The following is a 142,792-nucleotide window of genomic DNA, read 5'->3' on the forward strand; positions in this document are numbered from 1 at the left end:
GTGTGTGTGTGTGTTTCACACACACAGAAAGAGAGAGAATGGCGTAAAACACCTATATCGAGCCTACTGCGGAATATTGACTTGTCTCCTCTAGTCAATATTCTATGCATCTGCCCGTGCAATTGAACAGTATGTTTCAAATCGATGCTAAATGCCACAGGATCTCTCTGCTATAGGGAATGGCTGTTCTACGTGTGCGTTGAATCCGGATAAAATAGATTTGTTAGCTGAGTGGGTGGGTGGTGGAAATAAAGAAAGAAAGAAGATATGGGTGGATGGATAGATAGAATATTGATAGGACAGAGGGGGGGGTGAACGACGGCTGAAAAGAGGGGAGGGAGAGATGGAGGGAAGGAAATAAGGAATTTAAATAATCTAAATAAATCAAATAATCCCTGGATCAAACCACTATTTCCAGAGGGGGAGGGGGCTTCGAATCCACGGAACACGAAGAAGGAAAGGAACCAACGAACGCAAGAGGTGACCGAATCTGCTTTTGCCTGGTGCTAAGCTACTAGCCAGCCTGGCCAGGCAGTCATTCCTGCCCCATTTCTGTCCAGCAATTTCCTTCCAAACCCCCATCATCATTCAGCAGGTAGGCTAGCTCTGGCCAGGCCCGGGATAGTCTTTCCAGCAGCCTTAGGCCTAACGTGCTGTGCTGTCTCGCGTTACGGATCATCCGAGAGGCTTTTGGAAACTGGGAGCACGCCAGCCTTCCCCGCAACCCCAGTGAGAGGTCTGCTCCCTCGGGTCTCCGGATGGGAAAATGCGGTTGGGTACTAATTCTGCCGCGGAACACAATTCCCTACTTCTCCACCGGCTGCCCAAGAATGGAGCGTTTCTTAAATCCGAGGGCGAAGGCACTGGCCAAGGTGCTGGAAGCTAGCTTCCCTTAAGGTGCCTCCGTTGCCGGGACATACTTGCATCATCTGTTCATCATCTCTCACCCACTCGCCTCTTGCAAAATAAAATAAAAATCTCTTTAATGCCCCCTCCGCTCCCTCCTTTCTAATACAATGGGAAATTTTCTGGTAAAGGACAGTAAACAAATAGCAAAAATCGTGCATCAGGTTACATAAGAAATTTCTTTTAAAAAGAAATACTAATCTAGGTATAATCCGCCTCTGGCTAGAGCTATTTGTAACGGATGCATGATGGAAAATGAACAGTCCCCTATTAAATAAATATTTTTCCCCCTCCTCGGAAATTATAAAAGATGAAGAAAACTTCCAGAGGGGTGTCAACCCTCTTAGTCTGTTGTTGCAGAGGGTCTGGTGCCATCTTAAAGACTAAAACTGCACCCCTAAACCCACTTATTTGGGAGTAAGCCCCACTGAACTTGGGGGGGGTGTACTTCTGATTAGAAATGTATAGGATTCCACTCTAACAAATCGATTCAAACTCGTTCACTCTTCCACCAGATCATCAAAGCTAGATGCAATTCGACTCTAATTGAAATAACAAGTCACAGTTATTGGTTGTTTTATAAGGATTGCATTTAAGGTGGTTGCCAACCTTCCCGAAGAGGGCTGCAGACTTTCTTTCTTTTCCCTGGCCTCTAAGACTTTGGTAGACTGCAGGGTGTCAATCTAACAAGGCCCAACTCGGATCCATCAAGCCTCAGTAGGAAGACAGACTGTCCTGGCTGCAGCCACGTCACCGCCATCCCCTACCTAGGGGTAGTAGGTGGGAGAAGATTAGCGCGCCACTAAATCCAAAAAGGTATCTTTCAAAATCCCTCCTACACCTCAGGCGCGGAGCTGAGCCCGATTCTGGGGGGTGAAGAATGTCTCTTCACCCAGCCCAAGAGGAGAGCAATGAGTGGAAGGCGGAGAGAAGATACAGGGATGAAAACGAGGGCGAAGAGAAGGGGAGAGAGGAAAGAATCTACAACCCCACTTTCTGGGAATGTGCCCCACCGCAGCCAATGTGGCTGCTCTGAAGTGAACGGGTCCGTGTTGGAAGACTGGACGGGTCAGATCTTTCCAATACTGGGAGAAAAGTTCCCCATCCCTATAGCTGTGAAATGGGCCTAAGGGGCAAAAGCTTTCGCTCCCTTCTAACAGCAGACGCTGCGGCTTGGGCTTTGTGCTCCTGCAAAGGAATGCTTTAAATGTGGGGATTTAAGGGTGGCGTGGAGGAGGAGGCGTGGGGGGGGAGGGAAATCGCGTGGAAGTCCCAACAGGGAGCCATGTAACACGGCTGTCTGTCTGTCTGTGCGCTGGTGCAGAAACAGCAAGCCGAGCTCGCAGTCGCCGGGGCCGCAGGCTCGGCAGCTACCACGCTCACATGGCGGCGGCCAGATTTCCCCAGTGATATTTCTCCATTCCATCTCTCTCTCTCTTCCTCCCTCCCTCCAGCATGGTTATACAATCCCCCTAGGCTGACTGTGTTCCACACCGTGTCGTTATTTCAACGCCAAAAAGCACAACACAGAGAGACGCACACCAGAGTAGGGTTTTTGTTTTTAGCGTTGCAAAATCATAACACACACAGAGAGAAATCATGCTTGGTTTTACTGAAATGAGGATTTAAAAAAAGGCTCCCAACCAGCCAGCTAGAAAGAATCGTACCCCCAACCTCACTGTACTCGCTTTCCAAGACATTCAAAATTAAATAAGCTCTCCTGCTTCTTTAATTCGCTCTCCCTTTCTCCAAGAAAGAAAGAAAGAAAGAAAGAAAGAAAGAAAGAAAGAAAGAAAGAAAGAAAGAAAGAAAGAAAGAAAGAAAGAAAGAAAGAAAGAAAGAAAGAAAGAAGAAAACTACACACATCATCTCTCGAGGCCTTCCCCCCTTTTTTTACGCCTGAGCATGCCTGACGTCAGGTCGTCTTTAATTAGGGGAAAGTTATTTTTAGCCAACCTCGAATAACCACACACACGCTTCTTTGCTCGGTGGACTCAGTCAGGTGAATCTCCTGGTTTGTGCTGGGTCGTCTCACCTCTCTCTTTGCCAGCTTCGCACCGCAGATCCCGAAGGGTTCGGGGGTGTATTATTGGAGAAAGAAGAAGCGGGCTGGTTGGGGAAAGTAAGGGCGGTGAACTGGGGAGCCTCGCTTTGCTGAGTAATTAAAAGTCCGATCATGATCAGTGTAAAAGCGGCCGCTCCAGAAACGGAGTAGAAAGCTGAGGGAGAGAGGAGAGCCAGGGTGTGTTTGTTTTTCTCTTTATACTGCCTTCCAAACAAGCGTCGGAGGTGAGGGGACCGTGATCTAGACAGGAATGCATGTCCTTTGAACGTCTGGCCTGTTTTGAGGGACGACGCAACTTAAAATATCATACGCTATATCCCCAGGCACACGCTCAAGGCTGAGGCCTAATCGGTGGAAATTGTTCTAATTCACTATTATTATTTTACTTGACTCTTAAAAATCAGAGGAAGAAAAGGAAAGTAAGGAAGGAGAAATGACACCTGATAAAATGAAAGTTAAGCAAAGGCAATAAATCCAGACGCACTTGCATTCGCTGCTACCTAGATATCAATGCAGCGGCTGTAACTTGCGATAGAAAATATATCCAAGTCCCCCCCACACACACACACACACGTTAGTTAGGGTTTCTGCCTCCAATAACAGAAAATTAAAGGATTCATTCTTAGTGGCTGTCCTCATTTCGGTAATGTATGGTAAGCAATGCTTCTAAATGGGATGCTCTCTTAACTCTATGTTTTCAAGGCCAGACATCATGTAAAAAGTGTAATTGTTGTTGTGGTTATCATTATCATTCTCTCAAAAATATCCACTGTAAGCCTCGGGTATTTCACACGTGTCTTGAAATCAGTTACTCTCTCTCTCTCTCTCTCTGTGTGTGTGTGTGTGTGTGTGTGTGTGTGTGTGTATCACCATGCGCATCGAAACACTACAGAACCCATTTTGTTAAGAGAATTTGCAATATTAACCATCCCATGCAAATCGCACACGCTCACTTCAAACCCACGGGCCCTTCGAAAAGAACAAAGCCTTTTGAAATAACTGGTGGATGAAGAATCTTTCTAATGCCCTCCGCGTAAATAATAGTCTCAGAAGTGGCTTTTACAATAGCGAGCATTTGGGAGAAGTGGATCGATATATTTCTAATGTTTGGCAAGGACCAGCTCAGAACACCTCAGTAAATATGTGAATGTCCAAGAAACCAACAACTCATCCCCTCCTTTCTACAGCGCATCTTGGAAACAAATCCATAAACGTGGAATATAAGCCTGAAACTTAAGGCCGTCCCCAACAGCTGGCTGACTGAGGCAGCTGCCTCCAATAACAGGGTGGTGGATTCGGGACAAAAGACACCAAAAATGATGCATCATTAATATATTACTTAATAATTATTTAATATAATTATTATTTACCAGCACCATCATCGCTAGTGTTAGTGCAGTTATTACTTTCTGCTGTTAGTGTTGTTATTAAATGCTGGCGATGAACTTCAAGGCCTCCTCGCAACACTCTTCCAACAGCCCAAGAACCGAAGACGCACAGTAGACTCTCGGAATGCCTTGACTTGACAAAGGGTGGTAGCTAGCTTAGCTTTACTCAGAGTAGATCCATTGAAAGCAATGGACCTCAGTTAGTTCATCCTCACTCACTTTAATGGCTCTGCACACCCAGCAGGGCTAGCATTGGCTACAACCCATATGCTATCAGGGGATACCTTTAATCTGGGACGGCGAGAAGACGCCACCGCCACCACGCTCCTCAATGGCAGCATAACGCAGCTACCCGATCCATCCGCGTGCAAGTACAATCCAAGCAAGCTTTACTCGGGAGCCAATAATCACGCACGGCGCGCAGCGTGTAAGGGGATCGCAGCCTCGAACAATTCCACCCACCCCTGGTTCCTTTGGCTCCCCTCGCCTTCAGGTGCGCAACATCCCAAGAGCCCAGCTACTTTCCAAAGCCATGGAAAGCTTTTCCAGCGGGTGGGAGCAAACACACACTCGCACGCAGACCCTGCTTTGTCAAGATCCAAAGCGGCAACCAAGGAAGGCCTTGGAGGAGGGGAGAACTTCTCCAGACACCCTCTTCCTTCTTCCCGAGCGCCGCCTTCTCTCTTCCCCCCGTTCCCACGCTCTTACTTCCCTTCCCCGAACATGCCATTCACACGTGCTCGTCTTCCTTTGCTTCTTTGCCTCGTTTGCTTATTCAAAGAAGCAAAGGAAGATCAACTTTCTCTTACAGAAGGGGAGGGGAGATATATTTCTGTCCTCCCCCGGCACCCTCGACCGTTCCCAAATCCCCGCTTCTGCCCCCACCTCCTCAAAACGCCAGCACCTCCCTGAACGCCCCCCCCCCACGCCAGACGCTGTTTCAAAGGCGAGCAGCGCCATCACACCATAGCAGTCTCCACCGCCTCTAACCCAACCAAATACCCATCTCTCTTTCCTACGATGGTGGGCCCAAAAAACCCACAGCCTTCCTCTCTTCCCTTTAACGCCTCCAACCCCCCCCCCCCGTGGTAGTGGGGGAGGGAGAAAAGAAAGCCAGGCTGGCAGGCTTCTCGGCGAAGAGCAAGCAAGATCAGCACTTACACGCGGCAGCTCCAAGCACGGGTGATGGAGAAGGCAGGCAGGCAGACAAGGCGGAAGAAATCCGTGGCCAAGAAAATAACAATAATCATAATACTAAAAAAAAAGAAGAAGGGGCGAGAGGCGATTGGAGCTGCTGCGTAGCTTATTTCCCAGCCGCGGATGATCCACTGCTTCAGTCTCGCTGTGTGGGCCTCCTTGGCCGACCCCCCTTTCCCCCTTCTGGCTCTGGGGGAGCGGAGAGAGAGGCGGGGAGGGGGGATTTAAGAGAAGGAGGATGCCTCTAGCTGGGCTTCCTTCCGCGCGCCCAGCCAGCTCCTCTTAGCTCCAAAAGCTCTGGTCGTTTTCCAAGAAAGCCTGGTATGCTGGCAGGCTGGCTGACGTCAGAGCAGCAGCGTCTTACTCGAGCCAATCAGGGGCGGCTGGAGGAGGAGGAGGAAGAGGAGGGGGAGAGGCGAGGGGGGAGGGGAGGGGAGGGGGCGCTTGGCCAGGCTTCTCCACCGAGCAGAAATCGCAGCCCGCCCGCCCTTCCTCAGCCTGTAATTAAGACTCCGGTGGAGCTCCAATTAAAAAGGGAAAGTGGCTTGTGGCGGGGAGGGGAGGGGGAGAGGGAGTCCATTCTGATAGGCTTGCATAAGGACGGCCTTTTGAAAACAGCTCAGGCAGGCTTAGAAGAAGAACACCAACACTATACCCGCCCACCAGCCCCCTATCAGTCCTCAAACCCTCCTGGATGAACAGGGAGGGGAATGACCAACGGGGTGGAATTCTGGGCAGGTAAAAGAGGCGTTGGGGGGGTTGGTTTTGCCGCATTCTTTGAAGGGCGTTGAGAGGAGGTATTGTGGGACGGGGAGTAAAGGTTTGCTGAGCAGACCCCCAAGTCTTTCGGCATCTTGGGGTGGGGGATTGAGTAGAAGAAAAAGTATTGGAGCGGGAAGGATATTGATCATAGTGGAGGGGAGCCTTTTTGACATAACTGATATTTTTGTGACAGTGGTTAGCTGACCCTCTCTCCCTTCCCCTCCTTTTTGCCTTTATAGCCACCCATACACACTGTCTGTCTGTCTGTCTGTCTGTCTGTCTGTCTGTCTATTCTCCTGATGATAGATGGGGTGAGCGGCATAGGACGGTAAACAGATGGGTAGAAATAGCAAGCCAGAGGAACAGCTCGCGGGCACGTTGGATTTGCACCTGGATTCTAGGAAAAACTCTTTCCCCACTCCACCCCACATTTTCAAACCCAGAGATGCCCCCTCCCCAACTTCACCCCCACGGTGGGATCTGAAGGCCAGGGAGGAAGGGGGTCGCCCTAGTAGTGATCCTCTTCTCTACTGGCCCTCCGCTTTCTAAGCTTGCCTCTCTCTCCATGCCACCTCTTAGCCCACCGTGTTTACCTTGCCTCGGGCGCTGTCCAAATGCTGAAACCCAGCCCCGCTTTCTCCCAGCCTGCCTTCTCCTTCCATCGCGTGGATCCACCTCCCCCCCCCCACCCGTCTCTCCATCCCATTCCAAGCGAATTAGGGGCCTTGAAGAGGCCAGGGAAAGAGCAACTCTCTCTCCGAGATCGGGCAACTTCGCCCTCCTCTGCAGCGAGGTAGAAGGGTGGGAGGCTGCGGTAGTAAAGCGAGGGGGAGTAACGGGGAGGTGAAGTCTCCCCCTCCCCTGCCCTCCCTCGTCCCCCTCCCCTTCCCCCGCCCTCTCCCTCTGTCGTCTGCTTCCCAGGACCGCCGAAGCAGCGGGGGAGGTCTTGCCGCCTGAACTTGCCAGCGGGGTCTACCCCATCCATCAAAATCCAGACAGACAGACAGGCCAAGTTCATGAGCAATCAGTTTAACCCCTTGCAGGCCATTCCAGTGTTTCGCTGGAACAGACGACACCCCACCCCCAATAAAACCGGCGGTGCGAGGCGATGCTGTGTTTAGGTGAATATGGGCGTGTGGACATCTGAATTGGAATTTGAGCATTTGGAGCCTTAAATCAGTTCCTTCCCGTTTTGTTTCTCTTCTCCCTCGTCTTGATTCCACGTCTCCCCCCGCCCCGCCCCGTACTTTTATTAGCCTTGAGCAACTCTACTCGCTGTCTTATTTATTTATGTATTTTGATCCCCTCCCTTTTTATAGTAATTGCAGCTGCACTCCTATAGCCACTTATCTGGTCATAAGGCCCACTTCATAGGACTTACTTCTGAGTAGACCTGTCTAAACTAGCACTGTACACCTATTATTATTATTATTATTATTATATCTCCAAACGTATTGTTTCTCTTTCCTGCTCAGCCTTCTGTTATGTAATGAATTTATTTTCCATATGCACACAAAAAATAATCTGCATTTTTCAGTCTGCTCCGCTTAAAAAATTATTATTATTTAACCAATCGTTACTTCTGCAACTCTTTTCTCCGGGCCATTATTGTTTCCCAACTTGGACTGTAGACTCAATCTGTGTGTGTATATGTGTGTGTGTGTGTGTGTGTGTGTGTGTGTGTGTGTGTGTGTGTATATATATATACATATACATTCATACATATAGATATAGATAGATATATAGATATAGATATATAAATATACGATCACACAACCCGGGATAATAAAGAAGCGCTATGGTATAAAACGTTGAAACCACAAGAACAGGTATTCAAACCTTCACTAGCAGTAACCAAACTTCGGAAGAGGCAGCTATACAATAGATGGGATAGCTACAAAAATCTTGCTGATCGCTTCGGATTTCTGAACAGGAAAATACAAATTCCCATTTAGAAGACGCTCCGAGTATGACTGCGCTCTCTTATAAAACACCAGGCCCTGCCACGATTTCTGTCTCATTTTGCTTTATGACAAAGGGTCGCATTTTATTTTATTTTTTAAAAAAATAAAAATAAAAGCAACAACAGCAAATAACCTCCTTCCTTTTCCCCGGAAGTATCTGAGATAGCGTTGTTCGGGTTAGATTTAAACTCTCTCGCTGCGAAAGGACAAGCACTGAACAAATATCATTGCGTAACTGCGGAGGCAACGTCAGCAAGCAGTTAAGAGAAAATAATAGTAATAATCCGCTTCCCGACCTACTGCCGTTTCTCCGTAGCTGAGTTTATTTGCCCTAACAATTAATTCGCCAGAGACGAACTTTTTACGTTAACAGCCCTTCTTTATTTGGAAACCTTCGCGTTTCCTATTGAATTAGCTGTGCTCCGTTGGCGCTGAAATGAAGACGCCGAACCAACTTTTTGCCCGGAGTATTTTCTCACCAGCGCAAAGAAAAGTCCCTCTCTAGCTTCCCCCTCCCTCCCCCCCCGTACATTTCTTTTCTTTCATTTTTCTTTCTCTCTCTCCCTCTCTCTCATTCATTATTTCTTTTTCTTCTCCTTCTCCTTCTCCTTTTTTAATTCAAGCACCCGGGGGGGGGGGGTTTGGACGTGCCTGGCAGTTCAACTACTTCCAACCCCTTTTGTCCCGCCCGCCCCGGGGGCTCCATTGTCGCCCTATTGAGTGAAGTTTCTGCCAAGGCAACTTTCCAATGCTGACCATGGTGCGGCGGGTGTGTGCTGTGTGTCTGGGTGTGTTTAAAGGCACACACCACCGGGGATCTCGAGCCCGAGGAGTCGGCGTGTGTATGTGTCTGTGTGGGTCGATCTTTGCTTGTAAAATTGCTCTGTGCTTTCCGAGAGGGAAAAGTTGAGCGTTACAGTAAACAATTCGCTCTGGGATATTGTGTGTGTGTGTGTGTGTGTGTGTGTGTGCGTGCGCGCGCGCGCGTGTGTGTAATCTATTTAGATGTTGATATAGACACACAAGCACACATAACAGATAAGAAAATCATAAAGTCAGGGCTGGGTGTGTTCTCGTCCTATTTTTTACTGCAAGGGGTGTACTCTGCTAAACTCACAAACGTGAGTAAGGAAGGATAATATCAAACTAATATATCCTAGTTTCTATACACATCTATACAGGGTCCAGGACAGAGCTGGTCCAGCCCACTACCTAATCTAGTGCGCCAGAAATCTACTACCACCAGACTAATATCTCCGAGGAGGAGGGTGGGAAGAAAATTCACAAGTTATCTGCTTCTCACGATCAACCAAACCCTCTCAGTTCTCAATCTCTTTCCCTAGCCCCCATACGAGTGAATGAACGTTTTCTCCATGTCCTCCCTTGTGTGAAAAGGAGAATATCGGACTGCGATCCGGATTAGCGGTGTGCAAATATCACTCCCAGTCTTAAAAAAAACAAATAACCAACGAATTGTTGTCCCTCGCCTTTCCCCTTCTTCTATGCGGCGCACGGAAAGTTCATATGGAGCTGAGGAAAAGGGCTCCCACCTTACATCCCGATTTTAAATGCGGGTCTATACATTTTTTTTCCAATCAATCAATCAATCAAAATCCTAAAGAAGGAAATTACTATATTGCCCCTTCTCCTTCCTGCATATAAGGTGCTGTAAAGTCTCTCCGCACCCCCAAACACACAAATAATAAGTTTTTGCCTAAGAGATCTTCAGCTGGCCTTAATCTATGGAGAGTGAGAGACGGAGAGCGGCATCACCCCCCCTTCCTAAAAAAACAACAACCTAGAAGTGGCCGACAAAAATGTGCCAATGAGTTGCCCAGAGCCAGGATCCAGAAGGATGTTTAGCGAGCTAAGTCTTCTTGACAATCCAGACAATCCGCTTGTGTTTCACACTCACACACACCCGCGCATGCACAAACACACAAGCGTGTGTGTGTGTGTGTGTGTGTGTGTGTGTGTGGGAGGGGTATTCCACACCCCCTCCTCTAAATCCTAAGACTCCAAGGAAGGAAGACACGTATCCGTGGCCACTGCGGCAGCCCAAGTCAATTTCAGACAGTGAAAGGTCAGAAATTCCACTGCAGGACTTGTGATTTGTTGTGGTGGGGAAAGTCCCACAAGCCCGCCATCATCATTTATATTCCAGGTTGAAAATTTAGCCTTCTTCTCTACCTCGCCAAACACCCCCAGATATACCAGACCCCCCATCTCCGCAGCTCCTTAGCCAAGAGAATCCTTCTAAAAGAAAGAAATGAAGAGTCATTTTCTCTCCTCTCTACTGTGTCTTAAGCAAACGCCACGCAATAGGAACCACGATGACCTTACCTTGCCGGAGAGGACTTGGCGACCCCGTCCGCTTTGCTGGGTCTCAGCTCTCGATCTCTCTTCCTTGGGGGGGGGGGTCCCTGAGCGTTCCCCCTCCCACAGATGGAGGGTCCTTTTTAGAGCTCCCTCCCTGCACTCCTCTGTCTCTGTGTCTCTCTGTGCAACTGAAGCTCCGTCGCTCGTCTCCCGAGCAGAACAACGAAGGCTGACCCCCCACACACACCGCCCCTTTTCCCTCCTCACCTCAGAGGGAGGCGGGAGGACGAGGAGGGCTGCGGGGAGATGTCATTTTAGGATGTGGGAAGCCTGTAAGCAGGGGCCATGTGGGGCCAGAGCACCCCACGTAGGTCTATACGTCACCTATAAAAAGCCCCCAGCGCCTCCTTTCCTCCGAGGCTCCTGGCTGTTGATGCTCGCCTAATAAATGTATGAATATCTATCATAACCAGCCTCGTCGCTCTTTTTCCTTTTATTATAAAAATAAATGGGGGAGAGAAATAACTTACAGTCTTGTGCTGAGGAAGGAAGAGAGGCAGAGGTTGGGTGAGTGTTGGGGAACATCGCTGAAATATTTGGGGTGGGCGGAGAGGGGCAAGAGTTGGCATCCAAGGATGGAGGGTCCGCAGACTTGGGGGAAAGTTTGGAAGGAGAAAAGGGAGAGGAATCCCAAGTCCTCGAAAAGGCAGGAAGAAGGGGCGGCGTGGGTCCCAAAAGGCGAGGGGAACTACGGTAGGTGGGGAAAACTCTCAAGGTTGGAGATTTCTCTCTTTGCCCCACCTCGAGAGAAAGAGAGAAGAGAGAGGCGGGGGTCTCCGTCCATCGAGGGGTTTATTCCAGCCCTCCTAGACCTAGTAGCCTAGACTGAAGAACCACCGCGAGAAAGCTGCCCCGTTCTCATTCCAGCCCTGCCAACCTAGTTTTGGCAAAGCGAGCGTAGCGGCGTCCACACGCTCCGCTGGATTTTATTGCGGAGCAAGATGCGGAGAGAGGCTTCTTCTGTGGCCGCCGCCACCTTCCGGAGCTCGCAGTCGCCTGTCCCAGTTGGGGCGCTGCTAACGCGAAGAAATCCACAGCCCCCTGCCTGCCCCCTAACCTCCGCTCCCCCTTTCCAGTAGTCCAGAGTTTCCGCACGGGTTCAGGCTCCCTCCGTACTGCGCGCTATCTGGGCATTTCTGCCTACGGGCAGAGCACACTATCTATCCTCACGACTGGGATGACGGAACCGGGGGGGGGGAGAGGGATGCGTGCACACCATAAACGGATGGGGCGCCCAGTTCGGAGGAAGGGAGAGTTTTCTGATCTGGGCAGTTTTCTGATCTGAGGTCTGCGTCCTCACTCAGCACCGTTTCTCTTACCCACCCAGTTCCATTATTCGCTCTCGCGTGTGTTTGTGTGAAAACAGTGTACATAAAGAACGGCAGATGAGCTGGAGAAAAAGACCGGTCGGTCTAAGTTACACACACACACACAACCTGCCTTATAAACACGCCAATAGTTTGGATGGAAGGGGGCACACCTATTGGTGTGTATGTATTTCAGGGACTGTCGATTTACATTCGTATAATTGTTTACATTTTTTAAAAAACACGCCTCTCTCTCTCTCTCTCTGTGTGTGTGTGTGTGTGCATCTATCTATCTATCTGTTGGCGTGTACGTGTGACTAAGTGACTGACAGTGACGACACATCATTGGTTTTATTTTTCTCACGCCTGTGTAAATGTGTGCGAGAAAGCACGTGCTGTGTATAGCAACAGTCGCCGCATTTTGGACAGTGACTATCACACACACACGTGCGGGTGTAAGAGGTCAATTTATAATATCCCGTTGCTGTTGCAATCAAAATACTTCAATTTCTACACTGGAACAACTTTTCAACACGTAGCTGTCAAATTCCAGCCTTTCGCCTCTGCCACTTCCCCACCTAACACCCCCACCCCCCGCCGCAAACCAGGGAAAGTTGTCTAATAGAGATTTCCAGTACTTGACGAAGCAATGTTCACGTGAACTCCCTGAGACGCGAATGTAGCCGAACGTAGTCTCCGCGTTTGGAATGGACAAAATTGCAATACGCATGCACACGTAATATAGCAACTGAATATCCACATTGTGGATGTGTGATAGCTTTTCTTATCGCTTTTCTTAATAGAACCCCTCCCCCTAAAAAAAAACCCCTTCTCCCGTTCTGTTTTGCAAGTAGCATGCTATCTGTTTTGCTATATATATAAACACCAGAACAACACCGTTTGAAATTTTGGGTTGTGTTTTGGGTGTTCTCAAATAGCTTGGCTTTATGTACTATACTCTCAAGAAGCAGCAGAACAGAACCAAAACATTGGGGCTCGATCCAACCCAAAGTTCAAAACTGTCGCTGGTGCTAGTGATCGTCGAAACGGATTTCTCCCCCTCTCTCTCAATCTCTCTGAAATCAATGAGACTTCATAGCCCTCAATTTTGCCCGCAATGATCTCGCCCATTGTTTAGCTTTTCCATCGCGCCCTGCCCTGGCCCATTTCTTCATCTTGCTTTATTCTAGAAACCTTTCCTGCCCGGCTTCTCCTGCCAAAGGAGAAGAGTTTGGTGGGATGGACATGGGCTGCAACCGGGAGAATTAAAGCAAGCTTGGAGCTATGAAATCAAGAGCTCGAGAAATTGGGTGCCAACAAATATAATATACCACTAGCAACATTCTAGCATGGTCTGGGAGGTTTTTTGCCTCCCTCCCCCGACCTAGAAAGGTAAGATTCGGTTTCCCTCCCCTGACAGATCGGATCCTTTGGCTTATCCAGATCCACATCTCCTGTAATGGAATGTCTAGGGACACTTCTGGGTCATCAAGCGACCTTCCTCAACCCCCCTTTTTTGATGATCCCCTGAGTGAAAAAGGGCAGGGAAATAAAAGCAACGAGAATGGGCGAAGCTCTTGACCCCTGACCTCCGGATTCTGTTCTTTTCCCACTGAAGCCGCCCGTGAACAAAAAGGGACCGGTTTGTTTCAATGAGAAAGGGCAGGAGAGGTTAAACAAATTCCCCTTTCTGTCAATTGTCTGGCCTGTTTATTGCAATCACGTTAAGGTAATATGCTTGTTTACTTCTCTCCAGGGTTGGGTGTCGCCGTCGTCCCCCGTCCCCCGTCCCCCGTCCCCCGACCAATGCCCGCGTTGTTTGTTCGGGGGGGGGGGGAGAAAGAAAGAAAGAAAGAAATCTCCCTTTTCCTGGAAGATTATTTTCCTAGTGGTGACTACTTCGGGGTTAAATGCTCGACCTCGATTAATATTTCCCTCTTAATTAATTAATTAATTACTTCTAATAGCATTTCACTTAAGAAATGGATTTCTGGAAATGAAATTTATAGGAGATAGAAACCTAATTTGTTTTTCTTACACGCACGCACACATCCCTAGATGGTCATTTCTAAGTTCTAACCCGAACAGTCTGGCTTGTGTGTGGGTTTTTTTTGGGGGGGGAGGGATTTTGTGTTTTGTTTTTGTTTTTAAAAAAAGGCAAAATATTGAGGAGCGGGGACGAGAGAAACTGCACAATCACACCCCCGCAGATTTGTAACATTGTCAGTATCTAAACGGTTTTCCGCAAGAAATGGAAATTCCATTGTGATGCCGGAAGATTTTCAGTTTTTAAAAGCGCACTTTTCTTTCTTTAATACATTATTTCGAGGCAAAAGGATGCTGGGGGAAAAGTAACCGGGGGTGGCATGAGAATCCGGTTGCTTCGCTCCAGGCACCACCGATTTTGCAAGCAAAAAATAATTTAAACAGAATAAATTCATGAATTTGTGATTTTTGTTGTTGTTGTTGTTTTAAAAAAGACAACATTTACTCTCCCTGCCTCTACAATTTTCTGGAACATTCATCCACTAAGACGAAATTGAAAACCCAGGGAAGAGATGTGCCTTCCCGTGTATTTTAACCGAAGCAAAATTCTGCTTGTAGATTGTATGAAAAGATGAGTGTTCAATAAATGCATATTTTGTTTGTCTGTATGTTTACTCTTTGGCTTCAAATGCTCTTCCTCCTATATTTTAGAGAGTATATCAGTTTGCAATATCGTGGGACGAGGTGCCTACGCAATAAACAGGGCAGCACGACTCTTCCTTCTCTAAGCCAAGTTCTCCTCTGTCGTTTATTATATATCATACGCCAATAAATGCACCCACAGTGAAACACTCAGACACGTGAAAACAGAAACCCACGGCATATTCACAGAGTTCGCCTATTTAATTAAAACTATGCATTTATATTTATATCCCCTAAAATATTATTCCATCGAGAATCTGATGGGAGTAGGACAAAACCTGCTAAATATATACGGAGGCTGGCAATGCATAAATGTGTGACATTTTATTTTAGGACCCTTTCTGCCAACATCGGTTTTAAAAGGTGAATGACGATTTTTGTTTTAGGAGTGTTATATATTTCGAAGTATCCGAAGCTGTCTTGATTGGCAGCTGCTCTGCCAGGTCTGCGGTGAGCAAGGGCGGCCCCTAGCGGCCCTTTTGAGAATTGCACGGCTTTGTGTTGCCCAACTTTGTAGATGTTACTCCAAAAAAAAAAATGTATTCTATCTTTTGCTCCTAATTCTCCCCGCCACTCTGTCCCCAAACACCCACCATATTTTAAAGTTGAATCTTTTGCATTTCAATGCCATCCTAATAAAACGTGGGTTTGCCTTCCCCACCTCCCGACGACCAGGCTAAGAGGTTTGTTTTTTTAAAAAATACTTGTTGGCTCGCTTAAGAAAATCTGGAAACGGCCATTTCCCCACGAATTTCTTATTTGCTACTCATCGTCACTGAAGGCTCCAACGGGTTCCACACACACTTCCCTGAAAAAACCACACTAGATTACAGTGTTTCCCGTGCAATGCTTCCCCATATATATTTTTCATTTTCCTTAAAGCATAATGCTTTTGAACTGCGAGAATTTGATGCCAAAGGATTCACTCCCCCCCCCACAAAACTATCCATAATCACACACACTAAAAGGGCATACCGATGCTCATTTGGATTATCTTCGTTTCCCTTTACCTCTTCAAGAAAAGAGGATTCTTCTAGGAGGGGGCACCGAAGAGAACAAATGAAAATAAAATAAAAAAATCGACAGAATCGCTTCCATTCTGTTTTCGTGACAATCTTTTCATGTTACCTTTTGGATATCTTTTCTCCCACCCCACCCACCCCCTCCCAAAAAAGGGAAGCGTTTCAGAAGGAATGGAACTTCTCGAAATCCCTTTATATAGCGGCAGAGGCACTGACGGAGGCGTCAAAGCTGGAGTTTGGACTTCAAGGCACACTAACCTACCCCGGGTTCAAACTGCACGCCAAATAATCCCATTTACACGTGAGAAGCGAAGGATCCCTTTTGTTCCGCGGAAGGCGGGACTGCTTGTTTGAAAATCCTGGTTCACAAAAAAAACCACAACGCCCCCCCACCCCACCTCCCACCCCAGCACTATTTTCCTACAGCTGTATATGTGCCCTTCAGCCAGCCCGATATTGGAGGCTACTGGGAGACATCATAGCCATGCTGCTTCCTGTTTGCAAAGAAATAACCCCGTCTCCACGCGCGCTGCAAAGTGCAGGGGACCGCAGTCGTTTCCCCCCAGGATTCGGAAATACTAAACGTTATAAGAGAACATCATCGTCTCCCACCCGTCTCCACCTCGTCATTATGAATATGCTTTTGCAAACAAACCTGGTACTTCATTGTATTTTTTTTTAACTGGCAAAGGCCGTAGCTGAGTGGCGGAGAGAAGGCTTTGTTTCAGAAGGTCCCAGGACCCACGTTCAATCCCCGATGCCTGAAACCTTGGAGAGCCGCTGCCAGACAGTGTGGACAACACTGAACCAGATGGCAGCTTCTTGGAGTTCTCTGCGTCTTATCTGAACAGAGAAAGCTGTTTTCCACCCGCGATTGTTCAGGATTTTTTGCCTGCCTGGTGTGCCAATAATATTTGGGATTTCTGGCGAGGGTTGGTTGAACAGAATTCATTATTCACTAAATATATACACAGCTAAGCCCCCTCTTCCTAAGACAGGGTTGGGCAGAAGGTCGACCTGCTGCATCTCCTGGTAGATCTCTGAGTGGTTCGCAGTAGATCGGCAAGGATTTCTGACTCCCAATGACTTAACAAGGGCAGCAACAAAACGACCCTACTACCCGCTAAATAACGCTGCTGCGATACTTGGGGTAACCAAGAGGGAGTTTTGGTGTGGCGAGTTCAGTTCAGTTCTGGTCTTCAGGGCAAATTCCTGGTCTTTTGCACCAGGCGCCAATTGGCTCATCAAAGGGTTTCAGTTTGTGTTTCAAAGTAGATCCCACAAGCCTGAAATCTGCCTTCCTTCGTAAGGAAGCTGAGCTCTTTCTCGCTGGGGGGAAAGCATTCTGAGTCTGCTTTTTTCCTTGTCCCTTGCTTCAGAGCAAACCCCTTCGGAAATGCCCATGTGTCATGACTCTAGAAAGGAGTCATTCGAAGGTATTGTTATCATTCACTTACAAAAACGCCTAGAAGAAGCCCAGATCCTTGCCAAAAGGGGTCTTTTCAGAAATCATGCCAGCTTCCTTTCCTTGCACGACCTCTGCTTGTTTCCTACACAAGGGAGCATTTTTGCATGAGAGAGAGCATGGAAGAATCCTAATTTAACAAACTGATCTGTTAAGGAAATCCTACAACCCAAGGGAAGGAAGGAAGGAAGGAAGGAAGGAAGGAAGGAAGGAAGGAAGGAAGGAAGGAAGGAAGGAAGGAAGGAAGGAAGGAAGGAAGGAAGGAAGGAAATGAGTTCATATGGGAACAATTGTGATCAATAAAGCTATAGAGCCAGTGGGATAAGAGTAGAAATCCAAGGTTGGGAGGAAAATGAAGTGATTTCATCTCTCATTGAATTAGAAGTGTCTATAGCACACACAAAAAACATATGTATATATTATTATTTCTCTCTCTAAAGAAAAGAGTTTTAAATAAAGATATAGCGCCAATGTGTATTTGGAGAGCAATAACGTCCTGGCACACATTTTCAGCTGGCCTCATGTGGTTGCAATGCCAAGTATCTTTTGTTCTTAGCAGAGGATATAATTCAGCCAAAGTTAAGCATATTTAAGTCTCAGTGGAAGTAGCTGATTGGTGTCTTGTCACTGAAATCAAAGCATTTTTTTCAAAAAAAATGTTTTAACTATGGCTGGATTGCATCCAAGTAGTTTGAGTGTGTGTGTGTGTGTGTGTGTGTGTGTGTGTGTGTGTGTGTGTTCTTTCTTTAATGCACTAGACTAGAGTGTGAGATTAGTGATGGCCATTTGAGCAGGGTATGAAAGCTTCCTGTAATTATTCCCTTTTAATTTTAGGGCTAGCACAATTTTTTCCTCTCCTGCTCTGTGTGGACCTGGTGAAGGGCAGATAATAAATCTAACACCAAGAACATTTTCAAGACACAACTGAAGACTGCAAAACAAGATGCAATTATGAGTCTATATGTATATATTTCTTGACTGGCTCACTTGCATGAAGTTAACAAGATCTTGAAGCACTACAAGTTCCTGCAAAGTGCCAAAAAACAGGGGTGCCAACTTGAACAAAATATTGAGGGGGGCAGGTAAGCCCTGCCCTGCACAACTGATCACATGATGCACACCATTTCAATGGCAATGCCCATCAACACTATCATGAGTCCCTCTAACTACTACACCAAACTGTTGCTTCAGATTTATTCTTGTCTTTTTTTCAACTTGACCTTCCCTGATCCGTAAGATTGGCTTCTTGTTATTTATGAACTCCTATGATTTATCCACTTTTGTTTCTATAATGCTGTTTTTAACTATGCCATTTTATTGGTTTTTTGTTGTTTTTGCAAACCGCTTGGAGATTTGTTGTTGTTGTTGTTTTAAAAAAGTGGAATAGAAAGACTTTAAAAACAGAAAACAAATATGTGCTGGTCTGGCTACAAGTTATTTGTTGTTGTTTGGTCATTTAGTTGTGTCCGACTCTTCGTGACCCCATGGACCATAGCACGCCAGGCACTCCTGTCTTCCACTGCCTCCCGCAGTTTGGTCAAACTCATGTTCGTAGCCTCGAGAACACTGTCCAACCATCTCGTCCTCTGTCGTCCCCTTCTCCTAGTGCCCTCAATCTTTCCCAACATCAGGGTCTTTTCCAAGGATTCTTCTCTTCTCATGAGGTGGCCAAAGTACTGGAGCCTCAGCTTCAGGATCTGTCCTTCCAGTGAGCAAGTTATTTGTTACCTGTTTTTTTTTTAAACCCTGCTTTTCAGACAATTATTTTCCCCCAAGATGGCTCACATAGGGGGGGGGGTGCCCATGCCATTCTGTTGCCTGAGCCAAAACGAGAAGGCGCCACCATGCAAATGCGCTACCCGCTACTCACCACCCATTGCCACCCCCACCGAAGCCTCACTTACCTGGGTTGTGCAGCTCGGCTTCTGAGTGCTAGCAATATCTTGAAAGACCTGCTTTAGGCCTGGGCGATGTAGCAATACATTGTCCAGGACTGGTTTGAGAGCCAGAGGATGATGGCGTTTAGACCCAGCGGTATATCACAGGTGGGGCTTGCCTACTGGCCGGCGCCTTAACTTCCTTCTCTGACCGTAGTAGCAGGTGGGCTACTTCCTTCACCCCTGTGCCAGGCACTGGTGGCGGCAGGAGTGACCGCAGCTTCATTCCAGAGCCTCACAGGGCTAGGGCCAATGCTCCTTCCTTTCCAACATCATGATGTATCACTACGTCGTGATGTTTCGCTGGCGATACATCACAGTGTTGAAAACCTGATTATCGCCCAGCCCTAATCTGCTCCTCCTCGCTTCACTCTGGCAGCAAGGGGCGTGCTTGCGGAGGTGCCCCTCGGATTCCGCTGCCTGAGGCAGCTGCCTCAGTCTGCTTCACAGAGGGACCGGCCCTCATTTCCATAAAATAATGAAGGGCAGGGGCGCTGCTACAAGGCTTACAAAGGTGAAATGTACAAGGATAGGGGACTGGTAAAACATGGCAGAAGGGAGGTCCCAGTTCAAGGCCAGAACACACTGGAGAAGTATACAGAGGCATTTATATCCAGCTCAGAAACACCAGTTCATTTGAAGCCATCTTATACCGCTTAAACAGCCATTGCTTCCCCTCCACATGCAAAGAATTCTGGGAACTGTAGTTTGTTAAGGGTGTGGAGAGCTGTTAGAATGCTGCAATTCCCAGTTATACGAAATAAGGCAGGCAAATGGGCTTGGAGGAATCAAGACTAAGGTTGGCATAACAGTGCTCTATTTCCCTTGACGGACCAGCCACCAGTGCCCTTCTGTTCTCCTACCATAGGGCAGCTCCTGCCCCAGAGCAAAGCACTCAGGAGATTTGACCCATGTCTTGTTCAGGAACTGTACACTTCCTTTCCCCTTCTCAGCAAGGCGCACCCTGTTAGCCACATAGGGTGGCATTCCAATATGTGACAAGTCCCTGGTGTGTGTGTGTGTGTGTGTGTGTGTCCCCTCTGTTTCATTTCAGCTGCTAAGATTTAAAACAAATTCCTGGTGGGCTTCTCGAACTGCCCCAGACCCTACAATCGTCATCTGAGCATCCCCTCTGTGTGCCCCCTTCCTGGGAGGTCTGGAGGGTGGCAACATGAGAACAAACCTTTACGGTGGTGGCTCCCCACTTGTGAAATGCTCCCCCTTTGTTAACCATATTCCAGACTGGCATCTTTGGGGGGGGGGTTAGGTCAACTATAATTGTTCTCGTTCTTTCTTTGCCCTGACCTGCCCCTACAAAAGGAGGCTGAGATCACAAAACATCATGGAATCTTTTTAGATTCACGAGCACCCAGAAGCGGGGGAAATGACAAGTTTTACCAAACTGTGCTGCTGAGATTTATGGTTGTGGGTCTCCACAACAGCACTGAAGAATTGAGAAGCAGGCCCGTCCTTCCTGCAGCTCCCAATATCTAGGAATTGTTATTTAAACCATTTTAAAAGCCAGGATAGGCACCCAGCCCAGCTGTTTACTGGAAGCTTGCCATCTCATTATCAGGAGTGTCTATTTGAAGGCATTGCTCCAAGAACAAGCCTAAGGCATTAACTTCACAACCATTACGGGTGGTTATTGGAACATACGTTGGATCGTAACATCGTTATAAGCCAATAATGGCTCATAATAATATCTCACTTTTAACCCCACTTGTCACAGTCAGAGGCTAAAGCCTCGCTTCCAGCTTCTTTCTTGAACAGCCTGGTTAATCTAAACAGGGTTCTCCCCCAAAATCAGTTGGGGGAGGGCAGGAGGGCTTGTCCTGACCCTGAAGCTGAAAGTTGTTGTTGTTGTTTTACAAATTTAGCTAGGTGTTAAGTTTTTATGCGCATTGGGTCAAAACGTGACACAGTCTTGAAGCAGTGTATACATGGCATTAGCCACAATTCACCCGTAGCCCGTAGTTTCTTGAGAAATACTCCTCTTGGATATGTTTTCCCTCAAATCAGCTTCCAACCAATTAGAAAATGGAAGCCTCAGGTAAGCTGAGGTGTGTACATTGGAAAGAGTCGTTGCACACATGCAGACGACAGCTTCAGTGAACTGGCATTTGGATTGGGGAAGCCAATGAGGTGATGTGCCTCGGCCGAAGACATTTTTGACCCATCTCCAGTGTGTACAGCAATGTGTCAGGAGTATGGGCAGGAGTCAGGCTCTGGGGCCTGTAGTGCTTTGCAGGTCTGGGGCCTGCCTCAGCTTGTGCTGGGGAAGCAAGGCGTGGCCACACAGGTGAAGACATCAGCTTGTGCTGGAGAGGCAAGGAGTAGTCACCCAGGTGAGGCCACTTGAGATCTCACTGCACCTGGTGGCAGGAGCTGGGAGGGATAAAAGCCCAGCATTTCCCTTCAGCTCTTGGCCACAGCAACGCTATCCTTGCCTGATTGCATCTGGCCTCCTGCTCCTTGGACCCTTGCCTTGTCGACGCCTTGCTCCTCGACCCTTGGACCTTCACCTTGCTTCTTGTTCCTTGGACCCTCGCCTTGTCGACGCCTTGCTCCTCGACCCTTGGACCTTCGTCTTGCTTCTTGTTCCTTGGACCTTCGTCTTGCTTCTTGTTCCTTGATCCTTCGCCTTGCTCCTTGCTCCTGGGACCCTTGCTTTACCTTCGCCTTGCTCCTCGACCCTTGGACCTTTGCCTTGCTTCTTGTTCCTTGGACCTTCGCCTTGCTTCTTGTTCCTTGGACCTTCGCCTTGCTTCTTGCCCCGTGGACCTTCGTCTCTGCCTTGCTCCTTGACCCTGCAACTGCCTGCTGCTGGACCCTCAGCCCTGCACCTGTTCCTGCTTCTTCACCACCATCTTGCCTCTGGTCCTGATGCCCGCCGACCGGACCGTGTGTCAGGAGTATGGGCAGAAGTCAGGCCTGTAGTGCTTTAAAGGACTGGGGCATGCCTCAACTTGTGCTGGGGAGGCGGGGCCGCGCGGGTGGGGTCCTCGGCTTGTGCTGGAGAGGCGAGGAGTGTTCACCCGGGTGAGGCCAATTGAGATCTCGCTGCACCTGGTGGCAGGAGCTGGGAGGGATAAAAGCCCAGCATTTCCCTTCAGCTCTTTGCCACAGCAACGCTATCCCTGCCTGGTTGCATCTGGCCTCCTGTTCCTTGGACCCTTGCTTTGTTGCTGCCGTGCTTCTTGGACCCCTGCCTCGCCTTCGCCTTGCTCCTGCCCTGTGGACCTTCGCCTTGCTTCTTGTTCCTGGATCCTTCGCCTTGCTCCTTGCTCCTTGGACCTTTGCTTCGCCTTCGCCTTGCTCTTGCCCCGTGGACCTTCGCCTTGCTTCTTGTTCCTGGACCCTCGCTTTGCCTTCGCCTTGCTTCGTGCCCCGTGGACCTTCGCCTCTGCCTTCGACCCTGCTTCTACCCCACCATCTTGCCTCTGGTCCTGACGCCCGCCGACCGGACCGTGACAGTGTGACACAATGTAAGAAAGTGGCTTGACAGGGGGAAATGACCTCACTGCATTTCAAGCCGCTAATGCTTACATGGCCTCAGTTTAAGCAAATAAGAGATGTGACTTGGTAAAAGGCAACCGATTTAAATTTTGTCATATTAGAGAGTTCAGAATGCTCATAAATATTAATAAATATGTATCAGATCTGATGGCACAAGATTAGACTGTGATGAACATGTTCCCATCAGATCAGAGGATTGTAGAAACCACTCAATCTTTTTTTGGTGCCCTATTTTGTGCCATCCCCCCAATGAAAACTAGGGGTTCTCAAAAGTTGGGCCTCTATGGAGAAGGCCTGCTCTTCAGTGGTGGCTGCTGTCCATTGCAAGGGACAAATAAGACAAAGACGCCCTTAGCACTGAAAAGATTATGGTGCCCCCCCATATGTTATTCAAACAAACAAACAAACATCTTACACAATATACACTATTTTTATGTTTGTGTGAGTGTTTGCGCATGTGTATGAATGAATCAAATACATATAACACAGAAGAATATATCAATAATAAAAACCGAAGATTTACTGCAACACATGACAAGACTGGATTTATTAGCATTACAGTGGTACCTCAGTTTAAGAACAGTCCTGTTTAAGAACGATTCGATTTACAAACTCAGCAGAACCGGAAATAGTGTCCCGGTTTGCGAACTTTACCTCAGTCAAAGAACGGAATCCGAACAGTGGAAGGGCACCGGCGCTGGGAGGCCTCATTAGGGAAAGCGCGCCTCAGTTTAAGAACAGTTTCAGTTTAAGAATGGACTTCCGGAACGGATTAAGTTCGTAAACTGAGGTACCACTGTACTTCAGTCTATGTTAGTGGGGCACCCCCTGGTTTAGCTGGGGATCGACAGCACTATATATTCCAGAAAGCAGTTTATCTGCCTGTCCATTTGCTTGTTCTCTACGTGTTCAGACACCTCTTGAGATCTCATCACCAAGCTCAGCATGATGCTTTCTGAGGTGGCAGTCTCCCTCAATGTTTAGGTGCCAGGTGCAATTTTGAATCAAGATGGTAGACTGAAATGAAACTTTGACTTGTCTTTGCCCATTTTTTGGCATACCATAGGTTCGGCCATCCCTTGATATATCATTACCACCAAACTTTGCACAAAGGTTCCTGAGATGGGGGCAGAAATTTTCATTGGCGCTTGGATCCCACACACCATTTTGAATCAAGAAGGCAGACCAAAACACGACTTTGGGTTTACTCCACCCAGTTTTTGGCATGATGGGTCCAAATGTACAAACTGCACTATTTATTTAAAATAAATTTAAAAATTGCAACATTATTTGGTTTCTAAAAATACCTGGGCAGCACATGGCACTCCTCACTACTAAGTAATAAAAACAGAACAGAAAAATAGAGGAAGAGTGTGTAGTAAGTTCTGATTTTCCCTATGATGACTATTTCCATGCTTAAAAGCACAGAAAAAGCACCTATTTAGCCTGCCTAAATTTAGCCTATTTAGCACAGATCAGTAGGGCAAAGGTAGAGCCAGAGCCAATGGGAGGCAAGCCAATGGATTATATTTTTGTCCCCGTCACCTACCCGGTACTGAGTTCTAATCCTAAACACACTTTCTAGGAAGTAAGCCTTGTTTCAGGTGATGAGGATAAGCTGGAAGTGCAACAGCTGGGATCATTCCATTTGTAATTGGAGGGTTAATTAACCAAGCAGGGTGGTGATGGAGGTGGCATTTGGAGCTGCTTGGAGGAAGCTTGAAGGGCTCTCCAATAAGCAGGAGGGAACTGAGGAAACCATCAGGGTCATCCGTATGCCTTATTGGCAGAAGGAGCAAACACACACACACTAGGAAGAGAACACAGATAGACATAGAGAACTTCATGAAACCTCTACCAACTTCTCAGCTTAGATGAGAACATGCATGGGCAGAAGCTTCCAAACTTTCAGCTTTTGGGGGAATGCTTTTCACATCAGCTTTGCAAAGGGTTCTGGGGCTCATTGTCTGCAGGGAGCATTGGGCAGGCCAGTAGGGCAATGTTGCTGCCCTCTTTGGAGAGCCAACCTTATAACAGACCCATCATTACAAACAGCAAATGCTTTCTTATAGAATGATTCCTCAGGTTTCTGTAGCTTGAAAGTTAGCAAAGAGTGTTAAATACCAACTTATGTATTTTTATTATTAAGAAGCGGACAACACTGCCACCTGGTGTACAATAGGGAAAATACTTCCTGGTGGAACAATTTAAGGGCCCCTTAATTTCAGACTAAGTGCAATTCAGACGACTAAGCTTCCTGATTTGCTTGCACAAAGCTTAGGCAGAGGTTATCAGGCATCCCCAAACTGTGGCCCTCCAGAATTTTTGGCCTACAACTCCCATGATCCCTAGCTAACAGGACCAGTGGTCAGGGATGATGGGAGTTGTAGTCCAAAACATCTGAGGGGCCGAAGTTTGGGGATGACTGGGTTAGGTGATATCCAGTCTTCATTGAGCATTTTTTCCTGATTTGTTTGCAAGGAAGGTCTGTTTGCAAGGAAGGTCAGTGGACACTGAGCATTCATCCTGATTTGCTTGCAGGCTGTTTACACGCCTTCCCACACTTCCGACAGTAACATGCAGAGGCGTAAGCTGTTACGGAGTTGCGAGCCCTGTTGAGCGCACGAAGACTTCCAGCGCAAGTGTCTACTCAGAAGTAAGCTCGACTGAGTCCAACGGCTCTTATTGGGGCGACAGCGAAAATGCAAAGGTACTAAATGTTAGCGGAGGAGAACAAGGCGATTGCTTAATTACGGAAGCCAGTGATTCTTGCCAAGATGGTAAATATACAGTACATAGAAATCGCGACTGCATAAAAGCAGCAAAAATGCAACTTTGCCACTAAGTCCCCTGACACTCAGTGGCGAGCCCTCTCGACCGCGGCAGGACTCGAACCTGCAATCTTCTGATCCGAAGTCAGACGCCTTATCCATTAGGCCACGCGGCCGCGCTGGTTGTAGGGTCTCCGCTAGACCTATAGGAACTTGAGAAGCCGGGAGCTGGTTCTGAACCATCCCGGGAGATACCATTTCCTAGCGAGTGGCAAGGGGGAGAGGGAGGGGGAAAGTGGGGGTAGGTGGGAAACAAAACCAGCACAGCCTCTCTGTCTGAGGCAAACTCATCGCTTTCTCTTTCTTTCTTTCTTCTGCCTGTCCTCTCAATATTTGGGCTGTGTTTAAGACGCGAGAGGATACTTTGGTAGGTTCCATGTAATAATTCTCCCCCCGCATCGGGCGAGCTCACTCCAGTCGCGCGCCGGCGGAAGGCTCGCCTCGTGAGTTCTGGGGCGGGGCGGAGCTTGGGGTCGTGGGCAAAAAACACCTCATGGTGTTTTGGGTGCTTCGTGCACCCACGAAAGGGGGCGGGCGGTGGGTGCTCCTGCTGCTCCTGCTGTATAGCTTCTTCCCCCTGCCACCACCCCATTTTTTGTGAGGAGGGGCAGCCTTGGGAGGGGGGTAGAATAGCTCAGTTTGGGGAAAGGGATAGTTTGTGGGCGCCCCTATTGGGTTGGGGTGCTGGTGAGGAGAATAAATATTAGCTCCTTTGGGTGGCATGGAAAGGAAAAGAAGCTAAACTGAGGGGGGGGGTAGGTAAATTTTGAGATAATCTGTAGATATATCTATTTTATTTTATTTTTTGGAAGGGGGGAATTTGGGAATAGAAATATTTTCTTATGCCCTCTGGACGTTTGGTGTACAAAGTGGTGTTATTGGTGTTTTTATTGTGTTTTTAATTTTCTGTCTGGAGTCGACCAGAGGGGCTGGGGCAACCCAGTTAGATGGGCAGCATATAAATACTAAAGTTATTATTACAGTCATACCACATGTTACATTTGCTTCAGGTTACGTGTTTTCGGGTTGCGGACCATGGGAAACCGGAAGTACATACTGGAACAGGTTACTTCTGGGTTTCGCTTCTCACGCATGCACAGAAGCATTAAACAGATGTGCAGAAGTGCCAAATCGTGCAGGCGCGGCACTTCAGCTTGTGAACACTGCAGGTTGTGGGTGTGCCTCCGTCACGGGTTACGTCCACAACCCGAGGTTCCACTGTACAGTGGTACCTCCGGTTCCGAACGGTATCCGTTCCGGAGCTCTGGACAGATCCCGAGGTTTCCGCAACCAGAGGGACTGCTTCTGCGCATGCGTGCAGCGCAGTAGAGCGCTTCTGCGCATGCGGCGAAACCTGGAAAAATACTTCCAGGTTTGCCGCATTCGCATCCTGAAGGATACGCAATAGGTACCACTATTGTTATTGTTATTATCATCATCATTTGGAGCAACCAGAGGGGCTGGGGCAACCCAGTTAGATGGGTGGCATATAAATACTAAAATTATTAGTGTTGTTATCATCATCTCAAAAAGACAAGTATAATCATCAATGTTTTCATAGAATTGTAGAGTTGGAAGGGGCTACTCTTAACAGTCGCAGAAATTGCTTTTCAATTTCATCCTCCGGAGAGCCCGGGACACCTGTATTTATTTACGTGGCACATAGTTAAAACTAGGGAGCTCTCTCCCACAGAAGGTAGTGATGGCTTCCAACTTGGTTGGCTTTACAACAGGATGAGACAAATTCATGGAGGCTCTCCATGGCTAGTGGCCATGATGGCTATGCTCTGCCTCCACAGCTGGAGATAGCAATGCTTCTGAACACCAGTCACTAGAAATCAGGGGAGAGGAAAGTGCTCTTGTGCTTGGGTCCAGCTTGTAGCTTTTCCAGAGACATCTGGCTGGCCACTGTGAGTACAGGATTCTGGGCTAGATTGGCAGTTGGCCTGATCCAGCAGGCTCGTCTTCCATTCCTATACGTATCCTCATTTACCCTCACAACAACCTTGGGAAGTCAGCCTGACTGAAAGACAGTGATATGACCAAAGTCATTTTGCAAGCTTTGTGGATGAGTGAGGTTTTGAATCCTTTGTCTGAATCTGGAACACTTGTCTAGGCACTTCATAACTTAAACACTATGTGCCCAGGATCTTGGGCAGGAAGATGAAAAAAAATCCCACACTAAACCTCAATTCTGTTAATACTTTTTGTCTCCTGATAGATCTTCTGTATCCTCCATGCTGCTCCTTTCTAGTGAAGATGAAGCGTTTGGTGTGGAATACAGGTCCATTCGGATTACGGGGAATGCAGAGATGGTCCTCGGGTTCTTCTGCCAGCCGCCTGGTTCAGGAGGAGATGGCACAAGATACTGGTTCTGTCCCCAAACAGCAACGCATCAATCCACTTGGCATCCAGATGCTTTCTAAGCATCTTCACGAGCAGATTTTCCGGGGTGCCCAGGTTGAATATTCAGAGGAAGACATCCAGAAGAGTGTGGCACACTTGCAGAAGCATGACTTGTGGGGCAAAGAGACAACTATTCTTCCTGATGTGGAATTGCAGCTGCCCCAGTTGTATGGGGCCAACATCGATGAGCACTTCCGTATCTTGGCACAGAAGCAGAGCCTCCCATATCTGGAGGCTGCTAAGGGACTTCTCCAGTTTGGGATCCCACCAGTGCCCCTAGAGTGGGCTTGGAAATCTGGGTGGACACGATATGGACCCAATGGGGAGAGGACAGCTGTTGATTTCCCTGATGAGCGGGCCTTGGTGTTTGATGTGGAAGTGTGCATGAATGCAGGCCAGTGCCCTACGCTTGCAGTAGCTGTTTCCTCAAATGCCTGGTAAGATGCCGACAGCTCTGGTAGAAGGGTGAAAGTTTTTGTTCCTACAAACTTTGTGTAAAAATAGAACCTATTGGGCAACAACATGACTTAGCCAGTCTCCCACTACTTCTGTTCCCTGTGTTCCAAAATACTTTTTTCATTGTTCATTGGTTTATTCCTATATACCACTTTTTGGCCAAAGGCCCCTGATCAATCAGCACCCCACATCTTTCTAACAGACCACTTCTCCTTCCTGTTCTTATTCACTTCCAGGTCTCATACCATAGGGCAAGGCTCAGTTCCATGCAGCCCTTCTAGGTCTCTTTCTGGCCCTTAAAGGCTACACCGCTCATTGGCCCTGTTTCATACCCCCCCCCTTTTTTTGAATGATTGAAATGTGTCCTTGCACTTTGATAATGTTTCTTGCTTGCCTGTAATTAGCTTATGGTACATAAGTACAATTTGTATTTGTTGCTCTGCCAATGTTTGCCTTTGGTCCCATCCATCACTGGCATGTGGCCCTCAGAGGTTTGTCCAGAGAGAAATGTGGCCCTTGGGCTGAAAAAACCCCTCTCGCTTATACATCATGCTGCTTTCCTTTCTTCTGGGGTTCTGTTGTGGAAGAGTGCCAGAATGAGAATAAATGTCTCCACCTAGGAGTTTCCTGGGCTTTTGTAAAAGAGCAAAAACAAGAAACTCTGCTTCCAAAGAGACAATTAATGTTGTATGGGACGGGGGGTGGGGGTTGTGTGATCTTCCTTTATATATTTGGAGGGAGCCCTCTTTGTTGACTCACAATTTCTAACCAGATGTGTGGGTTGTGCACAGATGCTGTGGGACGGTCAGAGATGTGTTAAATTAGAACACTGGAACTCTCACCTCCTAAACCTGTTCAAAGCAAAGTGAGAGTTGAAAAAGGGGTGAGCCCCTGTGTTTTCCTGAACTTCTAAATAACTTAATCTTATGAACCCTAGTTTAGCTATCCCTGCAGTACACGTATACAATATGTAAAAGGTAAAGGGACCCCTGACAGTTAGGTCCAGTCGCGGACGACTCTGGGGTTGTGGTGCTCATCTCATTTTATTGGTCAAGGGAGCCGGCGTACAACCTCTGGGTCATGTGGCCAGCATGACTAAGCCGCTTCTGGCAAACCAGAGCAGCACACAGAAACGACGTTTATCTTCCCGCCGGAGCGGTACGTATTTATCTACTTGCACTTTGACGTGCTTTCGAACTGCTAGGTGGGCAGGAGCTGGGACAGAGCAATGGGAGCTCACCCCATCACAGGGATTTGAACCGCCGACTTTCTGATCGGCAAGCCCTAGGCCCATGTTAAATTAAAATTTTAAAACAAAATAAATAAATAAATGCTGGTGGTGATGATTCAAAGTGTTTTTACCCTGCTCTTCAGTTGGAAAACCCCACAAAGCAACTTAAAAAATTAAATAACACATTATTTGCCCTCATGCTTACAAAGCTATGGAATGAAAGCAAAAAGGGGTTTGGGAGGGAAGAGCCAAACAAGAGGCACCAAATTCTTGATGTTGGTTCTTATAATGTTCTTTCTGAAATTACTAAATTTCAGATCTAGAAAGAAAGGAAGGTGGGTTCAGGTGTTCTATTATGCCCTGTAAAGAGCGCTTTAGTTCACACAGCTGGGTGTGTTTGGTCCCCAGGTACTCATGGTGTAGCAAGCGACTGTTAGAGGAACGGTACACCTGGTCCAGCCAGTTGACTCTGTCAGATCTCATCCCTCTGGAAACAGGCAGCAGCCTTGCCAAGCAGGATTGGCAAGAGAGGCTGGTGGTGGGTCACAATGTCTCTTTTGACCGTGCGCACATCAAAGAACAGTATCTGATTCAGGTAAGTCATCTTTGTCTTCCAATCTGTTCTGCTTACTTTGTATGCAAGCTGTTATTGGTGGCTGAAGGCTAGATGTTTGTGGCAACGTGTATCAATTCAGTTATTATAGCCATGAGCCATAGCTGTTAGGAAATTGCACAACAAACAAGATACAAATAAATACTTGTCGAAATGAAGCTTAGCAGGTCAAATATTAGATTTGTATTGGTGCAAAAATTTCCCTGCAGCAGTTAGCTAGTTTTTTTTATTACAAAGTCCCTGTGAATCTTTGATGCTACAGCTGCAAACAAAGCAGCTGTCCTTGTTTGTTTGTCCAATGATAGAGCTATGTGTTCTGCTGTTGTCTTGTATCTTTAAAACCCAGCCATTGCTTCTCTGCAAACTGCTGTCAGGAGGGTACTATTTGTAAGAGGAAAGCCATAAATGAGAAGGAGGGGTGATTAATGCTTCATTCGCTTGCCACTTTTCTCTCCAGCAAGGTTTCAGGCTCCTCTTTGGATCAGATGTATGAGTCTGGAATCCTAGCTGGAGAAAAAGTGGTTGTGGGAAGGAGCTGCTGGTAGAAAGAGGCAGAAGAGGGAAGGGTTAAGCACCACCCCTCCCGTCGGCTCCCCACTCTGATGCTGCTTTGCAGGGGAGAAGCCGCAGTCAGAATTTCAAATCCTCAGGGTGGAGATAGCATGTATAGTTTGGGTATGAGCCATTTGGCTAGAATTTCACCTGATAGCAGGGTAGCTAAATTGTGAACTCTGAGTTTGAATGTTGGCATCACAGCCTGCCTGTGATCCCTTCCTGAGGTATGTATTTGGCTCCTGTTGGTAAGACATGATGCTGAACTTGACCCTCAGTTGACCTGCTCCTGAACATACAGCATAGCAAGTTCTGTGTGATACTCTTTTATCCTCCAGGCTGTTCCCCTATTATTGTTGCTTACTGGATTTCCTATTTGCACTTCACCATGAGGTCCCAAGGCAGGCTATAACAATATACAGTAAAAAGATAACTTTAAAACTAGTTAAAATAATTTACAATAGGAAGAAGAGGGTTGGCCCTTATAGCATATATCCTAGATGTCATGGTAAAGAGGTGTATTTAGCATATAACAAAAGCTATACCATGTTGTTTTTTGGTTTGCCATGTATGGCTCTTTGTGTAAATGAATGTCGAAATGGCAGTGTATGTGACATTAAAACAACTATTTCAGGGCTCCCAGATGCGTTTCCTGGACACCATGAGTATGCACATGGCCATCTCCGGGCTAACAGGATTCCAACGCAGCCTTTGGATGGCAGCAAAACATGGCAAGCGAAGAGGGCAGCAGCAGGTGCAGCAGCATATCAAGAAAACACGGAGTAAAACTGATGGCCCTGAAGTGAGTTGGAAAGGCACAGAGGAGTTGCATGTTAATCCCTCCTTTTCTTCACAAGGCCTCCCCAATTTATATCTATAGGGCTTGCAAAGCGGCAGCGCTAGATAAGATGTAATGTACTCCAGTGTATATTGAACTGGAGATGTTCCCCCCCCCCCAAAAAAAGAGCAGAAGGCAGTTTGGAAGAAGGATCACTGCTTGTGGTCTGGATGCTAGCTCCTCTTTGGTCTCCGGTAAACAGATTTTTAGGATTATATATTGTTTCGCAAACTAACAAACCATTTGTCTAGAGGTGACAGTGAAACAAAGATAAATGTGTATGTACCTGTTGAGAAATAAAACTCCTTTCCAATTCATTTTAAGTTTTAAAAAACTATTTTTTTTGTTTTGAGTGTCAGAGTCCTTTCTGGCTCTACATTCAGCATACTTGATCAAGTCATAGTTATATATAACATGGGAATGAGAATGTCTGGCCTTGTTGGATTGTTGTGAGAATGAAATGAAGCTCGGAAGGCACTTTGCAGAACTAAAGTGCTATCTATATTTCATACATACATCACACTTGAATAACTGTTTTTTAATACTCTGTCCTATGAGAGGAGTGGAGAAAGAGAGTTAGATAGAGATGTCATTTTTATACCTGAGGTTACATTAGCTGGGACTGAACACTTTATTTCTCCCTTCCAAAATAACTAATTGCCCTCCCTCCCTTATAATTGCATGTCTTATTGTGTATAATTTTGCCTCTTACTAAAGTTGCAAAATGCAATTCCACCACCATGAGGTTTTTAGTAGAAGACTGACAGAGATCACCATAGACAGTTGGGAGAGGTTTTTTTTGGCAAAAGCATTCTGAATTAGTAGTAGAGGGGGAAAGTGCAGAGCCAGCATGGAGGAGACTGGCAACATCCTAGATGTGAGAAAAGTTTTGTTAAGTAATATGGACTTCTGTTGCCTCTTGCATTGTCATTGTTTCATAGGCAATCCTCTGATAGAGGCCTGCCAAACTATAGCTATATTTCTGTATGGATGCCACAGTAAGTCTGATCTACAGATACATCAGAATGAGGTGGTGGAGGGCTGAGATGGTATAATAGATGGTTTCACTTTAGACAGAGGGATCATATTTTAAAATAGTCACTTTTTTAAAAAAAGAAAAAGAAAAGAAAAGAAACATGGTTGACAAAGGACTAGGATAGAACCTTTCTCCCTACTGTGCTATTTTTCTCTTGGCAGGGAGGATTTTTTTCTTATGTAGAGGGAATTATTTGTCTGCAGTAATGCTGTTCAATATACCATCTCAACTTTCTGCCGCCTCATTCACATGTATAGACTAGGCCTCCTAGGACTTGCCATTCTTGCAAAGATCCTGGACTGTGTAGATGTTCTGTATAATTCTGAGAGTTAGAACTAATCAGAATGGAGGTCTTATTCCTACAGATTGAGGACCCAATCTGATGGTTTCTTAAATGTTTTTAAATGCTTTTCATCCCAAAATGGGCATTTGGGAGGTTTGTGGACTAGTTACTGCCTTACTACCTTGCAGATTGCCTCCTGGGACTGGGTGAACATTAGTAGCATCAACAATCTAGTAGATGTGCATGCCTTATATGTTGGAGGCCAGCCACTGGAGAAAGAAGCCCGGGAACTCTTTGTCAAAGGGAGCATGAATGACATCAGGAATAACTTCCAGGTAGGGAGATAATCTACAGGATGGTGCTTTTTAAGGGAAGGATTCAAGGGACCACGGCTCTGTTGTAGAGCATATTCTTTGCATGTAAAATGTTCCATGTTTAAAGTCTGGCATCGCTAGTGTGAAGGAAAGGGTCTTGGTATACCTGGGAAAGATGTATGATTTAAATCTGGAGCACTTTTGCCAGTCAGAGGAGAATACTAGGATAGACTGACCAGTGATGCGACTTAGTGGAATGTGGCTCTTGATACAGGTGTACATAATTTATATTCCCATTCCCTCTATTCTCTCTGCCTCTCTTCCAAGGACCTGATGAGATATTGTGCCCTTGATGTCCAGGCTACTTATGAAGTATTCCAGGAGCAGCTTCCTCTCTTCTTGGAAAGGTGAGGACTTGGGGTGGGCGGGTTCTAAACTGTGGGATTCTTTTTTTATGGTGGATCCTCCTCCTCCTCCTTCTTCTTCTTCTTCTTCTTCTTCTTCTTCTTCTTCTTCTTCTTCTTCTTCTTCTTTGGCGATCACTCGTATCCATTTATGAGATAGCTTGCTCTGGATTCGCCAATAGTCTTAGGTTGCCTTTGTGTGCCAGAATCATCTTAGGGACAATATGGTGTTCGATTATCAATAAACCCCTTTACACTTTACCCTGCTAGGGATTCCAGTCTTGCCTTTCTTTAGATACAGATAAAACTTGAAAGGTTCAGTGTAGTGGTAAAACATCAGTACAAATCAACCAGTGTTTCAATTTTGCAAGAAAGAAACAAGAAGCAGTATCTCCCCAAACATCTTAATCCTTCAGAAGTGGTACAAGTGCATATATACAAAATTTCTTAGTGAAAGAAACACATAATAGTTAACTAGAATTTACAATGCACGTTGGAAAACTGAGCCAAATAATTATGGGAGTTACATCAAACAATGTACTAGATTATCATATTAAATAAAATGTCTGTCGTGATGGGCAGGGAGAATGTGAGGGGAAATCTTGTACAGTGCAAAAACCTGGGGTGGGGGGTGGGAGTAGGCACATAATCTCTTGTCTCTTGTGGAATTTCATTCCACCAGGTGGGAGGAATAGCCCTTGTGGGCAATCTGTCCTTGCGGACTGCCCAGTATCAGGAGTAAAGAGTACACTTTTGACTTTGCTATATAAAAAAAAGAGTGCCCCAATTCCAGAACTTAATTTTCTCCATTGGAATTAATGACATCCGTGCACATATGGGAGAGAGTTAAGGGGTTCACAATGAGAACACCATTGTGATGGGGCTAAAACTGTTAACTGAGATTGGTGTTCCCGGCTATTGGACCTTGTTCCTAGCAATGTGGCCTCGGCCTTTCGTCTACATGGATCCATCCTTGGTTCTGTCTGTTGGTCATGCACAGTGTGACAGGCTCTTAGGATCTGCTTCCATTGTATGCTAAGGTCAACAAAAGCCTAAAGTTTATATAGCTTAGTCCAGTTGCTTCTAACATACTGGCTCCACTCTGTTATTACCCCCTTTTCTATTTCTTTGTTAGGTGTCCCCATCCTGTCACATTTGCAGGGATGCTGGAAATGGGAGTCTCCTACCTGCCTGTCAATCAGAACTGGGAGAGGTACCTGGATGAAGCTCAGGTCACTTATGAGGAGCTGCAAAAGGAGATGAAGAAATCCTTGATGAACCTAGCTGACAATGCCTGCCAGCTGCTTCATGAGGCAAGGTAGGGATATTATTATCCTAATCACTGTTACAGTGCACTGCTGCTTAAGCCAGAGCTTCATAATTGGTGAAGACTTTGCTCTCCACTAAACAGTGGCAGGAGAGAACATTATGAAGCAGAAACGGAGCTGGAAGGAGGATGCAACTCTCAACCCTCCCTCTGGTTGGGGTCCCAATTGCATGCTTCCTACATCTCAGGGAAACTCAAATGAGGAGGTGGACTGGGACAGAAGATGAAAAGAGGGAAAGATGTGGAAGAATTAAGGATGCACACACACCTGCCACATCTCCCCCTCATCTTTGCAGTTGAAGAACTGGGTTTTCAGACCTCAGTTTTAGCTGACATTTAGTTCTGGCATTAAAATCTGTAGTATGTTTTACGGGGTAGGCAATTCCCAAATGGAGGACTGCAAGGTTGAGATAGAATTGAGACTCTAGAATTGCGAAATGCAATACTGTTTCATTAAGCAGACTACTACTTAGTAAAGGAATTTGTTTGGCACAGTTTCAGCAGTGGGTGCATCTAGATAAACTGAGACGTTGTTATATGACATGGTGGAGAAAAGTACCCTTTGAGCTCCTCTCCTTTGCTGTAAATAAACAGGAGCTTGTAGACCAAGATCTCACTGATGGAAATAGAAAAAAGTATTCTTCAAATTAAGGGACACAGGTGGCGCTGTGGGTTAAACCACAGAGCCTAGGGCTTGCTGATCAGAAGGTCGGCTGTTCGAATCCCTGCGACGGGGTGAGCTCCCGTTGCTTGGTCCCAGCTCCTGCCAACCTAGCAGTTCGAAAGCACGTCAAAGTGCAAGTAGATAAATAGGGACCGCTACAGCGGGAAGGTAAACGGCATTTCCGTGTGCTGCTCTGGTTCACCAGAAGCGGCTTAGTCATGCTGGCCACATGACCTGGAAGCTGTACGTCGACTCCCTCGGCCAATAATGTGAGATGAGCACGCAACCCCAGAGTCGGTCACGACTGGCCTCATAGTCAGGGGTCCCTTTACCTTTACCTTTATTCTTCAAATTAACCTGTGGTGGTTGGTCTGATGTATCAAAACAGGTACAAATGTGATCCCTGGCTATGGGATCTAGAGTGGGATCTCCAGGAATTTAAGCAAAAGAAGAAAAAAATTGGGAAGAAGAATAATGAAGATGTTGAAATGCCCAAAGCCATGGAAAAAGCCTCCATGCTGGAGTGGCAGGAAGGTAAGAGCATCATCATAATTGACTACTAGCTTGCTAGCACACAGCAAATCACAGGTGTTCCTGTTAGGATTTTGTGTACCCAATGCTGGGTAGTGTGATTAGTATACAGTAAATTACATGAGCAGGAGTGCCTGGCGTGCTATGGTCCATGGGGTCACGAAGAGTCGGACACGACTAAATGACTAAACAACAACAACAACAACAAAATTACATGAGATGTCTGACAAGAGTGTGGGAACGGAAGACTGTCTTATCTCTGAGCGTGTTATTTTTACTTTCACTTTTGCTGTATGCAACTGTCTTGTTCTGCCTGGAGAACACAGATGTGATTATGGATTCTCTGTACATAGTGTGAATAAAACATAGTTTAGATCTACGGATGATTCTTTCTTCTTGCTGTGTTAGATGCCAGAAGACTTGCGTACACTTAACATAAGAGAAGTGTCGCAGAGAGGCACTCTGGAGTGAAGGGGCATGCCATTCCAGAGATGTGCCTACTGGGAGCCGCACAGAGGCACCGGGGGTTCGCTGTGTCCCCAGGTGCATTTTCCAACAGTCCCCACTGTCTACTGGCAGTTGTAATATTTCTCTCCTAAATCTTAATCAGAAAGAGAGAAAGAATGACCTTTTGTCCATCTGGCTTAGCATTGTCTGTACTGATTAGCAATAGCTCTCCTGGGTTTCAGATAGTCTTTACCAGCCTCGCCTGGTGATGCTAGGGGTTGAACCTGTTACCTCTTGGATCCAAAGCATGCAATCTACCCTTGATTCAGATCCCTTCCGCTAAGCTGTCTTTGCAATTGGGTAGGAACAAGCATCCTTTTAAATCTTATTTACAAGCCTGAAATACGTACCTCAGTGTGCATTGCTGGCAGAATGTTTTGCATCCAGCTCTCAAGTGATTTCAAAGGATGATAGTATTACCAGAGAATTTTAAAAAGTCCTGAGATCCCAGAGGTGCCGTTTTAAAAAGGTGTTGCATTTTTATGGTGTTGCATTTTTATTTATTTCTTAATTACAGTCTTGGAGGATAAATATGGAATACACAGGTGTTTGGAGTGCAATATAGAGGCAGTGGAGGAACATAAGAACTATGGAGTGTTACGGAGCTGACACATTTCAACAAGAAAACATTTCTTTGCTGACCATTAAAGTTATATTTCTACTCTTCCATAGGGTACTGTGCGTTAAACACTCATGTACTGTATTTGAATTCTTCTTTGCCATTTAGAGCAGGCATTCCCAAGCTGCGGCCCTCCAGATGTTTTGGCCTACAACTCCCATGATCCCTAGCTAACAGGACCAGTGGTCGGGGAAGATGGGAATTGTAGTTCAAAACATCTGGAGGGCCGAAGTTTGGGGATGCCTGATTTAGAGTTTTAGAAATTTGCTAGCTGTCAAATTCTGCATTGGATTATAGGCTCTGCAGGCTACCGAATAACTGCGTCCATGTAGATCACGGGTGTCAAACACAAGGCCCGGGGGCCAAATCCGGCCCGCCAGACCTCGTCATGTGGCCCGCCGAGCGCCCCAGCCAACGGGACCCAGCAGTGGGACCTTGCTGCTGAAGCGCCGCGCCAACAAAGTGCCGACAAACAGCTGGGGCCGGGGAAATGCTTTTTGCCCCTGGGTCCCTTCGCGCTCTTTTCTGGTGCTGAATCAAGGCGGTGACCCCCCCCCTTCCCTTTCTTTCTTCCTCTCTCTCGTTCTTATTCTTTCTTTCCCTCTCCTTCCTTCCTTCCTTCTTTATCTCTGTCTTCTCTCCCTCTTTCTTTTTCTTTCCTTCTTTATTCCTTCTTTCCTACTCTTCTTTCTCTCACCTCTTTCCTTCCTCTCTCCCTCCTGCTCCCTCTTTTCTTCCTTCCTTCCTTCCTTCCGTCCTTCCCAACTTTCTTCCTCTCCCTCATTCTTATTCTTTCTTTCCCTCTACTTCCTTCCTTCTTTCTCCCTTTCCGTCTTCTCTCCCTCTTTCTTTTTCTTTCCTTCTTTATTCTCTTCCTTATTTCCTACTCTTCTTTCTCTCCCCTCTTTCCTTCCTTCCTTCCTCTCTCCCTCCCACTCCCTCCTTCCTTCCTCACTCCCTCCGCTCCCTCTCCCTCTCCCTCTCCTCAGAAACATAGGATTCTGCTTTATACTTCTGGCCCTTAAACCCTGGAAGCAGGAGAGCAGCTCCAGTGAGTCAACCTCAGCCAGTCCCTTTGGTGAAGGGTGGTGGCTCACTGGCAGAACATCTGTCCTGCATGCAGAAGGACCCCAGCATCTCCAGGTACTAGTAGCTCTGCAAAGGTCCTGCATGAAACCCTAGCGAGCCTCCACCACCCAGTGCAGTTACCAAAAATCATTTTTCAATAAATTGTACAATAATTGTACATTTGAATATCTACTTGCCACTATTCTGACTATGTTTCTGCTTTCAGAGCTAGTTATTACTTACATTATTACAAAAAAACAGTAATAATTGAATGCAGTGACAATAATTTATGATAATAAAGAGTGGACACATAGTCCTACAGAAACAACCGGCCCTTTGAGGGTGACCAAACTGCTGATGCGGCCCCCGATGAATTTGAGTTTGACACCCCTGATGTAGATTCTTAAGCCTTTTAATGTAATATGTACTGTAGTTATAAAACAGCCTTGTCAACAACTGTACTCATTGAAAAATAATTCATTTCTGATTTGTTGTATCATGGAAACAGATCCAGGACCCCCAACTGAAGAGGAAGAACAGCAACTCCCTGAGAGCCGATTGTGCTTGGACCGTCTGAAGGGGACTGTAGCTTTGCAGCCAAAGAGAATTCAGCACCTGCCTGGCCATCCAGGGTGCGTTACTAAAGGGAAGTTGTAGACAGTGACCTTCCTAGGACCTTCTGTTCATCTCTTTGTCAGGAAGTAGGATTCCAGTTTAGTCTTTAATATGTTTTCCCTGTGCTCTGTGGATTTTTTTTTTTATATGGAGCATTTGCCCACGAGAGCCTCCACCTGTTATCAAAAGTGTGCAGCTTAGAGATAGATTTACCCATGTTCCTGAGAAGTAGACCTACTTTACAGTTGGCTTTTAAACAAGGGCAAAAATAAATTGTTAACATTCCTGTAATGTTGAGTGGATTTTTTTTTTGTCTAAAAGTTAGAACTGTTTGATTTGCATGATTATTGATCAAACAACCACTTATTTGTCTGAATTATTCCGTTTGCTGTGAACACACAATTCCGTTGGCAAGGTCACAGGCCTATGCAGTGTAGTGAAGATTACAGGTGGCTAACTTACAGCCCATATCCAACCTTCATAAAAGTATTTTATGATCCCCAAGCCTCCCCAAATTCAACCTCTTTTAAAAATGATTAAATTTAATTATGAATAATGAATGATGAATAATTATTTTCAATAGAATAGAGTGGCTGGTGGGAAAGTCTTTCAGAAGGCAGCCTTTTGAATGGCAGCTCTTGCCACACCCACTTCTTACACTGGCCACACCCAGTTTCACACGTAACCCCTCCCCCCAAGGGTTGGCCATAAGATAGTGCAGCCCTCAGCCTGAAAAAAGTTTACTGCTGCTGCTAACGAAGCATAACATTGTCGAATGGAAGCCCCACCCTATAATTAATTTCCTGCAATGAGGCATGCTTCTTTGTATTCAAACTCAGCGGGCCACCTGGAAGCATCAGTGACAGAGGAGGTAGCTTTTGTTAAACTGAGTAAAATCAACCCTGACAGGAGATGTAATTATTATTTAATGAATTTCCATACAGCTCCTTGGTAAAGGCCTTTGAGCAATTTGGTATAAAATTTAATCTGAACAACCAATAGCAATCATCTAACATTATTGAGGAAAGCTTTTTGTTGGCTTTGTGGTCCACTCTCCCCTTGCAATAGGTGGTATCGTAAGCTGTGCCAGAGACTGGATGATCCCAGCTGGGTGCCTGGGCCCGGCCTTATCAGCCTTCAGATGAGAGTGACCCCAAAGCTCATGAGGCTCACCTGGGATGGCTTTCCATTGCACTACTCTGAGAAATACGGCTGGGGTTACCTGGTACCAGGGAGGAGTGACAACCTGCCAGAGGGGACTCCAGATGTTGACTTGCCTACTTGCCCCTTCAGGTAAGAAGTGCATTTTGGGGTGAAGAGAGCAACAAAGCTGCCATGGTCTATAATTGTTGCCAGTAATAATATTATTTGATGCAGTGCAATCAGTGTATTCATTGCATCATACAGTCACACAAATAGAGATAGGTCCTTACCCTAAGGAGCTTATAGTTTAAAATTGCTGAGTTTGCAGTGGAAAGCAGCAAAGGAAGAGGTAGGACACACAGGTAACAAAAGAGGGGAGAATTGTTGATTATGCTTAGTGAATAAAGCACTACTGGGTTGCTGCCACCAGAGTTATACTTGGAACCCAAAAGAGGGGAGAATTGTGAGAAGCAAGTTTTAAAAAAGGATGAAGGTGAGCAAATGCATGCATGGTTCTCCAGGAGATTCACCTCCTTTCATAGACCATTTGTTGTACCCTGCAGGTGTGATTATTTTAATCTGCTTCCAGCCTAAGCAGTTGCCTCCAAAGACAAGCAGAGAAAGTGCTCTCAGCAGGAGAGAGCATCATTTATTCACTTTGATACATTTCAGGGACCGCCCAGGTGGATTTTTTAGGGTGCGTTCTGTAACATATTTATGCAACAGTAGTGGATTTATACTGGATAGTCTGCACATCATTCCATTTTATTCATTGTTCCGTGATGGTTTCCAGTTCCAAGAAAGGGAGGGGCAGAGTTCAGTTTTAAAATCAGTGGCTAAAATCAGTGCAAAAGGTTCAGTTGGCCATCTTGATTCAAAATGACATCCAGTTGTCTCCCAAAATAGATGAAAACATGCTTTTTGATCTCAGGAACCATAATGCAAAATTTATTTTTTTGAGCAGGCCCCAAGGTAGATTGTACTTCCTCAGGCTGCCTACAGCTGTGTCCCAGTCAGCTGCCCTCTGCACACTCAGTTCCGGGTATAGCAGATTTGTTGAGTTTCCAGGGGGTCCAAAAGATGGGGATAGGGCCCCCCACCACTCACAGCTCTTTCTTCATCCTCCTTTCCTTCTTCTCTTCTTTCAGCCCCACAGTGAATTGCAGTGAGATGTAAGAAATGTTCCCTAGCCCTGGAGAATGACATGTAAGAGCCAGGCCTTGTAAAGCAGGGGTGGACTTCAGGGCTGGGAGACCAAACACCTGGCCTCTGTCTGGTCCTCAGGACTCTCTCCAGGCCACTCCATCCTCCAGTTGTTTTGCCTGACTGGAATTTGTTCATGAATGGCAATAATGCCTCTTGCATGTCTGGATGTAGAAATGTAGGCATAGGAACATATCACTTCTGTATGGCTGAACTATAGGTAAAGGTAAAGGGACCCCCTCACCATTAGGTCCAGTTGTGACCGACTCTGGGGTTGCAGCACTCATCTTGCATTATTGGCCGAGGGAGCCGGCGTACAGCTTCCAGGTCATGTGGCCAGCATGACTAAGCCGCTTCTGGCGAACCAGACAACACACGGAAACGCTGTTTAGTTTACCTTCCCGCTGGAGCGGTACCAATTTATCTACTTGCACTTTGACGTGCTTTCAAACTGCTAGGTTGGCAGGAGCTGGGACCAAGCAATGGGAGCTCACCCTGTCGCGGGGATTCGAACCGCCGACCTTCTGATTGGCAAGCCCTAGTCTCCATGGTTTACCCCACAGCGCCACCCGCCTCCCGGCTGAACTATAGCCAATTGCAAAAAGGAAAGATATTTTTAGGTCTGATATTTGCAAATGAGTAAAGGTGTGAAGTGCTCAACATCCTTCAATGAAAAACTTCTTTCATTAAAGTGAGCAGGCCCAGTGCACCAATCTCCTTGTTACATAACATTCTTGTGGCAAAGTTTAGCCTTGCTTTGCAAATGGGATCAAGAAATAGGATAATTTGCTGAATTCAGTGAAAGCAAAATTACTTTCCCCTTAACCGTAGGGTTATTGAGCATCTGTACCGGGAACACTGCAAGGAGAAAGGCAAAGAGCAACCTATCTCACTGGACACCACGCTGGAAGAAGAGCTCATGTTAACAGAAAATAGCACTTTCTGGCATAAGGTACCAATTGTGTGTCTCAGAGCTGTGATACATGATCAGTAGAATTATGTGGTGCAGTTTTTGCTAAACTGTACAACTTCAGGTAACTGGTAAAGGCATTGCATACGTGATTTCTCTGCATATTAAAAAGAAAACTCACTGGATACAGAAAACTAGCATGTCAAGGATGAAGCTAAGCTAGGTTTCTACACACAAAGAGTTTTTGTTTTTCTCACTTGGGAAAGACCTCCTTGGTCAGATGGGGATCAGGAAAATGATTAGATGTGGGAGGAGAGAATGAGCTTAGCTGTTAAAGAGATCTCTTTCCCTTATGCCAGGTTGAAGAGCTCAGCCGTGCGGAGATGGAGATGGATTCAGATCCTGTAACCATTAGTGAGGTAATGGTATACCTCCTTGAGAGAAAGACAGTAATTGAGAGAAAATCAGTATTCATGTATTGCCTAAACCTGTGTGCTTTGAGTAGTAGATAATGGGAGTGCTGGGCAAAAGCCTGAATGAGGGGCTCATCTGATTGGGGAGTGTGACGACCCTGGTCCCACTCTGCCTTACTATCACTGCGACACAGGAATCCAGAGGGGAAAACACCCACCCTCTGGTCCTGCCGCCTCAAAAATAAACCCCTTTTACTAATGGGTTTCTAAGTAAGGAGAGCCTTCCAGCCTGCGTGACCTGGTACCTTAAGAAACTCTAGGCTGTCCCCCAGGAATAACCTCTTGCCTCCAGTACAGGGTCTCCCTCAGTCGGATTCCCCCACTGTAGAAGTTTGCCCTATGCACTCTGGCAACTTCTTGGCACCTCCGGTTACCCTCCTAAGCCTCCTCCGTGTAACTTCAGGACACAAACCACCACCTCCCTGCCTGAGGTGAGTTTTGCCCTCTCTTGAGTCACCACGGCTGTGAGTCCTGGTACCTCGCTGGAAAAATACAGACGGACCTCTTGTTGGCAAAAACAGAGATGAAGTTTTATTGTGTTAACAACATAAGTGATTCTTTAACGTGTCATTTATTAAATAGCTTTGTTCCAGTTGTACAAAATAAACTCAGTCAAACATTTAACTTTAAGTTTTCCTAGCCTCTTAACTGTCTTCATACAAGCCACCACATAACATCACCTCACACCTTCCTCCCTCTCCCTCCTCACTGACCAAACCGACTCTCCCTCCTTTCAAACCGGGCACCGTCCCGCCCCCATCAGAGTTCTATGCCAGTCAGGCTGGAGGTGGGTTAACTCTTTGCCAGCCGGGCAGAAATAAACATTTTAAAAGTGCTTCAATTTGTCACATATCTTCCCCCACCACAAAGACATTGCGTCGGCTTGCTCTTAATTAACTAGAGCAATGCCAAAGCAATGGGCTTGGGGTCAAAAATACTTCAATGCATTCTATAACATTCATATTACAAAGTCAACTAAATTAACATCTCATAAACTTGTACACAGATAAACCCCGTTTGGCATGTGTCAGATTATAACGCCTAAGCACAAATGTTCTGCTAGGGTTATCACCGTTTCATATAATAATTTGCACCATCGTATACCTCTCAAAAATACCTGGATAAGGCGTCCGCTATGATGTTTTCCTTCCCACTTATGTGCTTACCCTGTGTCTATTACATGAGTTGCTAGGTTGGTCCTCCCTGGGATGTTTGAGAAGATCTGAGCAAACTGAGCAAGGACTAATTTTAACTGCTCCTTTTGCTCTGGGGTCAGACTTTCATCGAATGACACCTCTGCTAGAGTTGTGCCCTTACTTAGCTCTCCCCATCCAGTTAAATGAATTCCTTGGGTCACCTTCCCCTTTACTTGCAACACCAACTTATTTCTGTCAAAATAAGGCTTAAGTAAATTTACATGAAAATTCTTACATCGGTTCCCTTCCCCATCTAACTCTACCAAATAGTTCACCGCAGATATCCTCTCGACCACTTTGAAGGGACCGTCCCACGACATCTCCAACTTCTTTCGACGTCTTGTTCTTAACACGAGCATACTGTCACCAGGCTGGAAAGTTCTGTCTCTTGCGTGTGCATCATACCACTGCTTCTGTCGACGCTGTGCCTGCTGCAAGTTGTGAGCAGCTTGCTCCCGTAGCTCTTGAAGGTCGCTCTGCAGCTCCTGTAGATACGTCACAACATCAGGGCTGTCGATCTGCTCCTCCCCCGACCACGCTGCTTTCATCAAGTCTAGGGGTCCTCGTGGCTGTCGTCCAAATAGGAGTTCAAAAGGACTGAACCCTGTGCTCTCCTGCGGCACTTCGCGATAACCGAATAGGAAGTGTTGCAGCCTCTCATCCCAGTCGTTAGGATGATTGATGGAATAGGTCTTTAGCATCCGGCTCAGGGTCGAATTAAATTTCTCCGTCAAGCCATTCGACTGTGGATGATAAGCCGTAGTTTTAACATGCTTAATTCCACAAAGAGTTAAAAGCTCTTCCATGGTCTTGGACGTGAAGGATGTCCCTAAATCTGTTATAATTTCTTTGGGGAATCCAAGCCTTAAGAACACCGACATGAGGGCTTTTGCTACAGTCTTTGAGTCAATGTCCTTCAGAGGTATTGCTTCTGGATAGCGCGTAGCATAATCCACGAGGCATAAAATAAATTTATTCCCACTTTTTGTAACTCTGGAGATAGGCCCGAGGATGTCCACTCCTACTCTGGAAAAGGGCTCAGTAATTACGGGAATAGACTGTAACAAGCCTCGCGTTTTGTCCGCTCTTTTGCCTGCTTTTTGGCAGATCACACAGGACTTGCAATACTCTTTGATGTCTTTGCCCATCCCAGGCCAGTAAAATCTTGCTTGGATTCTATCACTAGTCTTTCTAATGCCTAGATGCGCTGCTGAGGGTGCGTCGTGTGCCATTTGTAGCACTTGCAACCGGTAAGCTCTTGGCAACACTAACTGTTTCTTCCTTTCCCAAACCGCAGCAGTTTTCCTCCTCCTAGAAATTCTATACAGTCTTCCCTCAATGGTGGTAAATAAGCAGGGGTTCTCCACAGTTACTTCTGCAGTAGGACTTTGTGCTTTACCCCACAGCTCTTTTATAGTTTCATCCTCTTTTTGATCACTCAAGAATTGGGCACCGTGCTCCTGGACCACTGGCACGCTAATCAGCCCTTCATCCTCACCAGGCTCTATGGGTGACTCTATAACTGCAGGAGGATTACTCTCAGTGACTTGAGACTGTGACCTAGTTATCACTTGAATACGGTGCTTCTGACTAGCTAGGTCATTCCCTATTAAAAAGGGTACCTCCAACTCATTTAGGATTCCTACTCTCCACTTGCCACAAAATCCTTTGTAGGTAATATCAACTTCAGCTAATGGTACTTCAAAATGTGGGCCCCATATGCCTTTTAAACTATAGGACTGACCCTTGAGGTACTGCTCCTTTGGAACAAATTGGGATTTAACAAGTGAGACTTCTGCTCCTGTGTCCCTCAAACCTAAAAAAACCTGACCATTTAATTCAATTGGCTCCATGTAATCTTGGTTGCACTCCTGCTCAGCCCTCCAGACCTGCAAGACCTTAGAAGTAGTCTCAGCTGGACTGTCCGCTTTCTCTGAGCCTTCTGTCTGAGGCGAGCTATTTTCCTGAGACTGCATTACCAGTTTTACTTGTTTAGCTGCAGAAGGTGTAGTTTGCGACTTAACCAGCAGGGGGCACCTGGCACGTACATGGCCCTCACGATTACAGAAAAAACAAGTGATTTTCTTAGACCCTGTCTTGTCAGAAACTGATTCCCTGACAGGAAAATTTTCTTGCCTGTCTTTATTTTCTCTGTTTCTCCATGGATTACCCTTCTGTGAGTGTTTTGGGAATGCTATTTCATTGAAATCTCCTTGTAGTTCGTCTAAGACCTCGGCAACCTGTGCCACAGTTTTCAGTTTTTTATCCCTCAAGAACCAACGTAAATTGCTAGGGATTTGCTTAAAAAATTGTTCTAAACAAATTAATTGTTTTAACTCATCAAAGTCCTTCACTCCACTCCCTTGAATCCATCTGTCAAGTAATTTATCTAAGCGGCTAGCTAGTTGGGCATAAGTCTCTTTATGTTCCTTTTTTGCCTCACGAAAAGCCTTTCTGCTTTGTTCAGCCGTGAGTCCACATCGAACCCTGACCCTTTGCTTAAATACTTGGTAACTTGACAGCTCTTCTTCCCTCAGGTCAGCATAAATTTCACTTAGTATCCCACAAATTTGAGGTCTTAAATAAAGCATCCAGTTCTCCTCAGGTATTTGAAATTCCACACAAACGCGTTCGAAGGTAAATAGAAACGATTCGACATTATCGTCTTTTCCAAATTTGGGGAACCTTTTTAAATTAATTGCGATACTATCATTATTAACTGGGCTACTAGTTAATTCTGATCGCAAACGTATCTCTTCAAGCTTCATTCTGTCCTGTTCTAATTGAACCCTTAACCTCTCGGACTGCATTCTCTCCTCAGCTTCAATTCTAGCTTTTTCCCTCTCACTTTCAGATGCTATCTTTTCCCTCTCAGCTTCAATTCTGGCTTTTTCTCTCTCACTTTCAATTCTGGCTTTTTCCCTCTCACTTTCAGCTGCTATCTTTTCCCTCTCAGCTTCAATTCGGGCCATCTCAATTCGTAGTTTCATCAGTTCTACCTCAGAACCTGGGCTTCCCTCAGCCCCTTCCGTTCTTTCATCTCCTTTTGCCTCTCTGGGTTTTCTTACGTGAGTCATTTTCCTCACAGGAAAATCCTGACAGACTCAAACCAAACTAGGCGCGTGAGCTTTGAATTTCGATCACGACGCTGCCACCAAAAATGTGACGACCCTGGTCCCACTCTGCCTTACTATCACTGCGACACAGGAATCCAGAGGGGAAAACACCCACCCTCTGGTCCTGCCGCCTCAAAAATAAACCCCTTTTACTAATGGGTTTCTAAGTAAGGAGAGCCTTCCAGCCTGCGTGACCTGGTACCTTAAGAAACTCTAGGCTGTCCCCCAGGAATAACCTCTTGCCTCCAGTACAGGGTCTCCCTCAGTCGGATTCCCCCACTGTAGAAGTTTGCCCTATGCACTCTGGCAACTTCTTGGCACCTCCGGTTACCCTCCTAAGCCTCCTCCGTGTAACTTCAGGACACAAACCACCACCTCCCTGCCTGAGGTGAGTTTTGCCCTCTCTTGAGTCACCACGGCTGTGAGTCCTGGTACCTCGCTGGAAAAATACAGACGGACCTCTTGTTGGCAAAAACAGAGATGAAGTTTTATTGTGTTAACAACATAAGTGATTCTTTAACGTGTCATTTATTAAATAGCTTTGTTCCAGTTGTACAAAATAAACTCAGTCAAACATTTAACTTTAAGTTTTCCTAGCCTCTTAACTGTCTTCATACAAGCCACCACATAACATCACCTCACACCTTCCTCCCTCTCCCTCCTCACTGACCAAACCGACTCTCCCTCCTTTCAAACCGGGCACCGTCCCGCCCCCATCAGAGTTCTATGCCAGTCAGGCTGGAGGTGGGTTAACTCTTTGCCAGCCGGGCAGAAATAAACATTTTAAAAGTGCTTCAATTTGTCACAGGGAGGTAGTAGGAAGAGCGTTCCCAAATGCCCCAAACCCTTTGTCTAGTCCAGCAACCCTTAGATATAATGGGAGGGGAGGAACCATAGCAAATTGGTGGCATCAAGCATTGCAGAATTTTGAGAGCAACATCAAGAGTTCCTAGAAAGATTGAGAGGGATCTATTTTCCCAACTTTTTGGTGACTGTTCCTCTTAAATATGACAGAGGTGGATGAGGCCCTGCTGGCATGGATGGTAAAAACATCATTCAGATATCTAATCAAGAATGCTTCTCTAAACGCTTTTTGCTTTGCCTTTATGAGATGGGGCATTCCTACATCTTGAGTTGTCTATTTTGTTTTCTTGTACATCCTTGTACATTCAGGTCCAACTAACCCTATGTTGGTTTGCCAACAGAATGAACTGGAGCATTCAAAAAGTCATCCTGATTATCACCATGGCAATGGTCCTTACAATGAGGTCAATATCCCTGGGTGCTGGTTTTTCAGGCTACCTCACAAGGTGAGCAGGAATTTCTTGTATACAGAAATAAATTGATGATTCAAGTTCAGTTAATTGAATTTTAAAATCAGAAATGCATGAAAGTGTGTATGCAAGAAAGTGTCTGTGATGTATGGAGGATGTTACACACCACACAGGGAACATCCCCCCACCCCCTTGAGTATACACTAATTTTCCCCCACTTGATTATTTTTCTTTTTTCTAATATCCTTGTAGGGGAAAAAATAAGAGTGTAGTTATGGTTTTATAGACCTCTCAAGGCTATGCACCTTTGCCACTGAAATGAAGCCTCTTATTAAATTCTATTGGAAATGTACTGTAATATTTCTTTCCTGAATAAAACAAAGTATGTGCAAGAGGTGCCAAGTGTTCAAATCGGCCTGGAAAATGCAGCTTGTGACCTAGAAGTCTTTATCCCTATTGACAGATGTGCTGAGTTGTGTTAAAGATTGTTCCTTGGGAAAGGAATTGCATCCTACCCATGCTCCAAGGCATTGCTTCTTTAACATTTCACAAGTGTTAAGGAGGCCATAATCCAGTTGTCGGAGTCGCTGCTGGTCAGAATAGATGCTGCTGAACTGGACCGTTAAGGGTTTCTGTAAGGCAACTTTGTATGTAGTAGGGAGGAGGGTTTTATGCCGGCTAATCCTGTTTTATAACCGATACCTTGAGCTAAAGCAAACTTCCATCTCCTGCTGTTAAAAGGATGGGAATGAAAACAACGTTGGAAGCCCATTTGCTAAGGATTTTTTGCCCAAAATGGAGGATGGCACCCTGAAAGCTGGCATAGGGGCCACAGAAGGGACACAAGCTCTTGAAATCAACAAGAAGATCTCCTTTTGGAGAAATGCTCACAAAAGAATCAGGTGAGGTGTGACTTCCTTTGAATTAAATTACCAGTCTGCAGAACTGCATGACAGACTTTACTCCATGCTTCCATGCTGTATGTTGATAATTCAAGTTCTGCTTTCAGTACCAAGGTAAATGTGCTTCTTGTGCCATGAACCATTCATCTTGTATACTTTACTCCAATCTTTAAATTTTAATCTCTGCAACATGAGAGGAGCCCCTCCCCTGAATCATCTTCAATTTGCTAAGAGCTCCGGGGAGGTAGGTTTCTTTTTTGAGGTGTGTGTGTGTGTGTGCTTGGTATAGTTCAATCTTATTAGTGGGCTTGTTGAGCCCTGGATAAAATGCTAGCCCAGCTCAATTCTTCCTTTCATGGCCTGCTAAGGGCTTGGAACTTGGTGTGCTCAGGCAAGGAGACAAGGGCCAATGTAAGACATTAGTTATTTAGCTTCTGCTGTTTGCTTTCTGAAGTTTGTTTCCCTTTTGTTTTGTCAGTTCCCAGATGGTGGTGTGGTTGAAGAGAGGAGAGCTGCCTCGATCTGTGACCAGGTACACATACAGAGATGTTCTTTTTCCTTTTATTTCTTCCCCACTTTTCAGCCAACTTTAGTTACCAAAGTGATTTATAACAACAACAACAACAACAGTAATAATAATAATAATATTAGGGATGCGTTCACTAGTCTCTTCTGGTCTCTGGGAGTAGGGTGTGTGTCTAGGCTCCAAACTTTTCTGTTTTTCTGCTCATTCTTCAAAGATATTCAGTCTTACAAATCAGACTGGCAAATTGCAGGGGCGTAGCCAGGATCAAAACTAGGGGGGACTAGCCATGGTCGTTCAGGGGCGGGGCCAAGGCACGGGAGGGGAGGGGCCACAAAGTGGGAATGTGGGTGGGGCTACAGGGCCAGCGGGCCCGATGACATCATGTTGGTGGCGGCGGCAGCAGCGACCTTGTGCTTCTGGGGCTAGCAGCGTTGGCGGCTACCCTGCTTGGCTGGAGAGGACGGGAGAGTCGGGCAGGCGAGAGGGGGTGGCAGGGCAGGCGAGGGCGAGGCAAGGCACGGCCGCAGCCATGACGGCTCTGAGGCATTGCTGCATATCAGCATAATATTTCAACCATGTCGTAGGTTCAAGCCCCACCTTAGGAAAAAATTCCTCCATTGCAGGGGGTTGGACTAGATGACCCTTGTGGTCCCTTCCGACTACAATTCTATGATTCTATTGATATATTACCATAGCATTTGCATCATTCTGCTTTCTTGAATTGTCCTACTCCTAGGCATAGCAGCCACCTCCTAGAGGCCTAGGTGCCTCCCCCCCCAAATTACTGGTAAATACCGTATTTGAAAGAGTCATCCCCCCCATGTTGATGGGCTTTCTATGTGGGGCTTATCTGCCCCCCTCCCAGTATTTTATTAAGGATGGAAGAGGGAGGGAAGGAAGGAAGAAATAGAGAGAGGGATAACTCATATTTGTGGGTGCCTCTGGGTGACGCTGTGATGCTGGAACTCTGCAGCAAGAGGAAGATACCGGTACGCCTGTACAGGAGCCTTGTAAGCAGCTTTCTCTCTGCTTGATTTACAGCAGGCACGTCCAACAGCTAGATTGTGATCTACCAGTAGATAACTGGTTGCCTGTGGTAGATCACTGGTAGGTCACTGGCACCCCTAAAAAAAGCTCACCCAAAATGTTCCTCCTCCCTAAAAAAAGTTGAACTATGACCTGAAGCCCTAAACAAAAATGGGCCTCCCTCCCTCCTAAAAGAAGCTCAACAAGTTTGACCTAAACCCCAAGAAACAGGGCTTCCCTTCCTTAAAAAAAAACTCAACAGCTTTGACCTGGACCCCCCAAAAGGGGGTAGATCACTCCCAGTTTTAAACTCTGTGAGTAGATCAGAGTCTCTTGGGAGGTGGCCACCCCTGATTTACAGTATGCAGATGCAGGAGGAGGGGCAGACTGGAACACCACTGCTTTTTCTAAACATCACTGTGTCTGTCAAAGCTACAGCTTCTTATTCACTTCCTTTTAGCCTTGCAGAGCCACCTTAGTCAAATTGAATCCTCTGCACCCTCATTAAATCGCCAATAGAACTCTTAATGCGATTCACTTCCTTTTAGCCTTGCAGAGCCACCTTAGTCAAATTGAATCCTCTGCACCCTCATTAAATCGCCAATAGAACTCTTAATGCGATTCCTGAATGCTCATTAACAAGTCCCACTGAAGAACAATAGGGTGAAGTGGTCAGCTATCGAATCTTGCCTGGGGATATCTGCTCTATTGTCTCAACTGCTTAACTACTGGTAGCCACTTTGCTTTATTTATTTGATGTGTTTTTGTTACAGCTGTGTGCCCCCCCCCCCCAGCAAGCGGAGACTTAGCTGCTCTTGCTAAAGCAAAGCCCTTTCAACTTCAGTTTTTGGAGGGGAAAAGTGCTGGTTATGGTCTGTAAAATACATTAATTTTTTGCTTCTGGGGGGGGGCAGCTGCCCCCTCCTGCCCCCCTGCCTACGCCCATGGCAAGTTGCATAGGTGGCTGCTCACAGAAGCAGCGTTTTTGTTTGTTTCTATTGTACTACTACATCTCAGTTTCCCCTTTTCCGTCCAACTCCTGCTGAAAAATAGCAGCCCTGTTTCGCTATCTGATTTGTATCGCCTCCCGCTTTTCCTGCCTTTTGCTGGAGAATCTTTTGAGCTGTCAGCAGACAGAGTTTATGCATGTTCAGGCTTCTCTCCCCTGGCAAGTGTAATGTGTAGCCAAGCTGTAAATTACCTGGGCTGTGAAAGTAAAAGGATTCTGTTTTGGGAGAGCAGCTGATACTCAAAGAATCATAGAATGGTAGAGTTGGAAGGGTCCACAAGTGCAATCTAGTCCAACCCCCTGCAATGCAGGAACCACAGTTAAAAAATCCCTGACAGATGGCCATCCATGTCTTTGCTATTGGGCAGGGGACCTTTCACCCTTTTTCCCTTTTGTATGCTGCTATTCCATAAGTCTAGATGGGCTTGTAGCCTGACTTGGAATAAGTTCTGTGTCCTTTCACGAATCTCCACCAGGTTATTGGTTTCCAAGCAAATAGCAAAGATGTATATTACCTGAAGAATAACAGCCAGTTAAGAGTGATAAATGTTCACAGTTACTCCAGCAAAATCTTTTAGAACCCTTGGCCTCTGTAGGATGTGTTGGTTTACCCAGGGCCGGCTCTTCATAGACCCCCAGTGGCGCAGTGCACCATGGCGCGGGGCTGGTAAGCTGGGCGCTGGCCCGCCGCGCGGAAACCAATTGCGCCCTGCGAGGGCGGGGCGGGCGGCGGAGCGATCTCCGCCCCTCAGCACCAGGGCGCGCGATCTGCTCAAGACGGCCCTGGGTTTACCTGCAGTCTTAGCTGTTCCTGTCAAGTAGCTACTTGATCACTAGCAAGGCTGGCTTCCTCATGTTATATGAAATGGGCTCACCCTGATGTTTCTGTAGGCACCCAGACTATGACGAGGAGAATAGCTATGGAGCCATCCTGCCACAGGTGGTAACTGCCGGGACAATAACTCGTCGAGCTGTGGAGCCCACCTGGCTGACAGCCAGTAATGCCAGAGTATGTATGGATTTTCTAATGCTTTTTATTCTTACTGAGAGAGAGAAACTGAAATACAGTTGCCCAAAGATATGTCCATCCTGCTTTTCTTGTCCATAATGAGAATTCCAGTCTATAAGAAATAGACACCTTTGGCTAATTTACAGGAATAGAGAAGTCATTCTGGCAAACATAATTTATCGGTTCGTTTATTCATTACTACAAAGTCCAATTAGTTAATTAGCTATTTCAAGTTTTGGAGCATTGATTTCCAGTTACAAGCTCAGGCTATCACTAGAAGATTCTGTAATAATATATCCATGAGCAGGAGAGTGCTATTGCACTCTGGGCCTGCTTAGCCACTGTGTGAACACAGTGATGGACAAGGTGGGTCTTTGGTTTGATCTAGCAGGAATCTTCTTATGTTCTCTGTGTTCTGCAGACTGACCGGGTGGGCAGTGAGTTGAAAGCTATGGTCCAGGCCCCTTCTGGCTACCATCTAGTTGGAGCTGATGTGGATTCCCAGGAACTTTGGATAGCAGCTGTCTTGGGAGAAGCTCATTTTGCCGGCATGCATGGTGAGCATTTCCACTCACAACACCCCCCTCCCCTGTCTATTCCTTCAGCAGCTGGTAGTCAGGGGAATACTTACTGCCTGGGAATGTGAAAGCTCTGTTCAGCTATCATAGCTAATGCTGTTTTGAAATACAGTTTTTTATTATAAAATTTTACAGTACAGTGAGTAAAGAAACTGCATATTAGAAATTCCACTTTTCTGCCTTCAGACCAACATATCTCTTTAAAATAATTTATAAGGGTCTAGAGACTCCCATATATTTGTGTCCTGAGCTCACTCAGCCAAGGAGGACAAATGGCTCGCAGTTTAATTCTTTATTGACAAAAGCAGACACTTACAGAAGCTCCTAAGGTGCACAGAATACACATGCACACACACTTCTGGCAGCTTCATAGCTGTCATTTTTTCCAAGCTTGTGCCCTGGCTGAACAGTTGGAGCAACAGTGTAGCATCCCGCAAGTACCCTTGTCCGACAGTGTGCATTATGGTACCTAGGCAACCATAAGGACTACAAACTTGTTTTTAATTGAAATCTGAGGTTCTAAGCTCCATTTTGTATCCAGTGCCATATTTTGTTCCTGTACAGAATTTCGGAGATACACTTGGCCCCGTTTCACTCCAAGCTCCCTTTTATCACACCCACTTCAAGACCACACTAACCTCTTCTTTCCCCACCAAAGGCAGCACAGCTTTTGGCTGGATGACCCTTCAGGGGAAGAAGAGCAATGCCACAGACCTGCACAGCAAGACGGCCTCCACAGTGGGGATCAGCCGAGAACATGCCAAAGTGTTCAACTATGGGCGCATCTATGGGGCAGGGCAGCCCTTTGCAGAGCGCCTCCTCATGCAGTTCAATCATCGCCTGACACAGCAACAGGCCAGTGAAAAGGCTCGCCAGTTGTATGTTGCTACGAAAGGGATTCGGCGGTAAGACGCGCTTGGGGAAGAGCCCACCTCTGATTAATCAGTTGGATAGTATCATGTTCGTGCTCTGTAGTAATTGCTCCAACCTTGATTTTAAAAAAGCTTTGGTCAATTAAAACCACTCCTTTTAATTGGGCAGTGTACTTTCTAAACAACAAATAAGTGATTAAAAATACTACTGCCTGCAGTTTGTATATCTGGAAAGAACCATTCCCTCTCATTGGAGGAAATGGCTCTTCTCTGGTGGTGCCTTAGGGTAAGTCCAGTCTAATTTGTATTTCCCTTGTTTTTGAGAATGTCAGTGAACATAGCAATGGTCAAGTAGACATTGGGTACTTGGACTTTCAAAAAGCTTTTGGTGCAGTACCACACCAAAGACTCCTGAGCTAGGAGGTCCTCTTATGGATCAGTCACTGGTTAAAGAGCAGGAAGCAGAGCTTGGGAATGGATGGACAGTTCTCAGAATGGAGAGATGTAGAAAGTGGAGTCCCCCCAATAATTGGTATGGGGGCCTGTGCTTTTGACTTATTCATAAATGATCTGGAATTAAAAGTAAGCAGCGGGGAGCCCAAGTTTGCTAATGACACCAACTTTTTCAGGATGATAAGAGGATGTTGTGTGAGGAGAGTGGGGATGTTTCTTTCCCAGATCATGTGATTTAGCTCTAAACAGTTTACCTCCAAGGCTATTAGCTCTCCCTAAGTACTTGTTTGGCTCCAACTTGAACTATGGCCCGAACTGCCATGCTGAAGGCCCTACTTAGTTTGGACTTTGGGGGTGTTTTGTGTTGGCAGTTTTGGGTCCCTCCCAACTCCTGTGGTTTCTTATTCCATTCTTCTCTCACAGCTGCTATCTGTCCGAGGAAGGGGAATGGCTGGCGAAAGAGCTTGGCATCCCCATAGAAAGGGAAGAGGATGGTTCTGTGTCCCTGGAAGATGTGCGGAGGATAAAGAAAAAAGCAGGAAAATGGTAAGGTGTTTTCTATGTTTTCTACTGGAAGGTTATGCATGGCACTAAAGTAAAATAAAACTTTTTTTAAAAAAATCAAAATGCTGTGCCATGGTCATCTAAACTCCGTACCACAAAAATCTACATGCTTCTGCTCCATTTTACTCAGTTCCTTCTCCTGCTGGTCACAGACAAAGGCAAAAGGTTATGTGGGCCACTGTAGCCTGGCCACTGGAAAAATTATTTAGCCATCCTTGTGGCTTCTAAGTATCACTAAGCACGCTTAGCCTAAGGGTCACAAATGTGTTTTGGAAAATGGAAATCCTTGAGAAGCTGAAGCCTATCCCTCCTATTACCACATAATGTCCTCCCCCACCCCGGTGGTGGGGCGGCATATGTGCTGTAGCTATTCAGTCCTCCTTTGGATTTCAGAAAAGTCTCTGGTGCTTTGCAGGTTTATGGGATACCAGAACATAACTGGATTGTGAACAACCATGGCCTTTTCTCCAGAAGATGATGAAGTTTTAGAGATAACTTTTGATATTCTCTCTTACTTAAGGAGAGTAACCCAAAACAGATTATCTGTTCCCATCCATGGTCAAGGCAGTTTGTGCAAATTAGGCAAGCCTGATTTTAGGGAGGAGTCCTTCCCCCTGCCCCACCCCCTGCCTGCTACTGAGACAAAGCATTTATCTGAGCAACTCTATCACTGGGCTTTAATGCCTTGCTTTTGCTTAACTTGAGTTTTTTCTTTCTCCACTCTGAGCACTTAGTGGGACGGGACCCAGTGTTTATATTTTGGGTGGTGGCTTTAATTTGTGAGGCCTACAAGTAGAGGCAGTTACAAAACTTTTGCAATGTAAGTGGGAGAAAGAGAGATGTCTAATGGAGAAGAAATAGGTGGGCCAGAGTTCCAGATGTGTTTTCCATGCTGCAGAGAAAAATGTCAAGAGGCGGGTAGCTGGTGACAGAGTAAGCACAATCCATGAACCCTGGTACCTGCACGTTGGCAGATCCCTAAAGAGAAGTCTGTTGCTGAATGGCTAGTTCAGCTCTTACGTCCTTCCTATTGCAGGTCTCGAAGGAAAAAGTGGGATGTGGTGAACCGACGAGTGTGGGCCAGTGGGACAGAGTCTGAAATGTTCAATAAACTGGAAAGCATTGCCATGTCAGAATCTCCTCGCACCCCTGTGCTGGGCTGCCACATCAGCAGAGCATTGGAGCCAGCTGCTGTCAAGGGCGAGGTGAGAGGGAACCCTCTTGACTCTCATCTTTTGACTCTGAATTCTAGCCCAGGCACCCCCAAACTTCGGCCCTCCAGATGTTTTGGGCTACAATTCCCATCTTCCCTGATCACTGGTCCTGTTAGCTAGGGATCATGGGAGTTGTAGGCCAAAACATCTGGAGGGCCGCAGTTTGGGGATGCCTGTTCTAGCCCTTGCTTCAATACAGTGTGTTTTGGTGGCAGCAGTAGTTGGCCAGCTTGCATTGTGAGGGTGTTCCCTGGAAATGTGTTACAGTGGTACCTCGCAAGACGAATGCCCCGCACAACGGAAAACTCGCAAGACGAAAGAGTTTTGAGTTGCGCGAGGGATTCACAAGACAACGAGGTTTTCTATGGCCGCTGCTTTGTCTTGCGAAGTGCGGCCATAGAATGTAGCGCGGGAAGGCGGCAAAGGAAGATCAGCGTGGGAAGCTGACAGCTGATCTTCCTTTGCCTTCTTCCCGCGCTACAGCTGGTTTCCCGGGGGCTGCCCCCGCCTGTCTTCCCAGAGCCAAGGGGAAGACGGGAGGCGGCAGCCCCGGCAAGCAGCACCCACCGTGCTTCGGCTCCGTCTCCCGGAGCCGCCCCGTGCCCTGGAGCCCATAGGAACGCATTAAATTTCAGTGCGTTCCTATGGGAAACGGTGCTTTGCAAGACGAATGTTTCGTAAAACGAATTGACCGGTGGAACGAATTAAATTCGTCTTGCGAGACACCACTGTATTAGAAGAATGGGAAAGGAAAGATGGAGGTATCTAGCCAATGACCAGCAACATGTAGGAACAATATTTCATTTAAATTGTCCAGTTGCCTGTATGAAGCCGAGTGTGCAGCAAAAACGTTTGCTGTTGGGCATTACTCCATGATGTGCTTCATGCCACACAGTGCATGCCAATATTCATGTACATGATGTGATTGTGCATGCTGAAGGCAGGTGGGGGGGGGTGCATTCCTTTCCAGGTCCATGATTGTGGAGAAAGGCTGAGAATGATTCTGGCAGCCTTCCCAAGAAGAGCAAGAGCTGTAGTGCAGGATTTCACTGCCTGCAGTGAGTAAAAATCACCACTAGACAACCAGGCAGGGGAGATCTACAAGGGTTAGTAATTTATTACATAACAACAGCAAAAAAGCAACATGTATTTGCAGGAGGTTGGATAGTAGAAATTGTACACCTAGTAAGTCTTAAAGTTACAGTGGTACCTCTAGTTACGAACTTAATTCTTTCCGGAGGTCCGTTCTTAACCTGAAACTGTTCTTAACTAGAGACATGCTTTTGCTAATGGGGCCTCTTGCTGCCGCTGCGCAGCTGGCACACGATTTCCGTTCTCATCCTGGGGAAAAGTTCTCAACTCAAGGTAACTCTTCCAGGTTAGCGGAGTTTGTAACTCGAGGTACCACTGTATTTGCAAGGTGGTTGTGCTTTTGGTTATCCGTAGGTAGTGTAGCAAGCTATGTCGTGGATCAAGTGTTTGCAACAAGTTGTCTTTTTCATGCCAAGTGCTTTCCATAGCTGCCAAGTTTTCCCTTTTCTCGCGAGGAAGCCTATTCAGCATAATGGAAAATCCCTGAAAAAAAGGGATAACTTGGCAGCTATGGTGCTTTCATTGTATCTCTATGAGCAGCGCAAGCTCCCAGCCACCTTAAAAACATGTTCAGATATTGTGCAGTAAAGATCAGGGCTCAATAGTTTTCAGTACTTGTGTACACTGATATGCTGGTCATGCTTTTCAAGATGTAGGCAGCCAACAAGAAAAGCAGAAGTTTACAATAGAAAACAGTCTCTCTCTCTCTTCCAGTTTGTAACCAGCAGAATAAACTGGGTGGTTCAGAGCTCGGCTGTAGATTACCTGCACCTGATGCTTGTGTCAATGAAATGGCTCCTTGAGGAGTTCAACATTGATGGACGGTTCTGTATCAGCATCCATGACGAAGTGCGATACCTGGTGCAAAGTGAGGATCGCTATCGGGCAGCTCTTGCCCTGCAGATCACAAACCTCCTTACACGGTAAGCACCATTTTTGTCATGGCATCCTACAGGCCAATGTTCAGGATATCTGTTCAGCTGGAAAATAAGGGACTGCCTGAAAGATTTCTTATAATACTAGCCTACCTTCCATGGCTGAGAGCAAATGTATGAAGCACTTGGGAAAGCATCTACATAGAGAAGACATAGTATATCAACTTTGGGGTTGTGGGGCTCTCCAAATCCTTGCAATAAATACTTTTTCTGGGTAGAGTGAATGAGGTGTCCATCCCATAATGTATTAAGCCCTGTTTCCACCTGAGAGATGTGAGGAACCACATGACTAGCTTTCATAGACTATCCTCTACTGGTGTGTCACTCCTGTCCTTGCCTCATGTTCCTGTGAGTTCTGGCTGGGGAAAATGCCCCGACTGTTGGAGGCATTATGCCTCTGAATATCAGCTGCTGGCAATGACAAGTAGGGAGAGCACTACTGCTCTCAGGTGAGTTTGGGTTTGTTTGTCTTTTTTTAAAAAAGGAAAAGAATTGTAAAAGCATGTGAGGATTTGGGCTTGTAGTTGATGTGATAACTAAAAGCTGACACCTTTCAGAAGAATTTCCTAAATCTGTACTACTTGCCTTGCTTGTATTTTCAGGTGCATGTTTTCATATAAACTGGGTATTCAAGATCTGCCTCAGTCAGTGGCCTTCTTTAGTGCTGTGGACATTGATCGGTGCTTAAGGAAAGAGGTGACAATGGATTGTGTCACTCCATCTAACCCAACAGGGATGGAAAGAAGATACAACATTCCCCAGGGTAAGTATTGTGCCACTTTCTTAATTCTAGAGAAGCTAGGACCTCCTTTTCTCACAGAAATATCTGAATCCTGTTGTGCTACTACTGAATAATAAATAATTATGTCTACTCGTTGGAATAGCCATGTAAACCAGGAACGCCATATATATTGATCCACTTTGCATATGACACTAAGCCAAACCATGGTTCAGCACCAATGAGTGAGTTCCTGGAATGAAGATCATAGTTCCTGTGCTACTACCCAGCGAAGGGTAGCTTGTCTCTCATTCTGGATGAACCAGTTTGTCCAGAGTGAGGCAAACCACAAGACTGGCTTCAGATACAATATGGGAAGCACAGCAGTAAAACTGGCATGAGCACAACAGCCATGACCTGCACTTTGGGAACCCATGACTTTATTTCCACTAAGCCATAGTTCTATGTGCTAACTAGGCCATCCCCAGTATATGGTTTCGGCCCAAAACTTGTAAATATGTCCTTTTAAAGCCTTCCAGTTCAGCAAGGCTCTGCTTGGATCTCCCTTCTCCTCTCCCTTGTCCTTGGAGGGAGTCCAGGAGCCAGGCTTGCACTTGCATGTTCCCTTCGCCATAGGAAGAAAAGAGTGACCAAACAGGAGATCCCTATCTGCTTCTGTAACACTGGGCCTGCCACTCCTGCTTGTGTTGCTGCTACCCCTCTGTTTACACAAGCTCCATCACTGTTGCAAGGCTGCTTCCACCCTCCTTCCCTTAATGGCAAGCAGCCCTTACTCAGCCAGGCCACTCACTCATTTGGATCTTGAGCGTCCTTGTGTTTGTGTGTGTGCGCACATGCAAGTAGGCAGCGGCGACACAGGGAATATGGGAAGGCCTTCCTCGGCCACCTCGGCTCACTCACCCCACCTGCTGTTGTTATGTTGTAGTTTGTGTTGGTGCCACAAGAACTGCAATATGATAACGCCTTACATTTTTGTGCATGTAGAAAGATAGCCATATTACCCAGCAGAAAACCTCTCAAGTATGCACAGCAGCCTTAGTTTCCCATGGAAAGGAGAGTCTCCATCTTCACAGTAACTGTGGGATGTCCCAGTCAGTCTTTGTTTCTTTGTCCAATGTAACATTTTATTCTGCTTTGATACATTTGCATTGGAAAGCCATTCCTCCGTACTGCTTGTTCTCACTCCATCAGCTCTAGGCTTATTATCCAGCCACTGACTGGAAACAGTGCAAAGGTACAGTGTAAATAACAGAGTGCTTACAAACACTTCAAGATGAAATCTTGTATCACAAGTAGTAATTACGCTCAGCACTTGACATAATCACTTTTTAATTGGCGTGAATTAATGAGTGTTTAAACAACTTATAACTAAAGCTTGTTAATTATTGAGCTGCAATGGCAATTTTGTTTCAACTACGACAGGTTGAGAAGAAACCACTGCAGGAGAAGGGTTCATGTATTTTATTAAGCTCTGGCAGGAATCCTTTAAAGCAAATCTTTTAGGGAAAATGCATTTTAGAAAAATGGCAGTCAGTCCTACATTTGGGAATATTCTCCACCATTCTCTTGTAATATCAGCAGTTTTGGAATAAAGTGGTGTTGATTATATTCCCTTCCCAGCTTGCTAGCTATTTCAAGATCAACAAGTAGATTTAAAAGTGGATTTCAGTATCTGTTATGTGGCTGGGGTGTGTGTGTGTAAACATGACTATTTAATTTCTTTCAGGTGATGCTCTTGATATATATCAACTTCTCAAAATAACCAAAGGCTCATTGCAGAAACAAAAATAAGGTGCAAGACTTCAACTTATCAGCTCAATAAATCCTCCCAGAAGCAGGTTAAGCAAGGAGACCTACCCACTCCCTGTGATTTGCACTTTCTTCACTGAGAAGAGGGAGAAGACTTTGGGACTATCATTAAAACAGGCTACAGCTGCAAAGATGAATCACTGACAGAACATCCAGACAGGGCCATAAGGACAGATTGCACTTTAACTGGGTTGTGTCAGGATGGTTATTCAGTAGCCTGTTGTGGTACAAGCATTCAGAGAATTGCATGTCACTTGTATGGCAAGCAGAAATCTAATTAAAGCCCATCTTAAAAATGAGACATTCATCTTTCTCCATTAATGCTTCGCAGGGCAAGCAGAACCAAGCTACAGTAGTCACTTGGGAATGACCAAGGCAGCTCTTATTTTTTACGTCGCCTCTTAGTTTTGGGTTCCTGGCTGTTGTTGGATTGGGTAGATGCAGTGCTCTAAAAGAGATGAAAACGAGGGAAGGAAAACGAAGCTATTAGTAAATGCACCAGAGGAGTCCTGAGTTACTGAAACACAATTTTAAAACCTGCTGTTTAAAGCAATTTTTACTCTGAAAAACACCTTCTCTGAAAATTAACTTCTGCTAGAAAAGTGTCATGTTCTTCATTTTTGTCATCTTGTTAGCATTCATGTATCTTCCTCACCCCCACAGTGGCTGCTGAGACTCAGGATGACGCAGAGGGGTTATTACCCACACTTCAAAACAAGTTGCCATTGTACAGAACTGGGTATTTACCATTAGCATACAACTGACTAAGCTTCATAGGAATTTCATAGAAGGCACCTTGGAAGTACAGATTTACATTTATATTGGCAGAAAATAGTTTGCTCTAGCTTGGATCTTTTTAGAACGTCTACTACCTACTGACCTGGTCGTTGGCTGGCTCATTCTCCCTATCTTCATCATTCTGTTCCTGTAGAGCGCTCTCCAAAGTAGACACATTGATACGGAAGTCCCGGGAGGTGCTCAGTTTCATATATTGCATCAGGTTGACCTGCAGCAAGCAGCCCAAAGGGTAGTCAGAGTGAAAGCTTGCACCAACTTATAGGCATAGCTTATGAAAACTTAAAATGTAGAAGCAAAACAAAAAACAAAAACAAGTTTATACACAACTTTTCATCACAAGTGACCTCAAAGCCATTTAGATACTGAAAATTACAGAACACAAATAGTAAGATATCAGTAGTGAAACCAGTGTCAAGGCTCAAAAAGCTAGTGAAAACATGTACTTTTTGTACCAAAAGTGATTCAGACCATACCGAATCAATATCATGAATATTGGATACATAAAGGAGCAGGTGTCCCTTATTCTAAGATCTACAGTATATTCCTGATGAACAGCACTTTGAAGCACAGAAGGAATTTGTTGAATTATTTACAAAAAAAAAATTACTAACATTACTTTTATTTATTTATTTGTCTGTATTTATTTTTCTGTAGGCACAGACCTTTCTGGGTTTCATCTTGGGTTCTAACAGATGTGACTCATTACACCAAAGTACTTAATAAAGATTACCAATTACATTTTACAAAATGTATTTGATAAATGAGTAGTCTGTTCAGCAGGGACAGTCCTTCATTTGAACTGCTTAGCTTTTTAAGTGTCAATATAATAATTCAGTTTCCTGTTAACTTGCATGATTTTCATGGAATCAGAGTTCGAAGGGACCACAGGGGCATCTAATCCAACCACCTTGAATTCAGGAATCCTTTGGCCCAGTGTGGCCCCATGACCAAGAGTCTAATGCTCTACCAGCTGAGCTATCCTAAGAAGTTAATTGCTAAGGTGCCCTAAAGTTGCAGCTAGATTCTTAGACTACTGTATTACCTAGATCTTAGACTAGATTCTTAGAATGTTACCTTTGACTTTTTCGAGAGATGGATCAGAAAATTCTCATATTGTTCTATGGCAAAAATCAAGTTAGGAATTGGCTTGGATTCCCGCAACACTTTGGCCTACAGAGGGAAGGAAAACGGAAGTATATTAAATACAGCGGCAGCACAGTTACAGGATCTCACAGTAAATAGCTATGTAGGCCTTTCAATCATTTTAAATCTCATTCCAGAGTCAGTATTATCCACATAATTAGGTAATCAAATTTAGGGAGATATAGATGCTCTGAATTTGATTAGACCTCTGAGTGACAAAACTGACTTGAAAAACATAGCTATTTGTGCAACTTTATCTGTCCTCCACAATTCAAATTGCACCTGTGAGTATTCAGTGGTAGTTTACGCTGCCATCCTCTGCTACTGAAGGAGCAGAGACTTAAGGCTTTAAGTACACCCCATTGAAACTCAAATAACTAAGGGTCCAGTGTATTTCTGGGCAAAGTACGGCACAAATAACCATCCTCACCATGACGGTGGACACCTCAGCTGTTGTCTTGTCCTTTTTCTTCTTTTTCTTTTCTCCTGCCATGCTCAAGTTTTCACTCTGGATATTCTGAAAGGAGAAGTTGCTTGACATGTAAAGATAGGGGATTGAGTCTCTGTATTAAGAGGGTTAACAAGCTGGTATACAATGTTGGAGCAATTCATAAAAAGAGAAAGCCCCTTTTACAGGAAGTGTACATTTCCCCTAGGTTAATAGATGCACTGTTAGGGATTGGGAGTGTGAAATGGGAAATTCAACTTTTTGACTTACCTGCACATATGTGATGAAGGCATAACACTGGGGGGTCAAGTGGGAGCCAGAGAGTCTAACCTAGAGAAGATAATGCCACTTATTCCAAGAATTTTCTTCCGGAATTAAAGCAGAAAACATTTATTCAGCACCTACTAACAGGCATTGTACAGGATCTCGTAACACCCACCAGCTTTTCTAGCCGTCCTGGAATCGCCCATGTTGTGGTTCGGCATACTTGGAGATACTAAAAAAAAAGCAATGCAAGAGGACATGGTATATGAGCCATAGGAACTCCCTGCTACAGAATGCAAATGGTCTGGGCATCCTTGCCTGTTGTTAGCATTTGTGTTTTCTAAGATCAACAGCAGAGAGCCTACAGAAATAATACTTTCAGTGACCCCCTCAACTGAAATTTGGCAGGTAGCAATTTATTAAGAGTCAGGGTGTTCTTAGTAGTGGTGGCCTTCCACTGGGATTTTCTGCCCAAGTAGGCTAACGTAAACCACCATATGAATTAGTCGGGCTAGATAGCAGGTAATATATTTTAGAAACAAACTTACATGATCTATGCACTACTGGCTACCTGAGAGTAGCCCATCATCAGTTTTTAGACACCCAGGCTAAGTTGGGCTTAGGGAAAGTTGATGATCAGGCCCTCAAACCCAAACCTCATGCCTTGGGTCAAGAGCACTCACATATTTCACAAGGGTTGTAAGAGTGGTGTACATCTTGCTGACACTCCTGAGCAGTGTGTCCACACAGCTTCCCGGAGGCAAGGCTGTTTGTACCAGTTCATGGTATGCAGTCAACAAAGTCCCAAGCTGAAGAATGATTGCCTTTTCCAGAGGCTGGGCTGGGCTTGCTGCTTGAGAGGCATCTACAAAAGGAAGGAAAAAGCTTGGTAAAAACCACACAGACAAAGGTCCTTGAGATCTAGAAATAGGTACATAGCCTGTTTGAATGGGTTTGCATTCCCCTTTAAAAATCAGGTACAGTTTAAAGGTGTTCCAAGTTCAAGCCCAGTTCCTGGTTGGTCAAATAGCAGCAGCATCAATTAAGTTCACTTCTTACAGCTTTGATTTATGTGTCTTTTCCTTGAGATGCTGGCCTTGGTCGTCATATCCTGGTCACTACTGGAACAAGCTCTACTTGGTGTTGTCCTTGAATTCAGTTTGGAAATTTCATTTGGTCTAGAATGTGGCTGTCATCTGTATTGATTAACAAATTTGAGCTTAATTCAAACCATTTCACTGAGTTGACCATGTTTGGGGCAGATGGGCTGTTTTTTGTCCTATGAAAACTTGTTTCTCTGGGGTCTTTTCCTAAAAAATGTGCCAAAGGGCCTTTTGTCCCTGATCCTGTGTTGTTTTTTCTTGACTTGACAATAAGGATGAGAGTGGGAATCATCAGCTGAGCTGTTCTTAACAAGAGACAATGCAATAGGACAATGCAATGCATTTGAGAACTGCTGTTCTTTCTCTTACCTGCTGCCTCCAGTCCCAAATGACTTTTCATCTTATTGATCAGCCAGTCCACCTCTTCGAGGACCTTCTCTGCTCGACTCAAAATCAGTAACTAAGAGAGAAAGAAATTGCTTTGAATAGCACATTGTGCCTTGCAGCCACAGGAAATTGCCAAGCAGAATTTATTTGTCACATTTATGTATCACTTTTCATTAAATTTGAACCTAGGTTGTTTTTTGTTTTGTTTTTTACACAAACCAACTCACACAAGCTGTAGGAGCTGCTGTCTTGGCGTTCACAATAGCAAAGTGGGACTGGTGCTCCATTTCAATATCCTAGGCAGGGAGTGGGGGATTGAAAAGATGAAACAAGCAGTAATTTAGATACCTATCATTTTTTTTATTCCACCATTCCTTTTTATCTTCACAACAACCCCACGAGGTAGGATAGGAGTCATTGGTTCAGTGTCACTCAAGTGAGCTTGGTCTCTAAATGCGGATTTGAACCCAAATTTCTCTCTTCTAACACTCTAACCACTACACCAGCCTGATTCTACATTCTTTCAACAACTATATCCAGGAAGGGGATTTGGGGATACAGAACAAGCGCACAAGCTCTGCATTGGCAAGTGCATGCAGACTGATAAGCTCAGTCTAAAAGGCCCAACTGATTCTGTTACCTGGTCTATGTCCCCAAGCTGAGCATGGATATCCTGGGCAAGCTCACGCAATACACTGCCTGGGCTCTTGATGAGAACATGCAGACTGAACAGCAGGGCTAGCAAGCCCTTGCAGCAAGGGGCATCATCTGCGGAGAGCGAAAACACAAGTAAGCTTTAGAGACACCATGGCTGGGTCAGGCCAACAAACAGCCCAGCCCAGCATTCCATCTCTTAACAGGCCTTCTGCAAATGTAAGACTGTTTAATCTCATTTTCTCATGTTCAAAGCAAATTAAAGTTAGCGTGACATCCACACTATCATACTTTTCACTAACCAGGGCTAAAAAGTGCTATTTATGCTGCTTTTGTCAAAAAACACTGATACCGGCATAATTCTGACCGCAGTTCCAAAAATGATAAGGGAGAGACAAAGAAGAGAATGTGAGCCCACCTAATCAAGGCAAGGAAACCAAGCAGTGTTGCACTTGCATTAGGCCACATGAAGATGTTTAGTGGCACAAACTTCTGCCAAACAACTTTGGGTACCCTTATCTCCCATTAATTTATTTAACCCTTTCTTTGAATCTGGATGCTACATTTCATTTGATAACCTAAGCTGCAGAAGTCATAAGGCCTAAGAGGCAGGGGAATGAAGTCTTACCTGGTCAGAAATCTTACCTAGGCTAGTTTCCTTGCAAATCTTGACTGTCCAGGATAACAGCTGCATGAACTGCACAAGAACAGAGTGGGTGACTTTTCTCATTACAGAATTATTAGTGTTTATGTTGTTGGACGCAAGTAGCGCTGTGGTCTAAACCACAGAGCCTAGGGCTTGCTGATCAGAAGCTTGGTGGTCCGAATCCCCGTGACGGGGTGAGCTCCCGTTGTTTGGTCCCGGCTCCTGCCAACCTAGCAGTTCAAAAGCATGTCAAAGTGCAAGTAGATAAATAGGTATCGCTCTGGCAGGAAGGTAAATGGCGTTTCCGTGCGCTGCTCTGGTTCGCCAGAAGCGGCTTAGTCATGCTGGCCACATGACCCGGAAGCTGTATGCCGGCTCCCTCGGCCAGTAAAGCGAGATGAGCGCCGCAACCCCAGAGTCATCCACGACTGGACCTAACGGTCAGGGGTCCCTTTACATTTATGTTGTAAAGCCACCATGAGAGCTTTTTTCAATGTGGGTTGAAATGCAGATCAGAAGAGTTAAGAGAGAATAAATGATACATATTAAAAGCAAGAGCTTAATCAGATAGATTGGACTGAGGGCTGGTCTACATGTAACATAGAGACCAGCTTAAACATGAGGAAAGGCTGGTGAATCAGGCCAGTGGCATCACTCTGCAGTATATACCTGGAGGGAGGAGGGCTCCAACAGTTTGGAAAGAGTTGCAAGGATGTTGATTAACAGAAGTGCTTCCTTGCTGCTGAAGTCATCATCAGCGTTGCTGAGCTGGTTCACTAATGACCTCTGAGAAGGAGGGGGAAAGGAAAATGAATTTCATGAGCAAACAAGGAAAGGAATGAAAGGAGGGGAGGAAGGTGGGGTGAAAATTTGTTGAGACTCAAACTTTCTGTTCCTGTCCAAGTATTCTTAGGCAGTTCCCTAAGTAGGAGATGCTCCTTTCCTAGATCTGCTCCAATGGCTTTGCAACTGTAAGCAGCAAACTGAGAGCAAAGGCCCAGTATCTCTGCCTGGATCCTCCTGAACAAGAGTTGATCCATCCCTTCAAGCAGTTCAGCCCCAGCACCACCTTTCTGCAGTTCACCTGAAACTGTCGAATCTGAAAGGCCGCTTTCTCAGTGACGTTAATGTCCCCGTCTTCTTCCGCATCTTCGTTTGCAATATCTGGCAAAAGGGGGGGAAAGGAGGAGGGAGAATGGCAACAAGGTAGAAGTTGAGATCAGGAGAGAGAATTCATCACAGCTATACACATGCAGATGATCATTACTTTGAAAAGCAGTGGCCGACAGTATATCTGTTTATCTTTATAAAAAATAATACTTGTATACTGCAATTTCTTTAAAAAATATCAGTAGTCTACAACAATTTTATATGCATATACAATTTTAAAAAATGCAAAAACTTAAATTCACAGATCATCAGCTAACTATGACAGAAGATAGCTTTCTTAATTGTGTGCGTAAGCTTGGCAGCATAGAAAAGTGTTTAGCAGACACCCAGAAGTTAACAAAGAAGGGGCCTGCAGAATCTTTATGAGCATTCCACAGGAGTGTCCCAATGACACTTCCAGCCCTTCACTGACAATTCAGCAGAAAACTAGCCTCAATGCTTACCCAGTGCCTGCAGAAACTGTGGGATCTTTGCTGGATACAGCTGTTGCACAGTGTTAAAGATCCGCAGCAAACCCTCCAAGCACAACAGTGAGATGCTCTTGCCCTTCTCCTTCTTGCCCGATTCTTCAGCTGCGGTTGGGATTGAGGTGTATCTCCACAGCAGGACTCTGGGGAAAGGGGAAAGTAGGGGGTGATTTAAGGCAGGCTTAATGGCCAAGTGTGATGACTAGGAACAGCAAACCCTTGTACCCAAACTATTCATCCACTATTGCTGTGCTTAACTCTCTATTCATGCATGCAAAGGAGTATGGGCACAAGTTCACATCAGGTCATCTCTTACATGTGCCTCTTGCTCAGTACAGTCAAAGTCAGGCCTGCACAGTTTGTGGCCAACAAAACCAAGCACAGCCCGCAAGCCACACACTGGGCACGCCAGCTGCTTGATAATTTCTCAGGTTCCTGCCACCTCAGGCAGGTAAGCAAAAACAGAATATCAAATCCCAGGTCGGCCACTATATATAGCTGAAAAGCTGCACCCTACTGTGAGTGGGTTACAAAATATGCAAAAACATCTTATGACAAGTCCTTCATTATGGCTAGGACTTCCCCAGTCTTCAGTGGCACAATGTGATCCTAATAAGAACTGGCCAGGAGTCCACCTAGTCCAGCAGCCCATTCTCACAGCGGCCAGCCTGTGGGAAGCCTGCAAGCAAGAGCTGAGGGCAGAGGGCAAGAGCATTCTCTCCTCATGTGGTTTCCAGCAACTGATATTCAGAAGCCTTACTGCCTCTGGGGGTGGAGGCAGAACATAACCATCAGGTGTACTTAACATGCTGCAGCCTGTGCAGGGAACCTAGCTGTCACCTGGCATCCCTCCACTAGTGTATCGTTCGCCACTGTAGCTGGTGAATTTCGGTAGAGGACCCTGAAAAATGTATGTCCTCCCCTGGACTTCATTCTGCCCCTACTGCCGTCGAGAAAGAGCAGAGCGAGGTGGGTGGGTGGGCACAACGAAAGGCAAAGAATTCCTGCCCCCAGAGAGAAGGAAAACATCTGGTTGCTGAGTATTAAGCCTAGAAGCCTACCTCCCCACCCCACCCCCGTGGCTTCTGTGGGCATCAGCAACATCAGCAAGGGGGTAGGGGAGAGGATTTTAAGAATCACTGTCTCTGCATTGCCTCCAACTTTCAAGAGTGCTGAGGACTGCGGGTTATTGATACCAGTAACACCAGAAATGCCTGATGGACTCTTAACTTCCCTTTGCCCCCACTGTCCCTGAGGAAGAGCAGAGTCAGGGGAAGCATGGAAGATGAACATCTGCTCAGGTTTGCTTGCTATCATTGGGAACCACCGGCAGACTTAAGACAGACAGCTTCAAGAAACAGCTCATTTCTCTTGCCCCGGGGATTCTCTCAAGCCAGAAGGATAAAATATATTCAGGATGCATATTCTTCCTGCCTAGATACACTTTATGATGGCAGTATCTTCTGCCTATATTATAGATCTGAACTTATTATTGGAAACATCTATGATAACTTTGTTTACAATACTGCAAAAACCGTACAAAACAGTTTGACTTAACTACTGAAGTCTGCTGCTCAATAGCCTCAAAGACCAAGAGGCTACTTGCTCAGAATCCCAACACTTGCTTAGTTTCAAACTCCTCTTTGTTTTCTTTCTCCACCTTTTAATATGTAGAGCTTGAGATATTTAAGAGTTAAAGGTATAGGGACCCATGACCGTTAGGTCCAGTTGCAGACAACTCAGGGGTTGCGGCGCTCATCTTGCTTTATTGGCCGAGGGAGCCAGCGTACAGCTTCCGGGTCATGTGGCCAGCATGACTAAGCTGCTTCTGGCAAACCAGAGCAGTGCACGGAAACACTTTACTAATACCACAGCAAAGTCTTCAGGCCATGTGACTCACCGAGTGATTTTACAGAGGTTCTGGAACATCTTATCTCTGTTCTGCCCATCAGGCCCATCTGTTTGTCCCGTCTCCTCCAACTGCTGCACTTTCTGCAAGGCCACATTGACAGCATAGCGCATAAACTCATTGCTGGAGCGCAGAACAGCCAAGCTCTCCTCGTGGTTCTGGGAACAGTCCCTGGGGCATCAGAAGAAAGCAAATTCTCAATGGTCGTCAAGATGGCAAAAAGGAATCAGGGGTGGAGCCAGAAGAGAAAGTGGTGTAATCTCAGGTGACTTAAGCTACCCCTCAAATTGGGTAAAAGCACATTCAGGCATCAAGAGAGAGAGAGAAAATTTCTAGATACCCTAGATGAACGTCCCTTGAAACACAGGTCCTTACCTGAAGAGACTTGTAAGTAATGTGCACACAAAGCCCATGGAAAGGAAGCTTCGGGCAATTTTATTTGCCGAAGTGGGTTTGTTCTTCCCAGCTTTCTCTTTCAGGATTTCGCAAAGTTTGGTATAGCATTTGAACAGGCCCAGAACATCTTCAAACTTGTTCTTGCTGCAACACACATTGCAGAAATAAAAATGCAAAAAACCATGAGACAAACTATTTCAAAACAGAACCTAGGTACCGGGTATTTTTATTTCATGTTTCACTCATGAAAGACACAGACAAACATGAAGATATTAGTCATTCACTAGAACGGATGGGGAACTTAGTTGGACCCGTTTGCAAAGCTGTTTTAAACGAAATTGAGGGAGGGTAGGACAAAGTAACGTCTGAACTCATTTCCATCCTACTGGGATTAAAGGACCACTACGACATGAGGAGAGCTGGGTTTAAAACCACTGGCAGTCACTTGAACCCAGAACCTTCGGAGACTTAGTCAAGGGTCCAAGTGTTAAGCTCAACAAGACCATATAGGTTTTCTCACTATTTATGCTACCAGGAATTGTGCTGAACTTGCAAGCTCTATTCCATGCAGTTTGCAGCTGGGAAGTCCTACTGGCTGTATAGAAGCATAGATGCTGGTGGAGGGCAGAGGGAGGGTGGATAATTTCATTCCTTACCTGAAATTCCCTATGCTAAAGTTATACTCAATGAGGACCTCACAGACGCCCATCACTAAAATAGCATAGATATTGTTCTTCAAGCCTACTCCTGTAGACTGAGAGAAGTCTGCCGACTTATCCTGAGCATAAAAAGGAAAGAAATTAAAATCTCATCTCCAAGGCTTTGCAAAAAGAAAGAAAGGAGCAGTCTTCTCCCTGTTCCTAACTTACCAGTTCAAAATCTTCTAATTCACTCTTGATCATTCGCCGTGTGATCGACTCCAGCATCTCCTCCAAGTCTTGCTGGAGACCCTTATCATCATTATCATCATCATCATCTGGGTCTTCTTCTTCCTCAGCCTGTCGGCGCAGGCTTAAGGTACTCTTATACCAGGTCAGGCAATGCTGAATACAGCAGAGTAGGTGAGCCTGAAGGAAATTGCAGCATCAATCATTAATGGTCATGCAGGTTGCTCAGATGCTTCCTCCCTCCCCAGGAAAACATTCTTGCCACAGATACCTGTAGAAATTGGGGTTCTTGGTGAAGTCCAGAAATAAACACTAAATTTGAAGAACTCGGGCCAGGAGGAAGATGAATTTCAAGTGAATCTTCAAAAGGTTTTATTTATGTAATGAAGAATTCAAATAGGAATCAATTCCACTATAATAGGCAAATAAAAATAAATTCCAGTGAAAAAATCCCAGGACAAGGCCCTGTTTCGACAATTCTTCGTCGGCAATGTTTTAATGGTCAGAGTGTACCAAGAATTGTCGAAACAGGGCCTTGTCCTGGGATTTTTTCACTGGAATTTATTTTTATTTGCCTATTATAGTGGAATTGATTCCTATTTGAATTCTTCATGACATAAATAAAACCTTTTGAAGATTCACTTGAAATTCATCTTCCTCCTGGCCCGAGTTATTGCAATTTACTGTTTATTTCTTGCTACCAGCATCATATAACCACCATGCTTAAGTTGAATTAATGCACAAAGGGGTTAAAACTATAGAGCAGTGGTTTTCAATCAGTGTGCCGTGGCACCCTGGGGTGCCTTGAATGATGGTCAGGGGTGCTGCAGGCAACACTGGCCTCTGTCCCTCTTTCTTTCCCTCCCTACTCTGATGTCCTCTTGTGTGTCTGCCTCCCAAAGGCTTGTACAGGAGAGGAGGCTGAAGGAACACTGCAAGGGAGGATGTTCGAAAAAAAGGTGAGAGGCTGCCAGTTCTGCAGGCAATGGGTGACATAACTGGGCTCATGAGCCCCACAGGGGTGTCGCTGAAAGAATGTACCCTGTTTCTCCTAAAATAAGACGTAGCCATAAAATAAGCCATAGCAGGATTTTTAAGCATTCAAGGAATATAAGCCATACCCCGAAAATAAGCCATAGTGATAGGCAGTTTAACTTTGTAGGTTAAACTGCACCATACTTAATTAAAAAAAGACATCCCCTGAAAATAAGCCATAGTGTGTTTTTTTGAGGAAAAATACATTTAAGACGGTGTCTTATTTTCGGAGAAACACGGGTAGTTGGTTTAGGGAGCCTTGGACTCAAAAAAGTTTGAAAACTTCTGCTGTACAGTAATCCGTTCTGCCAGAGCCAAACTGGACAGGACACCATTCACACCATTTCACTAATGGTGTGGGTGGGGCTTTAACCCTCCGCCAGCCTCCTCCCTTGTGCTTCTGATTCAGGCCCAGCAGCTGCTAACTGCTCTGGAAGCTTTTCTTCCAAAGTAATGGGTTGTTTGAGATAAAAGGACCTGCAGTTTATTTAATAAATTTATATATTGCTTGATTGTTAAAAACAAACAAACCACCACCTCAATTGTGCTTTAAAAACATACAAACAAACATATTCACAACCGTACTTTAAAAACATACAAAAGTTGAAATACTGAAAAGGATTAAAATTACCCCAACTTTCTAAGCATCTGGGTAGGCTTGTCTACTAGATGCCGAAAAGAGTACAGTGGTGGCACCTGCTTGATCTCAATAGGCAGGGAGTTCCAAAGTTCAGGTGCTGCCACACTAAGTGATCAAGTTCTTACAAATATGGAATGGGTATTATGTGGTGTCTGTAGTGGTGCCAGTTCTTATGAGAAATATGCTGGCATTTTCCTCTCAAAGATGCTAGTTACAAGCTCCAGATATCAGTGGAGCTGAAAACGAAATTTTAAGAGCCATTATCCAAGTGACTCAATCCTCCAATGCTCTCACCAAAGGTTCTTGCAGGAAGATTTGGTCTCTCTGAGCCAGGATGCATCCCTCTAGTTTTAACGGGGGCAGCAGGTCAGGTTCTGGCTCATAATACCGCTTTATCTGCCACAATAAATAAGGAACAACATTTTACAAGTGAGAATCATCCCACTTTACTGCTAGGCAGGAGAGGGAACAGGGGAGAAAGGCTAAACAGCTGAATTAAAGTTAGAAAGAAGAAATAAATCTTCCCTAGCTTAGGATTGCTGAACTAGGGTGAAAACAGACACATACTTCCTACCCCCACTTCTCTGCCCAGGAACAGGAATAGTTATTTTCCTCCACCGTGGATGAGATCCACTGACATACATACCTGGCTCAAATATACATCAGCACAGATTTTTCAACCCTCTCCTCCCACCTCCCACTGCTCCCATTTAGACCAGCTTTTTTCCCCTCCTAGGGCCTGACATGTTTTTTCTATTTAAAGAGTTAAAAAACCAACCAATCACCAACTCTATGCTCCTTTGTTTTTAAACTTAAAGCAATGCTCTGGGCAGCAAGAGAGGGAGGTGGAAAGGAAGTGTCTTTATGACTGACACAAGGGGAAGCCAATTAACCTTCTGCACAGACAGCTTCACCTGGAAAAACAGCTTACTCCCAAGTTTGGGAGTTTGTACATCTGTCCAAAAAAAGGGGGGAGCACGAATCCACATCTCAAGTGCGTTGTTCCAAGATATGTGCATTTGCCTTCTCTCTTATGTAACTAATGCATGGCTCACTGACCTTCCATCTGTTTTATTTCCCCTTCCACCATGCGGCTTCTAATACTTGTTTTGAGTTTCAGGTGCTTTGAAGGAGAGTTGGAGAACCCCAGGCCTAGGGGCCAAATGTAGCTCTCCGGGCACCTCTTTACCTGAGCCTCAGGACTCTCCCCAGGCCACAACCTCCACTGACAATGCTTTGCACCCACTTTGAATGATTTCGCCTAGCTGGAAGGAGTCCCTGATCTGTGATAATACCTCTCACTTGCATGGATGAAGGATGAAGAGCAAACACACACAGTGTCCACCGTAAGAGTCACTTCAGTTGCTCTGCCCACTTTTGCCCCTGGTCCCACCCACTTTTTACTTCTTACTCTGCCCACGACAAGCTTGCAGCTCTGAGGTTGCCAATGAGGGAATAAGGTCCATGGAAAGGTTCTCCATCCCTGCATCCCTGGTTAAACCATCAATGACTGTGCATTTCCCATGGTGGGAGCCAGAAATACAGGTATAAGCAGCAGGTAAAAGAGAGAAGGGGGGGGGATAAGATTCTAAGTTGATGCACATCCTCACTTGTCATCTTATGAGTTACCTCTTGTTGTGTAAACTCTGCTACCCCACCAGATAGCAAAAGCAATGAAGTGTCCTATGACATCTTAAAAACTAACCAAAAATGGCAACAGAAAAACTTTCCGGGTCTATTTTGTCCATTTTGTCGAAACCAGGATGTTCTGGTTTGTGCTCTTTCCCTATAAACCTGAATTTGAAACCAGAATCAGAAACTAGGATTGGTAATGGCCCTTGGCTATACACAATAAAGGCCTGACTTGACCGAGAAGCCAAGATCACACAAGGAGGGGAAGACTGGGGAGAAGAGAGCATGTGAGCCTGGGGCTGGGACATGCAATACCAAACTACGGTTTGTCATACTGTCTGAACCAAGCCTGCAATGTTTTGATCTTGCCATATACCTGAGACAGCAGCATCTCCAGAATGGAATTACTCAGTTGGGAGTTTCTCCGCAGGACATCATAAAAACCCTGAGAGGAGGGAAGAAAGGTTTGTGTTTTTTTAAAGAGAGCCTTAAAAACTCTCACAGACAATTTCCATCACTGTAGGCAATGGAAGGCAACCATGCTGCCTCTGCTGCCTGCCACTATGCTCAGAAGCAAAAACTGATCCTCACAATATAACACACAAAACCAAATCAGGCCCCATCACACTGCCATGAAGCATGGCAGAGGTGTGGAAGGGTGTTATACAACTAGAGCACTATAACACACCAACACACAAACACTTACCAGAAGACCAGGAACCAGCTTCCAAAGGCCTGCAGATGCCGACATTAATCCACAACCTCGACACTGCTTGAACCGAAGAAGTTATGTGGAAACACGGCCAAAAGGATCCTCCTTACCTCATAGAGCATGAATCTGACATCAGCCTGCTGACTTAAGCATCGCCTCAAGCTGCCCAGGATTTCTAGGCAGAAGGCCTCATTGGCTGCTGCGTTATAGCGGGTATGAACATCCACCTGGACCTAGAAGGCAGTAACAGAGTCATGAGAAATCATCTCTGCAATCCTATACAACTGGGGCTGCACAGGATCTTTGGGAAGCTGCTGGCTGCTTACCTGACTCGCACCAATTGCCTGGCTGCACTGGGAGGAGGTCAAGCTACCCAGAACCTTAAAATTCTTTAGGAGGAGCAGAAATCCAGCAACTGCTGACTTACGGGCCTCCAGCTGCCTGTGATGGAAACAGAGGCAAGGGAGAACAATTAAGGACACCCATGGATGCTTCTGCTGAGAATTCTGGGGCACCCTGTCCTCCCTCCCTTGTTCATGCTGGACAAAGCTTTACGAGCTGAATTCCCTTAAAAGTTGGAGCGAAGAGCTAAAACGACAAACAAACAAACCTAGAGTGGAAAACCACAAAGGTATTGTTTACGGTATGATCAAGTGGATAAAATGTGCTGCGTGTTGTTTTTTTAAAGACAGCAACCCTGTTTTTTAAAGACATCTACTTATTTTTACATTTTATTATTGAGACCCATTATAAATAATTATGTCTATCAACCAAGCATGAACTTGGGTTCATTTTTCATGTAGTGGAGAAACTAATTCCCCCAGGTCTTCAGAAAAGGGCTTGCCAACACTTGCCCTGTGCCTAGAAAAACCTACTCTTTTGTGCTAAATCAGAACAAACAGCAATCTGCAGAAAACCCAGTTGCTGTTTGCTCTGATTCAGTGCTAAAGACTAACGCATGCAGAATTTGGAGCATATGGTACTCCAGGCGACTCCATCTGGCTCTTGAGACTCTCCTCAGGTTACATCCACTTTCCACATGTGTTGTTTATGTGATAAAAGTAGTGAGGGGTGGGGTAGGGAAACCAAGGAACTTCATAGATGTCTATTTATTTTGAAAGCATAAAAAATGGCAGCTTACCCAGAAAACATTGATTTGCGAAGAACAAGGATCAGGGAGTCCCTCATGGACATGCTAATTTTCAGCAGCGGCTGGGAGAAAAAAACAACGCATTAGACCAAGTGTTCTGCAGTTTTGCTAAAAGAGCAGCAGCAGGAAGGCCAAGAAGAGAGGGATGGGGAGGAATTGTATCAGCATAATCAATGAGCCATGTCAGTCATTCCCAATCTATGAGCCACAAGAGAACTCCAAGAAATAAATAGGAAGTCCACAAGCAAGATCTGAGTGTAGCATTTGACACACAGGTGAAAGCATCACCTAGACTTTAGAACGCCTTGCCAAGGGGAACCTGTCCCACGTTCTCCACAACAACTTTATGCCACTATGCAGAAACATCCGTTTTCTAGCAATTGTCTGGCCTGCTATTTGATCTCCGAAACATTAGCAGAAGTGCTTTATATCCCATGCCCTTTCCATCTTTTATCGATTTTTAAATATACGGATGAGATCGCAAAGTGCCTCAAGCATTTATTTTAAATGGAAAGAAGGGATAAAAAGATATTTTAATGAATGAATTTAAGAGTAGTAACATATTTCAAAGTATTTTTTTTAATATGCTGCACTCTTTCGCAAGATATTTTGAGGACTTTTTGAGCTGAAAACTGACTAGTATAAAAGAATTTTACCTGCACAGCCTTAAGCAACCCTTGTACTGTGTCAAGAGGCAGGAATGACAAATGATCAAAAGCCTCTGCGACTTTTGAAGAAGACTGCTGAAGGATGAGCGGCGCAGACAGGATAATACCGGACAACAGATCTGAAAGAGAAAACAGTAACAAGGAGAGCTGCAGCCTTCCATAAGAGAAAGAGAAGGCCAATATATCAGGAGCCAGGGACAGAAAAAGAAGTACATTTTCGTAGGTTATGAAGCCACCTTCCCAAAAAAGCAGAACAGTGAAAGATAAGAGGTCATACAACTGATTTCTTCAAATATGTACTCACTAAGGATTGAGGGCCAGACACTAAGTATTTCACACAAGGACCAAAAAGACTCATGTTCAAAGCCCTAATCAGCCAGGAAGCTCAGTTAGTAAACTAGAGTCAGTCTCCATCTCTCAACCTAACCTACATTGCAGGGTTGTTATGAGGATAAAATGGGGGTAGGAAAATAACTTTGTATGCAACTGGGGCTCTAAATGGGTGTAAACTACATTTTGACTACATCTGCTACAAACCATTGGTTTTTAGGTTTGGCAGCAATCTGGTGTGATTTCCTCTGCATAAACTCCCTTTCTGTAAATGGAAAGACTGAAAAAACAAAACATATAATAACAACATGGAACATGAGAGAGTGTCTAAACCACTGAGCCTATTGGGCTTGCCGATTGGAAGGTCGACGGTTCAAATCTCTGTGACTGGGTGAGCTCTCGTTGCTCTGTCGCAGCTCCTGCAAACCTAGCAGTTCGAAAGCACACCAGTGCAAGTAGATAAATAGGTACCGCTGTGGCAGGAAACTAAACGGCGTTTCCGTGTGCTTTGGTTTCCGTCACGGTGTGTTCTGTTGCGCCAGAAGCAGTTTAGTCATGCTGGCCACATTACCCAGAAAGCTGTCTGTGGACAAATGTCGGCTCCCTTGGCCTGAAAGCAAGATGAGCACCGCAACCCCATAGTCGCCTTTGACTGGACTTAACTGTCCAGGGGTCCTTTACCTTTTTACACAAGAGAGTATGAGTGCTATGTGTGACTTCTACTTCTTAAAGCCAGACAATTATGGCTCTGGAAAACAGATGGAGCACCACTCCCTTCTGAAGTTGAGGGAGGAAGGAAACCAAGAAACTGTTTTATCTGTGCAGACGTGAGATTTCCCTTGCAATATTGTACCCCCTTTGTTCATTTCACAGTTACCTAAGAAGTGGCTGATAGGGGAGCTTGCATTTGTGATGACTCTGTTCAGGACCTGCTCCAGTATTTCACTTCTGATTGGTTCATGGACCTGAAAGCAGACAGGACGCTAAAATTCAGTCATAGGTCGACTTTTGAGGTTGTAGCCAGACTTGCAGATTTATCAGACTATAAAAAAAGTTTACTCCAATATTGCTGCTATGACTAACATAGCCCTCACCATAACTATGGAGCAAGTGGAAGGAAAGATTCTCACCCGAATTAATGTCCATCCAGCAAAGGATGATGGATCAGTCACTTTTGGTGCAGACAAAGGCAGCTAGCCAACCTCAAAATTTGTGCATGTCACTACTGTGTGCTTAGCTCAGCCTAATCATAAGTTGTGCTCAGAACTGTGACTCGTGCAGGAACGTACAAGGGGTGTGCAATTCCTTCTCTTATATGGTGTAAAAGTAAACGTTTTTGGATTTAAGGAAGAAAAGTGTGGCTCCAATTTAAATGAAAGGAACAACAATGCTTGAAATGTTATCAAAGAACTGGAGAAGATAATACAAATCACAGCTGTTTCCCTATAATGGCATCTCCTTACCTTGAAGGCTTCCAATAGGAGATCAGTTCCCAGCTTACAAGCTTGCTGGGCTGGAGTTTTAGAAAGGCCGTGGTTCGTTTCCACAACTTTGCCTCCCAAAGTTCTTTTTGGCCCATAGGAGTCCATCAGGATGAATCCAAGATCCACCAGGCCCCGAGTCACATGATCCCAACCAAACACACTGGATGGAGTCATTAAAAGAAGGGAGAGGGAGACAGCAACTTTAAAAGAACATTTACTTTTTATTCATTTGCTTACGGGCTTTGCATAAGCATATAGTTCACCACTGTAAGAACAGGTTGCTGAACCAGATGGGCATAAGCAGATTCTTTTTATGTACATTCTTGGGCATGGGCAGAACAGGGCATTTTTGCAAAGGCAACAATACTCTCTAGCATCCTTGTCTCCCCACTTTCTGAATGTGTGCATTACCATCAAAGAATAATGCCAGGGGTTGAGGAGAGAGAAGGGAAGCGGTGAGAACTTTGTCCATCAAGTTCTTAATTGGTGGACTGCAGCAACTCACCTGTTTGCCACAACTTCCAAAACCACGGCAGATATGTCATAGTTTTGAGGAGCCAATTCCTGCAGGAACTTGGAGCCCTGAAGAAACTGCTTGTCCTTGAAACTCTTCATAACTGAAGATTTCAAAAAGTCAAAGACCTAAAGCACAAAAGTTGAGTGGGCAAGAGAGAATACTGAGCATCCCAGCCAGAACCAAACATTGCGTGAGCAAACCTGTCAACTAAAAGCTCCACCAGCCCACCTAAATATTCTCTGCCAGGCTCACTGATGTAGTCAAGCGCTAGCAGGGAAAGACATACCTGGTCTTCAAATCGGTGTATTCTGGTCACTGAGAGAAGAATGGTTATGCTGAAGGGACACAAGACCTTGCTAAGATCCCCTTGTTGTTCAGTCTACAAAGTATCAAGCAAATGGAGCAAGTTAGAGGGCTTCATATTTATAATGATATTATATATATATATATATATATATATATATATATATATATATATGAATATGAGATTTATAAAGTAGACCAATAATGGACATGAGTGTTTCTCTTGTCTCAGCGGACTAAGCTTGGCAGCTATGTCACTGAATCTGTTTCATCATGTAATTTATTCCACATCAAGCTGTCTTATAGTGAATCAGACCATTGATTCATGTAGCTCAGTGTTTTCTGCAACAGCTAGCATTGGCTTAGTTATTCAGACACATAGTTCTCAGCTTTGGTTGAATGTTCAGCTCTTCTAAACAAAAGTCAAAAGCCAAGTTTGCACTTGTATGGCAGAAGCCATCACAGCATTCTCAAAGCCCCTCTGGATCCTTGTGCCCCAAATACTTTCTTTTCTCTCCAAAACTTCAACAAAAGGTGGGGATGGTTAGGCAGCAGAGTTGGTTCAAGCCTGTGTAAAGCCTTTTGCTCTCCTTTTTACAGGAAAGGAGACCATCTTGCAGATAGCCTCCCTAAAGAGAGTCCTCTTTGAGAAACTGCTCTGCTATAAATGCAGTGCTTGGGACTGTTTTGTTCCCACAGCTGTGTAAATGCTGCAGAGCTGAATTCTGCATTTCCCTTCTATCCCTTTCTCTTTGTCTTGCAAGGAGAAAGAGCCAAAAAGAGGACACAAGTCCAGCCACTAGGTCCATGTGGTTGGGTTAGCATGAGCCGGGCTGCCAGATTACTTTGATTTTTGTGTGTCTCTCTTTCTGCAAAAGAGGGCTCCATTTGGATGTAACATTCCCAATTTAATAAGTCATAATTTATTAACCTGGGAACAAGCATCAGACCCACAGAGCCACACACACTTGCCAGTTTCAGCAAAGCAATTTTGGTTCAACATGGTAAGTAAGATGACATTACACCACAGCTCCCTATAAATTAGACATAAAGAAGTGTGGCTTAAAACAACCAGGAACACAGTGCCAAAGCCAGCAAGCCTTTCACCCAGTTGAAAAAATATGAAAGCAGGTAAGACATCACAGAGGTCTAGGAGTGATTGGCATTCCAAGCCATAATTAGCTTAGGGAACAATGTCCCATGGGGTGAGTTCAATCCTAGAAGACTGCTATCAACACAGACCAAATTATATCTAACATTGGCATAAACAGATTAATGCTACTATATCTGGCATATCAGCAACATCCTCAGCACCAACATTATGCATTTGATATACCTTTAAGTATTTTATTAGCTCTTTTCCCAAATCCTGGTCCAGAGTAATAGCCAGCACGATATGCAGAATAATGGTGCCTTCTACATGGCGAAGTTGGTCCAGGGGCACTGTGGCTTCTTCAAGGTCCATTGATCTGAAAAGAATGAGTCATAGAGAGGCCAAAGATAGAAAGACAGTTGTAGCACGGATGGAATAAGGGCAACCGCAGAGAAACTAAGACAACACATTTGCCCCACAATCAAAGGTGTCCTTACAGGGAAAAGAGAATAACAAATATGAGGGCAGAAAAATGAGAATATAAGAGGGGACTCACTCTGAATTTCCCTGCTCTTCTTTTTGCTTTTTATCCATCTGATTGAAAAAGCTGATTATCCCTTCCAAAACGTTTTTCTTGCTGCCCTGAAAGATCACGAGACAAAGTAAACAGAAAGCACACCACAGTATTACAGTAATAAAGCACAGTAACAAGAAACATTCATACAAACATTTGGAGAGATATTATGTCTCAGTGGTGCAGCGCATGTTTGGATGCAGAAGGTATCAGATTAAAACTTTCTGGCATCTCCAGTTAAAAGGACCAAGTACCAGGAAAGATCTCTCCCCAAGACCCTGAAAAACGTCTAACAGTCAGACTGGGCTAGATGGGAAGTTGTTAATGTTTAATGTTAGATTACGTTTTTATATGTATTGGAAGTCGCCTAGCCAGATGAGCAGGGTATAAATAATAATTATTAGTATTATTACTTATTGTTGTTGTTGTTATCATGATCATCATCATCTGATCTGAGTCATCCACAGAACCTAATGCATGTCAGGGTCCGGATTTTAAGATTTGCGGAGCCTGGTCAAATTTTCCAAAAACCTTACCTTTGCAGAAAGCAACAGAAGCTGATAAACTAAAGGAGGGATTTCTTGGAGGTCCAACTGAGAGAACATCCTTAAGACCTTTTCCACCACGAATTGCAGCTCTTCTGCACTCAATGGGATGTCCCTGCAAAGTAAGGAAAAAAGCCAGTCCAGATCATATACCCAAACACCAGTCCAAAACATCAGCAGAGAAGCCTCTGGGGCCACAGAAACCACAGCACGAAAACCAGCAAATATTATTTATGATTTACATTCATAGCCCACCTTTTCCCCAGGGGCTCAAGGTAGCCCCACCCCTCAAGCTATCTTCACAACAATCCTGCGAGACAGGTTAGGTTGAGACTGGCCCACAATCATTCATGGCTAAGTGGGGATCTTAATCCAAGTCTCCATGCTCCACGTCCAATACTCTCTCCACTACAGTAGCCCCCAAATGGTATATCCCAGAAATCAGCCTTGGTTCAAGAACCTTTCCCACTTAGGAAACACTTGGCCAACTAGAACTTCTTCCAAAGTGCAAGCATGGATTATGACTGACATGCCTAATGACACTGCTCTCCCCTCACCTCTGTAAGTCAGCAATGAAGAAGGAAAAGAAAAAAATTGTAGAGAGGCTACCTGAACATGGAGGAGAGATGTATCACATGTTGAGGACTCCACCTGCCCATATAAAAATCAATCAGAAGGTTTGAAAACAGAAAATAAAGTACTAACAAAAATACTTTCAGCAGGGATACTTGTGCTACACATGTCAGTTTGTGAAATAAAGGGATGGTGAGAGAGATGTCTCTGCCCCAGTACACCTACAGTTGGATTAATTGCAATGTATTCTACATGGAGCTGCCCTTGGAGATAACTCAGAAACTTCAACAGCCAGATTATTGGCTGGGGTCCTATTTAGAACACATATAATTGCCCCCCCTTTTCTAAAAAAGAAAGCAACAACCCCGTGGTTGCCAGTTCATTTCCAGATGTGATTCAAGGTCCTCATGTTGGTGTTCAAAGCCCTAAAACTTAGCCCCCAAATATCTGAAAAGACTGTCTCCTTCCTTACAGACCCTCTTGGGTGTTAAGACTGGCAGAAGGAGCCTTCTTTGTTATTCTGCCACCCTCAGTTCAATGGTGGCAGCCCAGGAGAGGCGATTCTCTGTGGCAAACCCCTAAGCTGTGGAATTTCCTCCCCAAAGAGGTGTGCCTGGCACCTTTATTGTATAGCTTTCCCCATACGATGCAGGCACACTTCTTTACCCTGGTCTTTGACACCTAAAACTATATTTAGGACCCACCCTGTTCTTCTGATTGTAAAATGTTTTAACTGGTTTTGCTATTGCATTTTTATGTTGTTGCAACTCACCATTTTGGTGGAAGTCAAGTAAGAACACCAATAAAAATCAGTACCAGAGTTTAATATTTGACTGGGTAAAACATAGCAAAGAGTTGCTTGCCTAAAACTGGTGCATTCTGAACAATTCTAAAGGCAAGCAAAGAACTGTACATGGCCTGCTGAAGACATGCCTACCTGCTGGAACAAAGTGTATTGATCAGCTGTTTCTTAAACTCTTCCCCACTCAGCTCACCTGAAAAGGGATGGGAAAGCACACAGTACAAGGGCACTTAGGACGAGTTGCTAGTCAAATGGAAATAAGGAAGAAAGAAGGGATAGGGCTTACCTGCCCCATAAACCAGTGTCTCTTTAGCTGTTGCTAGTGCAGTCAGAACTGTAGGAAATAGCTCCAAAGACCTGCCACTGAGCAAGATGCCACCTTTGACAGCTTCAACAAACAAAGTTGCCAGGTCAGCCAATGCAGAACCTGGCAGCTCATGAGCCTGAAAAATGAGGGACAAGATATGGGAAGATGCATATGAAAATATGCACCAAGGGGGTTCCAGACTAAAATATCAAAAGTATTTAAAAATGCAATCTCAATTTGCCAGTGAAAGCTGTATTAGAAATAGTTGTTGCATGAACACACTGGGATGTCCTTCCTTGGGTGAAAGGAAGTTAACGGGGTCACATATTTATTACATAACACATTAGCCAATAAGAACCTGAAGGCCTAGAATGTTCTAAGTATACAAACTACCTTTGATCATAGATTCAAGTAGGTAGCCGTGTTGGTCTGCCGTAGTCAAAATAAATTAAAACAATTCTTTAAAAAGATAGTTTAAAAGACTCTTCTTAAAAACCTAAAAACTCCCTTAAAAGAATCAGGTCTTCAAAAAAGTTATACGATCTAAGAAAGTCTTTAAAAGAATCCTTCCAAAAGAATTTAAAAATTATAATGTAGCACCTTACAGACCAACTGAGTAGTTTTAGGTATAAGCTCTCGTGTGCATGCACACTTTTTCAGATACACTGAAAGAGAAGTCATCAGACCTTTATACATAATGAGAGGGAGGGAATGGGTGATTGGCTACCTTTGATCGTGTTAAATTTGCACACATGCAGTGGGGTCCTGCTCCTGTAGAAACTGAGCAGATGAAAACTTTCCTGTCATAGACCTAAGTAGTAGGAGAAGCTTCACTTACAAAATTACACTGTGCTGAACTGCTGTCAAAGGCACAGGTGTGTAGGGATGGTGGCCAGGCTTGAAGCACACTTCACTGCAGGGGAGGTGATGGGATGACCTCACCGCGGTGGAGCACACTCCCAACCGCAGACGAGCCACAGCCATCAGAGAGTCATACCCTATATGACTTGTTCTACCCGGACACTGAGGTCCAGCGCCAAGGGCCTTCTGGCGGTTCCCTTGCTACGAGAAGCCAAGTTACAGGGAACCAGGCAGAGGGCCTTCTCGGTAGTGGCACCCACCCTGTGGAACGCCCTCCCACCAGTGGTCAAAGAGAACAATTACCAGACCTTTAGAAGACATCTTAAGGCAACCCTGTTTAGGGAAGCTTTTAATGTTTGATGGATTTCTGTATTTTAATGTTTTGTTGGAAGCTGCCCATGGGCGGGGTATAAATAATAAATTATTATTATTATTATTATTATTATTATTATTATTATTATTATTATATACGACCTTAGCTCTGCCTGAATGCCATGAACTTTCTCTAGCCTTCTGCTTTCTCAGTGGTTTGCCCTGCCCTGCCGGTGGCCTTTGTCTACTTTCGATTAACCTTTGCTTAAGGGGAACTTGAGGCCATGGAAACAGGTACTGACATCACCTTGTGTCATCCCGCGACCCTGTGGTTAGAGGATGTGCAAAGGTCATAGTCCGAAAAAGTATCTGCCTGGTTCTGTATTTTCTGCTAATAAAAAGAGCCTCTGCCGAGCTTGCCATTCAGCTTGCTACGCGCACAGCTCACTTGCATCAACCCCCTGACTCGGTTTCTTCACTTCACAGGTGCAACACCAGGAGGAAACCTTATGACCTAGAAATGATTTCATCACCAACGAGATGGACAGAGTAATGGAGTGTGCGTATGTGTGTAGAATCCATGTCTGGGGAATGAGGAGGCTTTGGATCTAGAAAAATCACAGCCTTCCACAATGTGTCCCCATTCGTGGCTCCACCACACACAGAGCATTGGTGGCAAGTGAGTGACCACAGCATTGCTTTCTTCCACCACACTGGGGACTCCTCCATCTGCAGAGAAGGAGGCCCACAATATCAAATGGCCCCTTCCTTACCTACCCTTCTTAGTAGTTAAGGATTGCTCTCTAAAGCTGCAATCACATGTAGTGTCTTGAAAATCAGCCCCACTAGACAACATGCGTGTTCTGCAACATGCATAGGGTCAGGATTCACAGGAGATGACCGCAATGTAATTTAAGTGTGGAATCTAGAAGTGGAAGGGAACCATCATCTCCATTACACTTTGCAGAGCTGGAGAAACCAGTTTTGATAACTCCATTCCTACCTCTAACATAAGCAGCCGTATAATTTCAGATGCAACTTCCAAATGCAGGTCCCCCGACTCCACCAATTGGACACAATGCTTATAAACACTGAGCCTCCTAACAACACCCGTTTGTTGGAAGCAAGGAGAACCTGGAGTGGAATTTCCAAGGGAAACAAAAACAATAAAGAAGTTACTTGACCAAACATTTTAATTACAGGTAGGTAGCCGTGTTGGTCTGAGTCGAAGCAAAATAAAAAAATTCCTTCAGTAGCACCTTAAAGACCAACTAAGTTTATATTTTGGTATGAGCTTTCGTGTGCATGCACACTTCTTCAGACACCTGGTACCTGGTATCTGAAGAAGTGTGCATGCACACGAAAGCTCATACCAAAATATAAACTTAGTTGGTCTTTAAGGTGCTACTGAAGGAATTCAAACATTTTAAGACAGCTCTTACAAGAGATAAAAGAGCAGCTGGTGGCCTAGACTTCACCAACACTCTCAACAATTTTTCTGACCATTTACTCGCTTTCTTCTGTGCAATTTAAACAGCTAAATGGTTCTGCATGACTCCCAAATCTTGCAAATTCCTTTATTAACAGAAGCTCCAAATTAAAATATCCCCCATCGTAGTCTATATTTTTGTATCTTGTTCACAAATAAACATCAGTTGTGTCCACATGGAATTACTTAACACTGGCACATTTAAGTGGTCAGGAAACCCAACTGCTGGGACAAGTTCAAAAGAATTCTCCTCACCTGCAAGCAATACTATCTAGAACAGGCATCCCCAAACTTCGGCCCTCCAGATGTTTTGAACTACAATTCCCATCATCCCTGACCACTGGCCTGTTAGCTAGGGATCATGGGAGTTGTAGGCCAAAACATCTGGAGGGCCGCAGTTTGGGGATGCCTGGTCTAGAACAAGGGTTCCCAAACTGTGGTCTGGGGACTTCATTCAGTTGGTCCACAGCATGTCTCTAAAAAAAAACAATAAAAATCTAGAAGATTCTTTACAGCACAGTCCTATATTTCTCTGTTCAGTAGCAAGTCCCACTGAGGTCAGCTGAGTTTACTTCCAAGTAAATGAACACAGGATTGCAGCCACACCCAAGTACTTGCTTAAGGCTGCAATCCTAACCCAATTCAACAGGACTTGCTTCTGAGTAGACATGATTAGGATTGCACTGTAAGATATCAATGTCATACATGGAACAGTTGGGTACAAAAAGGATTCATAGATCAGTCTATCACAACTCATTGTGTGGTACCTTTGAAGATTCCTCTCAGGAGAGCACCAATCTCCTTTCCCTTCAAAGCCTGCTTTGTGATTAAGCCTTTCAACTGCAGCAAGAAGGAGGGGGGAGCACAATATTCATTTACTGTATCATCACTTTAAGCTTCTACATCCAACGATAACAGAAACACTGTGTATAACCAGGTACTAATTTCCATACAATCATCACTAAGGCACATAAATTTACCCTCCTCTTAATACGGCCTTGCAGATACATCCAAAATATTTACCAGCCTATGCATACTTACATTAATCATTTGTGGCTGCCTAACCCTAAACCTTTTTCAGTTCTCCATGCCTGGTCAGCTGGAAGCAACCTCCACTCATCAGAGATGACTAGATGAATGGCCTGTTACTAGACAGCCTGACATGCAGTTAAAATACACCAAGTTCATGAAAAGGGAGAAACCACAGAGGAATGAATGCACCCAAAAATATTTTTGTGAATTATATACAGTACTACAGTAACACTTGTTACACTCTGGTAGGGGGGAAAAAAGAAAGGCATTTGATATACTTGTCATTAGTTTTCATAGTAAAAGGCAGGAGACTTGGCAACCTTAACACAATGATGAAAAATGGGAGCAAAACAACATTATCTAGCTGTCATAAAACTGTACAGGAGGTAATGTTACAGGAGGAGGGAGACGTATAAAAACATACAAATTGCATGAGATTCTGTTTTGGTTCCCAATACTGTATAGTGCAGAATGCAAAAGTTGCAGGACCTTGGCATAGCTGCCCACTGACAGAGTCACCACAATTTTTACCATTTTCCCGAATGCATGGGACTTCCCACAGCTATGCGTTAGTAGAAGGAAACGGAAATACAACAGGAATAAGCACAAATATCTAGCGACTTGCAACTCGTGCAATTAGCAAACTATGAATAAAGGTAAAGGTAAAGGGACCCCTGACCATTAGGTCCAGTCGTGACTAACTCTGGGGTTGCGACGCTCATCTCGCGTTATTGGCCAAGGGAGCCGGCGTACAGCTTCCAGGTCATGTGGCCAGCATGACTAAGCCGCTTCTGGCAAACCAGAGCAGCACACGGAAACGCCATTTACCTTCCCACTGTAGGTAATTTATCTACTTGCACTTTGACGTGCTTTCGAACTACTAGGTTGGCAGGAGCTGGGACCAAGCAACAGGAGCTCACCCCGTCACGGGGATTCGAACCGCCGGCCTTCTGATCGGCAAGCCCTAGGCTCTGTGGTTTAACCCACAGCGCCACCTGTGCCCCTAAACTATGAATAAAGGTCCATTAATGGTATATATGAATGCCTCACAATTTGGACACAAAACTACTGATCATGGAAGCCATGATGGTGAAACAAATACACTGAAAAGAATGCGCAATGTCCAAACAAAGGGATAGGAGTGGTTCTCCATGTGTTGTTGGCTGAGAACGCCCACTGTCCTTGACCAATAACTATGCTGGTTTGGGTTGATGGGAGTTGCGAGTTCAGCTACATATGCAGGACCACAGGTTCTCTTTCCCTCTTTACAATCAGTCCCAAACAAGGGCACTATGAGTGGATCCCCCCCCCCCCATGAAATGCTGTGGGAATCACAACAGCTCACCTCATTTTCTTTCAGGCTTTGCAGGCATGCCTGAAGTTGCTCAGCTTTTTCATCTGCCACTAAGGTCAGGATTTTCTGGTCCATTGTTAATAGAGCCAGCGAAACAACAACAAAAAACTTGTGGCCTGTAAAATTAACAAAAAAAGAGTTTTAACCTACAGAAACAAACAGAGGAAACTCATATCTAAGGCCTCTAAAGGTAAATTTATGGGAACCGCAGCCTCAAACTATAAAGCTTTTTGTGGACTGCACCACCACTCTGTTTGAATGTGCCGCCAATAAAAAAAAGTGCATTACATAAATTGGGGTGGGGTGGAACTGAAGCTGGGATGACTCCTTAATGACACGCTGGGGTATAAATATGCCTTTGTATTTTTGTATGACTGCAGCGAGTGGGAAAGTATTCAAATGTACAGCCACTTGCCACAACTTTGCTGCAACCGCTGGGTTTCTTTTCACATCTTCTCCCAAGCTTTCCTGTCTGGGGTGACACAGGTAACCCCATGATGGTGCAGCCAACTAGGAAGACTCTTGTTTCAACACACACACACACACACACACACACACACACACACACACACACAAAGCTCAATAGGCCAATCTCAACCCTCAGCCAAACCTACCTCACAGGCTTGCTATGCTGACAAAACTGGAAATATAGGGAGTGGGAATCATTTGTGCCACTTTGAGCTCCCTGTAGGGGGAAAAATTGGTACAGAAACCGTTATAAACAAAAGAGGTAAACTCCACATGCTCAGAGGCACCGTTTCACCGCCCCGCCCCCAAAATACTTGTCATTTTTTAGACTAATGACCAACAATCACCGCTCAGCCTCGTGACCCACCTTCGGCCACGTGACACACGTTCGCGCCCCCTTCCGCTGCCGACCCTCTTCCCTGTTTTGCCTCAGGCGGCGGCTTCCCGGCCTCACCTCCCTTCAAAACTTCCCCGAGCGCCGAATTTCCCGCCTGGAACTTCGTCGGCGTTGCCCTGGCAACGGAGTCCCGCCCCCTCCGAACAGCTTCCGTTTCCCTAGGCAACCTATGCGCCGCCTCCACTTCCCTGTTGTACTCCCCCCCCCCCAACCCCGCGGCAAACCAAGTCCCCGGATGGTGCTGTGGAGCAGCGCGTAGGGTGTCCGGCGCGGTAATCGGAAGGTTGTGAGTTCGAGGTTTGCTGCCTGCCGATTAATTAAAAGGCGGAGACAGGGACAGAATGAAACCAGTTAAAAGGGACGCTCACTAAATAGAAACCCAAAGAGACTCTCCTATGAAGAACGGTTTCAGTGCTTGGGGCTTCTTGGTTTTAGCAAGTTCCTGGTACTTTATACAATTATCCATGGATAGAGAAAAGTGTTTCTCCCTCTGAACACAAGAGATCATCTGGTGAAGTTGAATGCTGGAAGGACAGATAAAAAGAAAGTACAGTGGTACCTTGGTTTTCAAAGTTAATCCGTTCTGGAAGTCTGTTCCAAAACCAAAGCGTTCCAAAACCAAGGTACGCTTTCCCATGGAAAGTAATGCAAAATGGATTAATCCATTCCAGACGTTTAAAAACAGCCCCTAAAACAGAAATTTAACATGAACAAGACCATTGATCCATAAAATGAAAGCAATAAAAATATACAGTGGTACCTCTGGTTGCGGACACAATCCGTTCAGGGGTGCCATTCGCACCCTGAAAAGTCTGCAACCAGAGTGGCGCTTCTACGCACGCACGAACCGTGATAGAGCACTTCTGCACAGGCGCAAAGCATGCAGAACGCTTCTCCGCGCGCGCGGCAAAACCGCATTCTTAACTTGAAAAGATGCAACCTGAAGCAGACACAACCAGAGGTACCACTGTACTGCAGTCACACAATCAATCAGTAGCTGAACTGGATTCCACACAGTCACAAAAAACAAAACAAAAAAGCCACAAAAACGCAAAATAAATAGCAAAAACAGACAGACCTCAGCGTAAGACTCAAAACGGAAGTGTGGCATTCACGTTCGGCTTATGAAAAAAGTTCGCAAACCAGAACACTTACTTCCGGGTTTGCAGTGTTTGGGTTCCAACTTTTTTGAGTACCAAGGTGTTTGGGAACCAAGGTACCACTGTACTTCTTAGCACTGCACATATTTAAACTATGAAACTCACTCCCACTGGAGGCAGGCAGGGATGTTCACCGACGTGGATGGCTTTATAAGGGGACTGGACTAGATTGGGCTATGGGCGTCATCCAGTAGGTTCTGTTGATGGCAGTAGAGTATACAGTGTTATATTCAGCAATAGGTAAAGGTAAAGGGACCCCTGACCATTAGGTCCAGTCGTGATCGACTCTGGGGATGCGCGCTCATCTCGCATTATTGGCCGAGGGAGCCGGCGTATAGCTTCCAGGTCATGTGGCCAGCATGACAAAGCCACTTCTGGTGAACCAGAGCAGCACACGGAAACGCCGTTTACCTTCCCGCTGTAGCGGTTCCTATTTATCTACTTGCCTCTTGACGTGCTTTCGAACTGCTAGGTTGGCAGGAGCTGGGACCAAGCAACGGGAGCTCACCCTGTCACAGGGATTCGAACCGCCGACCTTCTGATCAGCAAGCCCTAGGCTCAGTGGTTTAACCCACAGCGCCACCTGGGTCCCACTTAAATTAATGGACCCAAATGGCTGTTTATCTTAGTGGGTCTACTCTGAGTATACATTAGTTTAAAGCAACCCATAGTCCTTCTGTCATACTCTCTCTCACACCATCCCAAATGAGGGTCACATCAGCAAGACCTGGGAATCTGCTTCTGCCCTGGCCTCATCCAACCTCTCTCTCTGCAAAACAATCTGATTTTTTTTTACATTTCATTTACATAACATTTGTTCCAATTGCTGTTGTCCCGTGCAGCCTTAACCCTTGAGTGACTTTTCTTCACTGCCAAAAGCTCGGACAGAAAGCTCATTCAAGACCTGCCAGGAAGGATGATAATAATAATTATATCACCACCGTGAAGCCAAATCAGAGTGAGGGTAACACTTCTTGCACATTGGCCTTTTCCTGGATTTCTTTTTTGCCTCACGCGTGGCTTGGATCATTTTGTACAAAACCCCTAAGTACCCAGCAACAAGAGGAAGCCTTTGTTCCATGAGGCGATTTCAACCTGTGTTTAAAAGGAAGCAGAGATTAACCTAAGTGGCCTTTCTTTCTTGTTGCAAACACACCAGCTTATTTCTGAAGCTTTCCACAAAAGCCTGAACTGTTCAGAGATGGGAGCTAACACAAGAGAACAGAAGCCATCAGCGGCACAATTAGGTAATTTTAGACTAAGGGGCAATTTTTCACTTTTTGCTACTGTACCCATCTAGGTTATATTATTGGGGGGGGGGTGCCCAAATGTGGATTATATACTGTACTTGCAACTGCACGGTATGCATCTCTTCAGACTCAAGAGAACAGCACTGGAAGCCAGTAGCCAGTTTGCTTCATTCCCCTACACAGCCAATCCATCGTATCTTCACATGCTAAAAGAGTTTGCACCAATTTATTTTAGAAAACAAAACAAAACAAAACACCCTTCCAAGTTGGTTGCGTGAAGCAGCAGCCCCGAAGACTGGTTCAAACATGCAGTTGCTTAACAGTTTGTTTGCGAGCACTGTGTGCTAATATAATTCATACAAGTTTCAAATCTCTAGATGCTAAATCATGAGGATTATTTTGGGGAGGGGATCTGGTTGGCTTTTGGCTGAACCTCATCCAAGTCTTGTTCACACAGCTCCACCAATAAATAGTCCTGTACAGTACTGTACCTCTTCTCTCCCCCTTTCTCCCTGCCTCACAGTGGGAACTCATTTCCAACCACAGTTCTGGTGACAATGGAATTCAAATCCTTCAATCTCAACCCCTGGGGGTGGAAGGTTCGCAGGCTATGAAGGACCTGCTCACAAATTTATTGACAGCTGCGCAAATTTTTACAGCTAGGAAGTGGAAGGGGCAAGGTGAATATAAAATGGAAGAACGGTATAAAGAGGTGCGGGATATAGCTGTTAATGATAAATTAACATGTGCTATTAAGGTGAGACGAGGAATATGCAGGAGAAGTGGTTTTGAGGAGATTTGGGAGGCATTTGTAGAATTTGTACTGTTAAAACAGAAAGGGGCAAGAGGTGTTGAAATTGTGGGAAGTCGGATAGTTACAATGGAATGGTCTCAGGGGTGGAGTGTTCATGTTTATCTTTATTTATTAAGTATTATTACTTTGTTAAAATATGTAACTATATATAAAAAATAAAAATCTCAACAGTTACAAAACATGCCTTGCATAAGCTCCCCATAGCGTTACACCATCTGTTTTGCCCCATGGGAAGCCCCCTTTGGTGTGAAGCTTTCTGGACTGAAAGAGGAAGGCAAAATTGGCTGTTGATAATCACTGCTGTCTTTACTGCCAGTGAAGATATACACTTCGTCCTATTCTCTTTGGTCAGAATTCAGCAGAATCTTCTGTTCTGGTTACATAGAAAGAGACTTAAGTACTAGTAGTGCTGCCAAGGTAGGGCAGAATTCCAGGGATCCATTCAACAAAATAAGCAGGATCCCCCCACTCCAAACACAGCAGAGCTGGCTTACCACATTTTGAAGAAATTGAGCACAGTACCATTTATTTAAAATATTGTTTATTATGTGCCCTTCACCCTGAGGTCCCATAGTGGGTCACAGCAATCTAAAATTGCAACATGAAATGCACTTTCAAACAAATGACAGTCCGAAGAATAACAACAGCAAAGTGCACATACAACAAAAGGAAAGGAAACACAGAATCAAGTTACGTTTGCATTTTTTTGCGGCTTTTTTTTATTTAAAAAAAGCAAATAAAAAAATAACATCAAGCCAGGCTGCAGCTTATAGTGCAACCCCACAAGACCCTGTATAAGTAGGCTTGCCATATGTCGGGAAAATTCCTGACATGTCCTGGTTTTCGGGTGTAAAATTGGCATCGGGGAGGAATTTTGCCGAATCGGCAAAATGGAAGGGGGAAACCCGGACGTATGCAATTGAAAAAGCATTGGAAACAGCTCAAAAAGCTTAAATGAAACTGATTTGTAAAAATGTTATGAGAGACATTGCACATATCTTTGTAAACCAAGAAAAGAAAACCTTTAATAAAATAAAAAGCTTAAAATCACTATTTCTGGGATTGTCAGGAATTCTACTTTTTGAAATATGGCAAACCTATGTATGAGGGTTCATCTTAAGCAGATCCTATCTGCCTGCAGTGGTGGAGGAAGGGGGTGCGGGGGGTGCGGTCCACCCTGGGTGTCATCCCTGGGGTGTGTGACATCTCCGACCCGCCCCCTGGAATGCTCGTCGCAGGTAGCGCCCCCCAGGACGCTCACCCCGCCCCCGCAGGCGGCTAGCCAGACCCTGGATGCACAGCTAGCTCTACCTCTGCCTGCCTGACGCCATTTTCCATCAGGTTTGACAAGAATATGTAAGAAGAAACATTTTGTCCTTGACTAAGGGAAAGGCGAAAACCTCCCGACTAAGGGACAAATTTCATTTGGGAGCCAAATTCCTTCCTGGACCAGAAACCAACCAAGTCCCCTGTTTAGAGAGGCTTTTAATGTTTAATTGATTATTTTATTTTATTTTTCTGTTGGAAGCTGCCCAGAGTGGCTGGGGAAACCCAGCCAGATGGGTGGGGTAATAATAATAATAATAATAATAATAATAATAATAATAATAATAATAATATGGGCAAACAACAAGGAAGAGTGACTGGGGTGATCCTGAGGTGAAAAGGGGCATATTCTGGGCGGCCAGCCATGTCCCAACTTGCAAGAACCCAGGAGCTCCTATAGGGTTTCACGAGAACTAGGGGTGAGCTGAGGCCGCCTCCCTCTACCATTGGAGTTCATCACACAAGGCAGCGAAGAACCTGATTTGCACAACCTGAATTTGTCAGTGAGCGACTGAATCCCACCCCAAAATTAGCAGCAGCCTGGAAGCACCCTAGAAATTGAACCTAGGGGCCAAAGTATGACGGCATTAAATGCCTGGTTTGGCATTGACCCTGGGGGCCGCTGCTGCAGTCATAGAAGAGGGGATTTCAGCATGGCCTGCTGCTACATTAGGGATGAATGAATCAATTCATGGTTCCTCTCAGTAGGGCTGGCACTGGATGCAACCCATTGTTTAAATGTACATCAGAGAACAATGGGTTTTTAACTTGCCCTAAATAAGTCCTCATCTGCACTGCATGTTTAAAGGAGCGTCATAGGTAAAGGGACCCCTGACTGTTAAGTCCAGTCGCGGATGACTCTGGGGTTGCGGCACTCATCTTACTTTACTGGCCGAGGGAGCCAGTGTTTGTCCGCAGACAGGGCCGTCTCAAGCTGGTCAGGCGCCCTGGCGCCGTGGCGTGGAGATCGATCCGGCACCCCCGTGGCGCCCTCCTACTGGCCCGGCGCCCTGGTGTCCCGCGCCACCGAGACTACACCTTGAGCTGGGCCTGTCCGCAGACAGCTTCCAGGTCATATGGCCAGCATGACTAAGCCGCTTCTGGCAAACCAGAGCACCACACGGAAACGCCGTTTAACTTCCCGCCGGAGCGGTACCTATTTATCTACTTGCACTTTGACGTGCTTTCGAACTGCTAGGTTGGCAGGAGCAGAGATCAAGCAACGGGAGCTCACCCCGTTGGGGGATTCGGATCGCCGACCTTCTGATCAGCAAGCCCTAGGCTCAGTGGTTTAGACCACAGTGCCACCTGCGTCCCAAAAAAGCAGTGTCATATCACTTTAAAAAGACTTGCCTACCCATGTACTATCTGAAACCAAAGGGGTACATTGGTTGCCAGATGTGATTCTCCCCCTTTTGCCCTACTCCACTATACAGCTCCCAGGCTGCTCTGGGGGAAGCCATGACTATTTAAAGTGGCATGATGCTACTTTAAACATATTGTGTAGATGGGGCCTATATTTGTCCATCTAGGCTAGTGTTGTCTGTCCTGGCGGACATTGGTTCTCCAAGGCAGAAGCCTTTCCCACTTTTGCTTAACTAGAGATGCCAGGGATTGAACCTGGGACCATCTGCATGCAAAATATGTGCTCTGCTCCTGAGCTACAGCCCCTCCCCGCTGAAGTTATGGACCCTCTTTCTTCCCTCCCTCCCTCTGCAATGTCCCCCAAAGCCTTCCTTCCACCCTGCATGTTACACTAATGAGTGTGGCCCAGTTATACAATAAGCAGCTTTTATACTTGGCTAATCGGCCCCAGAATCCTGCCAGCCTCCCCGCCATGAACTTCTGTGAGCCAAGACCACTTGCTCGCTCAGTTTTCCCCGCCCCCTCCTCACCGGCCTTTTGTAATTTTTTAATGGGGTCCCTCGCCTGGTTTGTGCTGACCTAATTAGAGAGCTATTGCGAGCGATGCCTTGTGATGGTCTAATCCCAGCCCGGTGACTCTACAAAGCTTTTGCCTGGGTTTCCTCTTGTTGCACTTCAGCCTTTTCTCGATTCTTTGCTGCCTGTTGCATGTTCAATTTATTCACTACGGTGATTCTGCCTGGATTGCACACTGACCTTCTTGGAACTGTTTCACCTCCCTGGTGAGTATTTCGAGATTCTTTTTTTCAGCTTAGTTATAGGTGCTGCAGGTTTAATACTGCTTCAAATCACAGCAAACACAGCCCAGCCGTTAAAAACAACTGGATGTATTTCAGCAAGGACTAGATGTCTACATGTCAGGGATGCTCTGCTTGGAACCCTATATTGCAGATTCGGCATTGCATGGGGTTGGACTAGACAACCGCTCGAACTCAGTGAGCTGTGTCCAGCGTTTTCTGCCTGCTAGCGTGAGGGCTGCTGTGCTAGCAGATGGATGAGTTTCGGTGTTGCACAACGGAGGAATCCAGCGCAACAGTTGCACTAGTTTTGCAAGAGATCGCACAATCTTGTGCAACAAGTTACCAGCAGCCTGTTCATGTAGTCTCTTATGTAGCAAACCTGTGAGTCTATGAACACGGGAACTTAAAAGCAGCATTATACCAGGGCAGATCCTTTGTTTATCTGGCCCTTCACTGCCGCTTCTGACAGGCAGCTGCTCTCCAGGGTTTCCAGCAGAAATTGGTCTCTCCCATCCCTTGCTAACTGGAGATGTCAGGGAGTGAACCCAAGACCTTCTACTTATTGTGCTGGCACTGAAATAAGACATAACAGTCAGTTCCAATGCATGTTTACTGCCATCAAGTTTAATAGGACTTCCTGTATGTCCCATCATCCCTGCCAACTAGTCCTGCTAGCTAGTCTTCAGCCATCTCTGTACTCATCATGGCCAAGGATATACAAAGGCAATTAGGACATTAGCTGACGTGATGACAGGACAGGGATGTTGGCCCCACCCTTATCAGTACATAAAGACTCAAACAAACAGGAAGAGTGGTAAAAGCCATATAATTGGGAAGTTCCACAACCAACAAAGGCTGGCAGCTGGAAGCCTTTAGCAACCTAAGAAAGAAAGTAAACTTTGGGGACTGTATAAGTATAAGACATCATTAAAGGAGGCGGCCCAGCAATGTTATCTGAAAGTTAAGTTCCTGGTAATGAGAAGAGGCTGGGACTTCCTGCGGGGATGACAGCCTCACTAGGTCTCCTCTAGAACCCTCAAGGCAAACTTGGGATTCTGAAGGAACCTCAGCTGGCCGAAAGTTGCCAGATCTCTCTGAACCAGAGAGTGAACTGCAACAGGTGTCAGTGTGTTGCCTCCTGTGTTAGCCTGACAATCCTCATTCTCTCTTTTCAGTGGTTGCGTGGATTAGGAAAACGACAACATGACTTCAGTGGTGAGTACAAATCCTGCTTGTTCCATTCCATTTGTTCCCTTTTGCCGATTCTTAGATTAAGGAGATCTTGACTCATCTCTGCTCTCAGCAGGGCTTAGCATCAGTCTTCTACACCCTCAGGCTGCTAGCAATGCTGAGACCAGCGCTGATGACAATGTCACTTTGGCTTTGCCACATGGGACAAATAGTGGCTGCATCCATGAAGCTGCCCACCATGTAAAAATGTTGTTGAATATTTATATGCTGCAGTTTGGGGGGGAAGCCCTTTCAAAGCATCTTAGCCCATCCAAAGCAATGGGAAGATATTCCATGGATGGGGTAAATCTGGACTGGCATTTTTATGCTGATGCCATTGCATGGGCACACTGCAAAAACCTTACATTCGTGAGCAGCGTTGAGCCCACAATAAACACCTGCCTCTGTCTTGCTTCAGCCCAGATGTAAGGAAAAGGTAGATGAACAGCAACAGGCAACTGGAGAGCTCTGCCTCTAAGATGCATAATGTCAGGAGCAGGTATCAGGAATAAATCACACGGAGTAAGTGATTCAGAAGAAATAAGATCTGCTCAGGAATGCCAGGCCTAATGAGGACAGCAACACTTCTCAGTGGGTTTTGCCCCTATGAGGCAGTTGTGGGGACTGAAGGTCCCCGCCTGCCTTCCCACAGCTGCCTAAATCTCCACCTTCCTCAGATCTTTCCCAAGCAATCTGAGACTCCACTGATGCGCCTGTCTCTGCTCCTCCCTCTTCATACCTCTTCAATTCCTGGGAGGACAAGGGGCAGGGGAGCTTGTCACAGCAGGAGGGGAAGACACCCAGCCTGACTCATATCTGCCTCTTGGCCTCCCTCCTTTCTGCACCCACCTCTGATTCTGAACTTCTATCTGCCACAGATTTTTTCCTGCTCACTAAACCTTGTTACCTCTACGGCTTCTGACCCCTCCTCCTCCCAGTCTGCTCCCTCTTCTTCCTCTGACCACTCATCGTCACCCCGCCACCAGTCCCCAGATTGAGCCCGAAACCTTCTAGATGCAAAGTATGCACTTTGCCACTGATCTACAGCCAGAGGTGTAGTGGCAAATTCAGTCACGCAGGGTCATGATAGTTAAAGCCATCTCCCCTGACAGCCACACCCCTTCAAACATTATGCAACCTTCTAAGCTTATACCGTAATCTTATACAAAAATAATAATTAAGGAAGCATTGCAACGATCAATGCAAATCTCCACAAGTTGCCTTTCAGATAGATCGACAATTTTCTGTGCGTGTACATGGGCGAAAATGATTTGGAATGCTCCAATGTCTTCTTTCTGAGTGTCTTAACCTGCGTTTTCCATGAAGTTCGATTGTACGTAACAGAACTTGGGCACCATTCTCTGGAAAGAGAAAACACTTTGTGTTTTCAGTGTTCCTAAATGCTCTGCTTTGGGTGTACAGTGGTGAAAAAAACTCCCCTTTCATGCTGATTGGGTACCACCTTTAGAAGACATCTGAAGGCAGCCCTGTGTAGGGAAGTTTTTAATGTTTAATGTTTTGATATGTTTTAGTATATGCTGGAAGCTGCCCAGTCAGATGGGCAGGGTACAAATATGTATGTATGTATGTATGTATGTATGTATGTATGTATGTATAATTGAGATACCTGTAAGGACCCTGCTGCAAAAAAATATTCACAGGTCTTCTCCTTTTAGAGTACTGTAAATATTTTTTATATAGGGTGCCAAGTATTACGCAAGTTTTGCCAGTTTTTGCATGAACTGTTGACATGATGGGGGATGTGTTAAGTCAGGAGTTCATTTCCCCCTTGTGGTTCCACCCCCAGACTGGCACATTCAGGATTGTTTCCGAGGAGGAGCAAGCCTTGCGTTCCAAACTTGAGAGGCTGACCACCAAGGACCATGGCCGTGTCTTTGGGAAGTGTGAGAAAATCCCTGCCTATACCTTGCAAAAGGTGAGCATCACTGGGCGGGCTGGAGAGGGAAGGTCAAAGACCAGGGACTGAGAGCTGTTAATGTTCATGGAGCTCAACGGGGCTAATTAACCTTTCAAAAACTACCGTAACTAGCTCTCTGTGTGAGAGAGAATAAGAAGTTTTAGTGATGTCAAGATGAACAGTGGTCCATCGTGAGACTGTTGTCTTACCTTCCTGAGAAAACAGAAACTGAATTTTTATGCCTTGTCTCCCTGCCAACAGAGCTAGCTAAGAATCCTTCAGGGACCCTTCTTTGAAGTTTGCCCATGTTTTGCATGGCTGTTCCACTGCAATTTAAGCCAGTATGCTTCTGTTTATGTCATGTAGCCAGTGGAGACCGGGGGGCAGGGGGAGAGAAAAAGGGAACACACACAGACACACATGGGTCCTGGGTCCACCAGGGCTTCTGCTAGGCCCTGAGCCACAGAGATAAACCACACAGCCCAGGTCCATCACTGGCAGTCCTAACAGTAGTTCTGGCGGTTACCTTGTTCTCCCTTGAAAAGCACAAAGAGCTAAAGGAGAAGGTTGGAGGAATGACGCTCCAGATTTCATGCTGCCATTGATGTAGAGGCAGAGACAACCCTACAGTGAGGCCCAGTGTGGTGGCTGCTTTATGCAAGAATCATCAAAGGGCTGCAATGTGTCCATTCTTTAATTTCCTACTTACAATCGTATCAAAGGCAGAAATCGCTAATTAAGAGCGTAAGTCCTGTTAGGTCAGACCAAAGCCATGTCTATCCCAGGGTTTCCTACTGCTGTGCTGAAAAAACCCCTCTTGCTTTTTTACCATTCTCCATCAATTAATGAGAAAATAAATTGCGTTATGAAAATTATCAAAGGGGAGAGGAAGTGCTCAGGGCTGGGGTGCATGGTTTTTTTTGGTCACACTCACCTTACTTTTGAGGTTTCCGAGGGATTATTTGTGAATGCCAGGGATGTGAGTGGCGCTGTGGTCTAAATCACTGAGCCTCTTGGGCAGGCATGCCCAAACTTCGGCCCTCCAGATGTTTTGGACTACAATTCCCATCATCCCTGACCACTGGTCCTGTTAGCTAGGGATCATGGGAGTTGTAGGCAAAACATCTGGAGGGACGCCGTTTGGGGGTCCCTGCTCTTGGGCTTGCCAATCGGAAGGTATTTTTGGAAGATATTTTTCTAAGCTCACATTGATCATTGGACAATAAATATAATGCACAGGGCCTGAAATGGTTGGAATCTGTATTCCAACATAATTTATATAGCCTTCACTTCACGGGAGTCTTGTAGGCATATCTTAGTGTCAATATACTTATTTGAACAAATATGGTGGAAGCGCTATCAATCACATTATAGTCTCCTTCACTGGGGGCGCAGGTGGCACTGTGGTCTAAACCACTGAGGCTCTTGGGCTTACCGATCAGAAGTTCAGCAGTTCAAATCCCCGCGACGGAGTGAGTTCCTGTTGCTCACCCCAGCTCCTGCCAACCTAGCAGTTCGAAAGCACACCAGTGCAAGTAGATAAATAGGTAGTGCTGTGGCGGGAAGGTAAACGGCGTTTCCATGCGCTCTGGCACTTGTCAGTGTTCCATGCACCAGAAGTGGTTTAGTCTTGCTGGCCACATGCTCCAGAAAAGGTGTCTGTGGACAAATGGCGGCTCCCTCGGCCTGAAAGCGAGATGAGCACCGCACTCCATAGTTGCCTTTGACTTGACTTTACCTTTACCTTGTGAATGCCCTTTCTTCCATACCAGTGGCGACTGGGTTATTTTTAATTAATGGAATTTTTTTTTGCAAGGGGAGGAAATCTGGATTAAAAGTAAAAAGAAAAGTATGGGATGCCCACAGAAGTTTAGAGTTGGGTGGTATACTGGAGGTGTTTTAGTTTAACCTGCTGCTCAATATAGGATTTGTGAACCAGCCCACTTAATATCCAGAAAATGATACGATTTTGTTAATACCAACTATGTGAAATGACAGCACTTGGCTTCTACAGTGAAAACTAATTAAAGCGAGCTGGACTGGACATTCCTTGCCTATTTTACTGCTTGGTATGCCAAAATCCATTGGGGCAGTTGTCTGCAAAGTGTTTTCCTTCGGTGGCTCCTCACTCAGTGAGTTACCTAGCAATAGCAGGCAAAAGCCATTTTAGTTCACTGCCACCAATTTTCTTCCTGAATAGTACAACCACAAGTGGAATGCTAGGTGTGTTGTTCTATATATACTGTACTCTGGTTGCAGGAGGCAATGGTGATAGTCAACAGACCTGGCCGTCACTCCATAGAAATATTAACAACATAGGCCAGAATCCTTTGCTAAATTCTGGGCTTGTCTGGCAGATGTTCTGGTGTTGCTTAGAAGACGAGTTGACCAAGAATAGGGCTTAGCGATGGAAGGAAGTTTGAAGTCCCCAGGCATTAGGGCAAGAAAAATAACTGGTTGAGCACTGAGGGCCATGCCAGATACTGTATCATGAGACCAATGGTCACAGCTAGCAAACATGTTTCTGTTTAGGAGAACATTTCCTTGAATATGAGTAAAGGTAAAGGTAAAGGGACCCCTGACCATTAGGTCCAGTCGTGACCGACTCTGGGGTTGCGCGCTCATCTTGCATTATTGTCCGAGGGAGCCGGCGTATAGCTTCCAGGTCATGTGGCCAGCATGACAAAGCCACTTCTGGCGAACCAGAGCAGCACACGGAAACGCTGTTTACCTTCCCGCTGTAGAGGTTCCTATTTATCTACTTGCATTTTGACGTGCTTTTGAACTGCTAGGTTGGCAGGAGCTGGGACCGAGCAATGGGAGCTCACCCCGTCACAGGGATTCAAACCGCTGGCCTTCTGATCAGCAAGCCCTAGGCTCAGAGGTTTAACCCACAGCGCCACCTGGGTCCCACTGCCACCTGGGTCCCACTACACAAGCGCTATTTTGCCTGGAAGAGAAAGGAAAGCAGGTATTGTCCTGTTCCAGTGAAATCATCTACCTTTGAGACACTGTCTCTTCTCCTCCGCAGGCCAAGGACGAACTGAACGAGACCCTGGAGAAGCGGGAGTTGGCTGTGAAAGAGCTGCGGGAACTGGTGCAGGAGAAAGCCAAAGGAGGAGAGGACATCTGCAAGGTGGTGGTTGAGAAAGTGAAAGGAAAGGATGATGCTTTCTTCCTGCGTTTCATCCGAGCCCGCAAATTTGACATCAGCAGGGCTTACGATCTGATTAAAGGTGGGGATTCTTGGCATGCAAACAGACTCAGTCAAATCTTCTTGGTATGGTGCTGTCTGTAGTCACCCTTCCTTAGGGTAGCATAGGGAGTGGGCAGGTGATATTGATTTATGTATCCAGCCTATTAAAAAGAAAAATGGAGGGGGGGGTACACCTTTAATTGCCAGCAAAACCCAAAGTTAGATTGTAGGAAGAGGTTTTTCTCCATCTGGGTGCTTCCGCTGTGTATTGTTACCTTATATTGTGTTTTTCCCCCCTTTCTCTTTCTGAGAGGGATTTTACTGGCATTCTCCCTGGACTCTGGTAAACTGGAGAGATTATCCTGGAGAAGAAGGAAAATATTTGCTTGGCTCCATTTCAGAGCTCCCTTTGTTTATGCAACAGGGCAGTCATTAACAAAACTAGCGACGGAGATGAAGAACAAGGGAAGCTATTGTCAATATAGGATTTTTGCCTGTTTTTATTTAACCGCCCCAAGCTACGTTTCCCCATTTCACGCCTGGTGGCTCTTAACAGGAAACAAGTGAAACAAGGCTATTACCCCTGCTCCCTGCAGAATGGAAATCTGGGTTGATCATCCCCTTGTTAGTAAACAAGGATGAGAAAAATAAGGAGGCAGAATGATTTAGTTTTTACTGAGAAGGAAAGTAGATGGGCGGGTGGGGGATGAAAAAAAATGAATAAATCCAGTTAGGTTCCTGAGTCCTGAAGCAGCAAGTTTTAAGTACCATGGTAAAAGGTAAAGGGACCCCTGACCATTAGGTCCATCTCGCGTTATTGGCCGAGGGAGCCGGCGTACAGCTTCCAGGTCATGTGGCCAGCATGACTAAGCCGCTTCTGGCAAACCAGAGCACCACACGGAAACGCCGTTTAACTTCCCACCTATTTATCTACTTGCACTTTGACGTGCTTTCGAACTGCTAGGTTGGTAGGAGCTGGGACCGAGCAACGAGAGCTCACCCCGTCGCGGGGATTCGAACCGCCGACCTTCTGATCAGCAAGCCCTAGCCTCTGTGGTTTAACCCACAGCGCCACCTGGGTCCTGTGGTACACTTAGGCAATTCCAGAGTTTGCACTTCATGATATTATTTGGGGGGGGGCAGTGGGAGTGGGCTTATCGGAAGCTGCCTAATAATAATAATAATAATAATAATAATAATAATAATAAACAACTTTTATTTATATCCCACCCTCCCCGGCCGAAGTCAGGCTCAGGACGGCTAACATCAGATATATCACATTGGTATAAAATCAAACAATAATTAAATTACCTCCTAAAAACAGGTAAAATTAAAGTCTAATTAGATGGCTTTCCGCAGGGTTAGGGTTGGGAACAGTAAATGCTCATCGGCCCAACTGTTTACGTTGATCTTATATGGGTCTGTGAGAATGCTGGGTGTTGTACTCACCTCGTACTGAGCGATATGTTTGGTCCATCTAGCTCAGTACTGTCCGCACAAGGAAGGGGAAACCTGCGCTCCCCATCCCTCAATGTTGGACTTCAGATCCCTTCATCCCTGATCACTGGGCATGTTGGCTGGGGCTGATGGGAGATGGAGTCCAACAACACCAGGAGCGCACTGGTTACTGATGGGTTTTATCACCGTAGGTAGTGAGGGGATGCATTAACTACCTTTTATCCCTCTGCAGGCCCATGTGTGTGGGTTGGGAGAAAGAGAAAATGGGGCTGCAAGCCTTCCCCCCCCCTCAAAAAATACAGGGTTTTTGCAGATACTCCCACGAGAGAAAGCCCTCTCAGCAGAGTTTATAACTCCCATCTGAGGCAGTTTAATTGGAAGCATAGGAATTAGCCGTTAGGCTGATGTCCCCCTTTTGTTTCCTTGTTTATCAAAGAAACGGGTTCCAGACTGAAAAGCAAGTTTAAAATGTATAGTTTACTCACAGTTGGCAAGTCTCCCCTCAGTGGAAGTACGGGCCTGGCAAAGAACTTTTAGCTTCTGGTTCTGTCTAAACTCAAATCCCCCCCGGCTTATTACCTCTAGTACTTCAAGATCCTCATAAAAGCACCTGGACCAAAACTGTCCATCAAAAACTACTCTCCTGTGGCCTATCTCTACAACACCTACTTACGATGGCCCCTAACAAAGCAAATACTGTAGTCTAAACCAGGCATAGGCAACCTTGGCTCTCCATATGTTTTGGAACTACAACTCCCATGATCCCTGACCACTGGCCCTGTTAGCTAGGGATCATGGGAGTTGTAGTTCAAAAACATCTGGAGAGCCAAGGTTGCCTATGCCTGGTCTAATCGGTCAACATTTAAAAGACATAGAGCATCAGAACAGCCTGGCCACTATAAAGAAATTTTGCCCCTGGTATGCTCATTTCCCAACTTCCAACTTTGATTCTATGCCTCCATATTTGCACAAACTTATCATCCCAAAATACAGACGTGCCTTTACACTTGCAAGACTGGACGTTCTGCCACCTGCAGTTCTCGAGGGTCGATTCCAAAAGATCTTATTTGAGAAACGACTTTGCCCCTGTGGAGATGGTAGTATAGAAACAGTGGCACACGTCCTCCTGTCCTGTTCCCTTTATAAAGACTTGAGGAACGAGATCATTACTCCACTCCTTCTAAGCAAGCATCCCAGGGCGCTCAACCATGGCCATAATGCATTTCCTTCTATCAGACCTAAATGACCAGACAACAGCTAAGGTTGCTAGCTTCATTGCTGGGGCAATCAGAATAAGGGCCACCGACTGACTGATAATTCAGGATTCCAATTTGTGCTTTTAATAATTCTTTTATTGTACACAGTGTATTGTTTTATTGTTGCTATGGCCCCTGGCTAATGCGAAAAAAGTTTATTATTATTATTATTATTATTATTATTATTATTATTATTATTATTATTATTATCTCACAGCCAAGCATTTGTCCTTAGCAGCAACAGCAGTAAAACCTAATGCAAGTAAAATACTTGTATTTACAGCCAAAACAACTTCAGGCATGTGTCTGATGCAGGAACAAGTGGAGAGACGGTTGCTCCCATGGCTGGTTGAAGAGAGGGGGAGGGGAAAGGAACAGGAAATACTTATTTGCTCCTTTCCTCCCAGGAGAGGTGGGTTAATGACATCACACAGAGCATTCTCTACCAATTACATTTCTATGGTCTGAGTCTGCCTATCAGCAACACAGCTCTATGGTCTTAACCCCTTCATGTGCTAACTAGCAAAAATATGCATTGTTAGATTTGACTGCAAAACTTCCATAGTTTCTCTCACCCTAGTCTACTCTGACTGGCAGCAGCTCTCCAGGGTTCTTTCTCAGTCCTACCAGGAGATGTCGAGCATTGAACCTGTAACCTTCTGCATGCAAAGCAGACACATTACCACCAAGCAACTGACCTTCCTCTGAGATCTTTACCTGGTTTCACTACTTACCTCAATATGTGATGAGACATCACTGCTATGTTAGCTGGTCCTCCTCCTTCTGCCAATTGGGGTCCTGAGCTTCGGACCTCAAGTTCTGCCCTGATAACCCCACCGTTTGAGCACACAGCCTCCTTAAGCACATTTGCAAGGACGGGGAACCTGTGGGCCTCCAGATGTTGCTAGACTACCACTTCCATCATCCCTGACCATTGGCCATGCTAGCTGGGGATGATTTTTTAATGTTTTATTATGTTTTTATATGAGTTGGAAGCTACCCAGAGCGGCAGAGTGGGGTATAAATAATAAAATAACACCAGCACCAGGAGGGCCACAGCTTCACCCATTCCTAATCTAGCTCAATGCTTCAGTCTCTCTTCCCAAGCTCATCATTTCCATCTTTCTTCCCCCGCACACCAGGTTATGTCAACTTCCGCCAGCAGTATCCAGAGCTCTTCGAAAACCTGACTCCTGAGGCTGTGCGCAGCACCATTGAGGCTGGCTACCCAGGCATCTTGACCAGCAGGGACAAGTATGGACGGGTGGTGCTGCTGTTCAAAATCGAGAACTGGGATTACGAGGAGATCACCTTTGATGAGGTGAGCATCTTCGAGCAGAGGTCCTACTATTATTAAACTACCAATGCTTACCACTGGTATGGGTAACTTGTGGCCTCCGTATGTTACTGAGCTACAATAGTGAGTGGGGGACCTTTTCCACCACGAGGGGCACATTCCCTTCTGGTCAACCTTCCAAGGGCCAGTGGTGGGTTAGTGAAGGGTGTGGCCTTTGCAGAGTTCCACGGGCCAGATAGAGAAACCCAGAGGGCCACAACTGGCCCCAGGTCTGAGGTTCTCCACACCTGGACTGCATCTCCCACCATCCCTGACCACTAGCCATACTGGTTGGAGCTGATGAGAGTTGGGAGTTCAATGGCACCTGGAGTGTGCAAGTTTGTATAAGCATACACAGCAACTAAATAAGACATCAGAATGTCTCAGATTCTTTTCTTGTATATTTGACCCACCTCCTGGTTTGGGAAACTTGGTAGTGAACAATGGCCTGATGTGATAGGTAATAATAATAATAATAATAATAATAATAATAATAATAATAATTTATTATTTATACCCCACCAATCTGGCTGGGTTTCCCCAGCCACTCTGGGTGGCTTCCAACAGAAATATTAAAATACACTAATTTCTTAAAGATTAAAAGCTTCCCTAAACATGGCTGCCTTCAGATGCCCTCTAGAAGTCTGGTAGTTATTTTTCTTTTTGACATCTGGTGGGAGGGCGTGCCACAGGGCGGGTGCCACTACCGAGAAGGCCCTCTGCCTGGTTCCATGTAACTTGGCTTCTCGCAACAAGGGAACCGCCAGAAGGCCCTCGGCACTGGACCTCAGTGTCCGGGCAGAGCGATGGAGGTGGAGACGCTCCTTCAGGTATACTGGACCGAGGCCATTTAGGGCTTTAAAGGTCAGCACCAACACTTTGAATTGTGCTCGGAAACGTACTGGGAGCCAATGCAGGTCTTTCAGTCACCAGTCTAGCTGCCGCATTCTGGATTAATTGTAGTTTCCGGGTCACCTTCAAAGGTAGCCCCACGTAAAGCGCATTGCAGTAGTCAAAGCGAGAGATAACTAGAGCATGCACCACTCTGGCAAGACAGTCCGCGGGCAGGTAGGGTCTCAGTCTGCGTACCAGATGGAGCTGATAGATAGCTGCCCTGGACACAGAATTGACCTGCGCCTCCATGGACAGCTGTGAGTCCAAAACGACTCCCAGGCTGCACACCTGGTCCTTCAGGGGCACAGTTACTCCATTCAGGACCAGGGAGTCCCCCACACCTGCCCGGCTCCTGTCCCCCACTAACAGTACTTGTGTCTTGTCAGGATTCAACCTCAAAGGTGCTTCATATCATCTGTGCAGGACTATTTTCTTTTTGTGTTAGAATCCCACCTCTGGAGCAACGGAAGGAGGTGGTGGTGGGCAGTGGTGGAGGAAGAAGAGTGCGGGGGGAGCACCCTGCCCCCAGCAGCGTGATCCCGGTGGGGTGCCATCACGACTGTCACCCCACCCACGCTGGGCGCCCCGCCCCCGCAGGTGGCATGCCACGCTCCCAGGGTGCTAACCACGTTCCCAGAGTGCGTGCCAGCCCTGCCCCCGCCTGCTCTCCACCCCCCACCCCCGGTGCTGGAGCACTGGTGGTGGGGAGCCCTCTTGCAACTATTTCAGCCCTCCAGCAAAGGCAGTCTGCCTTGCCTCTGGGGACTGACTAGACAAGGAGGGAGCACTTCTCGCTAGTGCAAGGATGTTCCTGAAAGATTATCCCAGAGGGAGAACAACTCGACAGAAAAACATTCCCCATTCCTGCTGCAAGCTACTGCTTCTCATCAAGGTGTTTCAGGTTCTTTAGGGGAACCTTTGGTCCTCTAGAATGTTGCTGAATTCTCAACAGCACCACCAAGCATGGCCAATGGCTGGGGACGATGCGAGTGGTAAATTCAGCAACATCTGGAGGGCTAAATGTTTCTCACACCTGGCTGCTGTTTGGAGGGGTTGCAGACTCCTAGTGTGATGCTTCTGCATCAGTTGTTGACCACTCAGTCATATGGGCTAGAAACATAACTTAGCTTTTTAAATGAAAGCTGAGAATCTCAGATAGCTGAACTCTGCCCCCAGCTTGGGGGGGGGGGGAGTTTCCCCACATCTGCTCTGCATTCTGCAAGGTGGAGCACCATTTGGGCTTTGGGGATGGGTGGGTATTGTTTTCATTTGTTATTATGATGTTGTTGGTTTGTGTGTGTGTGTTTCTATTGAGGTCCAGTGCCGAGGGCCTTCTGGCGGTTCACTCATTGCGAGAAGTAAGATTGCAGGGAACCAGGCAGAGGGCCTTCTCGGTAGTGGCACCCGCCCTGTGGAACGCCCTCCCACCAGATGTCAAAAAGAAAAATAACTACCAGACTTTTAGAGGACATCTGAAGGCAGCCCTGTTTAGGGAAGCTTTTAATCTTTAAGAAATTAGTTTATTTTAATATTTCTGTTGGCAGCAGCCCAGAGTGGCTGGGGAAACCCAGCCAGATGGGCGGGATATACATAATAAATTATTATTATTATTATTATTATTATTATTATTATTATTATTATTATATTGTAAACTGCCCTGTGATCCTTGGATGAAAGGATGCATAGAAATTTAATTAACAAATTAAATACTGACTTCAGCAGCATTGTACAGAAAGGTTGCCTGTTTCCCAAGGCATGGGAGGAAAGAAATCCATCAACTTGGCCAGAGTTCTGGACATAAGCTCCTGTCTCCATGTATTTTGATCCAGATTCTTCGCGCCTATTGTGTGATCCTAGAGAAGCTGCTAGAGAACGAGGAGACGCAAATCAATGGCTTCTGCATCATTGAGAACTTTAACGGGTTCACCATGCAGCAGGCCTCTGGTATTAAACCATCCGAACTGAAGAAAATGGTGGACATGCTGCAGGTGAGACTACCTTACTGCCCTCCCTAGAAAGCAGGGAAGACAACCTGGCCCCCATAGATTACCGGTTATGCAAGAGGCATTCGTAGAACCAGGGGGCAAGCAGCATACCTCATGACCATTGTGTGTCATCAATAATATCAATCAACCCTGGACAGTTCCTCTGTAGAAACATAGGAAGCTGTCTTCTACAGATTTGGACTATTGTCCAACCTGCAGTCTTGCCCCTGTACAGTATATTCCTCCATGCAAAACTCATTCAGGTGGCAGCAATTTCCTTCTCGCCAGCTTGCCGTTGCAGCCGAAGTCCTTTTGCCTACGAAGTACTCCCTCTATCTAGGCTTGTAGGCAACTGAGTGATGAAAGTCTGCTGCTTATTGGTACTCAGAATGGGAACAAAAAAGTGATGTATCCACAAACAGAAACATTCACAGGAACATTTGAGGTGCTGGAGAGAAAGGGCTATGGTCCTTCACGAACCCATGCAAGTAATCACTTATCAATCTGATGAGCGTGATGGTGCAATTTGGCCCTTTGGCTAAATTTCAGGCGGGAGAAGAGATCTGTAGCAGGAATGCATCCAGAACTGGTTAAAAGGATGAACTAAAAAGCCAGGAACAGGATAGCGAACAGTTCCTGTTAAGGAGAAGGTAGAGGCATCTAGAGCACGGTCAAAGGAACAGATCTTCCTACATCCTATACTTGGTGGTGGTGCTTTTTGAACCCAAGCGCTGCATCCTATTATGGGAAACCTCCCAGGGACTGCATTCCAGTGGTAAACAAGGCCAGAGGCACGAGAGGACTAGATGCTTGGTATTGTTGGAGCCCCACCTGGCCAGTGTCTCTCTGAGTGGCCCGGAGAAGGGCACAATCCTTTGGATGGGGGGCAAGCGGGGAGTTGTAGCTGTGTCGTGTGGCTGCTTCTTGAGCAAAGGAGGGTAGGATAAGGCGAGGCAAGTCGTTGCGGGAAGAAGTGAACGATCATCCCACACCTGCATTGGTGTTACTCAAGGAGAGGAATCAGGGCATCAGGCAGAGTTTGGGGAGTGGATGGAGAGGACAAGGGGAGATGCCCCTTCTTACTACTGGATTAACTGTCCTCCCCACATTTTCAGCTTTCATTTAACAAAAAGGAAAAGAAAAGAACACGGACTGGTTTTCTACCTAAACCAATCACCTTCTATATCCGGCCTGTGGTCTGGGAATCTGCATGTTTTTACACGAGTAGAATGTGTCCTTTTATTTAAAATGCACCTCTGGGTTATTTGTGGGGCATAGGAATTCATTCAATTCCCCCCCCAATATATAGTCCGGCCCCCACAAGGTCTGAGGGACAGTGGACCGGCCCCCTGCTGAAAAAGTTTGCTGACCCCTGACCCCTGACCTAAACACTTTTGCCCTTTAGCTCAAAAATGTGCAAAGTATTTCCTTCAGTCTTCCAGGCTGCTGTTTCTGTCATGGATGCTTTAGCTAAGATTCCTGCATTGCAGGGGGTTGGATTAAATGACCCTTGGGGCTCTTTCCAATTCTACAATTCTATGATGGATGAAAACTCTTACTTTTTGCACAGGCGGCTACATTCCAGCCACCCAACCGTTGACACCCTTCCCGTTTCCACCCTACATCCCATCAAGCAAGAGATGTTGTCTGTGTACAGATGAGAGATTAGAAGTACACCTTCCCCCAAGAATCCTGGGAACTGTAGTTTACTCCCTGCAGAGCTACAGTTGCCAGCACCCATAGCAAAACTAGTTCCCAGGATTCTTTGGCGGGAAAATGTGCTTTAAATTCATGGTGCCTACACAGCCATTATCACAGTTCAGAGAAACATTCAAGCCAGGCAAAAAAGTACTTGAGTGAGGGGTGTGACTGGGAAGAGTCCAGAGTATTTGGCCCCTGGACACAAAGTGCTTCATCCCTGCCCTTTACATCCATACAAAGAGCACAGCCCTCGGTGGTGGGTTAGTAGAATTGCTTTGCTTCACTTCCTCCACCCACCCAAAAAGGAGAAATCAGGATTTTGAAGCAATAAAATGTCCCCTCTGCCTAGCTGCTCTGTCTCACCTTTGCATTATTATTATTATTATTATTATTATTATTATTATTATTATTATTATGTGGCTGGCTGCCTTAACCATGTGCTCTTTTTTGGAAATCTCTAGGATTCTTTCCCAGCTCGGTTCAAGGCCGTCCACTTCATCCACCAGCCGTGGTACTTCACCACAACCTACAACGTGGTGAAACCGTTCCTGAAAAACAAACTGCTGGAAAGGGTGAGTGATGCCACAGAAGGGTAAGGAGAATAAGAATAAAGCATTGTCAGTCAAGGAATGCAAGCATGCCAGGCCGGGAATGAGATGTTAGTGGGACTGGGCATCTTCCGCCAGGAACTGCAGGCGTGGAGACCTTTTGGCCCTGCAGGTGCTGCTAACCCTGTTATGCAAGTTAGGCCGAGAGGCAGTGTCTGATCCAAGGTTGCCCCACCCAGGAAGCATCATGGCCCAGTGGGGATTTGAACCCTGGTCTCCCACATTCTAGCCTGACACGCTAACTGCTACACCACACTGCCTGCAACTCCTATCAGCCCCAGTAAGCATGGTCAATGGTCAGGGATGATGGGAGCTGTAGTTCAGCAACATCTGGAGGGCCCAAGGTTCCCCCACACCTAGCTGCTGCTTGCAAGGGTAGCAAGCTCCTGGTGTTACAATTTTGCATCACTTGTTGACTGTTTTTCAGATTTTATATCCAGTCTCTCAGTCATATGGGCTAGAAACGTGTTTGGCTTTTAAAGTGAAAGCTGAGAATCTCTCTTTTTCACACACACACACACACACACACACACACACACACACACACACACACACACACACTATTTGGTTTTTCAGATTATAATTTTACAGTCATATATTGAACGTAGAATATAAAAACAAGATTCCAATGAATCTCTTGGACTTCCCTCCTCTCCTTTGTAGGTCCTATGGTTAGTCATTTCCTCCCACATCTTTTATGATGATCCAAATCTTTTACATCCCCATTGTGTCCAAAATTCACCATTAAACTACAAGCGATATTCCAATCCTGCTAACAATTTTAGCTGTTTACAATGGCCCTTAAGATAAGGAATGGGGGGAATTTATAACTTATTAAAATTTTGATCTTTCCGATTTCTGATTCTTCCAGTCATTTTAGCCATTTTGGCATAGTCCAACAACTTCATCTGCCATTCTTCTCTGGTAGAAGACTTTATCTTCTTTCCATCTCTGGGCCGATAACATCTGCGCAGCTGTGGTTGCTTACATAAATAGTCTTTTCTGCTTCCTTGGGATTTCAGCACCTAGAATTCCTAAAAGGCTGGGTGGTTTTTTTTTAAAAAAGCAAAGATTATTTTAAACATATTTTCCAAATCATTATATATCGTATAATAGCTCAAATAGCTGAACTCTGCCCCCAGTTACACAGCATCTCTCAGCTCAACCTTTTTGCCTTCCTTTTCGCACTCAGGTGTTTGTGCATGGCGACGAACTCGACACTTTCTACCGAGAGATCGATGCCGATATCCTGCCAGCAGATTTTGGGGGCAATCTGCCCAAATACGACGGCAAAGTCATCGCGGAGCTGCTTTTTGGGACCCGACCTGATGCTGAAGACACAGCTCTTTAAATAGCAGCATCTTGGCATAGAAGATAGGGCGCAGAGGTGTCCCCCAGCCATCCTGTTAAACGTAGCATTGGTTGAAAGATCTGTTGTGGCCATAAAATCTGGGTGTACATTGCTTTGCCACTCTCTCTCATTCTTTGTCACCAGATGGCAGTAGAGCAATGAAAAGTCCCCTGCCATTTCTCTCAAGAATAATCCTTTTTCCTTTTATTACCTCCACCCACCCAGAAAAACAAGCAAGCAGAATGAAAGAGAGGGGGAAGGAAGGAGAAAGAGATGGTCTGTGGTGGGGACATTCTAGATGAGTCAGTAAGAGCTTTGTTGACCAAGCACCCAGGTAGTCAAGTAGTAGAGATGTGCCTTCATAGATTTACTGGCTTGCCCTATAATGGTGGGGAGGAAGTGTGCACCCACACATAGCTATGTATTTTAGAGCCCAGGTGTTGCTGGATTTGGGGGCAAGTGGCTAAGGAAAGAGGAAACAGACAAAGCTGTTACACAGGCAGTGCAAATGGCACAGCCACAGTCCATTACTGCAGCAGCACACAAGCCAAGGACTGTTTTCAATACAGAATTAAAAAAAAACAACAGCAGCAAGGGTATTTTTCTTCATTTGTGAGTCACAAAAAGCAACATTCACCGAGAAGCCCGGTTGTGCAGCCTGCGATAATTACGGTTGAATTTTTTGCAGTAAATTTGCACTATTTTACATGCTTTAGTGTTCCTAGCAACCATGCCATGAGCTATACATGGCATTAAGGCCCCATACTCCAACCACTAGAAATCCTAATCTGCAATTCCTCCGGCTTCAAAGATTTCAGAAGGCATTGATCAAAATGTTCAAGTGTATGCTCCTAACAAAGCTGTTGTTGTTTTAAGGAATTAAAAGCTTAAATTCTTAGGAAGCTGAATTCTGTGGGTGATTCCACATTCCGGCAGTTTTCTGCACTTCCTTGAATCATAGCACGCACGCACGCACACGCACGCACGCACACACAGACACACACACACACACACACACAGAGCCCTCTCTATCACTCATGGGCAAAAGGTGAAAGAGGGAAAATGGCAGCCACTGGGAGAGGAGACATGCCTTCGACATTTTGAATGCAACTTTAGCAAAAGACCCAGAAATAGCTAATTGGAAATTTTATCAAATGAAGCCCTTCACAAAATGATGGGCATTGCTGTTTCACAAGGCCCAATTCAAGCAGGTTCTGTGGGCAGAATGAATGTGCTTTGAGGTTTGTGGAAACAATGAAATGGCTTCACCATCAGAAAAAGCTCCAGGTTTTGTGGATTCCTAGAAAAGACACCCACAAAGTTATCCCCCCCCCATCACGAGTTTGCTTTACTTTAGAGATGGAGGTCCAGAGGCTTGAGGGCCAAATACAACCTTTCAGGCCTCTGTATCTGGCTGTTAAGACTCTCACCAGCCACAGCCCTCCCCAGCCCTGCTTTGCATCTTCCCCGAGGGTTTCTGCCTGGCTGGAACATATCCTTGAACTCTGATAATGCTTCTAGCTTGCCTGGATGAGGCCAAAGGGGAATGTGTTTAGAAACTAGTCTATGGTATAAAAGAAATTCATTGAGTTGCCCATTTTTGCCTCTGGCCCTGACCACCATTGGCATGTGGGCCCCAGAAGGTTGCCCAGAAGAAAATGTAATCCTCAGGTTGAAAAAAAGTTTCCCCATTCTTGATTTACTTCTTCATTTCCATGATCTTCGTTGGTCCTCCATGCTGGTTTCCAAGGCCCCAGACAGAGACGCCGTCTTGCACCCAAGGCTGGGGAGAGGGGGCTGGCGCACATCGTACATGTGTGACATGCACTCAGCAACAAATCTGTGGCAAGGTTTACTGTGGCCTCAGCCAGATTTTTCATTTTTACTGCACACTGACCCGTTGCATTCTCTGAATACTAAATTTCAGATGAGGGTATGTAGTGATATAACCAGTTGACCAATTTCATTCATACAACCCATGTTGCAGACATACTCCCCTTTTTGCTCATTAAGGCAAGAGGCACTAGCAGTGCTGGAAAGCAGACATGCTTACCCAAGGAGTAGATTTTCTTCCTTGTTCCATGACATTAGATCTACAGCAATCCCCACCTCTCTCCCATTCCTCTTCCTAGAGATAAATACCAGGACTGTTTGATTTGTAAAGCAAACCAGTGGGGGTCCCTCTGAAACAGAAAAAGCTCCGAAAAAGCCTACAAGAGGTGCATTCATTAGACCACTGGCTCCCACTCAAGCCAAACAGGATATCTACTCTGATGCTGCAAAGAAGACAGGGGTCTTTCAGAGTGGAGAGTGGGGTGGAAGCTGGTTGAGCTACCCACTTTCAGCATCACAATCTCACCCTACCCAGAGGCATTAAGATGACTTTGGTGGAGCAAGGGATGTGGATGGAATCCAGTGTCCCTCTGCCACTCTTTCTGATGAATTCGCCCATGTTAATTCAGGTTAAGGTTTCCCAAAGAAATAAAAGAAGCACCCATCACAAAAACCAGCAAGTTATAGAAAGGAGTTCCAGCTGCACTTGATATTTTCCCAAATGCAAGGATTTGATGTTTTCCCAAATGCAAGGACTTGATGTTTTCCCAAATGCAAGGAATTTAGAGTAAGCAATGCAGACCTGCAGTCTGCTGTGACAGAGCCCAGCAAGAGCAGCACAACATGATTTTGTGGGTCATATACAGCTTGGTTCCTAGAATTTTTGGGGGCTTAATTAAGTTGCAGTACAAAAAGCCAGTTTGTTGTGTATTGTTGACTAGAAGCCAGCAACCCCAAATCTGGATGGTTATTTCAGATCAATTTGTGAACTGCAGCATTGTGCGTCTCTGCAATGCTGGTACTGCCTCCCCCCAGGTCTCTTTCTCTAGGCCTCTTTTCTCTTAAATAACTAGGTTAATATTAAATCTGGATATAAGCATGTTAACAGTACAGTTGACTCAGTTCAAAGATTAACTGTAGAGGTAGCAATGCTTCCACTAGGTACATTGTGAGTTAAGAGGCTTTTCCATGTAAATGAAGCATCAATGTGATTATTTCTCAAAATATGTATACAGTGGTACCTTGGTTTAAGTACATAATTGGTTCCTGAAGCGTACTTAACCTGAAGCGAACTTTCCTATTGAAAGTAATGGAAAGTAGATTAATCTGTTCCAGACGGTCTGCGGAGTACTCAACCTGAAGTGTACTTAACCCGAAGTATGAGTGTAATTGGTTCTGAAAGTCCGTACTTAACCTGAAGCGTACTTAACCTGAAGCAAACTTTCCCATTGAAAGTAATGGAATGTGGATTAATCCGTTCCAGATGGGTCCGCGGAGTACTTAAACTGAAAGTACTCAAACCGAAGTGTACTTAAACCGAGGTATGGCTGTACTTAACTATCTGCTGTGCCAGACACAGACGTTTTCATTTTCATTAGATGGAAACAAACCGTTCTAGTCTGCCCAGTGACTCCCAGATTTTTCTATTTTGCTGTGCCTTGGGCCAACTCAATCCTCACAAAAACCAAGTGGCAAGTGAAAGGAAAATGCTAATCACTGACACGTATCAGTCATTTTTGTTTGCTGCTGGTTCTGCAAGGGTTGGGGCTAGCCAAGGCATAGAAAAACAGAAATGAGGAACTGTGGAAAGACTTGTCCAGTGCACAGGTTCCTAATTTCTCACACCCAACCTCACAAATGTTATGGAAGCTACTTGTAGAAAGAGCTTGTATGGGATTTTCATTGCTACCTATCTATTTAAAGAAAGCATGCACAATGTACAACATTACCTTGGTTTATGAACTTAATCCGTTCTGGAAGTCCGTTCTTAAACCAAAGCGTTCTAAAGCCAAGGAGTGCTTTCTCAAAGCACCGGGGGACTCAATTTATAAATGGAACACACTCAACAGGAAGCGAAACATGTTCCATGAGCCAGCATGGTGTAGTGGTTAAGAGCAGTAGCCTCGTAATCTGGTGAACTGGGTTTGAGTCCCTGCTCCTCCACACGCAGCTGCTGGGTGACCTTGGGCTAGTCACACTTCTTTGAATTCTCTTTGAAGTCTCTCAGCCCCACTCACCTCACTGAGTGTTTGTTGTGGGGGAGGAAGGGAAAAGCACAATACAGTGGTGCCTCGCTTAACGAATGCCCTGCTTAACGAAATTTCCGCTTAACGAAAGGATTTTTCGAGCGGAGGTTGCCTCGCTAGACAAATGCGTTTTACGAAAAATTCGTCTAGTGAATCGCAGTTTCCCATAGGAATGCATTGAAATTCAATTAATGTGTTCCTATGGGCAAAAAAAAATATCAAAAAAAAAATCAATGCATTCCTATGGGATTTGCTAGACAAATTTTTCGCTATAAGAAAAGACGCATGGAACGAATTAATTTCACATAGCGAGGCACCACTGTATCGAATCCAAACTCCTCCTCTTCTTCCTCTAAGGCAAAGTTCACAAACCAAAACACCAACCTTCTTGGTTTGCAGTGTTCTTAATCCAAGTTGTTCATAATCTAAACTGTTCTTAAACCAAGGTACCACTGTATACTGTGTGACAAAGAGCTCCAAGGCCTGGTTATAGGAATGAAACTGTAACTAATACTCTGCTTTGCTGTAAACTAAACTTGGTTTAGTAGTCAGATTTCATTGCAGATCAGTTTCCCCGCCCCCTTGCTGGTTTAAAATTATGATTTAAAATCAACCCACCCTGAATAGCTGTCATAATATCACTTCCATTTTGTACCTTCTATGCTAGCTGAAACCAATGACAGACAGAACAACGTGTTCCGAACTCAAATAAGTTCTTTATTTTTTTAAGCAAAGAAATTCCATTGAATCAAATATAACAAAATTACTCTGTTCCGCATGACTCTGTTTATCACACACAGAACAAAAAAAATTAAGAAAAAAAAGATCAAGGACACACTTTTAATAACTTGAAACATTAGCAGATTTAGAAAAATTGCATTGCTAGTTGCAAATTTTCATCCCAGCAGCAACTGGTTCCTAAGAGACAAGAAAGGAACCAGCAACCACGAGAGTCACTTACACACATGAAACCTGTTCAGGGCAGCATTTTTGTTTCCAAAGGAATTAGGAATGTGAAAGTGATGTTTTCCAAAATGTCTGTCTGGAAGCAAAAATTACCAAAAAAAAGAAGAAGAAGAAAAAACTGAGGTTCAAGAGACATCGTCTTTCTTTAAAAAAACAAAAACAAAACAACCCTAAAAAACCAAACACTCAACTCACTCCGATAAGGCAGCTGCAGTGACAGAAATCAAAGAGCGCACAGGTACAGGTCTAGCTTCCTGAGGTGTTCGGATATTCCTCTGTGTGTTCAGGAGAAAAATGGGGTGTTTATCTTTTAAAGTTGTGCTTTCTTAAATAAGGTGAAAGGCTGTCAGAATGAATCTATGATTTTACTATCAAATGCAATCGAAATAGCTGTGATAAAATAACTTGAACGGAAAGACTCACAGATTCTAATACACTACACTGATGAATCTCAATGGCAGATTAAGTTCTTGAGGTTCCCAGTACACTCAAATTAAGCCATGATGTCTGCATAGGCTTTTATCAGCCACTGATATGGAACTGAACCTACTTCAGTTCTAGAAAAGGCTGTTTGGTACAAGCAGAGATTCTGCTGCATATAGCAAAATAATAACTCCTGCGAGTTACAAAAAAATATATGCTGAAAAACAGTGAATCCCCATCTCAGGAATTTTGAAACAATGGGTTATTCTACAAGGATTTGAACCCGCAAAAGTGCTGGAGGGTTGGTGGTCCCAGAAACTGAGGAAATGTCTTGCATGGAGAAAACAGGGATGGTTACTCTGGTTGCAAAATGGGGGGGAAAGCGGGGTTTTTTTTTGGGGGGGGGGAATACCAATTCTCAGTTCCAGCTTTATAAATGCTGCCCTTTCATGGTTGTGCCCTTTAATGTAACCAGCAAAAAGAACAGAACACCAGATGCTTCAATGAGATACAGTACAGTTCTTGATAAAAAAGGGGGGGGGTCGGAGATCCCACTGCCCCCGCATTCCACCCGGCTGATTTCATCTCATTTTGTCAAGCAACCAAACCAGAGGCGCTTCAAGGCAAAGGAGACTTTAAGAAGAAAACAATTCCACATAAGGAACATGTGGAGACAGCAAAACAAGATGTTAGAATAGTACGAAGGCCACAAAACTCCAGCAGCGTTGCATGGCACACAGCACCCCTTTGCAATGGAGACCTTGCTCAGTACACCAGCAGCAGGCTACTTTTTGCCCTCATTTAGATCACTGGCAATAAGTGTGCCTGGTGTGCAACTAAGAGGTCTGCATAACATGTAGCTAAGAAGGATTGCTTAGGCAACTGATATATGGGAGGGGGCCGGTGGTGTGTTTCAGATACTTTACCACCTTCTTGTTGGCCATTATTACTCTTGTCATGACTACTCAGTGATACACACCTGGACCTCTCCTTGTAGAGATGCTTTCCTATGATAAGAGTCCCCAGACAGGGAGTTGGAAGTTCTATTCTGGCAGAAAACTCAAAGGAAGGCCAATGACAATGCAACCGGAAGAAAACTGTTAACCTCAGTATGTATAACTGAATGTAGGGCATGCCCTTTTAGAAAATAATATACCAAACACTTTCAGCATGAGTCTGGGACAAAAAGAGAGTTGTAAACATGACCTGCTACCTAGTAATATAAGCCTTCACAAAAAGACCAGAGCCAATCTTAAAAAGGTACCCAACCTTAAGAATCCATGAATATCTGGAATACAAACATTTCACCTACAACCAGGCCACTTTAGTGCAGGCATCAACAAAACAGTGAAGATATGAATGTTGAAATAGATGCACAGCTAACAGAAAGCTGCAGGTGTTAACAGTGAAGAGCTGCTTTATGCTTTCATCTGATGAAATCTGCTTTGAAAATAATTTGAACATGGCAGCTCTTACCACATGGCAAACCAATTGAATGCAAAAGATCACCTCAAACAGAAAGGGCTGAAGTGGCATGCTGCTTTTTTTAAAAAAAAGTAACCAGATCTAGTGAGCTCCTATGCACAGTTACAAAAATAATGGGATGGAAGAAATGTTAAGTGTACTGCATGTAGCTTCCTTGTTTTTGTTTGTTTGTTTCCATGTAATATCTTTGGGGGGGGGTTGCTACTGATAAACAGGGAGAAGCATTACAGCAGAACCACCTATTTACTGGAAAATACTAACTGAAAGTCAGAATCACATTATTTAAATAGAATTTGTAAAGCCACTTCCTCCTGTTGGGTCAAGTTAGCTTGTTCTTTCCCCTACGGGGTTTTTTCTGGGGGGTGAGGAGCAATAAGTGTATCCCCAAGCATGTCTATCAAGCAGATTGAGAACCTCAATTTTATGGCCTTACTGGCAGTGTTATGGGGCAAACAGGTTTCCAAATTTCTATATGGCCCTGTTAGTGAGATCTAAAGACTCTGTAACAGCTCCACATTTTTGGGGGGAGGGGTGTAGGGAAAAGGGATCCCTTCTAACATTTCACAAGAGCACTCATGATTTTCAAGGGTTTGATGGTTTTAGACAGAGTGGTTCATGCTCACCCCCATTTAAAAGAATTTTAACCACTGAAGTGATCTTCTTTGAAAAGACTGCATTACATAGGTGCATTACCATGTGATCCCTGAGTACTGAAGCTTAAGAATGCCTAAATATGAACACTGGAGTGCCATCAAAACCAGGCATCAACTTATCTTCTTGTTCAGGTGCAAAACCAGTTCCATAGCTGAAGGGCCCTTTATAAATAATTGCATCCTCACATCTACCTTCAAGCAGGAGAAGGTAATAAAAGCCTTTCCTTTGCGAAAAATGTAGTTTCCCTTTTAAATGCATCAAAAAGGTCTTACTTGGGTAGAAGTCAATGGTAGTGTTGAATTCCACTATTTAGTACCCATTTGCTAAGAAGTGGGGCAGATGAGATTTATATGATCTAAAGAGAAACCAGAAGTGGGGCAGATGAGAAAGATGGCTCTCAGTGGCAGGTCTAGAGGAACTTCTATGCTTAGGTGCTGCTAGGCAAACTCTTTTTGGCAAAACAGCTGCAAACTAAACAGGAAAAAAACTAATATTGTGGAGACTGATGTGAAACAGACACTCTCATAACTAACTTTCTAAATTTTGAGTGGGGGTAAAGAAGCTACATTCACTTCCAATATATATCTGCAGTTAACTAAAAATGATTTCAACACCTACTTCCACTCAAACAGAAAGCAGACTCTAGATAGTGACCTCCACTGCTTATGCACCTATAATTTCATCTGCACACTAGGGTTTACGTAGGATTTTGGCAGTTTATGGATATAGAAGAAAATTCCAAAGAATAACATAGAAATAGGCTGAAAAAGAATGGAGAGCCCACTCTTTTGAGGAAAACGAAAGAGGCATAAGCACTGGCCAAATCATGCCTTGCTAGGCTTGGTCTTGGTCAGTCCCTCAAATCCGAGGGAGTAGAACATGAGTTCTACACAGCTTGCCAGACATGTCAAGGTTGCTGAACTAAGGCTGAAGGAGTTTTTATTCCTGATGTCAGAAATGCACCTCTGCTACAGTAGCTAATTATTGCTCAATAAATAAAACTAGAAGAGAATAGAATAACCCCCGAAAACTCAACATACACCTTTCTGAATTTCAAAGCTGCTCCAGGATATGTTCTACGAAGCATCCAAGTTCAGAAAGAATTCCTATCCATGTAAAAAATAATAATCACACTATAATTAAAGTGCCTTGAACAACAAAAACAAAAAGGTTTAAACAATAAAGTGCTAACTGTTATGGGACTTGGGGTGCGTAAGAACTGCTTTAAAAACAGAGGTGAAAGGGACCACAAGGAGGCAACAGTGAGCTGACAATTCTGAAGGGAAGCCGAGTCTTACTACAATGTTCCACTGCCTTAATAGAAAAGTAATCTAAATATCAGATTTTTTAAAAAATCTTATTAATACATTTATGGCTGAAGATTTTTCTTCCAGGGTGGAAACTCTGTAGCTCAGTGAAGAAATATGTCTCTCTATTGTGTGGTAGTAAAAAATCTTTTTCATTGTAACTCAGCCTAATGCATCATTCACCAATTTTCTGTTGATGTTTTTGCTCTGAAAGAAAAGTCAGAACACTGGACTCATCAGATTGTCCTATATAACCCAGTAACTGTAGATGCATTAGATACAGAACTTTTTTTTCCTTTTAAGCATTTCAGTATTGTAGACACCAAATCCCCATCTCCTCTAAGGCAAGGCATACTGACTGAAAATAGCCAGTTCAACGCTTTAGAAGTCTGGGGATTTAATTATTTATCTACTATGTTCTTCCCTAGCAGACATGAAATGTGGGTAAGACAAAAAAAAAAGCATAGATGGATATTATATTCTCTCTTTCACACACACACAAAGTTCCTAAGAGCATACATATAGATTTGCTAAGAAGTACTCTAGAAAACAAAGCACAAAAAACAGGGCCACCTACAAACTGATAGCAAGTGGCTTCCATTCGGAGACCGTATTAAAAGGCCTGGGTTAAGAGCACACAAATGTCTTGTGTCAAAATAAAAATTCCTTACGCTAGAAAAGGCAAGTATCACAAGGCTACTTGTTTAGTCTCGAGTAGTAACACAACAGGGAATCCACTGGACTGATCAACCCAGAAGCCGTCTTTGAGACAAATCTCAACAAAAAGCAAAATGTGACTGTATACACCCAGCCATCACTCCAGAATTCTGGAGCAACTGTAGTGCTGATTACACATCAAACACTTTCAAAGCAATCTAAACCCTCGAAGTGCATTAATCAAAAAGGGCAAGCCCCCACCCCCACCCCCCTTCTTAAAGGGATGCAATTCCGGAAACTCATAATTCTTTCAACTTTCCCCTTGTTTTGTGGACAGCCTTTCCGATGACTTGCAGAGCGAACTACAACTGATTTCCTCTACAGATAGATATAGATGTCTCCCCCCAGGTGGGGAGGGAAAAAATGCAACCACAAACAGACTGTAACTCCTAACGCACATCACTGACTGCTAGACAAGTTTTTTTTTTTTTTGCAAAAACCAGGAGTGGGTTTTTTTGTTTCAGTTTCTATCAGTGAAAGTGTGAACAGATGGTCAAGAGCATCAAAACTTCTTGCTAATCTCAAAAATGTTCTTTTGTTGCACTTGTTTCAGAACCCTGAAGCAAGCTATAGATGGCAACCCACCAATACAGTGCATCAGTTCTTCCAATACACAACTGTACTGTAAACGATCAAATATACTCCCAACTTGCTCAGTGCCCGTCATTAGCCTCTCTGGCCGTAGCTCTACTTTGACATGAAACACTATGGTCAATGCCTAAGTTCAACGTGTTCAGAAGTTAGGTCTGGAAAAGCAGAAGAGATTAAGAGTTCCAGAAGATGGGGGTTAAAGGTGAAACAACCTGAAGTCTTTGGAACTGTTTATTCTTGGCCAGATGATTGTTCCGTATCGGAGCATTGTGATTTATTCTTCTCCCACTGACAGATGGCATTGGCATATTGGACCACAAGCTTATCCATCCAGGTGAGGGGTTCAGGAAAGAGTACTGCACCCTCAAAAAAACCCAGGTGACCTCCATGCAATGGCAAAACAAACATGACATTCTCCCGCTTTTCTGCAAGAGTGAAAAAACAAAGTTTAGAACTCAACAGGATCTGCATCTTACCAAAGTACAGTACTTTGTCCAGTAAAATCTCAGTTTAAGGCATAGAATATATATTATTTTGGCTTGAAAATGTGGTCCAGGTAGGCATGATACTCCAGTTATAAGGCAGTTGCATTAGTCAAGATGCAAGCTACATGAAATCAAGTCTGTGCAGGATACTTCCCACTGATCCTTCTAAAACAGGCATCCCCAAACTGCGGCCCTCCAGATGTTTTGGCGTACAACTCCCATGATCCCTAGCTAACAGGACCAGTGGTCAGGGATGATGGGAATTGTAGGCCAAAACATCTGGAGGGCCGAAGTTTGGGGATGCCTGTTCTAGAAAGTAAGATACCCCATTACCCTCTTCTACTGCTCCTTTAGTGTCAAATTTTAGGTTGCAAACTCCTTGGGGAAGGGGATTATCCTTTTGGACTCTGTAAAGAATATGCACATTATGGTTCTATGAGACACTTGCATAGGTTACAAGTCTGTCTGGAAAAACAAACATGCACTCTGCCCTCCAAGTACCTCCAAGGCTATCTTTAGGTTATCATAACGCTACACTGCCTTGTAGAAATCTATTTACTGAAGCTTTCAGCTCACCTGAGAGGGCTTTTGGTATTGATAAGAGACTATCGTGCACCAGAGGGTCATCAGCAGCATTAACCAGCAAGAGGGGAACAAAGATCTGCAGATTTAAAAAAAAGAATTCTGTGTTGGAACACAATCTTGTTTGTAGTCTAGTTATGAAGTCACAATTGAGTACATCCTGCTGTAGATGTCCTGAACCTGCAGAAACACCATTGTTCAGATAATACACATTTAAAATTGATTTTAAAATTGATGGGAGGAGCTCCTTAGCGCCAACATAAGTGATTTCTGTCACAGAAGATTTTGAACTAGTATAAAACTCAAGAGTGTAGAATTGCCTACAGTGACTTAAACTTAACATTTCCAGTGACAGACATCTGCTGCTTTCTGAATTTAGGGGAAACGGAAACAGGATTGGGGGGAGCACTAATGACAGCATATGTAGCCTATTCCATAGAAGTTAATCAGAAATTGCCTTACAGAAAAACAATAGATAGATTCTATAAGAAATGTTGGTCTCCATGTGGTGCATGTCAAAAACTAGAGTAACAATATCATATCAACTTACTTTCTGCAAGTAATGCAGGCAGCTCTCCTGTTCATAGTATTCCTTTAAGGTGCTGTAGCCATGGAACTTCCTGAGACACAGTAAAAAGAAAGCTTAAGCATTTTGAGATTTTCTTGTTATTGAATCACACATATTTTCTTCTAATTCTTATACACAGGATTACAATAGTTCTCCAAATGAGACACTTGAAATTATTACTTCTATACAAGTTAAAGCCCAAATTCTGCTTCAGCTTTCAAAAAAACCATCTAGTGAAACATCCAGAGAATATGGAACTATTTATATGTCCCTCTTGTTCTTAGCTTTAATATCTAAATTCCATTTCCCAAGACTGTCTGTCCTGCAGAAAAAAAGCATCAAGAGAAGAATGTGGCTACTTAGTAAACAATTAGCTAGGGAACAAAATACCAGGCAAGGAAGCAGTAAGATAAATATGTGGAAAGGAGTGTACACACCGTAGCCATATCAAATACATTGGAAACATCCGATTTAACTTTCCTGCAGAACCCAAAGTTAGGGAAGTTAAAACTAATATTACTAGCCCCTCTTTAGATGCAACATCAGGTTCCCAAGTTCTTCTAAGAACAGAAGTCAATCCCCTACCCAGCTAGTAGATCGTAATGCTGATGTTCATATTACTCTCAGCCATCCTAAATATTATTTGTACTGGTTATGAGCTATAAACAGGCCATCCTATGAATTATTTGTGTACAATACATTCCAGCACTCCTTGGATGAAGTAACAGAAGCAAGCAAAAACAAGCAAGGAAGCACACGTAGGAGGTATAGCAACTCCTAGTCTGCTTATTGGGGAATGCAAGTTTTACTGAGGAACAATACTGTGCAGCCAAACAAAGGATGGTGTCCTCTGAGGACAGGGCTGATTTCTTGCCATATCACTATAGGGTGTAGGGGAAACTAAGGCTAACCAATGAAGGCTTGATCTAGTTTCTACTGGAAAACCTACCCTTGAAACTCCATGACAGAAGTTCAGCTATGTAACACAATATGTAAAAAGTGGTAAGCACTGATCATAAGGAATCACAAATTTTTACTTATGACAATGGCTACTGGCAAATCAGTATATGAAGAATTTGATGCAACTACAAATCTTAAATACATATTTCATTCAGACCAGCTTCATTTTCCATCTATACCATAACTGAAAGTGATTCAACACTGGTGCTAGCATTTGGGGGCATTGGTGCTTCTAACAAAATGACACTCTCCTGGCTCTATTCTGATGAATGTTTACCAGCACCCCTCAGGTGTTTCTGTAGCACCACCAAGTAATTCAAATTATTGGAGTTTGCCAAAGGAATTTGATGACAAGGATCACTGTTTTCTAACCATTCAGAAAATATTTCTAGCACTGGCTTAAGATGTGTTTCACAAAAACACTGTAGAACCTCAACTGCATAGTCTGATTAGTCAACCCTGCACCCTAATTTTACTCACTCAACAACTTTGCTATTTATAGCATGGTAAATTCATTTTAAAAAGTCTAATGACCAAGAGGCAAGAGAAACCTGTAAACCATAAGATCTAGAAAGAATTGGGAGTTATATGCACAATGATGATAACAGTAGCCTCCATTTCAGGAAGGTCTAAATGGCAATACACTGTATCTACAGGGGAGAGTTACCAAATGTGCTTTTTGATGTTCATACCTCATGATACTGTCATCAATCTGCATAAGGGATGTTGCTGTGTGAAGTCTGCTCAAGTCTGACTCCAATAAACTATGAGGCTTTTTAGGGCTCTCAGCAAACAAGGTGTGTCTGAAACAGAGAATGACGTAACTATGAAACACAGACATACTGTAACTATTAGAGAACCTACTCTTTTAGGTTTACTGCTGATCTGAAGGTTACTTCATAAATTGCTTTGTGTTGACACAGATCTTAAGATCCATGTTACTGTCATCTCCAACACAATTCTGAATCTGTCCCATGTGAAAAAAATACAAAAGGCAGTTTTGTTCAGCCCTGAAGACTTGATACTGGCAAGGGTTTTGACATTGGTGCAGAAACTGGTGCAGATACAAAGAATACACCTGAAGGAGCGTCTCTGCCCCCATCATTCAGCCCAGACACTGAGGTCCAGCTCCGAGGGCCTTCTGGCAGTGAGAAGTGAGGTTACAGGGAACCAGGCAGAGGTTACAGGGCCTTCTTGGTAGTGGCACATGCCCTGTGGAACACCCTCCCATCAGATGTCAAGGAAATAAAACAACTATCTGGCTTTTAGAAGACATCTGAAGGCAGCCCTGCTTGGGGAAGTTTTTAATGTTTGATGTTTTATCGTGTTTTTAATACCAGAGTGGCTGGGGAAACCCAGCCAGAAGGTTATTATTAATTGAGTAAAATTGAGCCAAGGTCAGAAGTGCTTAAGAATCAGTGTTCTGCAGTAGTCAGGAAGTTGGCCTTAGAGAAGTAGATCCCAGTTCAAAGCCCTGCTCAGCCATGAAGCTTGCTGGTGTTGACTTAACTTGGGTCAGACACCTGTGTCTTATTTTTCTCAGTGTTGCTGAGAAATAAAATGGCAGTGTGTGTGTGTGTGTGTGTGCGCGCGCGCACGCACACACGCAACCACGTATGGCACCTTGGTCTCCTTGAAAGAAGGAATCTCTCTGCCCATCCCAGTGCTGGAATTTATTTCCACTTTGTGCTGCTGCAAAAAGCAGTGGGGTCTTCAGGGGCTGAAAAATCTGCTTGGGGAACTGAATGAGGCCCCTAGGCCAGAGGTTAGCACTCCCTGCACTAGGACCTGTGGACAATTATATTACTAAGCAATAGCCCTGTCAGCAGAGGTGAGAACAATGCAAGAGGGTGTGTGCTGTAGACTATGGACCAGATGCACGATCATGTTCTCCAAAAAGCAGAAGTGGAGCAGAAAGTGTGCAAAAGGAACTTTGGTTTGAGGGTTGGCCTTGGAGCACAAAAGATCCATTATGGAGACAAAAGTGTTTCTGTAGATTAACAAGCCGTCCTTCAAACCTGCCAAACGTTGCTCATGCTTACAACTAAGAGCTCTTTTAATAAGGAGATTAATATATTTAGTTAAGTTGTCATAATATTTAGTTATCTGGGATGAATTAAGGGGGTTCTATATCCTATACATAATTAGAGTCTCTTAAAGCTGGTTCTCCATACTGGCTTAAACAGGAAGCAATACAGCAACTACAGTTACAACCTTTGACTGCTGCTAACCTGGAACTGTTAAAACAACCAGTTATTGTAGTTTCACACCCTTTCCCCAAGCACCAGCCAAAGTGTCACAGACTTTCTTAAGATGTTTCTGAAAGTAAGGTTACTAATGCACATGGTTCTTCAGTAGCTACTGATCCAGAGAAGAATTAATTTTGTCGGTACCCTGCTCAACTTGGCGACACATAAGAACAATTTATGGTACTGCACACATTATCAGCTGACACAGAGGCCCATTTAAAATATAAAGAACATCATTTTGTACCTGTGAGACAATATGATTTTCTTCAAGTTGTCTGCCATGAGGAAGTTGTAAAATCTCCGACACTGATCCCATTGCATGAAGGTTTCCTGTGCCCTAAAGATATGACATGGGGGAAATAAATTGAAAGCTGGAAAAGCAAACTTCCAGGGTCATAGCAACAAAAGGTACTCTGCAAATAGATGGCAGCATTTCCACATAACTAATTTGATTCACTTCAAGGGGCAAAATATAACCTATGACAACTTTAAAATGAATCGGCGTTCTCTTTTTTCAAACGCACAGTAATGCGTAAGAGAAATGTGTCATTAAAGGATTCAGCCAGCAGGGGAAACAAAATCATTAGAAACTGGAGCACAAAACAGCCAACAGCTTGCAAAACAGAGCTTTCTAGGGAGAGATGGGTTCAGTTCTAAGTTGACTCAACAGGTAATTTCGAACATGCATTAGAAAAATTGTCAGAGCATAGACAGATGAACTCAAAACTGTATTTGAAACTGCTAATTTTTTAAAAAAACAAGGTTAACTAGGTAAGGAAAACACAGACAGAGCAACTAGTACTTATAAGAATGAGAGGTTTTTGCACAATACCCACCTCCCTTTTAATATTGAAGTCTCTGAATGTGTACACATGCCAAATGTGGCACGGTCTTGTGAAGCAATTTGTAAAAGTGTAAAATCTATCTTGCAGTTACATGCAGTATCCTCACATTTTTCTCAGGTTCAAACAAAGTTTAACAAATATTTTAGAGGTGATGAGGAGAGATGACACGGTGTATTAAGCTTATGTTGTTCCAATTTCTAATCCTCTTGCTTAAAAAAATTAATCCTGCCACAAGATTTCTGCAGCTGCACAGTCTTAAATATAAAGGGAGCCTTTGTTGTCCCGTTTGGAACCAGAGCTGAATTGATATGTGTTCTATTAATATGGAGGTTGTCATTTCCTTAGCTTGCTTGACACCTTCTCCAACCTGAAGGGCTCCTGTGTAGTATTTATGTTCAGATATAAAATCCTTTAGTTAAAGTGCAGTTACAGCTACAGTACTGCAACTAATGGATTTCAATTACATTTATTTCCTAATAAGCAGAACTTTGCATACTAAATGTCATTCCAACTGTAAATCCATTTGTGCAAGCGGGTGATGAAATAAGTTATTGGTTGTTGTTTTTTTAGAACAGTAACCTCCCCTTGGGTTTTGACCTTAAAATACACCAGAGCTGATCAAGGTTAGGTTAAACCATTTTTAACCTTTCTTTCAGAGTACACTACCCTCAGTGCACAGGCCTATAAAAAGCATGGTAGCTACATACTCTGCCTGAATTAACTTTACTGTAACTGCACAAATATCTAATCAGATCTGAAAGAACACCAACAAATTCCCTTCCTAAACCTCTACTCATCATTTGGAGAGTGGCAAGAATATAAGACTATCTTTCAATATTCCAGTGTAATCTGGCTTTATAATACTTTTGATACCATTGACCATGGTGTCCTTCTGAAACGACTGTCCGAACTAGGGGTTGGGTGGCACCACTTTGCGGTGGTTCCAGTCCTACTTGGATGGCCATTCTCAGAGGGTGTTGCTTGGGGAATGCTTTTCAGCCCTGTGGAACCTTCACATCTACATAAAACCGCAGGGTGGGGTTATCCAGAGGTTTGGAGTACATTGTCAACAGTATGCTGATGACACTATTTCTGCTTTACATTTGCAGGTGAGGCAGTGGAAGTGCTAGACCAGTGTCTTGCCTCGGTAATGGACTGGATGAGAGCCAAAAAACTGAAACTCAATCCAGATAAGACTGAGGCACTGTTAGTGGATGGTCCCTAGACCAGATGGGTGGAGATCGCCTGCTCTTGATGGGGTTACACTTCCTCTGAAGGAGCAGGTTCATTGCTTGGGGGTACTCCTGGATCCTTTGCTGTTGCTCGAGGCTCAGGTGGCCTCAGTGGCCCAGAGTGCCTTCCATAAGTTTCAGCTGGTGGCCCAGCTACGCCCCTATATGGACAGGGATAGCCTAACTACTGTTTTCTATGCTGTGGTAACCTCAAAGTTGGATTACTGCAAAGTGTATACGTAGGGCTGCCTCTGAAGACGGTTCCGAAATTTCAGCTAGTGCAAAATTCAGCTGCCAGGTTGCTCACCAGAGCAAGATGGCTTGAGCATATTACACCAATCCTGGTCTGACTGCACTGGCTACCAATTGTTTCCGGGCCCAATTCAAAGTGCTGGTTTTGACCTGTAAAACCTTAAATGGCTCAGGACTGCAATACCTCAAGGACCACCTCTTCCCATATGAACCTACCTGGACCTTGAGATCATCTCCTGAGGCCCTACTTCGCGTGTCTCCTCCTTGAGAGGTCCAGAGGGTAGCAACATGAGAACGGGCTCTCTCTGCAGTGGCTCCCCTTCTGTGGAATACTCTCCCCAGGGAAGTTCGCCTGGTGCCTTCATTATATAACTTTAGGTGCCAGGCAAAAACTTTCCTTTTTAACCAGGCCTTTGGTTGATTTGACTGACATCCTATGCCCTTTTAAAATGTGGGGTTTTTTTGGGGGGGGGGTTGGGTTGTTGTTTTCATTTTGATTATATATTTTGTGGTTTTATATTTTGATTTTGTTCTGTGAACCGCCCTAAGACTTCCGGGTATAGAACAGTATATAAAAATAAAAAAAATAAAAAATAAAATAAAATAGTAAAGTAAGGTAAGCTAAGGTAAGATAAAATTGGTTCATATTCTTCCCACTGGCACTTTCCCTAATTATAATAACCTCTGCCCAGCTAATGTATCCCCATTTTACACCAGAGTTCTAGATTTGTGTTTATGCAAAGGGAGGTGGCAGCTGAAAAAGGTCTGGATTTTTGCAGGAAAAAAATGCTTGCAAGGTTAAGCACACTCTAGTCTCCCCCTATTCCTCTGCTAAAAATGGCAGCCTCCCAATGCTAATTTTCACTTATACGTACCTCCCCCCCACCCCCCACGGAATTTGTTATAGTAGTTTGCAGGGGGCATTAGTTCAACCCAGCTCTCAATCCAAAATACACAGCACAACTGTAAGCAGAAATGATACTAGCAGCAATGACATAGCATAACTAGATATCAAAATTTTTGGCCATGACAAAGCTTCAAAAGAGACTGCTAATATTGAAGAAAAGATTACAGATCAATAGGTTGTGTATATGTGGGAATGGTTTGCACCCTTTGCTCTCAACTAAATGCCTACAGCAACTGAATATGCCAACAGCAATTTTAATGATGAAACTTGTTGTAAGTTCCCAGTTCCCTTTTTTGTGCAAAAAGTTCAAAACACAGTTCAGTCACAAAAATTCACACAACTAAAGTTTTCATGCCCTTGAACCCCAAAGAAAGCTTTTGGTATCTGTACCATAGCTCCATGACCAGCAGATTGTTTCCTTTGACATGTACCATACGTTTCTCCTACTCTACAAGACCAAGCTTACCTCAGTGCACTGTATCCTTGACATACGCTGACACAGCACAATACACCCTCTTGGTTACTCTGGTTCTCCCCCAGATATTTGCACACTATGTTTCCACCGAGGCTGAAGCCCACAACAACCAGTTTGGACTGAGGATAAGTTTTCCTGATGTAGTTCACCATGGCTCCAAATTCCCAGGTGCAACCTGTAGAACAGCAAAAATAAATAAATAAACATGACATATCACAAATGCATCTAAAGTCCCAATCTTCCCCTAGAGCTGACATATGCACTTCAAGAGACAACATTTCTAACAACATTGTTCATTATTGAAGCACAATGGGCATTTTTGCACATATACAGTGATATTCCTCTGCTTAAAGACCTCCAAAGAAGGAGACGCCACCACACTCCTTGGCAGCAAATTCCACTGTCGAACAGCTATTACTGTCAGTCATAAGCATAGCACTCTCACTGTCTTCATACACATAGCACTCCTATGCAAACATGGCCTGACTATTATTTTCTACTGTCAATGGCCACTCCTTCAAAAACATTTACAGGAACCTAGGAAGCTGCCTTATACAGAGACAGATCAATGGGGTCCATCTAGCTCTGTATGGTCTACAATGACTTACAGTGGCTCTCGATGGTTTAAGATGGAGCCTCTCCTAATCCTTCTTGGAGATTATGAAGACTGAATCCCAGACATTCTGCATGCAAAGCAGATGCTCTACCTCTGAGCGACCTCTGGGCTTGCTTGCAGTGACTGAAACTGGACTATGTTGTGTTGCAGCTAAGCAACATAACAAGGGTTTCTGAGAAACTCTGTCAGCCCTTAGGTGGGCACAAAAAGTTACTGCTAAGCTTCTCACCTCCATATTCTGGAGGGTCACAGAATATGGGGAGAAGGGGATCTTGGCAAAACATTTCAGACATTGGTTGGGCAGTGAGCTTCATATTGGACCCTTGGCTACAGATGCAGTTTCTCTTCAGCTCCCACCCTCTTCTCCCATTAGCTCTCTTGGGGCTGCAGCAGCTCTATCGCCATCTTACTTTCTTTTACCTTCCCACCACTGTGAAGCAGCATGCTTCCCGAACTTAGAATATAGCAGCCTCATTTGTGTTTTACCTGCCTGCCTTCTTCTCTGGGAGAGGAAAGGGTACTTAGCTTTGCACTAAAGTACGACTGCCACATGTCCAGGAATTGGACTGCAATTTTTTAAATCGGACTGCAATTTGGGAATACGGCAACCCTATACTAAGGTTTGGGATGCACTTCATTTCTTTCCTTTCAGAGGATGTCTTCCCAAAAAGAACAAGAGGATAGGGTGGTTAGGGTCAGACCAGATGCAGCTCTGTGGCTGGGCATGCTCAGGCTGGAATATGCTCAGCAGGTACTGAGTTGATTTCCCAGTCTCTGAGAGGATACATGTGTCACAGCTTGATATTTAATACTTTGGGGAGGAGAGACATTGCAAAGCATTTTTTTGGTAGGGAGGCTGCATCTTCATTCTTGAAAATGTTTTTCAAGCCTTGTTTATGAACACCATACCTAAGCCTCAAAGAACATAACTCCCATAGGAAGGAGGGGCGGTGCAGAGCTTTACAACAACATTTTGGGTTGCTCAACAACACTCCAGAATTATCTCCTGAGGGCGGTAAGAGACTATGGTTATTAAAGAGCAGTCATGCAGTAGACTGCACCCTGGAGGCTTGAGATTCTACTCACAAGCACTGAGATACAAGATGTGACAAGAGCCAACAGGCCTACATCAGCTAAAAAGATCTCCACTCTCCTTTAATAGGTATCAGCTTTATGCTCACCTGCTCTCTAAAGTTATCTTGAAAAGTTATACATCACTTACTTTTCTGGCAAAGAGAATCTGAGTACAGTGGTACCTCGACATCCAAACAATTCGACTTCCGAAGTCGATCACCCCGGAAGTCTTTTCGCCGTGCGCGCCCCACACGCGCGTTCTGCGCCTGCACAAAGCGGCGTGCACAAGCGCAGAAGCCCCACTTCCGACAACCGAAGACTTCGACTTACGAAGACGGCCGCGGAACGGATCGTCTTCGTAAGTCGAGGTACCACTGTAAATAGATAGCTACTTTTCTCCTAGGTGGATGAATATACTGAACACACAGACGTTGGGAAGCTGGTAATGCTATAGTGGTTGTGTCTTCAATTGCTATCTCAAGGTCATCCCATTATGAAGCATTATATATGGCAAAACATTGGCATGGTGATCATGCTATTATCTCACCAAGTCATCTTATCCCTACTACTTTCCCTTCCCAATATAGTGTGCAGTGGGACCTTGGTTTAAGTACATAATTGGTTCCGGAAATCTGTATTTAACCTGAAGCGTACTTAACCTGAAGCAAACTTTCCCAATGAAAGTAATGGAAAGTGGACTAATCCGTTCCAGACGGGTCCGTGGAGTACTCAACCTGAAGTGTACTTAACCCGAAGTATGAGTGTAATTGGTTCCGGAAGTCTGTACTTAACCTGAAGCGAACTTTCCCATTGAAAGTAATGGAAAGTGGATTAATCCGTTCCAGACGGGTCCGTGGAGTACTTAAACTGAAAGTACTCATACCGAAGCGTACTTAAACTGAGGTATGACTGTACTGTAAAGAGAGGGGTTTTAGGAATCAACCTTTGGAAACAATATTAATGCAGACTTAGCACAAGTAATGGCTGCTACTTCAAATACTGGTGTTTTTATTTAAAAAAATTGAGCAAAGTAATCCTGCCTGCGAATTAGCAAAAAGGAGGTTTTATCACAGACAACACTCTCAAGCTTCAGTAGGCACCATCTAGTGTCCTTTGACATTAGAGGACTTTGTCCAGTTGCAGTAACTCTGAAAGGTTAAGATGAAAGAGCCAATATTTACCATAAGTGAACATGCGTGGTGAAGTCAGTTCAATAGTTGGCAGAGCTCCAAGGTGGTTTAGCACAGCACATCGATAGCCATTCTTCTGGGAATAGTCAACAAAGGTGCGGATGTACTGCTTTTCACTGTGATTGGCTATTCCTGGACAAATTACCATTGTGATATCTTCTGCACAATGAAAAAGGTCGGGAGAGGTAAGTTTTAAAGCAAAAGCAAAAGAATACATGCTAGTTATACCAGTTTCATATTCCACAAAGACAAAACACATTTATTTAACAACAAAGCTATTTTTGCTCCTCATGCATACAGTTTGTTCAATCTGTAGTGATGTTTTATATGCTATGTTTATAACATCAAGGGAAATGCACAATATGCCCTGCACAATTTGAGAGTTTGTTCATCTAAGTTCTTTTATCTGACTGAGAGGAGTTTATTTTAACACGCTACTACAGATGTTACCCCAAACGATGTCCCCGAGAGAGAGGATTTCTATCAGTTTTGGTACATTATTTTGAAACTCTTCATGAAGAACCTTGAGGAAGAAGAAGAAGAAGAAGAAGAAGAAGAAGAAGAAGAAGAGGAGGAGGAGGAGGAGTTTGGATTTGATATCCCGCTTTATCACTACCCTAAGGAGTCTCAAAGCGGCTAACATTCTCCTTTCCCTTCCTCCCCCACAATAAACACTCTGTGAGGTGAGTGGGGCTGAGAGACTTCAAAGAAGTGTGACTAGCCCAAGGTCACCCAACAGCTGCATGTGGAGGAGCGGGAACCCGGTTCCCCAGATTACGAGTCTACCGCTCTTAACCACTACACCACACTGGTAATGTATCTGATTAAAACTGAAGGTCTTTGAGGCTAACTAGAAATAACTTTATAAGAGAAGGAATGGTTTGTTTTTGGCATGTCTGTTGACTAAATAAAGGGTCCAGATTTACCGGTATACACCTATCTGAAAAATATCCATTTGGTCAGCAATGCTTCCTTCTTTTGAAGATCATATCAAAGTTGTCAGAAAGCAACTGCTGAGAACACCTCTACAGCTCACTGCATTGCTATCTATACTGCGAAACAATGCTTGGTAGTAAGAATCAACCCTCTAGCATCTTGTACAATTCCACATTTGAGAGCGAAATTCTTAGAATATTTAGCAGCAGCTTCCTATGCACTAGAGCAAAATTTCAAAACAAGCAGAATCAACAGCCCCTTATACCTCACCTTCAGGAAGACATGTCATTACTCACTAAATTTTGATATACTGTTTTTAAACACACACACACATACACACACACACACACACACACACACATTCCAGATGTGATTAAGCCCATATACACAAGAGAAAAGTCCTACAGGCCAAGCAGCCTGTTTAGAGACCTTAATCCTAAGCATTATGTTATTTATGGGTCAGAGGAATAGCATTTCATGCCCATTAACTCAACTGGAAATCTAGGCCATAAACCTTGTATCTTATCACTCAGTTGTAAAAACTGATTTTTTTTTGGTATATGATTCATAACAGTACTAGCTGCAGAAGCCTATGACCATCTAAACATGTCCCGGAGTTGTGAAATCAGTGGCTCCCTAGCCTGCCAATGGTAGCCAAAAATAGTAGTGTATTTTCCCACATTTACTCAAACTTCTAATAAAAAACAGCTAATAAACAAGCTAATAAAAATAACAGCTGGTTATCTTACCTCTAATGCAGTTTTCAGCCACTGGTTCAAAGAGGTCAAAAGTTGCTGTTGCACCATCTGACATTGTGAGGTACTTGCGAAGCCCATAAGGATGCGGTGATCTTACTCTCCCCATCTTTCCATAGAGGGCAGTCTGGATGTGCCCACTCTTCCCCCAGATCAGAGGTGGAATGTACCTAAAAAGAAAACAAATGCATTTATTTGATTTAGGACAGCAGATCTGCTATTGAAAGAAGGACACTTCCTTCCTAGAGTAGTATTTTGTGATGTGTAGGGGTAAAAATAAGGAGCAGCTGCTTGGTAAGTGCATTGGCCAATAGATATAGAACCGGAGCCCCCAACCTATTGATCTGGTATCAGGTATGATTTAGTGACCTCTGAAAAACACTTGCTACAGAATGCTTACAAAAGCATTTCCTTTCAAAGGAGAAGAGAACATCTGTACTATGCTTATCAGGAAGGTGGTAGGCCTGGTGCCAAAGCAGATGGCCTTTTATCTCAGATTTATGCTTCCTGATGTACCCCGTTTCTCATATTTTAAGACATACCCATAAAATAAGCCATAGCAGGATTTTTAAGCATTCAAGGAATAGAAGCCATACCCCGAAAATAAGACATAGTGATAGGCGCAGCAGCAATGCCGGCCGCGGCAGGAGGAGGAAAAAAATAAGACACCCCCTGAAAATAAGCCATAGTGTGTGTTTTTTGAGGAAAAATAAATATAAGACGGTGTCTTATTTTTGGAGAAACACGGTACTGAAGAAGAAACTTGGTGGGGGTGGGGGGGAGGGGGAGGGGAGGGAGAGAGAGAGAAATATATAAAGATGATAACTTTATCTGTTTTAGGAACACCAATCTAATGGGAAGAAATCAGTAGGTGAGCAATAGAAAGCTGCCAGACAGGAGGGACTTTTTCAATGTCTATCAGGAAACCTAGTTCATTACTCAAACGAAATATGTCCTTGGTACCAATACAGAGGTCATGAGCATATCTGAGCATATCAAAATGGTGGAAAGCAAGCTTACGACTGTACACAGAACAATCATGCCTGACACTGGTGAGCTCATCAGAACCTGAGCTCCCAACATAAAAGTATAATGAACATCTAAATTATGTGCTACTTATACTATCATTGGATTTTACCTGTCAAGAGAGTCTCTAGGTGACTCACAACAGAATAAAACTCAATAAAATTTAAAATGGAGCAGTTACTGTATCACTAATTTGGAGCAAAAATACAAAACACTCAGAAAAATACAGAAAAGCAACAGCATTAGAATGTCACTACACATTGTTCTACAGCAACTGACTGTCTGTCAGCAACTGGTTCTCAGTAATTCCCAGCAATACACAAGCAATGGACCAAAACAGTACATTCTATCAAATGCCTTGGCAAAAACATGAACTCAGTGCTGAAAAGTTGCTAACATAAGCACCAGACAGTCATCATAGGGGACAACATTCCTTAACCAGGAGCTCATAAGAGAAACAGCTCTCTTCCCTTCTTATGTGGAGAGGTGCTCCAATACTTATTGTGTCCTAAGCCCTACAAGGCCCAGGAACCCATTATGAAAATAGATCAGGTCAACATTTGATCAGTAAAACACATGTGCATGCACCTGCTCCAATAAATAAATCAATCAGTAATCTGACCAGTCAAACAATAGCCAAATATTGAAGCACAGATTTATTAGGAGAGGAATATGAAAACTACAAGAGATACTGTGGCTCTAGAAAACTTCAGAGCCCAATCCCTTCTACATGACCCCAGAGCAAATGAAATGGTCTCAGTGATAGCCCCATGCCTGGGGAATTTGCAACATGTGCATGCTTGATTTATGCTTTCTCTTGAATCTTACTTTTGATTAGACATGGCTGTACTTATAGCACATGGCCAGTGGGAAAAGTTGGCCACATGGCTTAATTTGGAAGAGGGCAGGTAGGCATATTGAAATTATTGCAGAGCTGCAGCTAGAGTAGTATTTTGTGATGTGTAGGGGTAAAAATAAGGAGCAGCTGCTTGGTAAGTGCATTGGCCAATAGATATAGAACCGGAGCCCCCAACCTATTGATCTGGTATCAGGTATGATTTAGTGACCTCTGAAAAACACTTGCTACAGAATGCTTACAAAAGCATTTCCTTTCAAAGGAGAAGAGAACATCTGTACTATGCTTATCAGGAAGGTGGTAGGCCTGGTGCCAAAGCAGATGGCCTTTTATCTCAGATTTATGCTTCCTGATGTACCCCGTTTCTCATATTTTAAGACATACCCATAAAATAAGCCATAGCAGGATTTTTAAGCATTCAAGGAATAGAAGCCATACCCCGAAAATAAGACATAGTGATAGGCGCAGCAGCAATGCCGGCCGCGGCAGGAGGAGGAAAAAAATAAGACACCCCCTGAAAATAAGCCATAGTGTGTGTTTTTTGAGGAAAAATAAATATAAGACGGTGTCTTATTTTTGGAGAAACACGGTACTGAAGAAGAAACTTGGTGGGGGTGGGGGGAGGGGGAGGGGAGGGAGAGAGAGAGAAATATATAAAGATGATAACTTTATCTGTTTTAGGAACACCAATCTAATGGGAAGAAATCAGTAGGTGAGCAATAGAAAGCTGCCAGACAGGAGGGACTTTTTCAATGTCTATCAGGAAACCTAGTTCATTACTCAAACGAAATATGTCCTTGGTACCAATACAGAGGTCATGAGCATATCTGAGCATATCAAAATGGTGGAAAGCAAGCTTACGACTGTACACAGAACAATCATGCCTGACACTGGTGAGCTCATCAGAACCTGAGCTCCCAACATAAAAGTATAATGAACATCTAAATTATGTGCTACTTATACTATCATTGGATTTTACCTGTCAAGAGAGTCTCTAGGTGACTCACAACAGAATAAAACTCAATAAAATTTAAAATGGAGCAGTTACTGTATCACTAATTTGGAGCAAAAATACAAAACACTCAGAAAAATACAGAAAAGCAACAGCATTAGAATGTCACTACACATTGTTCTACAGCAACTGACTGTCTGTCAGCAACTGGTTCTCAGTAATTCCCAGCAATACACAAGCAATGGACCAAAACAGTACATTCTATCAAATGCCTTGGCAAAAACATGAACTCAGTGCTGAAAAGTTGCTAACATAAGCACCAGACAGTCATCATAGGGGACAACATTCCTTAACCAGGAGCTCATAAGAGAAACAGCTCTCTTCCCTTCTTATGTGGAGAGGTGCTCCAATACTTATTGTGTCCTAAGCCCTACAAGGCCCAGGAACCCATTATGAAAATAGATCAGGTCAACATTTGATCAGTAAAACACATGTGCATGCACCTGCTCCAATAAATAAATCAATCAGTAATCTGACCAGTCAAACAATAGCCAAATATTGAAGCACAGATTTATTAGGAGAGGAATATGAAAACTACAAGAGATACTGTGGCTCTAGAAAACTTCAGAGCCCAATCCCTTCTACATGACCCCAGAGCAAATGAAATGGTCTCAGTGATAGCCCCATGCCTGGGGAATTTGCAACATGTGCATGCTTGATTTATGCTTTCTCTTGAATCTTACTTTTGATTAGACATGGCTGTACTTATAGCACATGGCCAGTGGGAAAAGTTGGCCACATGGCTTAATTTGGAAGAGGGCAGGTAGGCATATTGAAATTATTGCAGAGCTGCAGCTAGGTCACACTGTATCACATACACACACTAGTATTGTTGCAAATGCAGGAGCATTAATCAACAACAGATTCCCAATAATGTAAACATTCTTAAGAGGAAGCCAGTCAGGGACATCATATTCTGATGGAAGATTGGGAAAAATTATGGAAAAAGAATTTGAAATTTACTGCGTGTAATCTTTTAAGAGAAAATATAATGAAAATGATGTATAGATGGTATCTTACACCAGTAAAACTAGCAAAGATCTATCATAATCAGGATAATAAATGTTGGAAATGTAAGAAAGAGGAAGGATCTTTTTATCATATGTGGTGGACTTGCCCACTAGTAAGGGATTTCTGGGAGAATATTTATAATGAACTAAAGAGAGTGTTGAAAAACACATTTATTAAGAAACCAGAATCCTTTCTATTGGGTATAGTTGGAAAAGAGATTCCCAAGAAAAATGTTAATTTTTTTATGTATGCTACAACGGCAGCAAGAGTATTATTAGCCAAGAACTGGAAGATCCAAGAATTACCAACAGTGGACGATTGGCAAATGAAAATGATGGAGTACATGGAACTGGCTGAGATGACCGGGAGAATACGCGACCGGGGAGAAGAAGCGACAGAAGAAGAGTGGAAAGACTTTAAAGTTTATTTTAAAAAATATGGTACAATTGTATCTTGAGATTAGATTTAGAAGTTTATAGAAACTGCGGGTTTGAGAATTATGTTAAATAAATTGATGTATGAGAGATTTGAAATTGCAAGGAGTTTTAAACAATGAATTGGAAATTGCTAAAGATAAAGGAGAAATGAACCGCAGATAGAGGGAACTCGAGGAAGTCCCCTCTTACAATGTTAAAGGAAAAAGATCGTGGTATTTTGATTTTTATGTTTTCTTATTATTTTTGTAATGTTGTTTTTTCTTGTTATTTTTGTTTGTATTTTTGTGTTTAAAGTGTTGTGTTTTTCTGTAAAATCAATAAAAAAATTATTTTTTAAAAAAAGAGGAAGCCAGTCAGTATTGCTTAAGAACATAGAAAAAGGAACACAGAGTTGCAGTGCAGAGGTGCCTGCACCCTTTTAAAATTAGACAAACGGCTTTATCGAGTCTTGTAGGTAAAGCAAAAGGGCCCTCAATGTATTGCTATCAGAGGACAGCATGATACAACGAAAAAGGGGGGGGTGTCGCACAGACTTTGTGATTTTTTGGAATCTTTGAAAGTAATCAAATAACAGGTGGTCAATTGACTGGCACTGCAATCCTATCCAATTTGTTCAAACACATTCATACATATTTCATATCCTGAGCAATGTTTGGTGTTGCTAATAGAATTATTCATGAAAGGTCATCAGCATGATCTAATTAGACATTAAACACCAGCAGTGGAAATACAGATAGTTGGTGGGTTCTTTAGCCGACTGGAAAAAAGAAATTTCCATTATGCAGTTAGCTGTCCTAAACTGGTGTTCTAAATGCTCTTAACAGCCTTGTGTTTAATAATTCCAAAATATATAGACCAGTATCGTGGCAGCTCCTACAACAGTACTGTAGTGCAAAAGTCATGTTGATTATACGCAAGTAGAACATATGTACACAGCCATTTAGCTTCAGTTTCTACACAAAGCTCCTCTTCTTGCTCTAGTAAACAGCACTGCATTCATGCAATTGTGCTGCTTATAGTCATGTTACTCTGAAAAGAATGCCAGAGATGCTCCTAGCTTCCTGTGGACAACAGTAAGAGCATTTCACAGGATCTTCAGATTAATAAACTGCACTAGCATTTAAATTGCTTGTTCCCATTATAGGCATATGACAAGACTTTGAAGTTTGGAAACTTTACTAAAGAGAGTGTTGTTAAGATGCTGCTTAAGAATATGCCTGAATCTTAAAAAAAAATGTTAAGGTAGAATTCTCATTAGCCAAATTTGAGCAACCCAAAGTTTTATCCAAATTTAGTCATAATCAAAGTTGACCCAATGACACTAATGGACATGACTAAAATAAAAGATCTGCTATGAGTAAACTTTAGTTGGGGCACAGCCCTCATTTCCCAAATTAAGAAGACTGCCATCAGCTACAAGGTCTTGTTGATACAATACTACTATACTCCACCCTGCTGCAGCTAATTAGGTCTCGGTCAGCTCAGCAATCGCCTGGGAACCATATAGATGCTGCCTTGGGTTCCGCAATGGAAGAAAGGCAGGATTCAGAACAAATAATAAATAAATAAGCAAGAAAATGATGGCGCCTAGTATTGTGCATTTGTCTTGGGCTTCTAGTGCTACAGCTCTCACATTAAAGTTAAATTTCTGCATACTGCATTACTGATCCAGAATTATTGCCAAACTGAAATAGTTTAAGAGGGGGAAAACATATAAATTAATATTAACTATGCTGCACACTGTAGAAACATAGGTTACAGAAGGACACCCTAGGCTGATGGCAACTTAACTTTAATTGTCAATGGTTCTAAGTGTTTTGATTAAACCACTGATATCAGTGGGACCACTCTGAATATGACTTAGTTGTCTTACCACCACTGACTTGCACCACAGCACTGTTCTTCTCACAAAGTAGTTCTTGCAAAATTTCACAGTGGGAACTACCTTTTCCTGTTTTTCTCACCAA

At 44.6% G+C, this 142,792-nt stretch overlaps 4 protein-coding genes and 1 non-coding gene across 5 annotated transcripts in view; 2 read left to right on the forward strand and 3 right to left on the reverse strand.

Annotated features, from left to right (window-relative positions):
• Positions 1–25,473: 25,473 nt before the first annotated feature.
• On the reverse strand, positions 25,474–25,546 carry TRNAR-UCG (transfer RNA arginine (anticodon UCG)). Its single transcript has one exon. It is a non-coding gene; the product is annotated as a tRNA-Arg (tRNA).
• A 371-nt stretch (positions 25,547–25,917) lies between these two features.
• On the forward strand, positions 25,918–60,993 carry POLG (DNA polymerase gamma, catalytic subunit). The gene is made up of 22 exons (XM_060282996.1): positions 25,918–28,273; positions 29,932–30,118; positions 31,323–31,490; positions 33,034–33,180; positions 33,487–33,566; positions 34,699–34,881; positions 35,943–36,088; positions 38,788–38,911; positions 39,963–40,187; positions 42,072–42,192; positions 42,510–42,569; positions 48,141–48,245; positions 48,951–49,111; positions 49,590–49,643; positions 52,564–52,681; positions 53,103–53,238; positions 53,918–54,164; positions 55,008–55,130; positions 56,185–56,353; positions 58,169–58,377; positions 58,992–59,152; positions 60,855–60,993. Exons 1-22 carry the CDS (start codon positions 27,594–27,596, stop codon positions 60,917–60,919), a joined length of 3,669 nt encoding a protein of 1,222 aa, XP_060138979.1. The 5' UTR covers positions 25,918–27,593; the 3' UTR covers positions 60,920–60,993.
• A 254-nt stretch (positions 60,994–61,247) lies between these two features.
• Positions 61,248–89,306, reverse strand: FANCI (FA complementation group I). The gene is made up of 38 exons (XM_035131317.2): positions 89,237–89,306; positions 88,614–88,738; positions 87,004–87,076; positions 85,751–85,881; positions 83,554–83,710; positions 83,403–83,460; positions 82,502–82,543; positions 81,884–82,007; positions 81,330–81,415; positions 81,017–81,149; positions 79,664–79,756; positions 79,366–79,502; positions 78,840–79,020; positions 78,254–78,341; positions 77,035–77,165; positions 76,370–76,440; positions 75,555–75,669; positions 75,339–75,461; positions 74,893–74,961; positions 73,179–73,280; positions 71,192–71,389; positions 70,979–71,100; positions 70,302–70,466; positions 69,918–70,097; positions 67,994–68,160; positions 67,465–67,544; positions 67,050–67,166; positions 66,380–66,431; positions 65,721–65,848; positions 65,308–65,376; positions 65,063–65,153; positions 64,274–64,455; positions 63,766–63,822; positions 63,597–63,656; positions 63,309–63,395; positions 62,810–62,905; positions 61,818–61,943; positions 61,248–61,385 (listed from the first exon to the last, which is right to left on the reverse strand). The coding sequence occupies exons 2-38, from the start codon at positions 88,695–88,697 to the stop codon at positions 61,320–61,322; spliced, it is 4,041 nt and encodes a 1,346-aa protein (XP_034987208.2). The 5' UTR covers positions 88,698–88,738; positions 89,237–89,306; the 3' UTR covers positions 61,248–61,319.
• Positions 89,307–96,050: 6,744 nt separating this feature from the next.
• On the forward strand, positions 96,051–113,824 carry RLBP1 (retinaldehyde binding protein 1). The gene is made up of 8 exons (XM_035132221.2): positions 96,051–96,184; positions 97,378–97,417; positions 99,240–99,368; positions 102,382–102,586; positions 106,403–106,581; positions 109,320–109,478; positions 111,638–111,748; positions 112,977–113,824. Exons 2-8 carry the CDS (start codon positions 97,406–97,408, stop codon positions 113,133–113,135), a joined length of 954 nt encoding a protein of 317 aa, XP_034988112.2. The 5' UTR covers positions 96,051–96,184; positions 97,378–97,405; the 3' UTR covers positions 113,136–113,824.
• Positions 113,825–117,910: 4,086 nt separating this feature from the next.
• ABHD2 (abhydrolase domain containing 2, acylglycerol lipase) overlaps positions 117,911–142,792 on the reverse strand; it is a 41,854-nt gene continuing 16,972 nt past the window's right edge. The window contains exons 4-11 of the mRNA XM_035131222.2: positions 136,478–136,653; positions 134,784–134,951; positions 131,904–132,087; positions 128,446–128,538; positions 126,645–126,755; positions 124,975–125,044; positions 124,419–124,503; positions 117,911–123,782 (exon numbers count right to left, since the gene is read on the reverse strand). Of these exons, the coding sequence (XP_034987113.1) occupies positions 123,589–123,782; positions 124,419–124,503; positions 124,975–125,044; positions 126,645–126,755; positions 128,446–128,538; positions 131,904–132,087; positions 134,784–134,951; positions 136,478–136,653 (1,081 nt within the window). The 3' untranslated portion in view covers positions 117,911–123,588. The remainder of the gene's footprint in view (positions 123,783–124,418; positions 124,504–124,974; positions 125,045–126,644; positions 126,756–128,445; positions 128,539–131,903; positions 132,088–134,783; positions 134,952–136,477; positions 136,654–142,792) is intronic.

The sequence above is a fragment of the Zootoca vivipara genome, chromosome 14 (genome assembly GCF_963506605.1).
Source record: "Zootoca vivipara chromosome 14, rZooViv1.1, whole genome shotgun sequence".
Lineage (NCBI taxonomy): Eukaryota > Metazoa > Chordata > Lepidosauria > Squamata > Lacertidae > Zootoca > Zootoca vivipara.

What these genes read in the sequence shown, in the direction of transcription:
- RLBP1 (XM_035132221.2), top strand. An exon ending in CTGCCTATACCTTGCAAAAG is followed by an intron (nt 99,369 to 102,381) that starts GTGAGCATCACT and finishes TCTCCTCCGCAG; the next exon opens with GCCAAGGACGAACTGAACGA. An exon ending in AAATGGTGGACATGCTGCAG is followed by an intron (nt 109,479 to 111,637) that starts GTGAGACTACCT and finishes GGAAATCTCTAG; the next exon opens with GATTCTTTCCCAGCTCGGTT.
- FANCI (XM_035131317.2), bottom strand. Translation starts at nt 88,697, where the DNA reads ATGGACCAGAAAATCCTGACCTTAGTGGCAGATGAAAAAGCTGAGCAA. An exon ending in TTTAGCATAGGGAATTTCAG is followed by an intron (nt 70,467 to 70,978) that starts GTAAGGAATGAA and finishes TGTGTGTTGCAG; the next exon opens with CAAGAACAAGTTTGAAGATG. An exon ending in ATGAGCCAGCCAACGACCAG is followed by an intron (nt 61,386 to 61,817) that starts GTCAGTAGGTAG and finishes CATCTCTTTTAG; the next exon opens with AGCACTGCATCTACCCAATC.
- POLG (XM_060282996.1), top strand. Translation starts at nt 27,594, where the DNA reads ATGAAAAAAAATCCCACACTAAACCTCAATTCTGTTAATACTTTTTGT. An exon ending in CATGCTGGAGTGGCAGGAAG is followed by an intron (nt 36,089 to 38,787) that starts GTAAGAGCATCA and finishes TCATGGAAACAG; the next exon opens with ATCCAGGACCCCCAACTGAA. An exon ending in AAGATACAACATTCCCCAGG is followed by an intron (nt 59,153 to 60,854) that starts GTAAGTATTGTG and finishes AATTTCTTTCAG; the next exon opens with GTGATGCTCTTGATATATAT.